This window comes from Schistocerca cancellata, chromosome 11, assembly GCF_023864275.1.
Source record: "Schistocerca cancellata isolate TAMUIC-IGC-003103 chromosome 11, iqSchCanc2.1, whole genome shotgun sequence".
Taxonomy (NCBI): Eukaryota; Metazoa; Arthropoda; class Insecta; order Orthoptera; family Acrididae; genus Schistocerca; species Schistocerca cancellata.
In genome coordinates, this window is record NC_064636.1 from 138,581,446 (window position 1) to 138,725,624 (window position 144,179).

The 144,179-nt window shown below is 44.7% G+C and overlaps 1 protein-coding gene across 1 annotated transcript; it reads left to right on the plus strand.

Annotated features, from left to right (window-relative positions):
* Positions 1–2,234: 2,234 nt before the first annotated feature.
* Positions 2,235–104,124, plus strand: LOC126108351 (spidroin-2-like). Its single transcript, XM_049913565.1, has 5 exons — positions 2,235–2,362; positions 4,700–4,890; positions 46,362–46,483; positions 102,664–103,693; positions 103,751–104,124. Exons 1-5 carry the CDS (start codon positions 2,235–2,237, stop codon positions 104,122–104,124), a joined length of 1,845 nt encoding a protein of 614 aa, XP_049769522.1.
* Positions 104,125–144,179: the final 40,055 nt, after the last annotated feature.

Here is a 144,179-nt window from a genome sequence, read left to right on the forward strand (position 1 = left end):
CTTAATCTCTAAACACTGTGTTTTAAAGTACGGTTTACAACATTCGTTCACGAAAGCCACACTATTATGTCTCTCTCATTAAGTCCAGATAAGAGGAAAATGATTAAAGATGAGATGGACTTTTTTATTATGAAAATAACGAAGGTGTCAGTTTCAACTGATTCCACAAGAGTCCCACTTTTCCACTTCACATCGTAGAGGACGAATACACGAATATCATATGAAGGTAAAATATAACAATCTGTTTACTATAAACAATAATGATTAGTAAAATTGTTGCAGGAGCAAAATAAATTATCTAAACTCTATTGACAAGATCCTTGTTACACCACACTCGGGCTTTACTGATCCAAACACTGGAGGGCAAGACGGTCGCCGCGGCTTCAGAGTCTGGAGGAAACCGAGAGCTGAAGTGAAAGTAGTGATGGCTACAGAGTCCCGCCAAAAGAAGGCCATTTTTCAGTCCCTTTTGTGAAGGGATGAGAGTACAGCCGCGAACGGTGAGCACAGGAAGGTTAGAGAGAGGGCAGAGGAAGGGAGCGGTTTCAAGCAGGTCAGCACACTGCACGTGACTGACATAGCAGAAAAAGGGAGAGGGAATTGACAGTTACGCCATGAAATCAATCTGTGTACGATTCTGTGGCTCGGAAAAATATATCGCAGAAAACTGCTGATATGTGTGAGTCGTATGGTGTATAAGACGTAATACCCGGAATGCGACGCTCGCCATGTTGGAGAGAGTGACAAGCACTATCATTTACTTTAGGTTACAGTCCCCACAAAATGGCAACTGCCAGATTAGCTCAAGAAAGTTTTGCAGCAAAGGTGCATTGTATTGCTGGAAGATCTTGCCCCATTAATAATGCAAGAAACGATCAAGAAATGGCCAGGTATATTCTCTACACCTACATCACCTCCCAAAAATTACCAACAGCTACTTTCAGTTGCATTTCTTCACAGCATGACACGAAAGCTGGTAATGTACAGTCGTGGACAAAACTAGCGAGACCCGTCCCCTTTTCCTTATGCTGATCTGCACAGCTCCAAAGTCTGCTACGCAGCATAACACGCAAGGCGACAAAGTGCTACCAACATACTATGCACAGGCGTGAAATTGACAAACTATTCGAACTTTGTCAGACTGTTTTCATCATGTGTAAGATGATTATTGTGTTAAACACAACACGTAAATATAAAATATAAATGAAAGAAGAAATTTTAATTAGTATGAACTGTACTAAGAAAAACTAATTTCAGCTTATCGAGACAAAATAACTGTTTCAGTAAGACAAAGTACCCCAGATCGTTACGATTTAGCAAAATATTACGCGCATTCGACCACGAAACGGCCTGTGCCAACGTTCAGACCAGCCGTACTGCATTACCGTTGCTGACATAAACAGAAAGTGTGCAAATTTGGGAATGCGTGAAGATTCATAACGTAATTCAGTTAAAAATCATTCGGTGAGACAAGTAAGTCAATTCAATTATTGACAAAAGCGGAAAAAGTAAGCAGTAACAAGTATGAAATTCTACAAGATCCTCATATTTACATCCACAGGCCGCCGGTACAGAATAAAGGTGACAATAAAACGAATTGGGGCGCGAGAATTTTTTAATATTGCTTTGCTGATAGTCTATCTGCCTCCATCGAGATTAGAACCGAAAACAAACCAGATCTCCCTTGCAGTAGCAAACACCTTTCACTACAGTACCAGACAACCCAGGCAAACAGCCTTCTATTATTAGCCCAGATATGATTAAGCCGGCAATTTCGCAATGAAAATTTCAAAATGATCTGCACTTTCTCTTGCATAGAGCTTTCTGGACTCAAAAACAAGAATTTTCTACCTTTATGTCACCGCTTATGTGACACTCATTCGAGATGTTTATCGAAATAACAAGATACTGTAATTAGCGAATAAATTTAGTAGGATAATTCTGCACCATCCCAGGAAATAAACGGCTACATATCTGCCAAACGTATTCTACAATGTTCGAATTCTCCATTAGACTCGCCACAGCCAGAAAACTTTTACTAGCCGAAGGGGGAATGCTCGCACTTCTAAAACGCGGTGGCATTAATACTGGGATCTGAATTACCACGTGTGTAGGCAAATGGATTTTATTTGCATTCCTCTAAAAGTGATTTGGATGGAAAGCGTCGCTACGAGTAATATGCTGATGTATCGACTACAACGAGAGCTCAACTAAAAAGTGAAACCATCGACAAAATGGGCTGGGAAGTACTGCTTCATCCCTATTACAGTCCTCATTTAGCGCCTAGTGGTTTCTATTTGTTTCGTGCACAGAAGGAGGCATTACGTGGGAAGAGGTTCCAGGACAACGAGGACGTGAAAAGGTTTGTGCGAAATTGGTTCAAACATCAAGATAAAGAGTTGTTTGTAGCCGGAATAAAAAGGCTTCTAGCTCATTGGAACAAGTGCATAAATGTTCAACGGGATTATGTTGAAAAGTAGGAAAAGTATTGTTTTGTAGAAATGAAAGCTTTTTTCTCCAGACCCATTTAGTTACTGAATGACCCTCTTACTATCAGACAGTCGAAAGAAAAAGTCGTCTGCAGAATCTCGAATATAGGAAGGACGGATAACTACGAGAACTAAAGTACAAACTGCTGCTAAGAAAAAGGGGTATTAACAGACGAAAAGATAGAGATACTGACAATGCACGGCAAAGAAATATTTTTTATGCGATATAATCATAAATTAACCGTTTTCGTACTTTTTCCCTTACTGGTACTGTGAAAGCTTACTTGTCATCAAATTACATAATTCTATTCCGCCGGGCAGTATGCAACAGGTCTGGACTGAGTCTCCGCACACTCTCCGTCCAGCACGCCTTGCAGGTTCCAATGGTACCGACCGGCCGCCATGTCATCCTCAGACCACAGGCGTCACTGGATGCGGATATGGACTGGCACGTGGTCAGATCACCGTTCTCCCGGCCGTAGGTCAGTTTATGCGACCGGAGCCGCTACTTCTCAGTCTAGTAGCGCCTCAGTTTGCATCACAAGGGCTGAGCGCACCCCGCTTGCCAACAGCGCTCGGCAGACTGGATGGTCACCCATCCGAGTGCTAGCCCAGCCCGACAGCGCTTAACTTCGGTGATCTGACGGGGACCGGTGTTACCACAGCGGCGAGGCCGTTGGTCTGGATTCAGCTTGCGACTGTCGAAACGTGTGACTGCAATGGCTGTGTATTTAGACTTAGAAGCTTGAATTTTCCAGAAGGCCAAGGGACCGCAGAGCTGTGATTGTCAAATAAATTTCAACGTGTCACCTTCAAATGTTTCTGAAGCAGAGGGGCCATAAGAATTGACTTGCGAAACCCTGAAAATGAAGAAATGTAACAAGGTGGAATGACTCATACGGTGAGGGGTGCGTCCTAACGGTGTTGAGGGGAAGCATTTCGGTATACAAGGTGTGCATCTCTGCTTCCGCCGCTTGCCGGTAGCTGGCGACAACGGTAAGCAGCGGTCGAAAGAAAGAGATCGCAGACGTCAGGCAGTTAGCTGGGACCTCGGTCAACATAACCTCATTCAAATGGTTCAAATGGCTCTGAGCATAGAACTTAGAACTTAGAACTACTTAAACCTAACTAACCTAAGGAAACATACACATCCATGCCCGAGCCAGGATTTGAACCTTCGACCATAGCGGTCGCGCGGTTCCAGACTGAAACAAATGGTTCAAATGGCTCTGAGCACTATGGGACTTAACATCTAAGGTCATCAGTCCCCTAGAACTTAGAACTACTTAAACCTAACTAACCTAAGGACATCACACAACACCCAGCCATCAGGAGGCAGAGAAAATCTCCAGACTGAATCGCGTAGAACCGCTGGGGCACTCCGGCCGGCTAACCTGATTCAAACATTAGTCGATTTGTGTCTGAATCATAAAGTTGTACTTAATTGAAAATGTCAGTTTACGAGCCTAATTCTCGTCATTTGCGGGATGTGTTTCTGTTTTGTTTCAGTACGAAGAAAACAGCGTCTGAGTCTCATCGAATGCTCTCAAGAACGTATGTCGAAGACGCCATTAGTGTAAGAAGGTGTCGTGAGTGGTTTCAACGCTTCAAGAACGGTGATTTTAACGTCGTAGACCGGCATAGAGGTGGAAGAGAGAAAGTTTTCGAAGATACAGAATTGGAGACATTGCCGAGTGAAGACTCTCGTCAGACTGAAGAAGAGTTAGCACGATTAGTGCGAGTGACACGCCAAGGCATTTCAAAACGTCTCGAGGCTATGGGCACGATTCAGAAAGAAGGAACTTGGGTCCCGTGTGAGCAGAAAGCAAGAGACGTTCAACGGCTTTTGTGTGTTTGTGAACAGTTCAGAGGCAAAAGCAGATGGGATATCTGCATCGCATTGTGACCGGGGACGAAATATGGGTTCATTACGACATCACCATGATATTTTTTCTATTAGGGTTATCCCGCCCTCGATTGCACGTCGACGGCCAAACCGAGTATTCACGGCTCCAAGATCATGCTCTGCATTTGGTGGGACCAGCTCGGCGTCGTGTACTAGGATGTTTAATTTTGGATCTCAGGTATCGAACGATAACACGTCAGGGCTGAGACCAGGAAGTTAAGAAGTGTCAGTCATCGCACTGGTCGGTCTTATGTCTTGCCTACTTGTTTGACGGTGACGAGTGGTGCAGAAATGCGGCCCACAGCTCTGCAGGCGGCGCAGTCCGGGGCCACGGCGTGGAGCCAAGGCGCGGCCGCTGCCAGGGCGGGGGAGACTCGGGCCGGCGAGGAAGTGGCGGGCAGCAGGCGTGGCAGGGGGCAGCACGGCGCAGGCGATCCAGGGCAGTGGGGGCCTCTGAGCTGCAGGTGGCGTGGCGCAGGAGGTGGGCAAAGAGAGGTACGAGGCCTCCAAGTAAAGAGTAAATAATCGAAAACGTATCGTGATGAAGTCTCTGTTGGCAAAGTTTCCATATTACTTCCACATTTCAATCTCTTGCTGGGTCTGCCAAGAGGACGGTAACCATGAGAAAGACATCGATTAACCAAAGAAACGGTAGGAGTAGTGTAAGAGTTCGAGTGTGGAATATCGGCAGTTTCGACATGGAAGAGATGCTAGAAAACCTGGAGAAAGAATAACAAAGCCTCAGCTCAGATGTAGTGGGCTCAGTGAGAGGAAATGGAAGGAATATAAGGATTTCTGTACTGACAGATGTGGCGTAATGTCAGTAGTATGAAATGGGTAGGACACTGTAGAATAAGGTGGTATGGCACAGAGTGATCTACTTTGGGCAAGTCAATGGTAAGGATGTCCTAATCAGAATCGGAAATATACATGCTTTATGTCACAAGTAGAAGGTGAACAGATCGAGATAGCGTATTATAATATTTAAATCCCTCTCCCCCGCCCACCCATGCGCAATGCGAGTTACGGAAAATTGGTTGGTGTTAGTAGAGTTAATTGGTAATTCAGTATGCGAAGGAATATGATAATCTACTGACAAGTACTATCAGTTAGTCTGGGTTACAGTTCCGCACAAAGTTGGTGCTGTGAATCGTTGCCAGATTAGCTGAGGGGCGTTTGGCAGTAAAGTTCTCTGGTATTGCTGGAAGATCACGCTGACTGATAAAGCAACAAACGCTGAAGAAATGGCCAGGTATATTCTCCACACTTACATAACCTCTCAACAATTACCAATGGTTACTTTCAGTTACAGTTCATCACAGCATGATACGAAAGCTCGTAATGTACATCGCTACCAGTTATCCAGGGAATGTCTGGTTTGTGTAGATGGGTGTGAGCCAGTAATGAATAAAGAGGCGTTTTCCTGTTGGAAGATGGCTTGCCATTGATTTTTCAAGAAAAATTGCAGAAAGAGACAGCTGCATTATTCACAGTTTTGTGCTCGTTCGTGGAGTTCCTGTAGCTTATAGTTCAGCACAACATGATACCCAAAGTAGTTACTGCATATCACAACCAGAGGACCTAAAGAAACGTTGCGTCGTGGAGGTTAGTGACACGGTTATGAGCAATGTGTCGCTGTCCACCCCGAAGATACCGTGCCGTCATTTTGTACGAGACGCTGTGGAAAATGCCAGCTGTATTCTCCACAAGTCTTTGTTTGTGCAAGAAGTGCTGCAGGTTACGATAGGTTACCTTTTCAAAAGTTAGCACATTATATGAGAACCATTATATGAGTACACCAGAATGTGTGGGATTGTGGAGCTCTGTTATCGGGTGTTGAGCAAAGGATTGTCGCCTGCTCGAAGATAGTATCCCAGTGTTGCAGAATGGTCCATATGCGTCGTTTACACTTTTGTTTTCCCTCAACAAATACTCGAGGTTATTTTCGTTTAATACTGTGTATAGTACAGTACCCAAAGCGTATAGGCTCATCAGTGGCTCCTTAGCTGATGTATGTCACATAATGTTTGTCTGTGTGACCCAATAATAACAAAAGGTGTGTTGTCATGTTGGAAGGTCGTGTCCCACGGTTTCTCGTAAGAAACACAGCAGAAAGTGCATACTGTATCTGCACACTTCTTTGTTGCTTCAACAAACAGCAGCGCTCCCCAACAACACGATGCACAAAAATGGTACTGTTTATCAATGCCAGAGTCGCTGAAAAACTCCTGTGATTGCAGAGATGTCAGACCCTGAATTGCTAAAGGGATCATGTCGTGTTAAATTTGTAATAAGCGCTGCAGTAAGGGATGCGTGCATTCTCCACGCCTTTGTATTGCCTCCGCAAACACGAGCAGTTGCTCGTACTTTGGGTTACAGTTCTGCACAACGCGATAACCATAGTTGATACAGTGTTTCATTGCCACAATAGCTGAAGAAGTTTCGAGACTGCAGTACTACCCGACCCAGAAACGAGCAAACAGTAAAGGTGTTTTGTGCTGCTGCAAAGTAGTGTTCTAATGAATTTCCTAGAAATGTTGCAGAAACAGTCAACCGTATCCTCAACACTTGTGAGCCCCTTCAACGAAGACTAATGGACAGCTTAGGCTAAAGTTCAGCGCTATACGACACAGAAAGTTGAAACAGCGCCTCATTTCCAGTTATCTGATGAATGTGAGTGTTTTTGGAACTGTGTGGCACATTAAAGAGTAAAAAGGAGATGACCCCTTGGAAGATCATGTTTCACTGACTTTACAGCCTGCTCTTTCTGCAGGTTTTTTTTCGCAATCTCCACATTTCTGTGTTCCCTCAACAAACACTATGGGTCAAATTACAGTAGAGTTCAACACAATATCATACCTGAAGTTGGTGCTGTACATTAATACCAGATGAGCTGAAGAATGATTCGCATTGTGGAACTGTGTAATCCAGTCGTGAATAAACGAGCATGGCCCTGCTGAAAGGTTCAGATACTATTAATTTTGGAAGAAACACTGCAGAATGAGCCATAACAATTCTCCTCACTTCTGTATTTTCTCATCTGACCCTAGAGTTTTTTTTTTCCCCCAACATGTCCAAACTTGGTACTGTACATCACTGACAGGTGAAGTGAAGAGTGTCTGGGATTGTGGTGCTGTATGATTGCCTCTTTACTCATTAATCATTTTCATGTTGCAAGATCAAGTCCCACAGATAACATAAAAAGCATATCACATATGGCCTGCTTTGCACAGTCATTCATGGTCACTATAAAGTTTACTTTAGTTTATGGTGTCTCACAACACGACAGCCAGACAATGTACTGTACATTACTGCCACACCAGCTTCACAGCATATGGGATTGTGCAACAGTCTCCACTAGCAGATCAGTGGGCCTCCTACCGCTGCAAAATCATATCTCAATCACATCGGAAGCAATACTGCACACAGAGGGCGGCTTTTTTTCTCTCCATTTTTCAGTGTTTTGTCGAAAAACAGTGGGGTGTACTTCAGGTCACAGTTCCCTACAACGTAAAGGCAAAAGGTGGCTCGTACGTCACTGCCAGATGGCTGACATGACGTCCAGTGCTGTGATGCCGTCTGGTCCAGTTCTCACTTAAGTCGTGTTGTCGCACTGGTTGATCACGTTCCGTCGTTTTTCAAGAAACAGTGTAGAAAGAGCTAGCTGTACTCTTCACATTTCGATGTTCCCACAACAGACATTAAAAGTTACCTAGTGTACATTATTCCGTGACATTATACATAAGTGTTGCTTCTAGGAATCCTGCATACTCGCTTCGCTAGACGAACAATCAAACAACTCGTTAATGAGTTTTATTACAACAAGACAAGTAATAATAGTTGACACTGATTTGAGAATTCTTGTAGTGGTTTACACATGACCATCCAGAAGTGCAATTACACAGATAAGTCGCAAGCAAAGGGTGACATACAAGGTAATCAGTGTTACCCAGAGTAGACAAACAAGTCTATGCTGCATAGTGTGGCTGACGTTGAAGCTGCCGTCGAAGGTGTCCGCCACCAGTGGGGCTCGGCGCTCACGTCGTGTCCACGTGGGGGCCGCCGCTGCCGCCTTGTCGTCCTGGAGGGAGGCCGGTCACCTGACCTCCTCTCACAGCCTTCTCTCCTCTGTCGTGTGCGGGCGCTGACTTTACGCCACAACAGTTGGTCGTCACTGTGCATCACTGCCAGATGAGCTGAGCAATTTCTGCAATTGTGGAGCTGTCTGATCGACTAGGTGTGATCCTGCTGGAAGATCATATCCCGCTGCTTTTGTAATAAATGGTGCAGATAGGGATGGCAATAATCTACATATTTATTATAAAAACACTTGAGGTCACCTTAGGTTACAGATCCACGCGAAGTGGTACCACTGCAAGGTCAGATGTGGGACTACGAGGCTGTGAGACTCAGTAATGCGTTAAGGTGCATTGTTGTGTTGGAAGATCATGTTCCATTGTTCTTGCAAGAAGCGCTACAGAAAATACAGTTTTTCTCCACACTTCCTTGTTGCCTCGTAAAACACTAGATGTTTCCATTGGTTCCAGTTCACCACAACATGGTATCCAACGATGGTAACGCATGTCACTGGTGGAAGGACTGGGACGTATGTAGGAGTGTAGCACTGTATAACCCAGTCACTGAATTAAGGGGGGTTCATCACTAAACACGCAGTGTTGATGGCCTCAAAAGGAGTGGATTCTGAGCTGTGATAAAAATTGCTGTTTTGAAGAGCGTGCCGCAGCGCGTAGTGTGAAGCAGTCGCCCTCCGTTTCTGGCGGTGGCGCCGCTGTGGCAGTCGCAGCTTTGGTGTCTCCCTCTGGTGGTAAAGGGGAGAGGTTGCCTGTTCACGTGCATGTAAGGGGCGCTATGAGCTCACCAGTCGGTCAGTTGGTCAGCTGGGTCAGTATGGGGCAGCCAGTGTCTGTCTGTCGTCCGGAGTGCTAGCATGTGTAAGGCCTCCAGTCTGCTCGACTTTGCTCAGGCAATGGTCGTTGGCAGTCGGATCGATGAGTTGGTCGGTCGCGCACTGAGACACGAGATGACTTGTCTGTCTTGAGCGTCGGCGCGTGAGAGCTCGCCACGTGAGTCCAGTGGGCCGCGCCGTATAGCGAGGGGTAGTGGCTTCGCGGCCGACACGAGAGCAGCAGGAGTCAAACCACGGCATCGGTCTGGCCGGTGCGAGCTGCGACGCCGTGAGACGGGAGATCGGCGCGCCTTCCTGCGTCCGTTGAAGCGGCTGGCAGCGGACGGTTCGGGAAAGCGTTTTGGGGGTGCTGCGCCAAGTCTTCGCCAGACATCGCAATTTATTACAAGTTAAGTGATTCGTGATGTGTTGTTTCATTTACTTGTTAAATTCTACTTGTTTTCTTGGTTAGTCTGTCGTCCCCAGCTTGCTCGTCTGTCTCCCGTCCGCATTTGTTAGGCAGTTAGTGTCTGTCTCTCTGTCTGTCTGCCGTACGTTAATAGTTGTCTCTGTCATGTTTGTCGGATTCTGTGTATTAATGAATATATTGCTTGAAGTGTAACGGCCGAATTCCTGAAATATGCTTTTAGTGTAAGACTGCATTTCATGTGTTTTTATTGAAATGGTCATTTTAGTATATAAAGTTGCCACCCTTCCACCGTACGATTCTTTTTTTTAATCAAGTTCTACCTTCGGTGGCAAGATAATCTTTTAATGTGAGTGTTTTGTACCATTTCCATCCGTCCTACGGGGTGCATAGTTTAAGTGCTTCTGTGAGTTGTTAAAATTTTTAGTTTAAAGTAATCTGGTGTGTTGCAGATTTGCACCAGTGTAGTCTTTCAGAGGTTGTTGTGAGCGGTCGTTACTACGGCCCTGTCGAAATGGAGCAGCAAGGTTCTCAGCCCGAAAGTTCATACAGTCAAAAATTTGTTATTTCTGCCTCTGAATAAATTGTAACTTGATATTTAGAGGGTGCTTTCTCATTATAATTTTAAATCTGTTTCTAAAAAAGCCTACAGGAATAAAAATTCCATTTGTTGAAAGAAATTTCATTTGTTTTCATCAGTTACCCACTGGCAACTACGTCCACGCTCACATAGTGTGATTAAATGTGTTAATGTTCTTGATGAATCACTAGTAAATAAAGCAAATACTTAAAAAAAGTTTTGAAAGCAAATTCACGGTTCAGATGCATTCTATTTACTTTACTGTTCCTTGAATCTGTCAGATGTGATTATATTTTCTATTGTGCTGTGTTACAAGCTTAATGCTGGTGTCGTCAGTCACTGTCCATCGAGTTGAGAAGTATATGAGTGCTTCGTCGCGTTTAACGGTGAATGTCATAAAGATGCATTCTTCTGCTGGAAAATAACGTCCTACTTATGTAGGAATTGTAGCATAACACACTTGATACGTCTTGCGGAGTTCAACGACTCCTCATAAAAGACGAGAGATATTTCTTGTTAAGACTTGGAACTCACATTGTATCCCATATGTTACTCCCATGTTGAAGTGTGTCCCTGCGTAGAAAGTGAATGAGGGACTTGTGCTGCTGGAAGATGACGGCTGAAGGATGTTTAAGGCATAGTTGGAGTCTGGCCTGAATGAAACTAGCAAACCTTGTGTGAGCTGAATGAAAGAGATGAATTATCATAGCTTGTAATTGTCCACAATGGAAACTTAAAAATAGGTCCAGTGTTCACTAAGAGTGGAAAGAAGTAATAGCTGGGTGGGTGGAGCTCTGTAATTCAGAAAGTGAGTGAGTAAGGAATGTGTTGCTGGGAGATGACATCCCAGTGAAGTCTAAAGAGCGGCAGCACACCAGGTTGCGCCTATCCTGCCGATTCCGTCTTCCTCGAGCAAACGACCCTGTTTATTTTAGATAACGCTTCCCGACAACGTGATAGTCAAACTTGGTTCTTTATCTCACTGTCTGAAGTGACCTGAGTTTGTAACGCTACCGCCCGCAGCTACGCAGCGTGCCCCAATAGACACTTATAACGTCCCCGCTCGGTTGTACGTTAGCTTTTTAAAGCCTGTACTGTAGTAAGTTCACGGGCTTCACCTTATAAACAAGTATTTTAGTACATAAGTTGACCGCGTGTACCTGAATGGAAGCAAGATCGGACTTATACCCAGTCAGTAACTACAGTGATGCGTCAAGCAAATGTAAAGCACAATTACGCGTTCGCATGGACAAGAAGTACACACAGTAGATACTACCAATGATTAATAATACGGTCGCCAGCCTAATTAGGCATTGAGTGAGTTTTTCCTTGTACATGCGGGTGCATGTACAAGCATAACAACACGTAGTAATATTGCGTTATATGGCAAAGTTTGGAACCGGAAAAATCCACTGAACTAAAGTTTTCTCCTTTTGTACTAATTTGGACGAGCTATAAATACACAACACCACACTGCAATGATTACTACGAACTGCATTTTGTATATTGATCAGACTGAAATCGGGCATAGATTACCCTAGAATTAGCAATTTTGAAAGCACACATACAATGTCACTATTAAGAATGGAAAAACGCTAATACACTTAGGTTTAATATAGAACTTAACTTTGTTGGTCAAATCTGATCAGTATACTTCAGGATTTGAAAGAACAGACAAGAGAAAAGGGGGGGGGGGCTGAAACTGTTATGGTCGTTGTACTGAAACTATTAAGTACTGAAGGTAAATTAACACTCAGAATTGTCAATCTATGGATTACTACTCTTTTGTCTTACTTCTGAATTATTTAACTATCATTCTTTCTGTTTCAAATTAATTAAGTTTCATCACTAACTCAATTCTAAAATTATCTTCCAATTTAGTCATACTTTTGTTCTTTACTAACATTTGCATTAACACACAGAACTTTAAACTTCATTATAACATACACTCCTGGAAATTGAAATAAGAACACCATGAATTCATTGTCCCAGGTAGGGGAAACTTTATTGACACATTCCTGGGGTCAGATACATCACATGATCACACTGACAGAACCACAGGCACATAGACACAGGCAACAGAGCATGCACAATGTCGGCACTAGTACAGTGTATATCCACCTTTCGCAGCAATGCAGGCTGCTATTCTCCCATGGAGACGATCGTAGAGATGCTGGATGTAGTCCTGTGGAACGGCTTGCCATGCCATTTCCGCCGGGCGCCTCAGTTGGACCAGCGTTCGTGCTGGACGTGCAGACCGCGTGAGACGACGCTTCATCCAGTCCCAAACATGCTCAATGGGGGACAGATCCGGAGATCTTGCTGGCCAGGGTAGTTGACTTACACCTTCTAGAGCACGTTGGGTGGCACGGGATACATGCGGACGTGCATTGTCCTGTTGGAACAGCAAGTTCCCTTGCCGGTGTAGGAATGGTAGAACAATGGGATCGATGACAGTTTGGATGTACCGTGCACTATTCAGTGTCCCCTCGACGATCACCAGTGGTGTACGGCCAGTGTAGGAGATCGCTCCCCACACCATGATGCCGGGTGTTGGCCCTGTGCGCCTCGGTCGTATGCAGTCCTGATTGTGGCGCTCACCTGCACGGCGCCAAACACGCATACGACCATCATTGGCACCAAGGCAGAAGCGACTCTCATCGCTGAAGACGACACGTCTCCGTTCGTCCCTCCATTCACGCCTGTCGCGACACCACTGGAGGCGGGCTGCACGATGTTGGGGCGTGAGCGGAAGACGGCCTAACGGTGTGCGGGACCGTAGCCCAGCTTCATGGAGACGGTTGCGAATGGTCCTCGCCGATATCCCAGGAGCAACAGTGTCCCTAATTTGCTGGCAAGTGGCGGTGCGGTCCCCTACGGCACTGCGTAGGATCCTACGGTCTTGGCGTGCATCCGTGCGTCGCTGCAGTCCGGTCCCAGGTCGACGGGCGCGTGCACCTTCCGCCGACCACTGGCGACAACATCAATGTACTGTGGAGACCTCACGCCCCGCGTGTTGAGCAATTCGGCGGTACGTCCACCCGGCCTCCCGCATGCCCACTATACGCCCTCGCTCAAAGTCCGTCAACTGCACATACGGTTCACGTCCACGCTGTCGCGGCATGCTACCAGTGTTAAAGACTGCGATGGAGCTCCGTATGCCACGGCAAACTGGCTGAAACTGACGGCGGCGGTGCACAAATGCTGCGCAGCTAGCGCCATTCGACGGCCAACACCGCGGTTCCTGGTGTGTCCGCTGTGCCGTGCGTGTGATCATTGCTTGTACAGCCCTCTCGCAGTGTCCGGAGCAAGTATGGTGGGTCTGACACACCGGTGTCAATGTGTTCTTTTTTCCATTTCCAGGAGTGTAGATTTGTCTGCTGATGATTCTCATTAACACTAACTTTAAACTTTCAGTTCGGGATACTCGGGTTGCACAACATGCGGTAACGACCCTGTCTAGGTCAGTGATCAGGATAAGTAATTGCTAAGGCAATTCTGGTAAAAGTCACGTTATTATTGAACAGTTAGAAACAGTTTCGACACTGGTCCACACAGATACAATTCTAAAGATGAATTAAATGTTTGACCTGTGAAAGTCGGTGCGGCGGTTGGCGGGGAGCGAGAGAGCGAGAAGCACAGCACACATACAAGCACGGCTAAGGATCTCACTGCATCGGCACTTTCCTTCTTCTTAGCGTCGCAACCTTTCCAATTCAGTGCCTAAGAGTATAGCCATGCCATGTAGTCGTCGGAATCGGCACATCCGAGGCTCAATGGAATCCACTTTTCCTGGATGGCCTCCTCGATCCGGTACGTGTTCCTCAGACCGATGCCCAACTCCGACTGTAATACTGAGCCCGTTGTGCCGAACCGCGCTCGCCTGCCTCCACCTTTTCCCACTCCCCTACAGGTAGGGTATTCACCACAGGTTTTCTACTCAACATATATTAATACCTTTCCTACGTATGGACCAAGCGTATAAATTACAATTTTCACATTTTACAATAGTTTCAACATTAAGTACACTTCCCTTTGATTACAATATTGCTTGAAATCTAACATAAATAATAATATTCATTTCAAAAGTTGCTTACAGTTTCTTTAACATGACACGAAAAGAAAAAGAAATTCAAAACATTGCTTACATTAATTTATCGACATTCAGAAAGAAAAAAAATTATAATATGTACAGTTGTTGTTGTTACAAGTTACATCTGACATGGAGGAGCCATGTAGCACAGTGACACAGATTCGTTGTCTTCCTGGAGAATGACATCACACTTGTGCTGCAGTAACGGAAAAATAATGGTACCTTCTTTGCCAGTTCCCTGCTCCCTAAACAGTTCAGAGGTAATATAAGGTTATCGTTCCGCCGGACATTAAACCCAAAGTTTGTAATGGAGTGTACATGTGAAGTCTCCCACTCGAAGGTCACGTCCTGGTGATGTGAAGAGTGTGAGAAGAGGTATGACGTGTCGCCGAACCTTTGGTCAGCCCTCAACGCACACGTGGGGTAACGTAACGTTACAGGTCTGTCAGTCATGTTATGTACTATCGGCCCTGCATGATAGTGCCGCTTAGTAACTTCTACGAAAGTAGAGGTTTGTTGTGGAGTACGCGAGTAAATTTGCGATTTCCATCTTGAAGTACACGATCCAGTGAGGAGAGGTAAGGCCAAAGAGGAGGTGGATTATCCAGCATGCTTCAGTTGCCTGTTACGAATCATCTTTGGTGGCAGTTTGGCACAACACGATATGCGAATGTGCCCCTGTGTGTCATGGCAGGGTGAGGTGAGGTGAGGTATTTTAGCGGTAGTGGAGCTATTTATCGCAGTGTGCGAAGTGCGTAGTCTTGCTGGGACATAACGTAATTCCAGAGTCGCAGGGACAGCAGAAGGTAGAGATGGTTATAGCCATCGCCCTTCAGTTTACCGGCAACGAACCGAAATGATTATTTTAAGTCATAAATCCCCCAGACATGAAACACAGGGTGGGTAATGTACGCTTCTGCCATCGATGCTGAGCTACACGTGGTGGGATGGAGCTGTGCAACTGTTGTGGTGAGTAACGAAACTTTGCCCCACTGTGGAATCGGACACCTCTAATGCGTCAGTGTGGCGACACGACACGGAGATTGGACCCTGGACTCTGCTGCGTTAACAGACCCTGGGGCTTCTGCCACGTTACGGTGAGCTACGCGGCTGGACCTGCGAGGCGACGTGACGAGCGCCGCTGCAGGCAGTGCTGTGCGACGCGCAGAATAGCAAGTGCGGCGTTGTCGTCCTGGAAAGTCACGCCCGGCTGGTGCGTCTGCCGCAGCCGCCGGCCTCCCCCCTCCCCCCCTCCCTCTGCCGCCGCCACCTGCTGGCTATCGAGAATGAGCGTATAGTGGCCATATCGTCAGCAGGTCACGCTTCTCGAGAACAAGAATAAAGAATACCTTTGCCGAGGTGCCCCTCCTACTCCACACAGGCCACAATGAATTCCATTGACCATTACAGGAGAGTTAACAAATCAAATAAACATATAAAGATACCAGTCAGATTGGCAAGGCGATCTGCATATTGCAGTTCCCCAGAACTTAATATTCAGTATGGTCCAGTCGTGCCACAAGATATGGCCGCACTCATCTTGTGGGAACACCACTGTAATTAGCCGAATGCACCCTACATATTATCGTGTTCGTTCGAGAATCCCTAGAGGTTTCTTTACATTGTAGTACACCACAACAGCACTGGTACCGTGTTTCAACGAAATGAGGTAAGCAACACCTTAAAGACCAATGGTGTATAACTGAGTAATCGGGTGAGGGGTGGTGCCCCATTGCTTCAGAGTGTTCAAATGGCTCTGAGCACTATGGGACTTAATATCTGAGGACATCAGTCGCCTAGAACTTAGAACTAATTAAACCTAACTAACCTAAGGACATCACATTCATCCATGCCCGAGGCAGGATTCGAACCTGTGACCATAGCAGCAGCACGGTTCCGGACAGAAGTGCTTCGAACCGCTCGGCCACAATGGAGGGCTGGTGTCCCATTGAAAGTTCACATTTCACAAATGTAGGGAGGGTAGCTAGCTACACAGGTGGGATGTATGTCCCATAACTGAATATTCTTCCAAGTATACCAAAGTCTCTTTTTGGTAAACATTCCTTTGAATATAGCACATGTTATGGGCCCTCTACGTCAAAGCTAGAAACACTTAAGAAGATTTGAAGCTTTTTAGATGAGCAATGAATCATCGTACTGCTGGTACTGAACGCCTAGTTCCTGTTGTGGGAGCAGCAGCGGAAAAAGCTGTATATATGCTGCACCCTGGTGCTTTGTGTAAAGACATTCGAGAAGAATTTTAGTTGATGCTACACTACAACTTGTTGACCTAATTTTTTCCTGTATTGTACAGCCTGGTGAGCTAAGGGACAACTTGCAGTGCTGCACAGTACAGTCACAGAGTGAGGGCGTGGTCCTGTTGAAAGTGCGTGTCTCGTTGAAAGTATATGATTCGCAGTTATGCAGGCACGTGGTGTACAGTATCATAAAATTCTTTGGGACGTATTAACTAGTGTAGGGCCTGTATGCCATTGGTAATGAACTTTAGGATAATTTATAAGAGTGGAGCCTGTTAGGACGTTTGGGAGTAGTGTTGCATTGTCTTGCTAAAACACTAATGTTGCGGTAAAAGCAGCGGAAGGGGCTGGATGTACAGCACTCACTTTTGCATTACTGTAGGACTGTTGGTGGTTCATAGTGGTTCACCTCACTGGTATTGGCAACCGACTGCCCAGTCGACTGTTTTATCGTTCCGGATGTTTTTCTCAGGAGAGTGACACAAACAGAAGGAACTGGTCTGGTATCTGTCTCGTTATCAGGTACACGAATGTTTCACAGTGACTCTCGGGATCCGAGTGGCCAAAGTTGATGTGGGGCAACCGATTGGGAAGTCTCTGAGTGTCACGTCGCTTGTATGAATGCCTGCACTGGGTCTCTGCGTTTGAGCGCTTACACTGACTCTTTTCTTCAAGGGTAGGCTGCCAGACAAAATTATTGTTCAGTTGGAACAATACTACGAGATGCCAACAGAAGTGATAGCCACGATCTTCTTGTCTGAATCAGAAGGCCAGTGTGGGCTATCTTCTGTCGTCAGACGACACACCTGGGCATCAGCTTCACCCTCCAGGGCGAGATTCACTGGGCAGGTATCGCGACCCCCGCTTCTCAGACACTTCACACAGCTTTCAACGCTCCATATTTAGAGCAGTCAGGGAAATTATAAAGCCCACTTAGGGCACCATGCACACGTTGACTTGTTGTGGAAGTGACTGCGCAGACGAGTTCAGGGCCCAAATGAGTCATCCATCCTGCGTGGACATCAGTATCGACACTGAATTTTGTGGGGAAGTAAGACACGGGAACTGGGTTGTCTGTAGTGCTATAAGGGGGCGATCAAAAAGTTTCCATTGGAAGGCCGCACAGTCCAGGAACGGTGTGCCACTCAGTGTGTGTAGTCCCCTCTCCAGGTTGGAGATCCCCGTCTGGTGGAACACTTTGTCCTCAGCTGTCTGCTGCACGCTCTCGTCCCACGGGAATCGTCGGCCTTTTTAAGGGACCGAAGCCGTGACAGTCGCGTGGGGAGGCGTCGGGGCTGCAGGGCGGCTGCTCGGCCGCCTCCCACTCGCGTGGGCGTGACTCCCGCGACGCGGCCCCGTGCGTCGCTTGAAGCGGCACCCCCTCCCCCCCACCCCCTGAAAGACAGTGGTCTCGGGCACACGGACTGCCCCGCACTCGTCCTTCAGTCTCCCGTCGCTGTCTGCCGGTGTTTGTCCTCCGGCAGCAGAGGGGTGGAAAAACGAGCCCGTTTGTCACGTTTGGACGTACTTGCTAATGATGGCGTCACAGTTGGCGTTTTGCACTTGCCGCACGCACGTAGAAAAGACACGAATGTTTCACTCATTTCACACTTTACAAGCCATTTCTGAAAATTTACATTTTCAGTTGCATCTTTCTCTAAATCTCAGGAACCACTTGGACCAGACTATTCAGATTTTCAGATAGTTGCAACATACATATACCGAGTCTGCAGAACTAACATAGAAACAGTTAAAATTCTTTTGGACAGAGTCGCAAATATTACGCGACATTCAACCGTATAGTCAGAATATTTTACTTGCCAAACTAGCGACTGAAATGCAGTCACTTGTGTCCAGTACACTAAGGACATGTAAAAGTTGCATGTTCGTTGCTGCAGTGGCTTCAGATATACAAGGAAACCTCAAGAACAAAGTCTCACACTGACAACAGAGGGCACTGCAAGCCCACTGAAGGCCTCTCCGGGAGGGAGGATCCGTCTGATGACGCGACGGAGGCAACATGTGGGACACTACGGAAAAGATAAAGGATGCAGTTGCGGCGTGACAGGCAACACAGGTTTCGAAGTGTTGGACTCAAATAAGACAGAAGCGGTACACATTTCTGCGAAATATCTAAAATCATTGGCCAAGTTGCCTAGGAAAGGATATTCAAGTAGGTTTGCAGAAGAAGTTTCGAGTTAGCAGACAAAACTAAACATCAGCAACAAAAGTCTTTTTCACTGTGTTTTGAAATGATTTGTGATTATCTCGAAGAGCACCGTACAATGAACAGCCAATACTACTCGGATTTCCTTTTAAACAAGGTGAAGCCAGCCATGGGAGTCAGATGTCGTGGATCTAAGAGGAGAGATGTGATTCTCCAACATGACAACGCGCGTCCTCATATTGCTCAACTAACCCGTGAAACCATCGACGAAATGGCCTGGGAAGTACTGCTTCATCCTCCTAACAGCACTGATTTAGCTCCTAGTGATTCCTATTTGTTTGGTGCACTGAAGGAGGCATGACGTGGCAAGAGGTTCCAGGACAACGAGGACGTGAAAACGTTTTGTGCGAAATTGGTTCAAACATCAAGATAAAGAGTTTTCTGCAGCTGGAATAAAAACGTTTGTAGCCTATTGGAACAAGTGCATAAATGTTCAAGTGGATTGTGTTGGAAAGTAGAAAAAGTATTGTTTTGTAGAAATGAACGCTTTTTCTCCATGCCAATTTAGCTATTGAATGACCCTCTTACTATTAGACATTCGAAAGAAAAATTCGTCTGTAGAATCTCGAATATAGGAAGGACGGACAACTACGAGAAGTAAACTACACACCGCTTAGCACCTCATGACTGAAAAGAATAACGTACCGAAGAACAGAAAAGAAATTTGAGGGTCTGTTCGATAACAATCAGTTGGCTTTAGGAAAGGTAAAGGCGCCAGAGAGGTAGTTATGACGTTGCGCTCGATAACGGAAGTGAGACTTACAAACAACCGAGACACGCTTATAGTATCTGTCGACATAGGAAAAGGAATCTGCAGTCTAAAATGGTACAAATTTTTGGAAATTCTCAGGAAAACAGGTCTAATCTTTACGGGGGGGAAACGAGTGATATGGTATAAAGTCAAGAATCAAAGGTGAAAAAATAAAAAAGAAAAGCCAAGAACGAAGCGCTCGGAATGCAAAGAGTACAAGACGGGGATGCGGACTTTCGCTCCTAATATTGAATCAATACAGCGGAGAAACAATGACTGAAATCAAAGAAAAGTCTAGGAGTGGGATTTAAATTCAAGGTGGAACGATATCGATGATAAGGTTCGCTGATGTCATTGCTCTCGCGAGTGAAGATGAGATACAATCGCAGGATCTGTTGAACAAAATAAGCAGCCTATTCAATCCAGAATCTAGACTGAGAGTAAAGCAAAGACAGAGGGAACAGGTGAAGGGTATAGAAATGACATTAGGAGGAAAGTTGGGATCAAAATTGGGGACCTCGAAGTTGACGGTATGAAGTAATTCTGATATCTTCGAAGCAAAAATAATAACGAAGGAAGGAAACAAAGGCGAATATGAATACAATCTAGTGCGGATGAGAAAGGGGAATTCTTGATCGAAAGCAGTCTTTTAGTGCCAATCACCAGTCTTAATTTGAGAAAAGATTTTTCGAGTATGTACGTCAGCATTGCGTGCGAGCGTGATACGCACTGTGGGGCAGCCGGAACAGGGGGGAGGCGAGACCTGCCGTGGGCGGCAGTCAGCAGTCAGGCTCGGGGAAGACCCGGCACCGCCCACGCTCTTGCCTCTCAAACATCACGAGGGGGAAAGTTAGAGCGCTCAGTATTCGAACACAGAGAAGAGCATATTTTCACAAAAATATTACTCCTCTGCGCTACAGTAATGGATTTATAAATTTTCAACACATCGAACTTAAATTAAAAAAAACCGCCTATCGTGCAGTGAAACGTCTTAAATCCGCCCGCTTGAATTTTTTGTGAGAAAGTTCTCTCTGGAGGGGTGGTCTTGTTAACGGATGGTAAAGATAAAATGCGAAGCTGAACTCAATTGTTTAAACAATATTATGACAACAGCTGCTCTAGTGAAATCCAAGCCCTTACACTGTATTAATAGCCGTAATAACGATGATGCAGTGCAGTGCAGAAACCGCGAGGCTCTCCCCTAACCGTTATGCTCAACTGCAAAGCTCTGCTGTCCGGTTCACAGCATAACGTGCTAGGAGACACAACGCCACCAACATTGTCCATTACGTGTGTACCTCGTTGGCAAAACAGCAGACTCCGAGCGTTTTACTGCGACATGAGGTAGGTCCCGCCGACAGATCTTAAAAACTGTACTGTGTTTTTTTTTCCCCAAAACAATTTCGGCTATTCACAACCGACACGTAGTCTCCTCCATCCCTTTTATCGTAGCTTCGGTGAACGAAGCCTGCAGTAAGAATTGCGACGTTGCAGTTTTCAGCACATTACTCAGGAGTATGGAAAGGTGTCTACACGAAACGTTGCTCACGCGACACAGACGACAGGAGGCAAATCCGCTGAATAGGTTAGGCGTCCACTACACGCAGCAGGCGGCTACACGGGTAGCAGGGGCTGTGAGGCGTGGACTGGGCGGTTTTCTTAGGATAGAGGGTATCGGGAAAACGCAAGAAGGGCTTCAGTTATAAAAGGGTACAGGCCGAACACAGGAAGAACTTAGATACAGGAACCATCGTAATAACAGATGTAAACTGTCGTAGCTGTGTTGGGAAAGTATCAGAGCTACAAGAGCTAATAGAAAGCACTGATGCTCAGGAAAGCTGGCTAAAGCCGGAGATAAGTTCAGACGCAATCATTGCGAAAAACCTAACAGCGTTTGTGATATTATTGGATTTAAGACATTTTGCATATGAGAAAAGGACAGCCATCGAGCTGTAGTTTGTAATGATACTAAGCATGACAACGCGAGGGTAAAGAAACGAAATGTGTTTATAACGTGCGCCTATACCAAAACGCGCGGCCAGCGTTTAAAAGGTACTTTTAAACACTATGACTCGCTGGGCGCAGATACTTAAAATCATTTGCCGCAGCGCTTGATAGCAAGAAGCTGCGAAACAGAAGAAAGAACAATTTATTATTTGTTAGGAAAATTCTAGAGTCTTTATAGTTAGTTGTACTTCTGGTCACCGATATGTTAACATGTTGTGTAGCACCGCTACAAGTTATATTTCATTTAGTGCGAAAAACCACGTTATCACCAACAAAAAAGAGACGCTTTTGTAAACCTTGTGACGATAAAAAATACTTACGCGCTAGCCAGGACATTTAATTTTTACAAAATATCACACATACAAAAGCAGCGATTGTTGGACTGCTCCATGTAGGAGAAGAACATAAAAATGTAAGTTTAGTATTCATTGTAAATTTGTTAATGTTTATAGTTTAACGCCTTTGTTCTTTGAGAATATATTGTTGCTTCACTGTACAGAAAATCTATGCTTATTCTTTTCCTTAAATTAACCACAAATAATGTTTATGTTTAAATGAACTTTGTTACATGTTCGCTCGTTATCGCGGTGTCTCGATTGTTTTTGGGAGTCCATTAATGTGTTCAATTTCCGATCTGAAAACTTTTTTTTACAAAATTTCACTGTTTTGCATTCATTTCCAATTATTTTTTATATTATCCAAATAGGTCCCTTAGGTAATTTCATTGAAGAGTCTGATTGCGTGAAAGCAATCCGCGTTAAGAGGTCATTTGAGAAACTATTTTCGCGCAATCAATCCGTACGTCTCCTGGACACAATCGAGAACCGACGCATCGTCGATCATTCATTAATTTTTCTCTCTTTCCAAGTCGTACCAAAAAACGGCCAAGGAGAACTGCCGAGAGTACGCAGTCTAGTGTTAAAGGTTGCATTCTTTATCTTGTCGGCAAACATTGCCATAAATTATCACCATCAATGTTATATTTGGTTAAATGTGAAAAGCAAAACCTTTTAACGCTAGATGTGGCACCCGAACAGGGACATGGCTAAAAACACTAATTTGTTCTTTTTATTTTCATGCTACCATCTGGAGAAAATTGGAAGCCAAAACCAGTGATAAAAAAAAAGGACGCATATGCAGAAAATCGCAGTAAGAATCCACAACAACAATAAATAGTAGCGCGCAAGACAACTAATGTGAGTACGATTTTTCATTACGTTTGAAGCTTTGCGTACCGAGCATTCAGTTGACTCGTGACATTCACTCTCTACGCTTTTTTCCTTTTCCTCAAGCAATTTAATTTCCAAATTTCTGTTTCCTTTTGCTATCAGATCCGCCTCTATCACGTCATTTCGCTTACAATAGTTAGAAATAGTTAGCAAGAATTTCCATTATTGTGCATTTTAGTGAATCACAATGGCCGCTATCTGTGCCAGTTTCAGTGCTCTATAAGTGTTTTTCATTTATTTTATCACTCCCGTTGCCATATTGGCATTTTCGTGTGTCAGAGTTTCAATTGTTTATAACGCGCAAGCAATATCTGAGAAATCAGGACGCGAAATCCTTGGCGCACCTGACAAGTGAAAATCATAATTTTAAAAAAATTATCTTTTCTAGCTCGTGCAGTGTAACTACTTTAAATTTACGATGGCTGACGAGCAAACAAGGCAACTTAGACCGCGCGCGGGTGTAAACAAACCTGAATCTCGTAGTGAGGGAACAACAGACGACGAAGCGACACGTGAGCTGTCGGCGCCACAGACCGCGTCGCAGTCACGTGAATGCTCGCTGTCAGATATACTAAAATTGTTTGGTGATATGAAAACCAGTTTTGCAGCAAACATGGCACAGCTTACAAACAAGAGTGATAACATTGAAGCTCACATGGGTAATCTTGACACTCGAATGGGATAGTTAACAAACCAAAGTGACAATATTGAAACGCAAATCAGTCAGTTAGCAAATCAAAGTGACAGCAGGTTCAACAGTTTAGAATCAAGGATAGAGGACACTCAGGTGCGAATGAACAATATAAATTCTGTTATTACCGACATCCAAGCACAAATCAAAAATTCGAATGACACCATGGAGGAAAAAATTAAATCCATAACCACTGCTTACGCAAGCGAGCTAAACGCAAGCGTACACGCAAAAATTGATAGTGTTCTTTCGATGGTGGAATCCGCCGAGACCAGTATTGGTAGCAAGTTCACAGATATGCAGGCCCAAATAGATGTGTGTAAATCAACTGCGAGTGACTCTTTGAAACATTACAGTGATGTTTCAAACAGAGTAAGCCAATTGACAGAAGGTGTCAACCACGTTGGCGAGCGAGTTGAAGAACTTGCTCAGCAAATATCCGATGTCAATATTGACAAAAAGATCGCAGATGTCAACACCACTATAGGCAATACACTTAATAGGGAATTTGAAGAATGGATGCAATCCAAAGAACAGTACATTGTCAGCAAGGTACACGCTGAACTAAAGGGTACGGTTAAATCTGCTACAGCAGAAATCTTAACCGCTCCCTGTACTGCTGGTGACACTTTAACCAGTGAATTAGGTAAAATCAGACGAGCATTTAGCCACGATCTTCCGGAATGGAAACGTCAGCTAAGCAATGTTATAGATCAACTGAAACGACAAGTTACGGAATTGCAAGGTGAGAATCAAAGTGAGCATTCGCTACCGCCAGAACACGATAATCGTCAATATCCCTAGTGTCAGGTACAATTCTCACCAACAGTAAATAATACGCGTGGCGAAACTTCCACGTCACGTAGTCATGCCGATCAACTAACACTCGTTGAACTAATGCGAGACGAGAGTGTGCTAAAACACAGAGTTTTTCAGCCTTTTATACCTGAAAAACGAAATATACATCACATGGTATTTCTAAAATCATTCACAGGTGCTTTTCCAGAATCATGGAACGACAGGCAGCGGATACAGTTCATCTTAGGCTATGTACACGGTGAAGGATCAATTTGGGGTACAGAAATAATAGACTAATGTCACACCTATGCAGATTTTGAAAAGAATTTTTTGAATAAATTCTGGAGTTCAGGTATACAACAAAGACTCCGAAAGGAGGTTTACAATGCCGAACCTTTCAACACCAAAGGAGGAGGTTTGAGACGTTATTTTGAAAAATATCTACGTAAAATTCAGTATTGGGACACGCCCATTTCAACCAAAGATGTAATCATGATCTTAAAGTCATAACTTCCTGTGTCAATAAGTGAAAAACTTCTTCACTCACATTAATTAGACCTAGAAGCCTTTCTTTCTGTTCTTGACAATTTGGGTATGATCTATGAGGATGTGCGTGCGAGCGCGCGGAATAATTATAATAATGGACCGCCCGATCCGCAGCAGCACATAACAAGTTGCGTCAATGGAATGTCGTATCAACATAACATGGAACACCAAACGCTCAGACTTACGGCAATCATAACAGTTTCAACCGCCGTAATGGAAAACAATATAACAAATATCCACACCAGAATAGATACAATCCGCTTTATCGAAACACGCAGCAACAATACGGTAATTCAGCGATAAATCACAACGGTAATTACCAGTACCAGAACAACAAGACGAATAATGGAAATCCTCACAAGCGAAAGACATGGAACAATTATAATAGACCACAACAGTACAGTCAGCCGAGTCACTTCACTCCCTCTCAGCAAATGAATTTTTCACAGCCGAAAAATGCGACATTTTCTCACCAGCCCAACAAACAGTTCAGCCATAGTCAGGACAATTCGTCGCATGCTTTTCCTGACACCGCTGGTCATAATAGCCAAGGAAATCCGACCATTTTTTGCACACAGGCGAACCAAGCACCAAACGCGGGGTCAAATAACACGCAATCAAGAGATGCACAAGTCGTATGGGATACGAACGCAAATTTTCGACCTGGTATGTCACAAAATACTAATCAAGTAAAGTAATCGGTGTCTCGATTGTATTTGGGAGACCATTAATGTGTTCAATTTCCGATCTGACAACTTTTTTGACAAAATTTAACTGTTTTTGATTCATTTCCAATTCTTTTTATTATTCAAATAGTTCCCTTAGGTAATTTCATTGAAGAGTCTGATTGCGTGAAAGCAATCCGGGTTAAGAGGTCATTTGAGAAACTATTTTCGCGCAATCAATCTGTACGTCTCCTGAACACAATCGAGAACCGACGCATCGGCGATCATTCATTAATTTTTCTCTCTTTCCCTGTCGTACCAAAAAACGGCCAAGGAGAACTGCCGTGAGTACGCAGTCTAGTGTTAAAGGTTGCATTCTTTATCTTGTCGGCAAATATTGCCATAAATTATCATCATCAATGTTATATTTGGTTAAAAATGAAAAGCAAAACCTTTTAACGCTAGACGTTCCGAATGGATAGGCTAAACACGGTTGGCGGTGGCGTGTTTGTTGCTGTCAGAAGTAGTTTATCTTGTCGCGAAATTGAAGTAGATACTTCCTGTGAGTAAGTATGGGCAGAGGTCACTGTTGGCAACCGGAATTAAATAATAATTGAAATCAAACTCAAACTGCATAATCTGAATTGGGAGGTCGGCAAAAATATCCAAAGACGTACCCGACTCATACCATTGCAGTCGGTGGTGACTTCAATTTAACCTCGATATGATAGCGATAATACGTGATAAATTCCGGATGTAGGCTTAAAATAAATCGTCAAAAAGTGTGCTAAACGCATTCTCTGAAAATTATTTCGAGCAGTTAGTTCATGAGCCCATTCCAATAATAAACAGTGTCAAAACACACTTGACCTCTTAGCAATAAATAATCCTGACCTAATAACGAGTATCTATACAGATACAGGGATTAGTGAACTCAGAGTTGTCGTAGCGAGAATGCATATTGTAACGCCCAAATCAACCAGAATTAAACAAATATATACCTATTCAAAAAACCAGGTAAAAATTCACTTGATGCTTCCTGAGAGACAATCTCCACTCCTTCCAAATTAACAATATAAGACTAAACCAGATGTGGCTTCAGTTCAAAGAAATGGGATTGACAGCAAAGCAGAGATGTGTACCAAATAAATTAACAAGAGACGGCGCTGACACCCCTTGGGATATAAAACTCGTCAGAACAGTGTTGCAGAAACATCGAAGGAAGCATGCCAAATTTAAAGAAGTCAAAATCTCCAAGACTGCCGATCTTTTACAGAGGCTCCAATTTTAGCGCGAACATTAATGCGTGATTTTTATAGTAGTTTCCACAAGCCTTTCCAAATTCCTTCATCAAAGACGGCCAAGTAAATATTCACGAATTAGTATCGAGAACAGCTGCCAACGTGAAGACCGTAGTAGATATCATCGGAGTAGCGAAGGGACTTAAATCACTTAATAAAAGCAAGTCTTCTGGTCCAGACTGTGTACCAAGTAGGTTGCTCTCCGAGTATGCTGATGCAATAGCTCCATACCTCAATGATGTACAATCGCTCGTTCAACGAAAGATCTGTACCCAAAGACTGGAAAGTTGCTCAGGTCAGACCAATATTGAAGTAATCCACTGATTTACAGGCCCCTATCATTTTAACGTGGATATGCAGCAGAATTTCGGAACATATTGTTCCAACATTATGCATTACCTCGAAGAGAACGGTCAGGTGACACAGTCATCACGGATTTAGAAAGCATCATTATTGTCAAGCACAACTAGTTCTTTACTCGTACAAAGTGTTGAGTGGCGTAGACAAGTGATTGCAAATGGATTGCGTATTTCTGGATTTCCGGAAAGGTTTTGACACTGTACCACACAAGCGACCTGTAGTGAAATTGTGTGCTTATGGAATGTCATCTGTTATGTTACTGGATTCGTGATTTCCTGTCGGAAGAGTCAAGGTTCGTAGTAATCAACGGAAAGTCATCGAGTAAAAAAGAACTGATTTCTGGCATTCCCCAAGGGAGTGTTATAGGTCTTTTGCTATTCCTTGTCTATATAAACGATTTGGGAGACAAACTGAGCAGCCGTCTTAGGTTTTTTGCACATGACGCTGTCTTTTATCGAGTAGTAAAGTCATCAGAAGATCAAAAGAAATTGCAAAACGATTTAGAAAAGATATCTGTATGGTGCGGAAATTGGCAGTTGACCGTAAATAACGAAAAGTGTGAGGTCACCCAGATGAGTGCTAAAAGGAATTCGTTAAACTTCGATTACACTAAAAATCAGTATAATCAAAAGGCCGTAAATTCAACTAAATATCTAGGTATTACAATTACGAACAACTTAAATTGGACAGAACACATAGAAAATGATGTGGGGAAGACTAACCAAAGACTGCGTTTTACTGGCAGGACACTTGGAAAATGTGGCAGACCTACTAAGGAGACTGCCTACACTACGCTTGTCCGTCCTCTTTTAGAATACTGCTGCGCGGTGTGGGATCCTTACCAGAGACGATTGACGGCGCACATCGTTCAAAGAAGGGAGGCACGATTTTTATTTTTACGAAATAGGGGAGAGAGTGTCACTGAAATGATACTGGATTTGGGATGGACATCATTAAAACAAAAGCGTTTTCCGTTGCGGAGAAATTTTCTCACGAAATTGATACTCCAAGTAACGTCAAATATCACAAATCTTCAGTTACAATCAGTAAAGAATCTACCTTTCTCTCTCTTTAAATAAATTCAGGACTTCTAAACTAGATCCTCGAATGATAGAAATTATGCCGACACGGCGCAGGTAATACCTTTGTAAAATTATCGGTATGCTTTTTAAATTTATTTGGTGTATTTTCAGTACCTGACACTACGCGGCACGCAATATCAGCAATCGCAACAACAGTAATGACAGCAGTCACAACACAGAAACCGGAACAGGAATATTAATCAGAATAGTGAGCTAACAATGATAATTACGTTCATATGTAGGCAAAAATAAACAACAGTTTTACGGTTTTGTTCTCTAATAACTTCATCTTCCGAGTTATTTTACTTCGTTTTCATTAAAAATGTTACTCAAATGTTCGAAATGACGCTAATTAAAAAGTATTACTAAACAAAGAACTCCTGAAATACATTCCTGACACTGAGGCGAGTGTGAGAGTGAATAAATTACACAGTGGGGCATCTTTTAACTGACGCGGCTTCGCTTAATTGGTACGAGTCCACATTCAGGAAGCAAATATACTCCTCCAGTATTTTTATGTAACCGTCTGCACTGAACCTTCCTCCTGGACTGGAAAGAAAATTTACATTTTGTTATAAACCGAGTGCCAACAGTGGTTAAACATTGGATGGATTTGTTCTACGCGGCTGCACCAATATTTATTGCGACCGTCCGGCTAGTGCACACCATTATGTCATCCGTGCAAACGAATAGAACATTGAAGTTATATAGATCTACGACAATGCCATACATTTATGTAATTTAGGATTTCTTTTTGCTCACGCAGGTATCGTCATTCTCAGCGATGGAAGAATTTACCCACAACAAAGTCAGTACCCGTGCAGTTGGGCACTACGAACTTCGTTAAAATCTCACTTAGGTGAATACCCGTGATTGTGCAAGGGTGCTGAATTGTATGCAGTATAAGAGACGCTCTGCCCGTTGCAAACAGACGGCCCTTCCTGCTGAAGGAGCCACGAAAGGGATTCTCGCGCTCACGGGCACAAGTGGTTGTGCTTCTTGCGTTGAAACCACCAAAGAGAGAGTCGAGAAAACGAAAATCTCTGTGCCAGAGTGCGCAACATTCGAAATGACTCTGCGCTTAAAGAACCGCAAACAAACTGCATAGCTGTCTTTATCAGTTAAGTATTCTGAAGGCGAGTTGGCGCCCATTATCTTTATCGGATCACCCAACACGTATCTCAAGTGCGACCGACGTGCAATCTCCTCTTTCCGGAACATCCCCTTGTGACAAATAAACAGCTGGTATTTGTGATACATGTACTTGGAAAATGCATTTGCTCAAGTATCAGATTTTCTCGATGTACTTTCCGAAATACTTCCACAACCCCCTTCTTTACTATTATGGGGTTCCATATTGAAGGCGTCATGTCTCAATCTTTCCTGCACAGAAAACCACAAAAATTAGAACAAAATTGGTCAAGGAAAGCTTGTTTGAACTGAGTGTACGTTTGACGTATTTCAGATATATCCGCTGTCCATATCGAAGCATCGCCTTGAAAAAAACCTACCACATGGTGTATCTGTTTACTATCAGTCCAGTTAAAATCACGATGCCGTATCGTTTATTATTGGTGATGCGAAATTTCTGTTGGAGCTCGTATGGCTTTCCAGAATTGAAGCAATATCCAGTCCTCTGGCTATTTCGCTTTCCAAATGATTGTGGAAAATTGAGGCGCCATCTTGTCACTGGATTACTACGTCTTCTGCTAAACCAAGACGGCTTCCCGTTGTTGGATGTTCTGCCGTAGTTTCTTGCTCCGCATTCGGATCGAAATTTACGTGTGAGACGTTATCGCCCCGGAGCACCTGTCTTGCACTTTTAGTTATTATGTTGTTCTCTCCCATCCCGGGATTTTCTATGCCTCATTTTTGTCTAAAAAGCTGTTCATTACTCAGTTTCCTTCCGCCATTTAGTTTATGATTTTTATTTTATTGATTGGACAAGAAAGTTAAATAAATTCCCTTCAGTACATTCACTTACTGCTATTGTTACTAATCTGCTTTTACTAAAAGAAATATTCTACCTGCCACGAAGCTGTCTAATCGACAATAATGAAGCTGGTATAATCGAACGTTGCAGCAATGAGCTTTCAGCTGCTACTGGAAAACTAATTGCGTGCAAGAGAGATATTAACGATTTTAAAAACTGCTACATAATGATCTGGCAGATTAGTCGTTTGATTCGAAGAAGCAGATAAGTGATTTATATCGCTTACCTTACTCGGTGTAATAATTTTCAGACTCTCTCCTTTTTCGTTTTTATTCTTATTTTAGATTTTCAAACCTGTGTGTGTTTCTCGTGGTCTTCGTCGGTTCTTTAATTCATTATTGTATTGGACTAATATGATGTCCCGTTAATTTGTGTCTTCGACACATGAATAGGAAAATATCGTATTCTTCATTCACGATGTTTAACCGTAATATTTTTGATTACTAGTCTTCAAAGCAAGTAGTACAGTGCGTGGGATAATTTAGAGTTGGAAGTTATTCTTTGATTTGTTGATAGCTTTTGCGAAAAGAACTGTTGGGATTGTAAATGTTACGAGTATATAAATGGTACGACACCACGACAGATTCCTGCAAATGTATTTACTACGGACGATGTATTTAGAAAAAGCAAACAGAACATTACGTATACTTTTGAATACATACAGTCTGATTTACCGAGCCACCCAATCTGGAGACCTCGTCTTCCATAATCTTAGCATTCAGCACGCACTCAGCCGCCCGTATATTCTCTCGCTGCTTTTCCATTTCTTTGTCGTCGTCTGCGGACTCGTAGCAGAAGCAACAGGTCCCAATCACGAAATAAGTCATCACCAATTCTTTCCTAAACTCTAAACACTGCATTTTAAAGTACGGTTTACAACATACGTTCACGGAAGCCACACTATTATCTCTCTCTCTCTCTCAATAGGCCGAGATAACAGCAGAATGATTAAAGGTGAGACGAAATTTTTTGTTACTAAATTAATGAAGGTGTCGCTTTCAACAGATTCCACAGAAGAACCCCACTTTTCCATTTCAGGGCCGGCACACGTGGCTGGAGACGGTCTCGGCTGATCGTCGGTCGGTCGTCTTGTCGGACGACGCATATTTGGCCGGCGACCGCTTATGGGCTGGCTGTGTGTGCCAACTCGTGATTCGCCCTTGTTTTGCTCAGTCACTGCCGTTAGCATTGCCTAGCTCTTCGTCCATGTATTCGTGAAACTGTGTGTAGTTTATGTGGTTTGATTGACAAGTTAATTAGTAGTTGTCGGCGTACTGGCTCTGAACTGGTCCGTTGGCGGGGAGTAGCGAGGAAGGACAGGACAGCCACCACTCGCCCGACGATTGCCGACACGCAGTTGGAGGGGCAGCGACCTCGCTCGGCCGTTTGGTCGGTCGTCTGGTTAGACGGCGTGTATTTGGGTCGTCCACCGCTTGGGCGTTGTCTGTGATCCCTTCTGGTTGTTGTTCCACAGCCTCTGCTGTTGGCATCGTTTGAGTTTTGATGCAAGTGTGAAGCGGAACTGATCTTCATCATTGGTCTACTGACTGTCTGGCGGTTGGGTTGCCATCGCATTGAGAATGGTCGGCCCGACTGCGTGTCTCACCTAAGCGAGCGTTAGCGTTTGAATTCGAGGCCGAATTTTTTAATACGTTCGTGTTGTTTGTACTTGTATGGCTTCTAGGCGACTTGTTTTAAAATTAGAGTTGTTTTGCTCTTAAGGCCTTCAGCCTAAATTAAAGAATTGTTTCACATAAGGCCTTTGGTATTTTTTTAAAAAAGTTAGTGTTATGGAGTTTTAAGTGTTAGGCCTTCAGCCGATTTGAATTTAACTTGTTTACTTCAGTCTAACTAAAGAACTGTTTTAAGATAAGGCTTGCCTTTTAAACTTCTGATTATGCATGCCTTTTAAGTTATTGGCCTTCACCCAGTAATTAAGTCCCAAAGATTAAAGCTGTGTGATAAAAATTTTTTTTTTGTCTCTTCTAATGTTTGATCAGTCCGCCCTCGTGGTCTCGTGATAGCGTTCTCGCTTCCCGAGCACGGGGTCCCGGGGGTCGATTCCCGGCGGGGTCAGGGATTTTTCCTGCCTCGAGATGACTAGGTGTTGTTGTGTCGTCTTCATCATCATCCTTCATCCCCATTACGGTCGGAGGAAGGCAACGGCAAACCACCTCCACTAGGACCTTGCCTAGTAAGGCGGTGCGGGTCTGCCGCATCGTTCCCCTACGCTCTGTAGAGAAGCATGGGACTTCATTTTCATTTCAATGTTTGATCAAATAATAAAGTTGTATGTGCGAGTGAAACTGACATGCCCTTATTTTCGCTCCCTTCCACAATTTAAACTATCGGTCCTGTCCTGCGGGATTAGCAGGGCGTTCAGTAAGGATGTCCTACTCAGAATCGACAATATACATGATGATGTCACAAGTGTAAGTTGTACAGACTGAGAAAGTGTATTAGAATATTTAACCCACCTCCCCACCCACCTCCCTGAGCAATGCGAGTTATGGAAAATGCGTTGGTGTTATTAAGGTTAGTCGATAATCCAGTATGTGAAGGAATATGATAACCTATTGACAAACACAGTTAGTTAATTTAGGTTACAGTTCCCCAAAATCAGGTAACTGACGTCGGTGCTGTACATCACTGCCAGATTAGCAGAGGAACGCTTTGCAGTAAAGGTGTATTGCATTCTCGGAAGTTTATGCCCCATTAATACTGCCAGAAACGATCAAGAAATGGCCAGGTGTATTCTCAAGTCTCACATAACCTCTCATCAGTCACCAATGGTTACTTTCAGTTACAGTTCATCACAGCATGATACGAAAGCTCGTAATGTACATCGCTACCAGTTATCCAGGGAATGTCTGGATTGTGTAGATGGGTGTGAGCCAGTAATGAACAAAGACGCGTTGTCCTGTTGGAAGATGTGCATGCCATTGATTTTTCAAGAAAAATTGCAGAAAGAGACAGCTGCATTATTCACAGTTTTTTATTGACTCAGACAGTAGGTGCTACTGTGGCTTATAGTTCTGCACAACATGATACCCAAAGTTGTTACTGCATATCACAACCAGAGGGCCTAAAGTGACGTTGCGTCGTGGAGGTTAGTGAGACGGTTATGAGCAATGTGTCGTTGTCCACCCCGAAGATCACGTGCCGCCATTTTGTACGAGACGCCGTAGAAAATGCCAGCTGTATTCTCCACAAGTCTTTGTTTGTGCAAGAGTGCTGGAGGTTACGTTAGGTTACATTTTCAAAAGTTAGCACATTATATGAGAACCAAATCAACCGCAGAATGTCTGGGATTGCGGGGCAGTGTGATCGAGTGTTGGGCAAACGATTGTTGCCTGGGGGAAGGTCATATCCCACTAACTTTCTCAGCAAGTGCTGCAGAATGGCCGTCTGTGTTGTTCACTCTTTTGTTTTCCTCTCAACAAATATTAGAGATTACTGCAGTTCAATATTTTGCAAAACACAATACCCAAAGTGCCTACAGCTCCTCACTGGCTCCTTGGCTAATGTAGGTCAGATAATGTGTTTCAACAAAAGGTGTGTTGTCGTGTTGGAAGGTCATGTCCCGTGGTTTCTCGTAAGACACACAGCAGAAAGTGCATACTGTATCTGCACACTTCATTGTTGCCTCAAGAAACAGCAGCACTCCCCAACAACACGATACATAAAAATGGGAATGCCAGACTCGCTTAAAAACGTTTATGATTGCAGAGACGTGAGACCCAGAACTACTAAAGAGGTGTTGATCTTATGCAAGATCATGCCCTGTTACATTCGTAAAACGCGCTGCAGTAAAGGATGGGTGTGTTCACACTTCTGCACTGCCCCAACAAACACGAGGAGTTGCTCGTACTTTGGGTCACAGTTCTGCACAACCTGATAACTACATTTGATACAGCGCATCACTGCCGCAATAGCTGAAAAACTTTCGGGACTGCAGATCTACCGGACCCAGAAATGAGTAAAGAGTAAAGGTGTTTTGTACTGGTGTGAAGTAGTGTTCTAGAGAATTTCCTAGAAATGTTGCGGAAAGAGTCAAACTGTACACTAGTGTTCGTTGATGGGTCTCTCAAGTGTTGAGGATATAGTTAAGTTAAAGTTTAGCGCAATATGATACAGAAAGTTGGACCAGTACATCATTACCGACTAGCTGATGAACGTGAGTGATTTTGGTGCTGTGTGGCACACTAATGAGTAAAGAGGACTTACCTTTTGGAAGATCATGTTTCACACTAACTTTGAAAAAAAAAAAAAAAAAAACTGCAGAAAGAGCAGGCTCCAATCTCCACATGTCTGTGTACCCTCAACAGGCACTATGGGTCAAATTACAGTAGAGTTAAACACAATATGATACCTGAAGTTGATACTGTACGTCAATACCAGATGAGCTGAAGAATGATTGGGTTTGTGGAACTGTGTAACCCAGTCCCGAATAAACGAGTATGACCCCACTAAAAGGTTGAAATCCTATTAATTTTGGAAGAACTCTGCAGAAAGCGCCATAAGAGTTCTCCCTACGTCTGTATTTTCTGAACAGACCCTAGAGGTTTTTCTTCTTACGATACATGCTAGCGACATGTCCAAACTTGGTACTGTACTTCACTGAAGGTGAAGGGAAGAGCTTCTGGTATTGTGGTGCTGTGTGATTGAGTAATGAGTGTAACGGCATGGTCCTGCTGGAAGATCACGTCCCACAGGTTATGTAAGAAATGGTGCAGATAGATATATGCCAGTAATCTTCACATTTCTGCGTTTATACTAAAAACGCTAGGTGTTACTTCAGGTTACAGATGCATGCAAATTGGTACCACTGTTGGGTCTGTACATCACTGCAAGATGAGATGAAGATGATCGGGGACTGTGAGGCTGTGTGACTCAGTAATGAGGAAAAGTTAGTTTCCCTGCAGGGAGATCGTGTCTTGTTGGCCTTGTAAGAAACCTTGCAGAAATGGCCAGCTGTTTTTCCCATACATCCACATGCATTCAACAACAACTAAAGGGTACTTCCGGTTAGTGTTCTCCACAGTGTGGTGCCTAGATCCGTTACTGTGTATCATCCCAGAATAGCCTAAGAACGTCTGGGATTGTTTGGACTGTTTGTTTGGTCTGTTAATGGGCAGAGGGGTGTTGTCGTGCTGGAAGAATGAATGCCATTGACTTTATAATACAGCCGGGTCTTGCTGCAGCGATTCTTATACTCACTTCTGTGTCCCTTTAACAAACACTAGGAGTTACTTTAGGGTACAGTTCCCAATGACGTGATACTTGAAGTTGTACGTCAGTGCTATTCAGTGATGTCTTGGCTCTGAGCACTATGGGACTTAACAGCGGAGGTCATCAGTCCCCTAGAACTTAGAACTACCTAAACCTAACTAACCTAATTACATCACACACATGCATACCCGAGGCAGAATTCGAACCTGCGACCGTAGCGGTCGCACGGTTCCAGACTGAAGCGCCTATAACCGCTCGGTCACTCCGGCCGGCAGTGACGTCTTGGAGGTGTGTGGCACAGTAATGAGTTAAGGTGCACTGAACTGTTGGAAGATCACGTTCCACTGTTCTTGCAAGAAGCGCGACAGAAAATATAGGCTTTTCTCTCCACACTTCCTTGTTGCCGCATCAAACATTGGGTGTTTCCATAGGTTCCAGTTCACCAGAACTCGAAACTCAGCGTTGGTAATGCATGTCACTGGCGGAAGAACTGGGACGTATGTAGGAGTGTAGCGCTATACAACCCAGTCAGTGAAGTAAGGGGCAAAGTTCACTAAACACGCAGTGTTGATGGCCTCAAAAGGAGTGGATTTATTCTACTTACCTTACTGTTCCCTAAATCTGTTCAGCTGTGATTAAGCTTATAACCCAGCACAATAGAATATTTTACAGTTGGTGCTGTCTGCCACATCGAGTTGAGAAACACCTGAGCAGCTCGTCGTGTTTAACGCTGAATGTGGCTGAAGGAGCATTCTTCTGCTGGCACATCACGTCGTACTTGTGTGGGAATGGTAGCAGCACAAACGTGACATCTCATGCAGAGTTCAACGGTTAAAATTCCGCAAGACTTAGAACTCATAATGTATGCCACATGTCACTCCCATGTTGAGGTGTGACCCTGTGACGAAAGTGAGTGAGGGACTTGTGCTGCTGGAAGATGACGCCTGAAGGATGCTTAAGGCATAGTTGGAGTGTGGCCTGAATGAAACCAGCAAACCTTGTGTGAGTCGAATAATGGAGACGGATTATCATAGCTCTTAATTGCCCACAATGCAAACGTAAAAATATGTCCTGTAATCACTAATAGTTTAGGGAGGTAATAGCTGGGTGTGTCGAGCTGTGTCATTCAGAAAGTGAGTGAGTAAGGAATGTATTGCTGTGAGATGACATTCCAGTGAAGTCGTAAGAACGCCAGCACGTTAGGTTGCGTCTATCTGCATCTACATCTACATTTATACTCCTCAAGCTACCCAACGGTGTGTGGCGGAGGGCACTTTACGAGCCACTGTCATTACCTCCCTTTCCTTTTCCAGTCGCGTATGGTTCGCGGGAAGAACGACTGTCTGAAAGCCTCTGTGCACGCTCTAATCTCTCTAATTTTACATTCGTGATCTCCTCGGGAGGTATAAGTAGGGGGAAGCAATATACTCGATACCTCATCCAGAAACGCACCCTCTCGAAACCTAGCGAGCAAGCTACACCGCGATGCAGAGCGCCTCTCTTGCAGAGTCTGCCACTTGAGTTTGCTAAACATCTCCGTAACGCTATCACGGTTACCAAATAACCCTGTGACGAAACGCGCCGCTCTTCTTTGGATCTTCTCTATCTCCTCCGTCAACCCGATCTGGTACGGATCCCACACTGATGAGCAACACACAAGTATAGGTCGAACGAGTGTTTTGTAAGCCACCTCTTTTGTTGATGGACTACATTTTCTAAGGACTCTCCCAATGAATCTCAACTTGGTACCCGCCTTACCAACAATTAATTTTATATGATCATTCCACTTCAAATCGTTCCGCACGCATAGTCCCAGATATTTTACAGAAGTAACTGCTACCAGAGTTTGTTCCGCTATCATATAATCGTACAATAAAGGATCCTTCTTTCTATGTATTCGCAATACATTACATTTGTCTATTACAAGTGCCTATCCGCTGCAGATCTTCCTGCATTTCGCAAAGGCGCATGGAACTTCCGACACTATCTACTAGGTCATTTATATATATTGTGAAAACACTCCCCTGTGGCACGGCAGAGGTTACTTTAACGTCTGTAACGTCTCTCCGTTGATAACAACATGCTGTGTTCTGTTTGATAAAAACTCTTCAATCCAGCCACACAGCTGGTCTGATATTCCGTAGGCTCTTACTTTTTTTATCAGGCGACAGTGCGGTACTGTATCGAACGCCTTCCGGAAGTCAAGAAAAATAGCATCTACCTGGGAGCCAGTATCTAATATTTTCTGGGTCTCATGAACAAATAAAGCGAGCTGGGTCTCACACGATCGCTGTTTCCGGAATCCATGTTGATTCCTACATAGTAGATTCTGAGTTTCCCAAAACGACATGATAATCGTGCAAAAAACATGTTCTAAAATTCTACAACAGATCGACGTCAGAGATATAGGTCTATAGTTTTGCGCATCTGTTCGACGACCCTTCTTGAAGACTGGGACTACCTGTGTTCTTTTCCAATCATTTGGAACCTTCCGTTCCTCTAGAGACTTGCGGTACACGGCTGTTAGAAGGGGGGCAAGTTCTTTCGCGTACTCTGTGTAGAATCGAATTGGTATCCCGTCTGGTCCAGTGGACTTTCCTCTGTTGAGTGATTCCAGTTGCTTTTCAATTCCTTGGACACTTATTTCGATGTCAGCCATTTTTTCGTTTGTGCGAGGATTTAGAGAAGGAACTGCAGTGCGGTCTTCCTCTGTGAAACAGCTTTGGAAAAAGGTGTTTAGTATTTCAGCTTTACGCTTGTCATCCTCTGTTTCAATGCCTTCATCATCCCGGAGTGTCTGGACATGCTGTTTCGAGCTACTTACTGATTTATCGTAAGACCAGAATTTCCTAGGATTTTCTGTCAAGTCGGTACCTAGTATTTTACTTTCGAATTCACTGAACGCTTCACGCATAGCCCTCCTTACGCTAACTTTGACATCGTTTAGCTTCTGTTTGTCTGAGAGTTTTGGCTGCGTTTGAACTTGGAGTGAAGGTCTCTTTGCTTTCGCAGTAGTTTCCTAACTTTGTTGTTGTACCACGGTGGGTTTTTCCCGTCCCTCACAGTTTTACTCGGCACGTACCTGTCTAAAACGCATTTTACGATTGCCTTGAACTTTTTCCATAAACACTCAACATTGTCAGTGTTGGAACAGAAATTTTCGTTTTGATCTGTTAGGTAGTCTGAAATCTGCCTTCTATTGCTCTTGCTAAACAGATAAACCTTCCTACCTTCTTTTATATTCCTATTAACTTCCATATTCAGGGATACTGCAACGGCTTTATGATCACTGATTCCCTGTTCTGCACTTACAGAGTCGAAATGTTCGAGTCTGTTTGTTATCAGTAGGTCCAAGATGTTATCTCCACGAGTCGGTTCTCTGTTTAATTGCTCGAGGTAATTTTCGGATAGTGCACTCCGTATAATGTCACTCGATGCTCTGTCCCTACCACCCGTCCTAAACATCTGAGTGTCCCAGTCTATATCTGGTAAATTGAAATCTCCACCTAAGACTATAACATGGTGAGAAAATTTATGTGAAATGTATTCCAAATTTTCTCTCAGTTGTTCTGCCACTAATGCTGCTGAGTCGGGGGGTCGGTAAAAGGACCCAATTATTAACCTAGATCGGTTGTTGCGTGTAACCTCCACCCATAATAATTCACAGGAACTATCCACTTCTACTTCACTACAGGATAAACTACTACTAACAGCGACGAACACTCCACCACCGGTTGTATGCAATCTATCCTTTCTAAACACCGTCTGTACCTTCGTAAATATTTCGGCAGAATTTATCTCTGGCTTCAGCCAGCTTTCTGTACCTATAAAGATTTCAGCTTCGGTGCTTTCTATCAGCGCTTGAAGTTCCGGTACTTTACCAACGCAGCTTCGACAGTTTACAATTACAATACCGATTGCTGCTAAGTCCCCGCATGTCCTGACTTTTCCCCACACCCGTTGAGGCTGTTGCCCTTTCTGTACTTGCCTGAGGCCATCTAACCTAAAAAACCGCTTAGCCCACGCCACACAAACCCTGCTACCCGTGTAGCCGCTTGTTGCGTGTAGTGGACTCCTGACCTATCCAGCGGAACCCGAAACCCCACCACCCTCTGGCGCAAGTCGAGGAATCTGCAGCCCACACTGTCGCAGAACCGTCTCAGCCTCTGATTCAGACCCTCCACTCAGCTCTGTACCAAAGGTCCGCAGTCAGTCCTGTCGACGATGCTGCAGATGGTGAGCTCTGCTTTCATCCTGCTAGCGAGACTGGCAGTCTTCACCAAATCAGATAGCCGCCGGAAGCCAGAGAGGATTTCCTCCGATCCATAGCGACACACATCATTGGTGCCGACATGAGCGACCACCTGCAGATGGATGCACCCTGTACCCTTCATGGCATCCAGAAGGACCCTTTCCACATCTGGAATGACTCCCCCCAGTATGCACACGGAGTGCACTTTGGTTTTCTTCCCCTCCCTTGCTGCCATATCCCTAAGGGCACCCATTACGCGCCTGACGTTGGAGCTCCCAACTACCAGTAAGCCCACCCTCTGCTACCGCCTGGATCTTGCAGACTGAGGGGCAACCTCTGGAACAGGACAAGCAGCCATGTCAGGCCGAAGATCAGTATCAGCCTGAGACAGAGCCTGAAACCGGTTCGTCAGACAAACTGGAGAGGCCTTCCGTCCAGCCCTCCGGAATGTCTTTCGCCCCCTGCCACACCTTGAGACGACCTCCCACTCTACCACAGGTGAGGGATCAGCCTCAGTGCAGGCAGTATCCCGGGCAACCACAGTCGTAGTCCGATCGGGGGATGCGTGGGACGAGCTGGCCGTCCCCGACAAACCCCCATCCGGACCCCCACAGTGATGCCCATTGGCAACAGCCTCAAGCTGTGTGACCGAAGCCATCCATGGCGGCTGCAGTGTAACACGTGTTAATTTCAGCTCGCGAAATTTAGTTGATTTCGAGGTGTTCTCGCAGGTGGTGTCGTCTAGTACAAGTGGAAATCGTGTAAACAACAGTGTTCTGTGCATTAGTACTATTTTTTTAGCTTGTGAGCTCTGCAACATCCATGTACTAATTTACATTTATATGACAAACCCTAATTTCAGGGCTATATTTTAATTTGGACAAGTGGATCTATGCAGATATTTGTAAAAACGACGATGATACATCAGTCCATACTAATGTAAAATTGCCACCTTCTGAAGAAGACAAATTTAAATTTGTTGAAACCTAGGTAAAGATTTCTTTATCCATTGCAACTGGTCGGCTGTTTATAATTTTATTTTCAATTATACCCATATTTGTACCTTCAACTAACTGTTTTTGTAACTGTATTAACTTTTCACTATTTTTTGTGTCTGTAGCTCTAACCATTACTTAATTTTAGTTACTGCTAATACTTTTTTCATTTTCTTAGTTTATTCTCTTCCATTCTGTAATAGTTCTATTGCAATTATTACTGTCTCCTTTAGTTCAGTAATCACCCATCTCTTCGGTTTAAATTGTTCATAACGAAAATCACCATCAGTATCACTTTAGCAAATTTCAATCTAATTGTAGCTTCCTACGATAATCACTACCAGTATCACTCTAGTAAATTTCAATTTAGTTCTAGCTTCCTACGATAATCTATTAATTATTAAGCTTACTTCTCTCTGCTGGCAGCATCGGCCTCTTAAATCACTCCCCTTTCCCTTATTTCCACCCTAACCTGTTTCAAATACGCTAATTGCATTTCTCCTCTTACGACATAGGATACACAGTGACACACAGCCGTCACTATTTTGGTCATATTCTCCTTGCACCGAATACCACTAATCCATTTTCTATACTTCCGCAACCCCAGGAAATCTCTTGCAGTCGCCTTTCTTTCGGCACTCGCGGAGCCACAAACACGGCGCGCAAAATCTTGGACATCCCTGTGTTATGTCACTTGGCGGAAGCACCGGCCAGTGCCCCTCGCGGCAGGTAGTGCCCAACAAAGGGACAAACCAGTCTGCCACCCTACTCCAGCGGAACGTGTCAGAGCTTTTAGCAGCTCACTGCAACATCCAGTCTTTACCTGCACATTACGAAGAACTTAGCCTCCTCTTCAACCAACTAAACTACCACATAATCCTCTTATCCGAAACGTGGTTGAAACCACACATATCCTCTGCATCTATTCATCTCCCAGGGTACACATTTCTTAGGGCAGACAGATCAAAAAAGCGAGGTGGCGGGGTCGGCGCGTATATACGAACAGATCTCAAAGCGAAAGTCTTATGTACGTCAAATCTTGCTGAAGAAAAAGAGGCTGAATTCATGTTCATTGAAATAAATATACAAAGTCGGAAATTCTTGACTGGCGTCGTGTACAAGCCGCCAAAAATAAACTCAATGAGTTCCTTCCAGTCGGAATTACATTCACTTCAGTGTCAATACGAACATGTCATCGTAATGGGTGACTTGAACATAGACCTGCTAAGAGACACTCCCTCCGCAATAAACCTGAGAAGACTGTTTAGTTGGAATAGCATAAACATTCTTCCATTACAACCTACACACCATACGGCGCACAGTCATACTCCTATAGACGTAATCGCAACGAAACATACTGACAAAGTAAGAGACGTTGGTCAAACATTGGCCCCTGGCCTCTCAGCACATGATGTAATATTCCTGGCCTACTCTGTGCAGCCCCCAAACATCAAATCGCGTTACATAGAGCGTCAAGGATAATACGTTTCATGTTCCTACAAGCTAACAGCCGACTGCTCAGAAATCTCATGGCATCAAATAATCAGAGAACCTACAATCGACGGCAAAATTAATGAACTTGGTGATAAACTCACTGCACTCTATGACAAACATGCACCTGTGCTCACAATCCGTGTAAGAAAATCTCCTGCTCCATGGCTGACAGCTGAATTACGTCAAATGATGACTAATAGGGATGCTGCCCACAGGCGTTCCCAGGCAGATCCGAAAACCGAGCGTTTCGAAGAATACAGAAAGCTACGGAACAGAGTGAAACAATGCATTCGTAATACTAAAATCAGGCACGCTCGCTCCCTTGTCTGCAGCGGTCTGACGCCTACTACTCTATGGAAGAATCTCCGTAGCTTGGGGGTCGGAAAGGCTAAATCGGAAACTACTTTTCATGTGTCAGCTAACGAATTAAATGAATTCTTCTCTGCACCTCTGAATACCAGCACGGCTGATAATTACCGTCCACAAGAAACCCCAAACAGGATAACTAACAAGGATACCTTCCATCTAAAACATGTAACAACAAATACGGCAAGAAAAGCAATAATGAGAATCTCTTCTGATGCAATAGGCAACGACAATGATTAAGAATGTTGCCGATATCTTAGTACCTGTCTTAACAGACATATTTAATTTTTCCCTCGTGAACGGAATATACCCCACTGCATGGAAAAGAAGCATAATTCGACCCATCCCTAAGATCGAAAACCCGCAACTGCCTAGTGATTACCGACCAATTAGCATACTGCCTGCTCTTTCCAAAGCACTTGAATATATTGTTCATGACCAAATCACTGAACACTTGCATGAATTCAGCCTATATGACAAATTTCAATCCGGTTTCTGTAAACATCACAGCACAAACACTGCTCTAATTAAAGTAACTGATGACCTGAAATGTGCCATCGACAATCGAAAGGCAACAGTATTGAAGCTACTGGACTTCAGCAAAGCTTTTGACACTGTTAACTTTGACATATTGCTCAAAAAAATGCAACAGCTTAATTTCTCTGATAGTGCAATGAGATGGTTTGAAAGCTACTTAAAAGACAGACAGCAATGTGTTGTCTGCGTAAATGAAAAATCTTCCTGGAAACATGTTTCCTCGGGAGTGCCACAAGGATCAGTCTTAGGACCACTTTTGTTTTCTTTATATGTCAACGATATTTCGTCGGTTCTGTCCGCCTGTAAATATCATTTCTATGCCGACGACCTCCAACTCTACCTAAGCATCAGACCTGAAGATGTAAACACTGCAATCGCTCAGATGAATGATGATCTGTCTACAGTAGTGACATGGGCGAAAAACCTGGTGCTTAAACTAAAAGCAAAAAAGACGCAAGTAATCTTAATAATCCATCAGAAATTAATAAGTTCAGATTTCCGCGAACGGCTACCTCCTATTCTGCTCGACGGTACTCCAATACCATATCAGAAAACAGTGGAGAACTTGGGTGTAACTTTGGATGAGCATCTCAACTGGGCGGAGAATACAGTCGCAGTGTGCCGAAAGACGTCTGCTTGTCTCTATGCTCTCAAAAATTTTCGGAACATATTTCCACAGGACGTGAAACGCCAGCTCGTGCAAGCACTCGTTCTACCGAACCTCCACTATTGTGATGTAATTCAGCAAGGCACGAGTAGTGAAAACAAAAGACGGCTAGAGCTAACCATGAATGCCTGTGTTCGTTACACCTGCAACATTCGCCGATATGATCATGTTAGTGCTTCATACTCCGAGCTAGAGTGGATGCGGCCGGACAAGTTGCGTGACTAACACACTCTGTGTCTACTTCACCGACTCCTCGTCGCACAAGCACCCCAGTACCTTGCTTCAGAGATTAAAAACCTGTCATGCCATCATAATCGAAACACGAGGTCACTCTTATTTGATATCCTAACTGTGCCCACTCAAAAACAAAAACTTTTGCAAACTCCTTCTCAGTTGCCGCTGTCCGCCTCTGGAACAAACTGCCCCTTACCTTGCGCAAAATTCAATCTCCTGCTGCTTTTAAGAAGAAGTTAAAGCATTTCCTACTATCATCCTCATAAAGTTCTCCACAAAATTAATGTACCAGGCCAATCCTCTCATCTGTCAAATAGCAAAGCTAGCGTTTCCTCTCTTGCTCCTGAGATGCCTTCCTCTTCATCTATCTCTATTAGCCACGCAATCTTTTTTTCCTTTATACTTCCTTAATTATGTTTCATCATGTCTCTCTATTCTTCTCCTCCCTTCACCATGAGTATCCCTCATACTCCCTGCTGCCAGCACTCCTATCTAAAATTTGTCTCTTCAATAATGTCTAATTATAACAGTACTTATGATCTACGAATATAAACTCTATATGTATGTATTTTCCAGGTGTACCTTTCTAATTGTTTATTTCACTTTTTGTACTAGATGTAGTTTAACATGCCTACTAAAACGTATGAATGTAAAATAAGTAGAATGCCTGGTTAGATAGAAGAGAGGGCCTGATGGCCCTAATCTTGCCACGTTAAATAAATAAATAAATAAATAAATAAACACTGCTTGAAGCTGGGAGCGAAGGGATGCCAACTCAGGCTGCATCCGAACACAGCAGTTGCAGTCCCTATCCGTGCTAAAAACTGTTGTGCAAAGAACGTCTGAATTAATCTACAGAGAGCACAAACAAATCGACACAAAATTTAAACGGTTATTAAAATACAAGATTGCCTAGTAAATGCAGTAATGCTGCCACTTGTGCGCTGCTGACACACTGCTCGGCGGCGGAAGGAGACTACGCGAATTTACACTATTCAGGTACTCAAACGTGATGCTACAACTCTCAAATACTATAATACGCCCGAAATTTATGAATTAAACAATGCAAGTACCAAAAACACGCAAAGAAATTAAGAATTAAACTGTGTAACAAATGAATGAGCTAGCAGTATACGACTTGCTGCTGCAGCTGCTTATCCAACGGCGGCAGGGAGCACACTGACTGTGACCAACCGACACTGGCCGTTCAAAACAAAAACAGAAGACAGACGACTACGCGAATTTACACTATTCAGGTACTAAAACGCGATGCTACAACTCTCAAATACTATAATACACCCGAAATTTGTGAATTAAACAATGCAAGTACCAAAAACACGCAAAGAAATTAAGAATTAAACTGTGTAACAAATGAGTGAGCTAGCAGTATACGACTTGCTGCTGCAGCAAACGACTTGCTTCCTGGAGCAAACGACTCTGTTTATTTTAGATAAACCTTCCCGGCAACGTGATAGCCAAACTTGTAGCTCAGGTCACTTCAAAGAGTGAGATAAAGAAGCATCTGACGTGGGGGACCCATGTAACACAGTGAGAGAGATTCGATCTTCTCCTGGAAAATGACATCATACTTATGCTGCAGTAATGGAAAAATAATGGTATCTTTTCTGCCACAGTTCCCCGTTCCCTGAACAGTTCAGGAGTAATATAAGGTTATGGTTCTGCCTAACCTTAAACCCAAAGTTTGAAATGGAGTGTACATTGGAAGTCTCCTACTCGAAGGTCACGTCCTGGTGATGTGTGGAACAGTGTGAGAAGAGGAATGACGTGTCACGCAACCTTCGGTGAGCCCTCAACGCACACGTTACAGGTCTGTACCTTCGGCCCTGCATGATAGTGCCGCTTAGGAACTTCTACGAAAGTAGAGGTTTGTTGTGGAGTACACGAGTAAATTTGCGATTTCCATCTTGAAGTACACAGTCCACTGTGAGAGGGATGGCCAAAGAAGAGGTCGATTATCCAGCACGCTTCAGTTGGTTATAGCCATTGCCCTTCAGTTTACTGGCAACGAACGGAAATAATTATTTTAAGTCGTAAATCCCCCAGACACGAAACACAGGATGGGTAATGTACGCTTCTGACTTCGACGCTGAGCTACACGTGGGGGGATAGAGCTGTGTAACAGTTGTGGTGAGTAACGAAACTTTGCCCCACTGTGGGATCGGACACCTCTAATGCGTCAGTATGGCGACACGACACGGAGGATGGACCCTGGAGTCTGCTGCGTTAACTCAACATACCCTGGGGCTTCTGTCAGGTTACGGTGAGCTACACGGCTGGACCTGCGAGGCGACGTGGCGAGCGCCACAGCAGGCAGCGCTGTGCGACGCGCAGAGTGGCGAGTGGGGCGTTGTCGTGCTGGAAAGTCACGCCCGGCTGGTGAGTCTGCCGCAGCCGCCGGCCTACCCCCTCCCCCCCTCCCCCTGCCACCGCCAGCTGCTGGCGATCGAGAATGAGCGTATAGTGGCCATATCGTCAGCAGGTCACGTTTTCGGGAACAAGAATAAAGAATACTTCGCCGAGGTGCCCCTCCTACTCCACACAGGCCACAATGAATTCCAATGACCATTACAGTAGAGTTAACAACTCAAATAAACATATTAAGATACCAGTCAGATTGGCAAGGCGAACTGCATACTACAATTCCCCAGAACATTAAGTTCAGTATGGTCCAGTCGTGCCACAAGATATAGCCGCACTCATCTTGTGGGAACACCACTGTAATTAGCCGAATGCATCCTACATATTATCGCGTTCGTTCGAGAATCTCTAGAGGTTTCTTTACATTGTAGTACACAACAGCAGCACTGGTACCGTGTACCAACAAGATGAGGTAAGGAATATCATACAGACCAATGAGTAATCGGGTGAGAGGTGGTGTCCCATTGAAAGTTCACATTTCACTAATGTAGCGAGGGTACCTACACAAGCACGATGTATGTCTCACAACTGAAAGTTCTTCCAGTTATACCAAAGTGTGTGTTTCGTAAACATTCCTTCGAATATACCACATGTTATGGGCCCTGTATGTCAAAGCTAGAAACACTTAAGAAGATTTGAAACTTTTTAGATGAGCAATGAATCATCGTACTGCTGGTACTTAACGCCTCGTTCCTGTTGTGGGAGCAGCAGCGGAAAAAGCTGTATATATGCTGCACTCTGGTGCTTTGTGTAAAGACATTCGAGCAGAATTTTTGTTGATGCTACATTACAACTTGTTAACCTAATTTGGTCCCGTATTGTATAGCCAGGAGAGCTAAGGGACAACTTGCAGTGCCGGCCGGTGTGGCCGTGCGGTTCTAGGCGCTTCAGCCTGGAACCGCGTGACCGCTACGGTCGCAGGTTCGAATCCTGCCTCGGGCATGGATGTGTGTGATGTCCTTAGGTTAGTTAGGTTTAATTAGTTCTAAGTTCTAGGCGACTGATGACCTCAGAAGGTAAGTCGCATAGTGCTCAGAGCCATTTGAAAAATTTGAACAACTTGCAGTGGTGCACAGCACAGTCACAGAGTGAAGGCGTGGTCGTGTTGAAAGTGTGTGTCTCGTTGAAAGTATGTGATTGGCAGTTATGCAGGCATGTTCTCTACACTATTATAAAATTCTTTGGGACGTATTAACTAGCATAGGGCCTGTATGCCATTGGTAATGAACGTTAGGATGATTTATAAGAGTGGAGCGTGTTAGGAAGTTTGGGAGTAATGTTGCGTTGTCTTGCTGGAACACTAATGTTTTAAGCAGCGGAAGGGGCTGGTTGTACCCCACGCACTTTTGCATTACTATAGGACTGGTGGTCGTTCACCTCACTGGTATTGGCAACTGACTGTCCAGTCGACTGTTTTATCGTTCCGGCTGTTTTCTCAGGAGAGTGACACAACCAGATGCAACTGGTCTGGTCTCTGTCTCGTTATCAGGTACATGGATGTTCCTCATTGACTCTCAGGATCAGAGTGGCCTACCCTGATGTGGTGCAGCCGACTGGCAAGTCTCTGAGGGTTGCGCCTCTTGTATGAATGCCAGCATTGGGTCTCTGCGTTTGAGTGGTTACACTGACTTTTTGTTCAGACAGAATTATTTATGAATTGCAACGATATTAAGAGATGCCTTCACAAGTGACAGCGACGATGTGTTCCCCATATCAGAAGGCCAGTGTGGGCTGCCTTCTGTCGTCAGACGACACACCCGTGCATCAGCTTCGCCTTCCCGGGCCAGATTCACGCCGCAAGTATCGCCACCTCCACTTGTCAGACACTTCACACAGCTTTCAACGCTCCGTCTTTGGAGCAGTCAAGGAAATTATAAATCCCACTTAATGCACCTGGCACACGTTGACTTGCTGAGGAAGTGACTGCACGGACGCGCTGAGGGTCCAAATGAGTCATCCAGCAATCCTGTGTGGACATCAGTATCGACACTTAATTTTGTTGGGAAGTAAGACACGAGAACTGGGTGGTCTGTAGTTCTGTAAGGGGGCGATCAAAAAGTTTCCGTTTGAAGTCCGCACAGTCCAGGAACGGTGTGCCACTCAGTGTGTGTAGTCCCCCCACCGTCACCGGGTTGTAGATCCCGTCTGGTGGAACACTTTGTCCTCAGCTGTCTGCTACACGCTCTCGTCCCACGGGAATCGTCGGTCTTTTTAAGGGACCGAAGCCGCGACAGTCGCTTGGGGAGGAATCGGTGATGCAGGGCGGCTGCTCGGCCGCCTCCCACTCGCGTGGGCGTGACTCCCGCGACGCGGCCCCATGCGTCGCCTGAGGCGGCAGCCCCCCCCCCCCCCCCTGCACGACAGTGGTCTCTGGCACTCAGGCTGCCCCGCACTCGTCCTTCAGTCTCCCGTCGCTGTCTGGCCGTGTTTGTCCCTCGGCTGCCGAGAATAAAATAACAGCCCGTTTGGCACGTTTGGACGTATTTGCTAATGACGGCGTCACAGTTAGCGTTTGTGCACTTGCCGAAGGCACGTAGAAAAGACACGAATGTAAGTTTCACACATTTCACGCTTTACAAGCTATTTCTGAAAATTTACATTTTCACTTGCATCTTTCCCTAAATCTCAGGAACCACTTGGACTCGGCTATTCAGATTTTCAGATAGTTGCAATATACATATACCGAGTCTGCAGAACTAACATAGAAACAGTTAAAATTATTTTGGACAGAGTCGGAAGTATTATGCGACATTCAACCGTATAGTCAGAATATTTTACTTGCCAAACTAGTGACTGAAATGCAGTCACTTGTGTCCAGTACACCAAGGACGTAACTTGGAATGCCGTGTAAAAGTTAAAAGTTCGTTGCCGCAGTGGCTTCAGAAATACAGGGAAACCTCAAGAACAAAGTCTCACACTGACAACAGAGGGCACTGCAAGCCCACTGAAGGCCTCTCCGAGAGGAAGGATCCGTCTGATAACGCGACAGAGGCAACATGTGGGACACTACGGAAAAGATAAAGGATCCAGTTCCGGCGTGACAGGCAACACAGGTTTCGAAGTGTTGAACTCAAATAAGACAGAAGCGGTACACATTTCTGCGAAATTTCTAAAATCATTGGCCAAGTTGCCTACAAAAGACACAAGAAGCTTCGAGTTAGCAGACAAAACCAAACATCAGCAAGAAAAGTCATGTTCACGGTGTTTTGGAATGATTTGTGATTATCTCGAAGAGCACCGTGCAATGAACAGCCAATACTACTCGGATTTGCTTTTAAACAAGGTGAAGCCAGCCATGGGAGTCAGATGTCGTGGATCTAAGAGAAGAGCTGTTATTCTCCATCATGACAACGCGCGTCCTCATATTGCTCAACTAACCCGAGAAACCATCGACAAAATGGCGTGGAAAGTACTGCTTCATCCCCCTAACAGCCCTGATTCAGCTCCTAGTGATTTCTATTTGTTTGGTGCACTGAAGGAGGCATGACGTGGCAAGAGGTTCCAGGACAATGAGGACGTGAAAAAGTTTTGTGCGAAATTGGTTCAAACATCAAGATAAAGAGTTTTCTGCAGCTGGAATAAAAACGCTTGTAGCCTATTGGAACGAGAGCATAAATGTTCAAGCGGATTGTGTTGGAAAGTAGAAAAAGTATTGTTTTGTAGAAATGAACGCTTTTTCTCCAGACCAATTTAGCTATTGAATGACCCTCTTACTATTAGAAATTCGAAAGAAAAAATCGTCTGTAGAATCTCGAATATAGAAAGGACGGACAACTACGAGAAGTAAAGTACACACCGCTTAGCACCTCATGACTGAAAAGAATAACGTACCGAAGAACAGAAAAGAAATTTGAGGAACTGTTCAATGACAATCAGTTGGCTTTAGGAAAGGTAAAGGCACCAGAGAGGTAGTTATGACGTTGCGGTCGATAACGGAAGTCAGACTTACAAACAACTGAGACACGCTTATAGTATCTGTCGACATAGAAAAAGGAATCTGCAGTCTAAAATGGTACAAATTTTTGGAAATTCTCAGGAAAACAGGTCTGATCTTCACGGGGGGGAAACGGGTGATATGGTATAAAGTCAAGAATCAAAGGTGAAAAAATAAAAATGAAAAGCCAAGAACGAAGCGCTCGGAATACAAAGAGTACAAGACGGGGATGCGGATTTTCGCTCCTAATATTGAATCAATACAGCGGAGAAACAATGACTGAAATCAAAGAAAAGTCTAGGAGTGGGATTTAAATTCAAGGTGGAACGATATCGGTGATAAGGTTCGCTGATGTCATAGCTATCGCGAGTGAAGATGAGATACAATCGCAGGGCCTGTTGAACAAAATAAGCAGCCTATTCAATCCAGAATCTAGACTGAGAGTAAAGCAAAGACAGAGGGAACAGGTGAAGGGTATAGAAATGACATTAGGAGGAAAGTTGGGATCAAAATTGGGGACCTCGAAGTTGACGGTATGAAGTAATTCTGCTATCTTGGAACCAAAAGTAACATACGAAGGAAGGAAAAAAAGGCGAATATGAATACAGTCTAGTGCGGACGAGAAAGGGGAATTCTTGATCGAAAGCAGTCTTGCAGTGCCAATCACCAGCCTTAATTTGACAAAGGATTTTTCGAGGATGTACATCAGCATTGCGTGCGAGCGCGTTACGTACTGTGGGGCAGCCGGAACAGGGGGGAGGCGAGACCTGCCGTGGGCGGCAGTCAGCAGTCAGTAGTCAGTAGTCAGCAGTCAGCAGTCAGCAGTCAGCAGTCAGGCTGGGGGAAGACCCGGCACCGCCCACGCTCTTGCCTCTCAAACATCACGAGGGGGAAAGTTAGAGCGCTCAGTATTTCAACACAGAGAAGTGCATATTTTCACAAAATATTTTTCCACTGCGCTACAGTAATGGATTTATAGATTTTCAACACATCGAACTTAAATTTAAAAAAAAAAAGAACCGCCTATCGTGCAGTGAAACGTCTTAAATCCGCCCGCTTGAATTTTTTGTGAGAAAGTTCTCTCTGGAGGGGTGGTCTTGTTAACGGGTGGTAAAGATAAAATGCGAAGCTGAACTGAATTGTTTAAACAATATTATGACAACTGCTGCTCCAGTGAAAACCAAGCTCTTACACTGTATTAATAGCCGTAATAACGATAATGCAGTGCAGTGCAGAATCCGCGAGACCCTCGCCTCATCGTTATGCTCAACTGCAAAGCTTTGCTGTCCGGTTCACAGCATAACGCGCTAGGAGACACAACGCCACCAACATTGTCCATTACGCGTGTACCTCGTTGGCAAAACAGCTGCCTCCGAGCGTTTTACTGCGACATGAGGTAGGTCCCGCCGACAGATCTTAAAAACTGTACTGTGTTTTTTTCCCAAAACAATTTCGACTATTCACAACCGACACGTTGCTCCTCCATCCCTTTTATCGTACCTTTGGTGAACGAAGCCAGCAGTAAGAATTGCGACGTTGCAGTTTGCAGTACATTACTCAGGAGTATGGAAAGGTGTTTACAAGAAACGTTGCTCACGCGACACAGACGACAGGAGGCAAACCCGCTGAATAGGTTAGGCGTCCACTACACGCAGGAGGCGGCTACACGGGTAGCAGGGGCTGTGTCTCGTGAACTGGGCGATTTTCTTAGGTTAGAGGGTATCGGGAAAACGCAAGAAGGGCTTCAGTTATCAGACGGTGCAGGCCGAACACAGGAAGAACTTAGATACAGGAACCATCGGAATAACAGATGTAAACTGTCGTAGCTGTGTTGGGAAAGTACCAGAGCTACAAGAGCTAATAGAAAGCACTGACGCTCGAGAAAGCTGGCTAAAGCCGGAGATAAGTTCAGACGAAATCATTGCGAAGAACCTAACATCGTTTGTGATATTATTGGATTTAAGACATTTTGCATATGAGAAAAGGACAGCCATCGAGCTGTAGGTTGTAATGATACTAAGCATGACAACGCGAGTGTAAAGAAACGAAATCTGTTTATAACGTGCGCCTATACCAAGACGCGCGGCCAGCGTTTAAAAGGTACTTTTAAACACCATGACTCGCTGGGCGCAGCTATTTAAAATCATTGCCTCAGCGCTTGATAGCAAGAAGCTGCGAAACAGAAGAAAGAACAGTTTATCATTTGTTAGGAAAATTCTAGAGTCTATATAGTTAGTTGTACTTCTGGTCGCCGAGACGTTAACATGTACTTCATTACCTTTGATGTTTAGTCGCCGACTTGTTAAGACGTGTTGTGTAGCACCGCTACAAGTTATATTTCATTTAGTGTGAAAAACCACGTTATCACCAAGAAAAAAGAGACGCTTTTGTAAACCTTGTGACGATAAAAAATACTTACGCGCACGCCAGGACATTTAATTTTTACAAAATATCACACATATAAAAGCAGCGATTGTTGGACTGCTCCATGTAGGAGAAAAACATAAAAATGTAAGTTTTGTATTCATTGTAAATTTGTTAATGTTTATAGTTTAACGCCTTTGTTCTTTGAGAATATATTGATGCTTCACTGTACAGAAAATCTATGCTTTGTCTTTTCTTTAAATTAACGACAAATAATGTTTATGTTTAAATGAACTTTGTTACAGGTTCGCTCTTTATCGCGGTGTCTCGATTGTATTTGGGAGACCATTAATGTGTTCAATTTCCGATCTGACAACTTTTTTTACAAAATTTCACTGTTTTGCATTCATTTCCAATTTTTTTTATTATCCAAATAGGTCCCTTAGGTAATTTCATTGAAGAGTCTGATTGCGTGAAAGCAATCCGGATTAAGAGGTCATTTGAGAAACTGTTTTCGCGCAATCAATCTGTACGTCTCCTGGACACAATCGAGAACCGACGCATCGTCGATCATTCATTAATTTTTCTCTCTTTCCAAGTCGTACCAAAAAACGGCCAAGGAGAACTGCCGTGAGTACGCAGTCTAGTGTTAAAGTTTGCATTCTTTATCTTGTCGGCTAACATTGCCATAAATTATCACCATCAATGTTATATTTGGTTAAATGTGAAAAGCAAAACCTTTTAACGCTAGATGTGGCGCCCGAACAGGGACATGACTAAAAACACTTATTTGTTCTTTTTATTTTCATGCTACCATCTGGAGAAAATTGGAAGCCAAAACCAGTGATAAAAAAAAAGGACGCATATGCAAAAAATCGCAGTAAGAATCCACAACAACAATAAATAGTAGAGCGTAAGACAACTAATGTGAGTACGAATTTTCAATACGTTTGAAGCTTTGCGTACCGAGCATTCAGTCGACTCGTGACATTCACTCTCTACGCTTTTTTCCTTTTCCTCGAGCAATTTAATTACCAAATTTCTGTTTCCTTTTGCTATCAGATCCGCCTCTATCACATCATTTCGCTTACAATAGTTAGAAATAGTTAGCAAAAATTTCCATTATTGTGCATTTTAGTGAATCACAATGGCCGCTATCTGTGCCAGTTTCAGTGCTCTATAAGTGTTTTTCATTTATTTTATCACTCCCGTTGCCATATTGGCATTTTCGTGTGTCAGAGTTTCAATTGTTTATAACGCGCAAGCAATATCTGAGAAATCAGGACGCGAAATCTTTGGCGCACCTGACAAGTGAAAATCATAATTAAAAAAAATTATCTTTTCTAGCTCGTGCAGTGTAACTACTTTAAATTTACGATGGCTGACGAGCAAACAAGGCAACTTAGACCGCGCGCGGGTGTAAACAAACCTGAATCTCGTAGTGAGGGAACAGCAGACGACGAAGCGACACGTGAGCTGTCGGCGCCACAGACCGCGTCGCAGCCACGTGAATGCTCGCTGTCAGATATACTAAAATTGTTTGGTGATATGTAAACCAGTTTTGCAGCAAACATGGCACAGCTTACAAACAAGATTGATAACATTGAAGCAAACATGGGTAATCTTGGAACGCAAATCAGTCAGTTAACAAACCAAAGTGACAATCTTGGAACGCAGATCAGTCAGTTAGCAAATCAAAGTGACAGCAGGTTCAGCAGTTTAGAATCAAGGATAGAGGACATCCAAGCACAAATCAAAAATTCGAATGACACCATGGAGGAAAAAATTAAAGCCATTACCACTGCTTACGCAAGCGAGCTAAACGCAAGCGTACAGGCAAAAATTGATAGTGTTCTTTCGATGGTGGAATCCGCCGAGACCAATATTGGTAGCAAGTTCATAGATATGCAGGCCCAAATAGATGTGTGTAAATCAACTGCGAGTGACTCTTTGTAACATTACAGTGATGTTGTAAACAGAGTAAGCCAATTGACAGAAGGTGTCAACCACGTTGGCGAGCGAGTTGAAGACCTTGCTCAGCAAATATCCGATGTCAATATTGACAAAAAGATCGCAGATGTCAACACCGGTATAAGCAATATACCTAATAGGTAATTTGAAGAGTGGATGCAATCCAAAGAACAGTACATTGTCAGCAAGGTACACGCTGAACTAAAGGGTACGGTTAAATCTGCTACAGCAGAAATCTTAACCGCTCCCGGTACTTCTGGTGACACTTAAACCAGTGAATTAGGTGAAATCAGACGAGCATTTAGCCATGATCTTCCGGAATGGAAACGTCAGCTTGGCAATGATATAGATCAACTGAAACGACAAGTTACGGAATTGCAAGGTGACAATCAAAGTGAGTATTCGCTACCGCCAGAACACGATAATCGTCAATATCCCGAGTGTCAGGTACAATTCTCACCAACCGTAAATAATACGCGTGGCGAAACTTCTACGTCACGTAGTCATGCCGATCAACTAACACTCGTTGAGCTAATGCGAGACGAGAGTGTGCTAAAACACAGAGATTTTCAGCCTTTTATACCTGAAAAACGAAATATACATCCAATGGTATTTCTAAAATCATTCATAGGCGCTTTTCCAGAATCATGGAACGACAGGCAGCGGATACAGTTCATCTTAGGCTATGTACAGGGTGAAGGGCCAATTTTGGGTACAGAAATAATAAACAAATGTCACACCTATGCAGATTTTGAAAAGCATTTTTTAGAATAAATTCTGGAGTTCAGGTATACAACAAAGACTCCGAAAAGAGGTTTACAACGCCGAACCTTTCAACACCAAAGTAGGAGGTTTGAGACGTTATTTTGAAAAATATCTACGTAAAATTCAGTATTGGGACACGCCCATTTCAACCAAAGATGTAATCATGATCTTAAAGTCAAAACTTCCTGTGTCAATAAGAGAAAAACTAGTTAATGTGAGTGAAGAAGACCTAGAAGCCTTTTTTTTTTGTTCTTGACAATTTGGATATGATCTATGAGGATGTGCGTGTTAGCGTGCGGAATAATTATAATAATGGACCGCCCGCTCCGCAGCAGCAGATAACAAATTGCGTCAATGGAATGTCGTACCAACATAACACGGGACAACCAAACGCTCAGCCTTACGGCAATCATAACAGTTTCAACCGCCGTAACCGAAAACAATATAACAAATATCCACACCAGAATAGATACAATCCAATTTATCGAAACACACAGCAACAATACGGTAATTCACCGATAAATCTCGACGGTAATTACCAGTACCAGAACAACAAGACGAATAATGGAAATCGTCACAAGGGAAATAAATGGAACAATTATAACAGACCACAACAGTACAGTCAGCCGAATCACTTCACTCCCTCTCACCAAATGAATTTTTCACAGACGAAAAATGCGACATTTTCTCACCAACCCAACCAACAGTTCAGGAGCCATAGTCAGGACAATTCGTCGCATGTTTTTCCTTACACCGCCTGTCATAATAGCCAAGGAAATCCGACAATTTTTTGCACACAGGCGAACCAAGCACCAAACGCGATGTCAAATAACACGCAATCAAGAGATGCACAAGTCGTATGGGATGCGAACGCAAATTTTCGACCTGGTTTGTCGCAAAATACTAGTCAAGTAAAAATTACTGACATTTCAGCTCCATCCCAGTCAGAAAACCATTAGTAGCTTCTTTTTGCCTCCACGGGGAAGCTGCGGAACCAATAAGCTCCCTTATCTTTAACCACTCATGCCAACCTAAGAAAAAAGGCGCATGACAAACACATTAGCAAAGTCTTATCGTTTCGTATAAATGAACGAGTGCTATTAAAGACCCACTTCAAACCATCTTTGATTCATCATAAGAATCGCAAGTGGCAGCACTTGTATGAAGGACCATATATTATATTAAGAAAGCCGCACATTGGTTGCTATCTATTACTGACCCTGTATCTGGACGAATAAAAGGATTGTTTCATCACGCAGACGTGAAGAAATACCGAGTCTACCATTGAAAATATCTGTTAAGTTAAGCTGCTAAAATAAAATATACACACACTATTAAGTTGTCATATTATGTGTGAAGTACCAACGTATGTAAGAGTAATGCACAGGACTAACACCCTGTCGACTTGCTACAACAAGGTAAGTAATTTATATGAGCACCTTAAGTAAAACACATTTATTGTAGGAGAGCAAGATTTGCCTTAGATGTAAGTTAGTTTTAAGTTAATTGAGCCATGAACGGCCACAGTCGAAAGAGCTGACAAATAAATATTATAGTAGGGACGTGCTAACTGCTACCTGCTACCACTAGTTTTAAGTATAGCAAAGCTCTCTCCCCTCTTGAATGAAATAAATTAAAATGATCATTCAGACCAGAACGATTGCTCGTAGGTGAAAAAAAAAATTATCAAGGTCGCTTACTCTAATGAGGTAAATGTTATGTTATGCATAAGGAGTGTGTGACAACAAATTTTATGAGACCACCTATGAAACGCAGCAGGCAAAAAGCAGCAGCCTAGCATATAAGAATCAAGTAAGTCAATAACGATCCAGGTAGCAGGAAAGAAGTGCGCAACTCAATTATTTTATTATAATACGGAGAAAACCGTATAGGCTCATAACAATTTTACAGCACAGTGCAGCTGAAATACTTACAAAGATCATTTATAAATAAACTAATTTAGTACTAGAAATATCTATTTCAGGTCCTCGAGATACGACGACTTTTTTTTTTTTTTAGAAAACCAATTTTACGAAACATGGAACAGAAGATAGTTAACAGACACAGTTCACTGCTAATGCATGGTTTAAGTAATTTTAGATAGGCATAGAAAATTGTTTAGAGAGCTGGATCAGACGACACTGAAACTACTGTATCGATTTAATTATACTATTTGTCATGAAAAACTAAGGTGATAATAATTTATGTTAAGCTCATCATATCATACGTCATTAACACTGTGTCTTCAAATCTCTTCACTCCATAAAAGTCTTTTGTGTTTTTCTCTAACCAGTATCCTTACCATCCTACCTTATCCAGTAGAGAAGTGAATTTTACGAACTGGTTGCATGATTGATACATACAGGCTATACGAATGGATAGTCGTGACACATTGGTTGTCGACGGGCTATGCTTATTCTCCGCAAATTGCGAATTCAATTAAGATTTGTTATGTGCAATTGCACAACAGGGAACACCAAGCTTCCCAATTTCCCTAATGGTAGTTTCAACACGAACTGTTCATCACATAAACGAAGGCACATTGGCTATGTCTTCAAACTAACGACGTAATAGAGAGAATATAAAAGAGCTGAACTTGCGAAAAGAGTAACTATTGTAAAAAGAAAAGAATAACAAGATTTCGAACAAAGTGTAAACCTAAAGTGCCTTGGAAGCACAAACTACGAACAAGAGACACGCTTTTCGTCAGGCCTTGTAGTCACAGAGACTAAATATTTCTTTGTAAATAATTTTTAGACATGATATGTATACTAAATGTTAACTGTACTTTGTAGTAATAATGTAGTCAGTAATAAATGGACACGTATATGCTGCTGCGTGTGAACCGGCTATAGACAAGTAATTAATGGTCACGTATAAAAGTGGTGCGTGTGAACCTTAACATGACGACCAAATAAACGTGAACACGAATTAATAATAACGTGTGAACTGAAAAGGTGATAACTCCAAGGGCACGTGTGAAATACTGCGTGTGAAGTAATGTTATAAGTACTTGTACCACGAAACCGCGATGTAGAAAGCCGAAGAGTGAAAGTGAATAAGTGTTGTACTTACCACAAACGATACTGTACGCCTTTCCACGGACACATTCTTCGAAACAGCTGCGGGAGTCGCCGCATCTGGCTGCTTCCGTAATCCAGAGTCGATGAAAAACTGTGTAAAAACTCACACCACGGCTAGTAGACACCTAACGCTCTGCTTCTCGCAGAATACAGCTGCTAGCGTTGTGGAACTGTCAAGTTATTATCACGTGATTGTGACCAACGGACGTAACACTGTGTACGCTGAGCGCTCAACAATCAATTTCTCTTTGCACAACGAGCGCGGATGCCAAATGTGTTTGCAATGCATTCAAAATAAAATATGATAAAGCAGTGAATTAAGCACTCATGTACCTTGTGAAATTATAAAGGCACTAATCGGAAGAGTCTTAAGCTCGATTTTGACAATAGCTACCGAATTTACTGACCAGGCCGAGTTATGACGAAAACGTGTCGAACCAAATAAAACCAGAAAAATAGATAAATATGAGAACTAAGCATTCCTAAGAGAATGAGACCTTATGTACATAAACAATTGTTATCCTTACCTAACCCAATTTTCTTTTAGACTAAGTTATTAGTAAGTAAGCACATTCTAATACAAATTGTTTTCTGTATTTTTCATGTTCGAAAACATAAATGGAAGCACGGACAAGTGTCAAGTGAAATAGAGACTGCCACCATACGGCTCAACATGCAGAACCAGTCTTCCAGTTCCTGACCCACGACGTATTTCCAACGCAACATCACACCCCGACAACTACTCCAACTTCCACAGTGAAAGTGATGCCCTACTTTTCCTCCACTGTGAAAGTGTGATCAATTTCCCCACTCAAGTGCAGTGCTATCATTTATACCCGAAGTTCTACCACTCCTAGTGCAACTCATACCTACCCAAGTGTAGTGAAACATTTTTTTTTTTGCAGGTCATAAAAGCCACAAATAAGTAAAGTGCTACGTATTTACTGCAAGAAATCTTCGACGAAACAACGACAAAAATATTCCTGTAGTATGTCACTGTAAAACAAGAATGTCAATTTTTTGTAACATATTTTTTCCACTAGTGCACACAGCACCCAGACGTCCTGCGAAGTCAAGTAATTTATTTCTTTGTTTTTTTTTATATTTATTATGCCATGTATAATGTATCTATGTATGTGTCTTTTTATCTTAATTTCATTATCTTTTACCGAGAAATGAACATTTGTTATCCTTGTAGAATACATTAGAAAGGGCACAGTTCAATTGTCATGTAGTTACCCTATGGACAAATTACTATCAATTTCTGTCGTACGAATATACTTACCTGATACTCTGTATGTTAACCACTTTGATTGATGTACTGTGTAAAATCTATTGTAAAGAATTTTTGCAAGTAATACTAACTTGTTTCACGAAAGCAATAATATCACGACTACGCGTGAGTCTCGATGATCCTGACGGAGTCATCGCTCCTCAAGCGGGAAGCAATGAGATATTATTGGATTTCAGACATTTTGCATATGAGAAAAGGACAGCCACCAAGCTGTAGTTTGCAGTGATACTAAGCATGACAACACGAGAGTAAAAAAAAAAAAAAGAAATCTGTTTATAACGTTCGCCTACACCAAGACGCGCGGCCAGCGTTGAAAAGGTACTTTTAAACACTATGACTCGCTGGGCGCAGATATTTAAAATCATTGCCGCAGCGCTTGATAGCAAGAAGCTGCGAAACAGAAGAAAGAACAATTTATCATTTGTTAGGAAAATTCTACAGTCTTTATAGTTGGTTGTACTTCTGGTCGCCGATATGTTAACATGTACTTCATTACCTTTGATGTTTGGTTGCCGACTTGTTAAGACGTGTTGTGTAGCACCGCTACAAGTTTAGTGTGAAAAACCACGTTATCATCAAGAAAGAAAACGCTTTTGTAAACCTAGTGACGATAAAAAATACTTACGCGCACGCCAGGACATTTAATTTTTACAAAATATCACACACACAAAAGCAGCGATTGTTGGACTGCTCCATGTATGAGAAAAACATAAAAATGTAAGTTTTGTATTCATTGTAAATTTGGTAATGTTTATAGTTTAACACCTTTCTTCTTTGAGAATATACTTTTCCTCCACTGTACAGAAAATCTATGCTTATTCTTTTCTTTAAATTAACCACAAATAATGTTTATGTTTAAATGAACTTTGTTACAGGTTCGCTCTTTATCGCGGTGTGTCGATTGTATTTGGGAGACCATTAACGTGTTCAATTTACGATCTGACAACTTTGTTTACAAAATTTCACTGTTTTGCATTCATTTCCAATTTTTTTTATTATTCAAATAGGTCCCTTAGGTAATTTCATTGAAGAGTCTGATTGCGTGAAAGCAATCCGGGTTAAGAGGTCATTTGAGAAACTATTTTCACGCAATCAATCCGTACGTCTCCTAAACACAATCGAGAACCGACGCATCGTCGATCATTCATTAATTTTTCTCTTTTTCAGTTTCTGTGAGATGCAAACCCAAACCAGAATGTTGGTATTGAGCCATCTGATGTGGCCACTCTGCGGCGACTGAGCTTCTGACTGAGACTTCTCGAGACCTCGTTATCGTCCCAGGCTAAGTATACAGTCACGGAGAGGCAGCGGTTCCAGTTTTTGCAGTATGGCAGGAAGTTCTCTGACAGTCGCTGCAGTAAATGCCCAGATGGGCAGCGGGAGTTCTGAATTAAGTGCTGTTGGCTACTGACGTGATGGTACCGATGTTTTACCTACACAGTTACGACATTGAGCGCCTATCTCCTGTAACTACATAACGAAACACGCTAAACACGATGAAATATCACGGAGGCCACGCCCCCTTGCTTATGATACACACCTGACGTGCTCCCTCCCCTTCGATGACGGATTTAAACGTTACGTAAGCTGCACGGCACATCTATATTGGAAGGGCTTAGGTTAAGACAAGTTGCACCCCAAATGAGCGTCTTGCGCGAGTATCAAAGTTAACCCGCGTAAGGCATCTGTTACTACTCTTCCTTAAGAATTAAGTCCACCATCGATCATCCAATATATGGCATAGCGCTTCGAAACAAATTACAAAATTCCTCGCCAAGGAAATGAATGTCTTCTTCAGTCACGTGCCCGATCACTAGCCTTCTTTCACTTCACTGACACTTGCGCACCTTCATTATTGACATTTTGTGACAATATATACGTTAAAGTGAAATACTAATGTTTACTAATATATTCATTTTCCTTGTCTTTCTCTCTTTTTGTTTTATAATTTGTAGGACAAACCGACATAGATTTGCACATACGAGGCTGTAACGGCATCCGATCCACCTTATGACCGTAACGAGACTGTGTGATCAAAGAGCCAGCCTCCATTATCTTCTCATGATTTACTGGGTCTGATGACTATCTGTTGAACCATTTTTATGCTTGCTGGCATCGACGCTTATAACCCATATTACTATCCCTAACCCTATTGATGAGTAACCATGGAAACCCGTTGCAGCGAATATTTTATTTTCTCTTTTGTCTCGTCGTAACGATAAACCGTCTTCACCAAAACAGAGAAACAGAGCATTTTCAGAAATCGGAGATTAAGCAGCTGAGAATCTGCAGACCTAGGACACAAACTCCACATGACTAGTTCTGCGGCAATGAAGTTCATGACACCCTGTCTTGCGGCTTCTGTGAGGTCGGCAGCCAACCAATGTTGTCTCCTCACCATCTTCTCATGGGTGAGTTTCAACCTTCTCCATGCTCGCTTCCAGTTGCTTCGCATTTGTGTAGTGTCTCCCACTTCCATAAGGAAGTTGTTAATCGGCAAGTCACTGTTTGGCGTAATGTAGTACATGCGGCTATATTTTGCAAACAGAGATTTGCCGATGTACTACATTACGCCAAACTGTTGCTGCAGGTTGCTATTCGTATTTTCATCTGTAAGCCTTTTTCTTCTTTGAAGACTGTATTCCATACACCCTGAAATAGCTAGAATACTGAAGCTTCAGCAATTACGTCCTCAGCCCTACAACACGAATTTCTAAGAACGATTCTGTTGTATGGAGAACGCGATATGCGGAGCTGAGATACTGAAGACCGACGTAAAGCAGTGGACTTCAGTTACACCTTGACTATCTAAAACTGCACTGCTCCAAGACAGAACAGAGGAGTTTCTCTCACTATGGTTCCTTAAGTTCAGCGAGTAACTCATCATATTCTACAAACAATGCATCTGAGAACACGCTTTGTAAAGATTGCTCCCTACTACTGCGAACTCTTTCTCTGCTTTCATCCACAAGGCTGAAAAACAAAATCTTCCAGACGGAGCATCATCAAGAAACCATGGAGCTACCAAGCTACCTCTATCTCTGATGAAAGTTTCTGGTTGTTCAACACTGAAACGAGGCACAGCAACATCTCTCTGATCTGAACGCTTAATCCTCTTCTAAGAGCTCCATACTGACTGCCATAGGATTGCACTGCAACCTCGACGTACGTGGCTCTTCAGAGAATGAGGGTTAAGGAAACGTCTCCTTTGTGGCCGGTGCATCTTCTGACGACTGCTCCTTCATATTACCTTCCAACGCCAACTGTGGTTCCTGATTTGAAGGCGTTGGCTCGGCTCTCCACTACTAAGGCTTAACATCCTCGCACTGACTGCGAATTGTGTGTTGCGCACTGAAAGGAAAATTGGATATTTAAACCAAAATATTATATTTGATACGATACTGTCCCTAACGGTTTTGTAACTCGTCATACTAATCCGTCAAAAACTTTTGTCTTGCAGATTTACTGTTTTATGCTGCGTATTGTTAAGTTCACTTTGTACATAAGCATCCGTTGGCACAACTACAGCAGTCAAGACAGCAGTAAAAACGCATTTATAATAGTCACGGTTGCTAGCACATTGTTCTTCAACATTCTAACGTCAGATTGGTGGGTAATGAGTGACGGGTCAACAGCTCTTTCTTCTCCACCTTAGAATTCTGGAGGTGGGTAATGAGTGACGGGTGAACAGTTCTTTCTTCTCCACCTTAGAATTCTGGAGTTTCTCAAGGGGGCCAGGGGTAGGGGAGAGATGACCTTTGACTTCGCTAAGGTAGCGCGCAGAAGAGGACCTACTATAGTGGCCGTCAGCAATAATAAAAGAAGCGAAGAGGGAAGTGGGTTATCCAAGTTTTCACCAATGCTCTGTTTTGTCATTCGATCAGCACAGATTGGTCATAAATCCGTAACAACTGTACAGTGGAGCCTCGTATCGCAACCATCTGTTGGCATGTTATTGTACATAACACCGTCACACTACACATTACTGCCTCCATTTGTACGCCACCAGTGTTTCGAAAACTCATTTATTTACAATAGAATAAAATACCATCCGTAAGATTGGTGCATGGGGATCTTACCTGGACGTACTTTAAACTGGCTTTGGTTTACACAGCTTTTTTCTTGTTTTTGAAGGAGTTTGTTCGGTGAACATAATTCATTATGGCCAGGAGCTGATACAGTGGTTGATCACAGGTCGTTGCCATATTAAGATGCCCCAGCAGTGAGTTCAAGTGGAATATGTGGTTGACTCAATGAACCCTATTTGGGATGTGCTGTGCCAGCTCTGGCCTACGATAATTCATCATTAGCTGCTGAACCGTAATGACGCTTTCGATCTAACCGTGTGGTACTATAGTCCTGGCCTGCTCTTGAAGTAGGCCCTTTCCTATACGCTGACGTATAAGGAACGCTGTTGTCCTAAGTTTGGCAATAGGATATACCCATGGATCCACAAATCGGCGACAGCAACAAGCTGTGATGTTAATCATCATTAGCAGTATTCATGGGGAGCCATCTCTCCAAATGAGGACTGTCTTTCTGAATAGCTGCAGGAAATCTGCATCATACTGGTGACAGACATCACTTAATCCGTAATCAGGGAATCGGTAAGACAGATCTAAGACATATAACCCAACTGCCTTCCAAACAAACGAAGTATATTTGGAGCTAGGTAGTGACTACTGTTTCACTGGTGTCATTTGTCATGACAGCTTAGCTCCTGCTAATACAATGCTATCAACGGTTTTGTCCGCCGTAATTGATTACCGTGTTTATTATAATATCCAACAGGCCAATAAAAATCTTTGTATGCTTTGCTGCATTAGCAATAGCGTTTCTTTCTTGAAGTAATGAATGTGACAAGATCATATCTAGCTGTAGAGGTCCACTATGTCCCTGCCGATGTCCGCTGAGATCTTGAAGGTTAAGATAAAAACCACCTCCTAGTTACAAAATACGTTACCAACCACACCTAATGTTAAAATTGCTATATTTTTTTTTCTGGAACAGCCCATTCCAGAGGTATCTCGTGTGTACTTCGTAACTTTCTGTTCTTTTGTCTTCTGAATATATGAGCTGCACAAATGAGTGCTAGTGCTACAAAGATAATGGTGGCAGTTTCACAAACGGTAGTATCTTCAAGAATATCACGATGAACGAAACCAGAAGATTGTCTCGCCTGTTGTCGCAGGAGTTTCATACGAGAGGCAGGAATGCCTCGGACCTATTTAAACGTGAGAGATTCCTTTTAGTCACGTAAGTTCAGGTCCCATTCTATGGTTTGATCTGCCAGTTTCCTAATTCTACAGAAGTGCTGGCTATATGTGGAAGGACGCCTTACATGGTGCACGAGTTACACATAGTGCCCTTAGATTCGATATTCTGAATCTTCTGTCATGGTTTTGCATATCCATTTGCAATTCAACTATTTGGGCGAGGACACCTTCCACCGTATGTATGTTCTACTTCCGTTGTCTCCTGTCCTCTTTCGCCTCCAAGACACTGTTCCAATCATCTGCGCCCAATATCCAGCACCGTAGCCAGTCTGTTGTCGTGGGCTGTCATGCCCATTTGGTGGTAGCCCCCTGACAACATAGGGCTCGCACTGCTGGTGCCTCACCTGTAAACTCCTAATGTATGCCAAGGAGTAGATGGCCATCTGCCTGGGGAATCAGGACTCCCAGCAACAGCCGTCATGTCCAGTGGCGTTGGCTGTGGCTGGGTGGCGCCAATAGGGAGAGCCCCTGATAGGGTTGGGTGGCACCGGGGCGGATGACCCGCAGTGAAGCGTGGTACGTCATCTCTTGCAGGTGGCCAGCCGCCAGCAGTCTCTACGCGTTCGAGGGCTCACTTAAATGCGCAGAGGTATGACCCCAAATCTTTCCCCTCCCTGGCCACATCTTGGGTGGAGTGAAAAACTAAGGATGGCAGCGATACTCATTCGTTCTGGCACCTCGTCTGTAAGCGAGATGATGGGGAACCACTTACGTCAACGAATCCTCAGTTTCTTGTAGAGTATTTAGAGGACAAGTTTGGGGAGGTGAAGGGCTTGTCCAAAATGCGCTCTCGGTCTGCCTTGATAAAGACAGCATCCTCTGCCTAGTCACGGGTGCTCCTCGCCTCTGACAAGCTTGGGGATGTTTCTGTTTCCATTACTCCCTCTAAGAACTTGAATGTAGTTCAGGGTCTTACATTCCATAGGGATCGGCTTTTGTAGTTTGACGATGAGCGTCGGCGTTTTGACTTCGTCCAGCGTATCCATCGGGATCTGGGGGATAATCAGGTTGCCACCAGTGCCTTCATCTTTGCCTTGGAGAGTGACGCCTTACCCGAAAAAGTCAAGCTAATGGTTTAACGCTGTGATGTGAAGCAATACATCGCTCCCCCAGTGTGATGTATGATCTAACTTCCAGCATTTAAAACGTCTTCCTGGTGTACTTCCAGTGTCACGTCTCGAGATTGTGGACGTCTTTCGCATCCCAGTAGTCCATGTGCCCCGCCTCCTATCTGTGTTAACGGCAGAGAGCACCGTTCCTCTTGTTCGCCGGACTGTAGGATTCTCCAGAAAGAACGGTGCTACCACCTCCCACTTCACCAAGTTCAGTTCCCTCTGTCATCAGACTAAACCTGCCCCATTGATAGTGGGGTAACTTCCGTCCCTGTTGCTCCTGCACCGCCCCCTTCGGGAGCAACACTCCCCCCTCCAACCATCGGGGACATCTCTCCCCGCTTCTCAGCCAGACAATCGCAAGTCTTCAGCTGCTCTCACCAGGAATGGGTCCCTTGGGTCACTGTGTAACACTCTGGTCAGCTACTGCTATACCATAACCTTTAAGTTGGAGGCAGGTCGTGAAATAAACCTATCTTGTTAAAGCAATTACGGTATAACGCAACAGAGCAGTGTTACCCTCTGAGAGGAATTTTATGTTGAGCGTGTTGTACCTAATGGGGGTGGCTTATCGGAAGTGAAAGTCAGAGTTGCGTAAATATTTAAACAGTAACAAACAATATTTTACGCATCTACACGGTTCAAAGAATAATGAAAACGATCGCCAGCCTAATTAGGCAGCAGCTGCAGGACGCTATCCGCAAGGTGCAGTCTTGGGCCGCATCGTGCGGCTTCCAGTTTTCGGCCGCCAAGACTTGTCATGCACTTCTGCCGGCATCACACTGTTCACTCTGAGCCACGGCTTTGTATTAAAGGTGAACGTCTTTCTGTGGTGGAGATGCACCGGGTTTTGAGATGGCTTTTTGATACCCAGTTGACTTGCCTTCCTCATATTTGGCAGCTTAAAGAAATGTGCTGGCGCCATCTTAAGGCTCTAAATTTTCTTGAGTCACACCAGCTGGGGTGCCAGTCGGTCTACCCTTTTACGACTGTATCAGGCATGTATTCAGTCCTATCTCGATTATTGGAGCCTGGCTTACGGTTCAGAACCGCCTTCTGCGTTGCGGTTGTTTGACCCCATGCTTCAGTGCGGGATCTAAGTCGCCACTGGAGCTTTCCGCACAAGCCCTGGAAACAGCATACTTTTGGAGGCTGGTGTCCCTCCATTGCGGATCCGGTACCGACTACTACTGGCCACTTATCCTGAACGTGTTCGTAGCATGCCCAGACATCCAAATTAACGCCTCATTTTCCCCAACCTGGTCGCCCATCTTCCAGAACGGCGGCTCTGTGTACAGTGTGCACGATCGCTGTTCCCCCCAGGGGGTCCACAACTCTCTCGTGGATACGTGCGTAGCGAGCAAGGGACCCCGAGCTAATGTGGCCTTCCTTCCTTCTGGGCAGCATATCTTCCCTCTCCGCATCCTTCCCCATCCCCCATCTTCGCCCCTCCTCCCCTCACCTCTGGCTCTTTCCTTCCCTTTCTCCCCCTCTGGGAGTATGGTTTGTGCCTACGTCCGGAGACAGACGCTCTAAACTATTACAAATTCCTTGCTTTCTATACTTGTAAGTCTTCGTCCTTCCTCTGTCCTTCTCTTTTCCTTCCCGCTTCTCTCTGCACTTATCTCCGCTGCGGCGTTTGAGACCCCTCTCCTCTCCTTTCCTTTCCCTTTCTCTTTTTTCCTCCCTGTGCGTGTCTGAAGGCTGACCCACGCATTTTTGTGCGTAGCCGGTGACGGGGTAACGCGTAATTCCGCGCCCCGAGTAGACAGGTAGGACACGTACGTACGTAGCCCCTGGTAACGGCCGAAAGTGGCGGTTGGTCCCTCCGTCCGTTTGTTCACACCTCAGGTCACACCTCCCGACGATCACCTAAGGCGGGAGTGCCCTCAGAGAGGGCCCCCACAAGGCAGGAGCGCGCCATCAGAGACGCCGGTAATCATGGGGGATTCTTCCGCAATGGTTTCCTCACCTTCCACTATGTCTGCTCACAAGCGTAAGTTCACTGAGTCTCAGCCACAGACGGTTCTTCCATCGTTGCCACAGTTCCTTGCTGTTTCTCGGTCTGACGAAGGTCACGACTTCTCCATGGTCAACACTTTCATTATTCAGAAAGGTGTGGACGCAATTGCAGGTCCTGTAAAGTCTTGTTCCAGATTACAGAATGGCACCCTGTTGTTAGAAACACAGTGCCCTCCAGGCACAAAAATTCCTGCGTACTTCACTGCTCCACACCTTCCCTGTCCGGGTTGAAGTGCACCGCACTTTAAATTCCTCGAGTGGAGTCGTTTATACTCACTCCCTCGATGGATTGTCTGACGAAGAAATTCAGCACTACCTGTCTGACCAGGGCGTAACGGCTGTTCATAGAGTTATGAAAAGGGTTGACACGAACATCATTCCAACCTGCGCTGTCTTCTTGACATTTGACAAAGTTAAATTCCCGTCGAAATTCAAAGCAGGCTATGAGAATTTCCGTTCGCCCTTAGGTCCCAAACCCTACGCGTTGCTATCGGTGTCAGCGGTTCAATCACACCAGCCAGTCCTGTTCCAATGCGGCCAAATGAGTTACGTGTGGCAAGGATGCCCATGAGGGTGCTTGTCCACCTCCATCCCCTCGCTGCATCAACTGTATGGGTGACCACGCTGTTTCCTCGCGAGATTGCCCTGTTTTTAAGGACGAAAAGCTCATCCAGGAAATCAGAGTGAAGGAAAAGGTGTCGACCTTTGCTGCTCGAAAATTATTCGCCAGTCGACAGCCCACCGTGCCTCAGACAGGAAAATACAGCACTGTCCTTGCTTCTCCTCGGCCAACAAAGGAGGCGGCCACGCAGACTTGGGACGTCACCCTTAGTGCCACGATCGTCAGATTGGCCAGCGTAAAGATCGCCCGTTCAACCTCACCACTTTCGCCGGCCCACTCACTCTATGGCTCACCCTTCATCGGGTTCTGCGAAATCTCGAGCCCAAAAGTCAGACACCAAGACTTCGAAAAAAGAGCATACTCGTGAAGAGTTTTTACGTACTGCAACTTCACAACCATCGGTTCCTCCTTCATCTAAACATACTTCCAAGAAGGCTACAAAGAAACCCAGTTCCTCTCCTTCTCCGCCAAGGCGTGTCCCATATACAGCACCACCTGGCGGAAATCGCCCTAGGCCGTCTTCTGTGTCGCCGAGGCGCACTGCAGGCGGCCGATCAACCGGCCGATCGCTGGTGGCAGGAGCTGCTCCTGAACAACCTATAGATCAGGATCTTCTGCCTTCGGCTGAATGCCATTCCATGCTGTCGGTCGCAAGCTCTGAGCAGTCGTTGACAGCACCCTTGATCACATTTCTCCATTTTCTGTTCACCCTATGTCTATTGTCCACTGGAATACGAGCGGCATTCGAGCCAATCGGGAGGAATTGTCTATCCTCCTACGATCCTATTCGCCAGTCATCTTCTGTCTTCAGGAAACAAAGCTGCGTCCCCATGACCGCTTTGTTCTCCCTCATTTTCAGTCCGTCCGATATGATCTCCCCTCTGTTGAAGGCACTCCAGCCCATGGAGGACTCATGATTCTTCTCTATGATACTGTCCATTATCACCCAATCCCCTTAAACAGTTCCTTCCAAGCTGTCGCCGTCCGTCTTTCCCTTTCTGGATACACGTTCTCTCTTTGTACTGTATACGTTCCATCATCCACACCAATGGCACGAGCTGATCTCCTTCATCTCCTTCATCTTCTTGGTCAGCTTCCACCCCCCTATTTGCTGGTTGAGGACTTCAATGCCCACCACCCGCTTTGGGGATCTCCACATCCTTGTCCACGTGGCTCACTATTGCTAGATGTCGTCCACCAAGCGGATCTAGTTTGCCTCAACACCGGGGTCCCTACATTTTTGTCTGCCTCCATGACAAATTTATCTCATTAGGACCTTGCGGTTGGTACTGTTCCGCTAGCTCGGCGGTTCGAATGGTTCGCCCTTGATGATACACACTCGAGTGACCACTTTCCATGTGTCCTTAGACTACAGCCTCAACACCCATAAATGCGCCCGCGACGCAGGAAGTTAAGCGACATTCGATGACCGTCAGAGACGAAAAAAGTGTCCAGTCGGCTTGGGCACTTTCCTAGCGTTGACGATGAGGTCACTCGTATTACAGACGTTATTCTTACGGCTGCGGAACGTTCAATACCACTCACCTCCGAATTGCCCCGGCGCCCCCCCCCCCCCCCCCAGTTCCTTGGTGGAACGAGGCATGCCATGACGCAATACGTGAGCGGCGACGTGCTCTTCGCGTTTTCCGCCACCATCCTACTTTGGCCAACTGTATCCGCTATAAGCAGTTCCGTGCGCGATGCCGTCATGTCATCCACGATGGCAAGAAGGCCAGCTGGAAATTCTTTATTAGCTCATTTAACACCTTCACTCCCTCCTCGGAAGTTTGGAGTCGGCTTCGACGGTTCTCAGGCGCGCCTAGTTTCTCCCTGGTCTCTGGGCTCACTGTCGCGCATGATACGTTCGTGGACCCCGTCGCAATTTCTAACTCGTTGGGTCAGCACTTTGCTGAGATTTCGAGCTCTTCAAATTACCCGCCAGCTTTTCTCCCGAAGCAACGTGCAGCGGAAGTGCGACCACTTCCTTTCTCCTCTCAAAATCGCGAAAGCCATAATACTGTTTTCTCCATGCGGGAACTCCAACATGCACTCTCTTCTTCTCGCTCCTCCGCCCCAGGACCGGATGGTATCCACGTCAAAATGTTGCTGCATTTATCAACCCATAGTCTGCATTACCTCTTTCGCCTTTATAATCGAATTTGGACCGACTGTCCTTTCCAGGTTTCGGAACGGGAACGAAGATAGCTTCCCGCCATCGTCTGGGAAAAGTACTAACATCTCCCCTCTAGCTATCGCCCCATTTCTCTCACGAGTAGTGTATGTAAGGTTTTGGAGCGTATGGTGAATTGCCGTTTAGCTTGGTGGCTGGAATCCCGCAGTCTTTTAACACCTGCCCAATGCAGATTCCGAAAGCATCGTTCTTCAGTTGACCATCTTGTTGCTCTCTCCACTTATATCATGAACAATTGTCTCCGGAAACGCCAAACGGTAGCAATATTTTTTGATCTGGAGAGAGCATACGATACCTGTTGGAGGACAGGCATCCTCCGCACACTGTTCTCTTGGGGCTTTCGAGGCCGGCTGCCCCTTTTTCTTCGCGAATTTATGGCAGAGCGCACTTTTAGGGTGCGGGTGAACACTACTCTCTCCCGTACTTTCACCCAAGGAAACGGGGTACCCCAGGGCTCCGTGCTGAGTGTTGTACTGTTTGCCATCGCCATAAATCCAATTCAATCCTTCCTGATGTCTCGGGCTCCCTCTTTGTGGACGATTTTGCGATCTACTACAGCTCTCAACGGACCAGCCTTCTTGAACGACGTCTTCATGGCTGTCTCGATCGCCTCCACTCTTGGAGCATCGAAACCGGCTTCCGTTTTTCTCCCAGTAAGACCGTTTGTGTTAATTTTTGGCGACGTAAGGAGTTTATTCCACCCTCCATACATCTAGGACCTGTCAACCTTCCTTTTTCAGACGTCGCTAAATTCTTGGGTCTTATGTTTGACAGAAAACTATGCTGGTCCTCCCACATTTCGTATCTTTCGGCTCGCTGTCTGCGATCCCTCAACACCCTCCGTGTCCTGAATGGTACCTCCTGGGGAGCAGACCGAGTGGTCCTTCTCCGCCTCTATCGCGCCTTAGTGCGCTCGAAATTGGATTATGGAAGCATAGTCTACTCCTCTGCTCGGCCGTCTTTTCTTCGGCGTCTCGATTCTATCCACCACCGTGGATTACGTTTAGTGTCTGGAGCTTTTTACACTAGCCCTGTGGAAAGCCTTTATGCTGAGACTGCTGAACCTCCGCTGTCCAATCGGCGAGCAGTCCTTCTGAGCCGTTATGCCAGCCATCTGTCTTCCATGCCTGCTAATCCAGCCCATGACCTTTTTTCGACGCCTCCTTTGATGTAGGGTATGCAGGCCGCCCCTCCTCCCTACTACCACCGGGAGTCCGTTTCCGTCAACTGCTCCATTCTCTTTCCTTCCGCTTTCCAAAAACCACCTTGACAACTTGGGGTACAGCACCGCCTTGACTCCGTCCCCGGATCTGCCTGCTCCGTGACCTTTGTCGATTTCCCAAGGATGGTACCCCTTCACTTGTTTATCGTCGGGCATTTGCTGCTCTATGTGCACAAATGACGGACGCCACATTTATTTACACCGATGGCTCGAAAACATCGTTAGGTGTAGGGAGTGCCTATGTTGTTGGCGACACCCCAAATCGATTTCGGCTTCCCGACCAGTGTTCGGTCTATACTGCGGAGCTTTACGCTGTTCTCCAGGCTGTCCACTACATCCGCCGCCATCAGCGGATACAGTACGTTATCTCCTCCGATTCTCTCAGCTCTCTCCTCAGTCTCCAAGCTCTTCACCCTGTGCACCCTCTGGTCCACCGGATTCAGGACTGTCTGCGCTTGTTCCACCTGGGGGGCGTCTCGGTGACGTTCCTCTGGCTCCCGGGACACGCTGGTATCTGCGGAAATGAGGCGGCCGATATAGCAGCCAAGGCTGCAGTCTCTCTTCTTCGGCCAGCTATTCAATCGCTTCCCTTCGCCGATCTACGGAGCGTTTTATGTCGTCGTGTTGTTCTTTTATGGCACGCACATTGGTCGACACTTCCTCATAATAATTTGCGGGACGCGAAAGCTCTTCCTTGTGCTTGGACTTTTCCTCCCGAACGTGTCGTCGGGAGGAGGTAATTTTAACTAGACTCCGGATAGGGCATTGTCTTTCTAGCCATTGACATCTTTTAAGCGGCGATCCTTCCCCACTCTGTCCCCAATGCTCTCAGCTGTGGACGGTAAGACACCTTTTAATTGAGTGCCCTTATTTTAATCCGTTACGCTCCCGTCTACAGCTGTCGCCTGATATATCGTCAATTTTAGAAGATGACACGCGATCGGCCGATCGCGTTCTAGAGTTCATTCGTGCCATTGAAATGACATCAGTCATTTGAAGTTTTTTTGGGACAACCAACCCCCTTCTGTAGAGGATTTTTAAGCCTTTCTTCTATTTTTAGTTTCTCCAATTTTATGACTTTCGTTCCCATTGCTGCTGGTTTCCATTTTCGGTTTTTTACTGTTTCTTAAGTCCCGGAACGGTTTCTAATGACCATAGCAGTTTTGTGCCCTAAAACCAAAACAAAACAAAAACGATCGCTGTTCACGTCTCGGATCTTGTTTCTGGGCTTGAGTTTATCCCTCTCCCATCTCTCTTCCGGGCCCAAATCCGTTTACCCCCGTGGTACGGTCCTCGCCAATACCTTTGGTTTATTTTGGCACAGGGCCTGAAGGACTCAGTCCCTCCCGAGGCCCTCCGCCATCGCTTTATTCTCATTATTGCCGCGTCTCACGGCTCTGACGTGGTCTATACCGTCGGTTCGATGATTGCTGATTAAGTTGGTTATGCATCTCCTCTAGGGGATCATTCTGAACACCACTCATTGCCGGCTGGCTACAGTGTTTTCACTGCAGAACTAGTAGCCATCTCTCCCGCCATAGAGTATATCTGCTTCTGCTCAGGTGAGTCCTTCATTATCTGTAGTGACTCCCTGAGTGGTTTATGAGCTATCGACCAGTGGTTTCCTCGCTCTCGCCTGGTGATGGGCGCGAGTATGGATAGGCTCCCGGATACCCGTGTCTGCCTCTCCGTGGTCATGTCGGCATCGTGGATAATGAACATGTTGACACGCCGGCCAAACCGGCTATCAGCGCACTGGTCCTGGAGACTGATGTTTCCGTCCCAACACCGACTGGAGATTAGGAGTGTAAAGTCCTTCGTACCTGGGGTGATGAATGGTGTACCCTGCCCTCACCCAACAAACTTCGGGTTATCAAGGAGACTACAGAGGGATGGCGCTCCTTGCGAACCTCCCGTAAGGTCTCTGAAGGCTTTGCATTGGCCACACTGAGAACAACTGACTGGCGCATCGTCAGCGAGGACCCATCTGTCCGTTGCTGTAGTTCAGCATGGATGGTGGTCCACATTTTGTTGGACTGTTCGCTTTTAACTGCGCTCGGGCAGAAGTTTGCATAGTCATCTATATAAGGAGCAGGGAGCATATCATTCAGCGCAATGGCAGGTTTAGTTTTTTTTTTTTTTTCGCACTGGGGCTTTATCGCTAGGTCTAAGGGTTTGTGTCTTATTTGTGTGGAGTCTGGCCTTTGGCCTACGGTTTTAGATTGGGGTTTTTAGTGTGTCTCTTGGTGGTTGGCTTTTGCATTTTTGTTTGCATGATCGGCCCACCACTGTAACACTGTTATCTGCTTTTTTCCAGGTCTTTGTTTGTGTCTTTGTTTTTTGTCGTCCCTTGTCATTGGAGTTGCTTGTTTTTGTTCCTCGTGGGTGTTCCATGATCGTAGAATAAGGGAGCGATGACCTTTGTAGTCTGGTCCCTTCAACCCCACAAACCAACCAACCAAATTAGTTTCACGTTTCAGACGTGAATGCGTGTTTTCTCATTCGTTCTAAGTTTTAGTGCATGGCCTTCGCCCGTGTGTGTTCTGCACCCTAGTGCTTCTAGGCTGGATGTTGTAATGTGTCGCAGAGTTGTTGGCTTATCCTTCTTATCCTTCTTATCCTCGTGGTCGGCCGGTCACGGTCATCTGCTTTCTTGTTTATCGCTCCTACCTGTTCCTTGGGTCTGTTTGAAACAGACAAAACTGGACAATAAAACCAGTGTTTGTTACAATTATGTCGTTCGTCTGGATTTTCCTTTCTTTCAGCTTTGTTGTGTGTTCTATTCCCACCCCTGTGGAATTAATTTAACCGTAACGATGGACCGATGACGTCGCAGTTTGGTCCCTCCCTTCACTACCCCTCCCCTTTATCTTTTAAACCAACCAACCAACCAACCAACCAACCTACCTATTAACTGTTCTACGTGACCAGAGCCTTTCGAAGACCGTAATGAGCTTTGTTTCTTCTGTGTGTGTGTGTGTGTGTGTGTGTGTCTCCTGTAGCGTTATGATGTGGGGACATTAAGTGGATATTCGTCTTCACTGCTTTGAACTGATATTGATCACCAGTCGCGATTGTGTGTGTTTACACCTACGGTTCTGTGAGATGAGAAATGTTGTCTATTTACGATTTTTTGTCGTCACCACTGGACGCTGAAATCTGTTGGACAGTTTTGTTGGTTTGCCGATTGTGCATGCTACATTTATTAGATCACCTCAATAGTGAGGAGGTATTGAATAGAAATTGGGAGAAAAGGAATTTGTGGCACGACTTTTATAGAAGGGATCGTGTAGTAAGACACGTGATGAGGCATCAAGAGATCACTAATTTAGTACTGGAGGGAAGCATGGAAGGTAAAAATTGTTGAGGGAGACCAAGAGATGAATGCAGTAAGCAGATTCAGGATGATAGAGGTTGCAGTAGGTGGATTGAAGCATCCCCAGGCTGTGGCATAGCCATGTCTCTGCATTATCCTTTCTTCTAGGAGTGATAGTTACGCAAGTTTCGGAGGAGAGCTTATGTGAAGTTTGAAGGTAGGAGACGAGGTATTGGCGGAATTAAAGGTGTGAGGACGGGGCGTGAGTCGTGCTTCGGTGGCTCAGATGGTAGAGAACTTGCCCTCGAATGGCAAAGATCCCGAGTTCGAATCTTGGTCCAGCATACAGTTTTCATCTGCACGGAAGTTTCGCATGCAATAGGAACTTAGAGGTAGTATCGTGGAGAGTGGCATCAAACCAGTATCTAAACTGAAAACAACAACAGCAGCAGCGACATTTATTGCGTATGGGCATCAGTATGTTCCGACGTCTTCATCTGTGGGAATGTCGTAGTGGCTTACTTTAAATCTTGGTCGCGTGTTGTCTAACGTGCCTGCGTCATACGTCAGTGTTTGAATCCATCAGCGCTTGATGCACCCACAACTAAGGCAAACAAAACAGAGTCCCACGGTGAATAAATTTCACGGGCTTGATGTAGCCTTCGCACGTTATCATTTAGCTACAAAATAGCAGGTCAGCAACTGGAAGCAGTTAATACCATAAATTATCTGGGAGTACGCATTAGGAGTGATTTAAAATGGAATGATCTTATAATGTTGATTGTCGGTAAAGCAGATGCCAGACTGAGATTCATTGGAAGAATCCTAAGGAAATGCAATCCGAAAACAAAGGAAGTAGGTTACAGTACGCTTGTTCGCCCACTGCTTGAATACTGCTCAGCAGTGTGGGATCCGTACCAGATAGGGTTGATACAAGACATAGAGAAGATCCAACGAAGAGCAGCGCGCTTCGTTACAGGATCATTTAGTAATCGCGAAAGCGTTACGGAGATGATGGATAAACTCCAGTGGAGGACTCTGCAGGAGAGACGCTTAGTAGCTCGGTACGGGCTTTTGTCAAAGTTTCGAGAACATACCTTCACCGAAGAGTCAAGCAGTATATTGCTCCCTCCTACGTATATCTCGCGAAGAGACCATGAGGATAAAATCAGAGAGAGATTAGAGCCCACACAGAGGCATACCTACAATCCTTCTTTCCACGAACAATACGAGACTGGAATAGAAGGGAGAACCGACAGAGGTAATGAAGGTACCCTCCGCCACACACCGTCAGGTGGCTTACGGAGTATGGATGTAGATGTAGATGTAGATGTCGTATGAACGGCGTTACGTAGAAGGGTTTGGACAGTTTGAAGGGCTTATGAACGCGATTTTGTGTTGTATTTGTCGTTGTTAATGTAAGTTCCATTTCCCTTGTCGATCAGTCTCTTGGTTTGGACTTCCCATGTCTATTCTTAGCAGTTCGTCTTCAAGTTATTGGAAATGTTGTCCAGTACCGTGTCTTTCTTAGTTTTGATGCTTCCAGTGGCATCTGTCCTAGTACTAGTTCGTCTGCGTATTCGGTCCTTGCGTAGTGACACTTCCAGGTTTGTGTTACGCATTACACCTGGAATATAACCGTCGTTAGGATAATTGTTGAGTAGCAGTACGGGTAGATAGTGACCTATAGCTTTAGATCGTGCCGTGGCTGGCGTACTTAGCGTGCCAGTTTCCATTTGCGTAAGTTCAGTTGCCATGATCAGTACTGTCAGTTAATCGGTTTAGTAACTGTTTACTTCTATCTACATCTTCATGGATACTATGAAAATCACATTTAAGTGCCTGGAAGAAGGTTCATTGAACCACCTTAACAAGTCTCTATTGTTCCAACCTCATAAAGGTGTTCGTTCTTTCCGCGCGCTGTACCTTTCCGTACGACCTCTGATTTCCCTTTTTTTTATCGTGGTGATCGTTTCACCCTATACAGGTCGTTGTCAACAAAATATTTTCGCATTCGGAGGAGAAAGCTCGTGAGAGGAATTTCGTGAGAAGATTCCGTCGCAACGAGAAACGCCTTTCTTTAAATGATTTCCAGCTCAAATCCTGTATCATTTCTGTGAGACTCAGTCCCATATTTCGCGATAATACAAAACGTGCTGCATTTCTTTGAACTTTTTCGATGGACTCCGTTAGTCCTATCTGGTAAGGATCCCACACCGCGCAGCAGTATTCTAAAAGAGAACATTCAACAGACCTACTACTGACACTACCTACCCTACGCTTGTCCGTCCTAAGTGTCTTGCCAGTAAAACGCAGCCTTTGGTTAGCCTTCCCCACAACATTTTCTATATGTTCTTTCAAATGTAAGTTGTTCGTAATTGTAAAACGTAGATATTTGGTTGAATTTCCAGCTTGTAGATTAGACTGATTTCGTGTAACAGAAGTTTGAGTTCCTTTCAGCACTCTTGCGGATGACCTCACACCTTTCTTTATTTAGGGTCAACTGCCACTTTCTGCACCATTCAGATCTTTTTTCTAATTGGGTTTTGCAGTTTGCAGATGACGCCGTCGTTTATTAGTCGACAAACAAAGTCATCAGAAGATCAAAACAATCTGAGCAGCCGTCTTCGGTTGTCTCCCAAATCGATTATATAGATAAGGAACAGCAAAGGGCCTATAACACTACTTTGGGAAACGCCAAAAATCACTTCCGTTTTACTCGATGGCTTTCCGTCAGTTACTACGAACTGTGACCTCTGAATTTGTGATTTCCTGTCAGTCACATAACTGAGACGATATTCCATACCACGCAATTTCAATAACAGCCTCTTTTGTGGTACAGTGTCAAAAGCCTTCCGGAAATCCAGAAATACGGACTCAATCTGAAATCTATTGTCAATAGCACTTAACACTTCATGTGAAAAAAGAGCTAGTTGGGTTTCGAAAACATCGTTCCTGTAAAACACATGTTGACTGCGTGTCAATAGAGCGTTCCGTTAGAGGTAATTCATATTGTTCGAACACACGTTTTAAAATCCTGCTGCATATCGACTTTAACAATATGGGCCTGTAATTTAGTGGATTACTCCTACCTTTCTTGAATACTGGTGTGACCTGTGCAACTTTCCTGTCTTTGGGTACGGATCTTTCGTCTAGCGAACGGTTGTATATTATTGTTAAGTATGGAGCTAATGCATCAGCATACTCCGAAAGTAACCTAATAGGTATACAGTCTGGCCCAGAAGACTTGCTTTCATTAAGTGATTTGAGTTGCTTACTACTCCCAGGATATTTACTTCTACGTTACTCATGTTGGCAGCTGTTCTCGATTCGAATTCTGAAATATTTACTTAGTCTTCTGAAATATATTCACAAAAGAAGACGGTGTTTAGTAACTCTACTATGGCAGCACTGTCTTAGATGGTTTCTTTATTGTTATCGCGCAGAGAAGGCATTGATTGTTTCTTTCCGCTAACATACTTCACATACGACCAGAATCTTTGTCACGAAACCTGGCAGAAATTCCGCGCTAGTTTCCAAAACGAAACTTCGGAGTTTAGTGCGGGATGCTTGTAACACATTTCGAGCTTCTGTAAAGGATCGCCAATCTTGGGGATTTTGCGTGTGTTTGGCATGTTTGTTTCGTTGTTTCTGCAACAAATTTAGTATTCTAACCCGTTTTGTGTACCAAGGAGGATCAGCTCCGTCGTTGGTTAGTTTATTTGGTATAAACCTCTCAATTGCTGCCGATACTGTTTCTTTGAATCTAAGCCGCATCTGGTCTACACTTATATTATTATTTTGGAATGAGTGGAGATTGTCTCTCAGGAAGGCGTCAAGTGAATTTTTGTCTGCTTTTTTGAGTAGATATATTTTTGCTTATTGTTGGAGGATTTGGGAATTGCAATGTTCAATCTCGCTACGACAACTGTGTTCACTAATCCCTGAACAGGTTTTGATGCTCTATATTAACTCAGGATTATTTGTTGCTAAGAAATCAAGTGCGTTCTCACAACCGTTTAGTTCGAGCAGTTAGGTAATGAGCCCACGCGAATAGTAATTTTCAGAGAATGCGTTTAGCACAGTTTGGGATGTTGTTTTATGCGTACCTCCTGAATTAACCATGTATTTTCGCCAACATTTCGAGGGTAAATTAGTCACCACCAACTATGATTTCAAACACGTAGCCGACTCATACGATAAAAGTTATCTTTGAACCTTTGCTGAAACTGTGTCATCTGAATTGGGAGGTCGGTAAAAGGATCCAATTATTATTTTATTCCGGTTGCCAACAATGACCTCTGCCCCTACTAACTCATATGAAGTATGTACTTCAATTTCGCGACACGTTTAGCTACTTGCGACAGGCTAAACACGGTTAGCCATTGCGTGTTTGTTGCTGTCTTTTCGGAACATTGTTAGGTTCTTCGCAAAAATTTCGGCTGAGCTTATATCCAGGTTTAGCCAGATTTCAGTGGCTATAACGATTTGAGCATCAGTGCTTCCTATTAGCTCTTGGAGCTCTGGTACTTTCCCAACACAACTACGACAATTTACAACTGTTATACCAATGGTTCCTGCATCTACGTTCTTCCTGTGCTCAGCCTGTACCCTTTGTCACTGAAGCACTACTTGTGTTTTCCCGAGACCCTCTGACCTAAAAGAAAAACAGCCCAGTCCATGCTACACAGCCCTTGCTACCCGTGTAGCCGCCTCCTGCGTATAGTAGACACCTGACCTATTCACCTCCTGTGGGTCCGGGGTAAGAATAGTCCCGAGGTATTCCTGCCTGTCGTAAGAGGCGACTAAAAGGAGTTTCAACCATTTCGGCCTTCCATGTGATGGTCCCCCTTGGGGTTTGACCTCCTTTTTTCAAAATTCTACAGAAGTACGAGCCTTTTGGGGAAGGACGCCTTACGTGGTGTATCACTGGTCCTCAGTGCACTAAGACCTTGGCACTCAGCATTGTAACGGCGTTGTAACCACACCCACTATTCCTCAAATTGTGCCTAAACGCCTGATGCGTTGCACAAGTTACGCCCATAGTGCGACCCGATCTGCACTTACGATCATGATGGACTTTCCATGGCACCCGAAATCCAGCACGGTACCCAGCCCATTGTGGTGGGGTCGTCATGTACCATCCAGGTTGTAGCCCTCTGACAACACAGGGATCGTACTGCCGATACCTGAGCTGCACCCTCCCCACGTCGGCCAAGGAGTAGATGCCCGTCTCCTTGGGGCATCGGGACTCGCGGCAACGGTCATCCTGCCAGGTGGCCATTGCTGAGGCTGGGTGGCGCCCGTGGGGAGAGCCCCTGGTCGGGATGGGTGGTATCGAGGCGGACGTTTCGCAGATGAAACGTCAACATGTATCAGGTCGCTCTGCGCCCGAGTCTTTTAAAAAGAAAGGTACTGTCTCTGGTTCTGGTTCTCCTGCCCTTTCCCCCTTGGCCACTCCCTGGGAGGAAGGACAGGCCCGCCGGCTTGGGGCGAAGTACTTCCCCCGCTATTTAGTCTGTTCTCGCACCGATGGGGGGACGTTCGCCACCTCCAAGCCCATGTTCTTTGTCAAGCACATCGAGGACATCTTCGGGGAAATCGAGGCTCTCAGTAAAATGCGTTCGGGGTCTGTTCTTATAAAGACCACCTCCGCCACACAGTCGGCGGTGCTCCAGGCGTGCGACCGACTAGTGGACATCCCAGTGTCCATTGTCCCGCATCTGGCACTGAATACGACGCAGGGGGTTATTTTTCATCGGGACCTCCTGCTGGGATCTGATGAGGAGCTCAGGGCCAACCTGGAGCGCCGAGGCGTGCATTTCGTCCGGCGAGTTCAGCGCGGCCCCAAAGACCGTCGCATCGACACCGGAGTCTTCATCCTCGCCTTCGAGGGGGACGTTCTCCCGGAGAAGGTAAAGGTGATGTGCTACCGGTGTGACGTGCGACCTTACGTCCCGCCTCCTATGCGCTGCTTTCGGTGTTTGCGCTTTGGGCACATGTCGTCACGGTGTGAGGCTGAGCCACTTCGTGACGATTGCGGACATCCTCTTCGTGAGGAACATACATGCAACCCCCGGGCGCTAATGACCATAGCAGTTTTGCGCCCTAAAACCAAAGCAAATCAAATACATGCACCCCACCACCTCGGTGTGTCAATTGTCCTGGCATCCACTCGCCTACCCCCCAGGGGGTCCACAACTCTTTTGTGGATACGTGCATGGCGAGCATGGGGCCCTGAGCCATTGCAGCCTTCTTTCTCTCCAGGGCGGCATTTCCTTTCCCTTCCCCTCCTTTCCCCTCCATGCTCCTTTCCCCTCGCCCTCTCATCTTCATCTCTTGGTGTCCTTGCTTATGTTTGCCCCCACTATCCTCCTGGTTCTGTTGATTATGCAACAAAGCCGAATAGGAAAACCATCTCCTCCTTTTGGCATTCCTTGGTCTCCCTCTGGGGTTTGACCTCCATTACAAAATTTCTCCTCTGTAGTGTGAGCCATTTGGGGAAGAGCACCTTACCTAGTGTCTCCGACATGTGCCCTCTAGTACATTCCACCTTTTTCTTTCACGTCGTCTGATACTAGGGTGCATAGCCAGCACGGTAGCCAGCTCGTGTGTTGGGGTCGCTATGTACCCTTTTGGTTGAGCCCCCGGAACACACACGGATGACACTTCTGATACCAGAGTTGTGACCTCCTCATGCGTGCCTTGGAGTGGTTGCTCGTCCTCCTGGAGCATCGGAACTCCCGGCAATGGCCGCCATACCAGACGGCCCTTGCTGTGGCTGGGTGGCGCCTGTGAGGAGAGCCCCTGATCGGGGTGGATGGTATCAGGGCGGATGCTATGCAAATGAAACGCATACGGGTCCAGAACTCTGGCCGTTCTTCTGCGGCCATCTCTCTGCGTGGAACTGATTCCTCAAGTGCTGCTTCTCTTGCCCCTTCGGACTTCCCTTCCATGGCTACCCCCTGAGAAGAGGGTCAGGCCCATCGGCTAGGGGCAAAACCTTTCCCCTGTTACTTAGTTTGCACCAGGACTGATGGAGATACTTTCACCAATACCAAACCTTTATTCTTTGTGAAACACATTGAAGACAATTTTGGCGAAGTGGACTCCCTGAGCAAGATGCGGTCGGGTTTGTTGCTGATAAACACTGCTTCAGCTGCCCAATCTGTGGCCCTTCGTGCCTGTACCCATCTTGGCACAATACCTGTGTCCATTACCCCCCACCAGTCTCTAAATATGGTACAAGATGTGATTTTTCACAGGGACCTCATCCTTCAGACCGATGAGGAACTTCGGGACAATCTCGGACGGCGGGGTGTTCACTTTGTTCGGCGTGTTCAGAAGGGTCCTAAAGACAATCGTATTGATACTGGTGCCTTTATCCTGGCCTTTGAAGGGGATACCCTCCCTGAGAAAGTTAAGATTATGGTCTATCGCTGTCATGTGAAGCCGTGCATCCCACCTCCTATGAGGTGTTTTAAGTGCTTGCGTTTTGGACACGTCTTCCCGCTGTTCACAGGCCCCTCTCTGTGGTGACTGTGGAGGTCCACTCCATGAGGGGAATCCCTGTGTTCCCCCTCCTGTCTGTGTAAATTGTCATGGTAGTCATTCTCCACGTTCACCAGATTGCCCGGTATATAAGAAGGAAAAAAAGATACGGGCCTCTGTAGGTTAAACGATCGAGGGACTTATACTCCTGTAAGAAATATGCACGACTCCACCCTGTGTCCATGACATCTAGTTACGCCTTGGTTACATCTTCACCCCTTGCGGCTCCCACACATTCTCCTATGGGCGCTGCTCCCCCTCCCCAGCCAGAAAAGTGTCCCACCCAAAGGTCTGCTGCCGCGCGACGACCGCGAGAGCCGCGGTCTGTCGGCTCCCAGGTCGCCCGGTCTCTTTCTGTTCCTGATCTTGCTGCAGCTGGCTCCTTCATGCCACACAGCCCTCCTCGATCTCAGCCTGAACGGAAGAAGGAACATAAGTCCCGGGACAAAGAGCCTGTGGTGTCACCGGAGGTCCCTTCTCCGACTTCGCAACCGGATTCTGACCAGTCGTTCATGGATGTCGCCCCCTCCTTGTCGGTGACGGGTGGGGACCCGGCGGTATGACTGGATTTAAAGTGTTCATCCCCCATTTAAACCATCGTTCTGTGGTTCTCCAATGGAATTGTAATGGATACTATCGCCACCTTCCGGAATTGAAATCCCTTCTTTCGTCCTACTCTGCAGCCTGTGTGGTTCTCCAGGAATCTCATTTTACTGATGCTCACTCACCGACCCTCCGTGGTTTCCGTGTTTTCTGTCGAAATCGGGTCGGACCCTGCGGGCTTCTGGTGGCGTTTGTACATTGGTCCGTACAGACATTGCTAGCACGTGGATTCCTTTTCAAACTACATCGGAAGCGGTTGCTGTTAGGGTCGACTTCGACTCTGCAATCACAGTTTGCGATCTTTATCTCCCTCCTGACAGGACCCTAACACCTGCTACCTTAACTGCCCTCTTCAGCAACTCCGTCCTCCCTTCCTCCCTTCCTCCTCCTCAGGGATTTTAATGCTCATCATCCTTTGTGGGGCAGTGCCTTTCCATCTAGACGAGGTCTTCTTATAGACCAATTTATTGCAGACCACGACGTGTGCCTTCTTAATGATGGCTCCCCTACTCATTTCAGTGCCGGTCATGGTACCTTTTTTGTCATTGATCTTTCTCTTTCTTCTACCTCTCTCCTCCCTTCACTACACTGGTCGCCACACAACGACCTTTGTGATAGTGACCATTTCCCGTTGATTATCTCGCTCCCTTCCCGCTCCCCAATGGACAGGTTGCCTCGTTGGTCTTTCCAACGCGCCGATTGGGCTCAATACACTGCACAGGTCGCGTTTTCTCCCTCTTTGTCGGGTTGTATTGATGACTTCCTACGTGACGTGTCTGACGCGATTGTTCGCGCTGCTAGCCTTGCTGTCCCGCGCTCATCTGGACTATTTCGTCGCCGGCAAGTGTACGGCTATTGCCATTGCCATCCGTGATCGCCGTCGAGCTTTGCAACACTTTAAGAGGCACCCATCTTTGGCCAGCCTTACTACCTTTAAACGCCTTCGCGCTAAAGCCCGTTATTTAATCAAACGGAGCAAGTGGATATGTTGGAAACGATTCGTTTCTTCCCTTGGTTCTACTGTCCCTCTGTCACGGGTATGGGCTACACTTCGCTCTCTCCAAGGTTGCCATAGGCAGTCCACCCTCGCAGTCCTTCGCATTTGTACGGACCCATTAGTTCTTGCAGAACATCTAGCGACCCATTTTGCAGTGGCATCAGCGTCAGCCTCGTATCCAGCTGCTTTTCTTCATCAAAAACAGCGGGCTGAAGCTTCCACCTTACGTTTCACCCCTTGTGAGTCAGAATCTTACAACAAACCTTTTACTGAATGGGAATTTCTTTCTGCTCTATCTTCTTCTCATGATACGGCCCCTGGCCCAGATTCCATTCATAACCAACTGCTTCAACATCTCAGTGCTCCACAACGGCAACATCTTCTTCGGGTGTTTAACCGTATCTGGCTCCAGGGTGACTTCCCTTCTCAGTGGAGAGATAGCATTGTGGTTCCTGTCCTTAAGCCTGGTAAGAACCCCCTATCTGTTGACAGCTATCGGCCAATTAGTTCGACCAATGTTGTTTGTAAGTTACTTGAACGGATGGTAGCCCGTCGGCTCACTTGGGTCCTCGAATCTCGGGATCTATTGTCCCCTTACCAGTGTGGCTTTCGAGAGGGACGATCTCCAGTCGATCATTTACTGCCCTTGGAATCCGCAGTTTGGCAGGCTTTTTCCCAGCGCCGCCATTTGGTTGCAGTGTTTTTTGACCTTCGCAAGGCCTATGACACGGCCTGGCGCCATCACATCTTACTTACCCTTCATCGGTGGGGTCTTCGAGGCCCACTCCCGATTTTTATCCGCCAATTCCTGATCAATCGGTCATTCAGAGTCCGAGTTGGCACTGCTTTTAGTTCCCCACGGACCCAGGAGATGGGCATCCCACAGGGTTCTGTCTTGAGTGTCCTTCTTTTCCTCATTGCTATCGATGAACTTGTGGCCTCTGTCGGTCCCTTGGTCGCTCCTGCCCTGTATGTGGATGATTTCTGCATTTGGGTTACTTCCTCCTCGATGGCATCTGCAGAACGGCAGCTCCGGGTAGCTATACGGCGTGCCTCTGCATGGACCCCCTCACATGGGTTTCAATTCTCTCCTTTAAAATCGCGAGTGGTCCACTTCTGTCGCCGTACTACGATCCACCCTGATCCAGAGCTCAATCTCGCTGCACAAAGATTGCCTGTGGTCCCTCAGTTCCGTTTGTTGGGTCACTTGGCTGCCCCATATCAGACTCCTGAAGGTAGGATGTTTCCGTAAACTCAATGTCCTTCGCTTCCTTGCCCACTCCTCTTGGGGTGCGGACCGTTCCCTCCTCCTCCGTCTTTATCATGCTCTAGTCCTGTCTCGCTTGGACTATGGTTGTCAAGTTTATGGTTCAGCTGCTCCTTCCTCACTACACGTGCTGGATCTGGTGCACTATCGTGGTATCTGTTTGGCCACCGGTGCCTTCCCAACTAGCCCTGTTGATAGTCTCCTGGTTGAAGCGGGGATCCCCCCCCCCTTTCTGTTCGGCGGTCCCAGCTTCTGGAATCTTATGCACTCAGTATCCGTTCCTCTCCCATTCATCCTTCCTATTCTATCCTGTTCCCAGACCATGGAAGTCACCCACCCGACTCCCGCGCTCGGGCAGGTTTACTGGTTGGGCTGCGCCTTGCGTCTCTTTGCCGTGATTTTCAGCTTCCTTCTTTGTCCTGTCTTCCTCGCTCCCTCCCCTCTACCCCTCCTTGGTTAGTTCCTCGGCCTCGAATGGATCTCCGCCGAGGCCCGAAAGATTCTATCCCCCCGGTGGTGTCCCGTTCCTTTTTCCGCCAAATTTTATGGGAGTGTCGGGATGCTGTTATTGTTTATCAGCAGATTTAGAGCCATCAGTGTAATGTTGGGTATGCCTTCACGTCCTCTGTTGGAACGTAAAATCGTCTGCTGGCACCTACATGTGGGGTGTTTACTGCGGAATTGATGGCAATTTCCCAGGCCCTTACCTTTATTAAACAGTCCCAACACAACCGCGTTTTGATATATACGGACTCGATGAGTGGTCTTCTTGCTATTGACCGGTGGTTTTCGCACCATCCCTTGGTCTCTGCCATCCATGACCATCTCGCTGATTTTCACCGTGCTGCTTGTTCCATTGACTTCCTTTGGGTCCCTGGCCATGTGGGTATCCCTGGTAATGAGCTCGCTGATCGTTTGGCTGGGGGAGCAGTTACATACCCCCCGTTTTCTGTAACCCCTCCTGCAGCGGATTTACGGCTTCACATCAAATCCTGCTTCGCACAGTCATGGGCCAATTCTTGGGAGGCTGCTCCCCTGTCTGATAAACTTCGTGCAATTCAGGTGACACCAGGCCCATGGAGTTCTTCCTTTCGCCTCTCCCGAAAGGACTCGACCACACTGTGTCGTCTCCGCACTGGCCATACCAGGCTGACCCATGGTTTTCTTCTGCATGATGAGCCACCCCCACTATGTGGTTGTGGAGCCTTCCAGTCAGTAGCCCACATTTTGATTGAATGCCCCCTTCTTTTGGCTCTGCGTGCTAAGTATAGGCTCCCCAACACTTTACCTTTGATGTTGGCTGACGATTCCCGGATGGTCTCTCTGGTTCTCGGTTTCCTCTGGGAAAGTGGTTTTTATTCTCAGTTTTGAGGTTTTTAATCTCTGTGGTGTTCGGGCATGGCGGTGAGTGTTTGGGTGTCTCCCACTGTAAGCAGTGTTCGGAGATTCCCGATTCCCCTCCCTGACCGAAATCCTCTTTATTTTTACCCTTTCTTTTAAGGCTTGGTTAAAGGGGAAGAAAAGTCTTTCTATTCCCATACATACTTTCTACATTCTAGCAGTTGTACCTTTCACGTCACAGGTGGTCTTGCCTATGCTGCTTCAGCGTAGTGTTGGGTTCGTTCTCTTGCCGACTTCCCTCATTTTGTTTTTTACCAGTGACAACATGACAGCCCTTTTACATTTTTACCTTTTTCCGTTTTATTTTTCTGACTTTACTGAGATGTCCCATTAGCGGAATGGAGCCTATTTGAAACAAAGGACTGATGACCTTGCTGTTTGGTCCCTTAAATCTCAAACAACCAACCAACCAACCCTCTCATTGGGGTGTCATGCTGCTCATACTGCCTGACGGGTAGTCGGGGAGATGCGTTGACTATGAACATCTTCAAGCTGTTGCAGTTCACTTTTTCCTTCTCCACCTGACTCTTTCCCTCTGAACCATTTATGTGCCTACGTCATTCGATGTCACCAGAGGAGACTTCGTTCAGCTTATTGGGCAGTTACCTCCCACATTTTTACTACTCAGTGACTCCCAGGACCAGTCAGAGAGGTGCCATTTTGGCTGACCTTCGTAAACAAGTTACTCTTCTGCCTTAACACCGGAGTACCCGCCTTACTTCCCAACGCCTCGCACACCCATTCACATTTGGACCTATCCCTGTGCCCAGCTTATCCATCGTCTTGAGAGGTCCATTCTTTCTGACACCCACTCGAGCTACCATTTCCCGTGTACTAACCGTTTGCTGACCCTTTCCCCATCCGCGTGCATGCCTAAATTGAAGCATCCTAGGGCTGACTGGCAGCTTTACTCCTCCCTGGGGAACTTCGAAGAACAATATTTCCCAAGTTGTGACGCCCAGGTCTAATATCTCACAAACGTTATCCTCACTGCTACAGAACGTTCCATCCCTCCATTTTCTCTCTACCACGTCGTGTCCCAGTCCCTTGGTGGACTGTGGCATGACTCGACGCAGTTCGCACACGTAGACATGCTCTCTGTGTTCATTAGCCGCCACCCTAAGCTGGCAAACTGCATTCATTATAAACAGATGGGTGTAGTCGCATTCTTAGGGATAGCAGAAGAGCTAGCTGTATTTCATTCAATGTTAAAAGAACTAGTTCCACCTCTTCCTCTGTCGTATGGGCCGATCTCCGACAGCTCTCTGGGACCAAGATTCATTCCCCTATTTCCGCCCTGACAGCAAGGTGTTCCATGATGACATCGGCACCTACTACCGCAAACATCTTGGGACGCCATTTTGCCGAAGTGTCGAGCTCTTCTCACTATCACCCTGCCTTCCTCTATCGGAAACGAGGCCCGTCTCTAAATCGTAAGTACTACAATGTCGGCTTTTCTCTGAGGGAGCTATATCACGCTCTCAGTTCATCCCCATCCTCCACCCCAGGGCCAGACGCCACCTGCATTCAGATGTTAAAGCCACCATCATACTCACACTTGAACCCGGTAAAGACAAAAACCTTCCTTCTAGCTACTGCCAGATCTCTTCCCACCTGCCCTTGCAAGGTGATGGAATGTAGAATTCATGCCCAGCAGGCTTGGTGGCTCGAGTCTCGACATATACTAACGCATGTACAGTGTGGATTTCGAGCGTGGCGTTCTGCACTTGACCATCTCGTTACTTTTTCTACCCATGTCTCGGGTTTCAGCAGAAAACCATTCATGACAGTGGTCGTGTTTTTCGACTTGCAGAAGGCCTGCGACACCTGCTGGAGAACCGGTTTCCTCCGAACTCATCACTCGTGGGGCTTCCGTGGGCGCCTGCCTTCTTTTATTTGAAAACACGGTCTTGTAAAAATGCCCAAAGTGTTTTTGGGTTCTGCCTTGTCGGACAACTTTATCCAGGAAAATGGAGTGCCTCAGGGTTCTGTCCTGACCGTCGTCCTCTTTCCTACCGCCATTAATGACCTCTCTCCTACTGGGCATCTCTGGCTCTCTTTTTGCAGTCTATTTTATCATCTATTTTCTCCACAAGCCTGTCCCCAGTGAGCGGTGTCTTCAGCGCTGTCTCCAGCGCTGTCTCGATCGTCTTCACTCCTGGAGCATCGACAAGGGCTTTTCTCCCACAGACGGTTGTCAGTGGAAAAGCAAAACATTTGCGCCACCAGACGTTCGTACAGTCTCTAGATCTTGGGCCTGTTGCAGTCCGTTCATTTAAACTACGAAAACTCTGAGGACGAAGAAATTTTCCTATCGAACGCGAGCCCGTCTTACTGGCAGCCCGCTGTATGCAGTCCCTCAATATCCTGTGTGTCCTCAATGGTACTTCCTTGGGTGCCGATCGTACTACTGTTTCTAACGGACAACAGGTCAGTACAAACGAAACTCGACTATGGGTGCTTTGTTTGTGTGTCCTCTTACGCCGTCTCAACACTGCACCATTGTAGCATCCGTTTGGCCACAGGCGCCTTTTACAACATCCCAGTTGAGAGTCTGTATGCTGGAGCTGCTACCACTGTCCTACCGCCATGACTTTCTCCTATGCAGGTATGCATGCCATTTGTCTGCCATGCATTGCCACGCCTCCTATGCCTTCTTCTTAGATGATTCCTTAGGTACAAGCCCCATACTGACGGTCTCTTTTGTGTTACCACCTCGAGTCCGCATTCACCACCTGTTACAGTGGCTTACCTTCACGCTATCTGCAACTTTCCCAGTTGGCGTGAACCTTCACCACCACCTTGTCTTTGTGAGGTGCCCCATGTTAGACCGAGGCTGGAGTAGTGTCCTTAACCTTGGCCTTCATTCTCTTCCTATGTCCTCCAGTTTCACGCCCTTCACCTTGAACTTCGACTTAAACAGCCATCAGTGTACGCAAAGGTGCTGACTGACCATGGGATCAGGTGTGCCTTCGTCATTGGTACATATGTTTTTCGGTATTGGCTCCTTGCACATTCCTTAGTATTTACAGCCAACCTCTTCTCCTTGCATCAGAGCACGGAGTACAATTTGCGACATAGCCTTTCCAATTGTGTCCTCTGCTCAGACTCACTCAGTGCCCTCCAAAGTCTCTGCACTGTAAACTGGACCTGCTGCACTGTCACTTGCCCACTCGTTGTGGAGCCAGTGTGACGTTTCTGTGGGTCCTTGGTGATGTCGGTCTTCCAGGAGACGAGGCTGCCAAGGCTGCAGTCCTATTACCTCAGCCCACTAGTTGCTATATTCCCTCCTATGATCCCTGCATTGCTGTCTGTGAGGAGGTGTGTCACTTTGGCATCGCCTGTGGTCCTCACTTCATGGGAATATGCGGAATACGCTTTGTCTCATTAAGCCTCGCCCAACGCCTTGGACGATCTCCTATTGACCCTCCCACTGGCAGGAGATTATTCACATTGAGCCCAAAATTAAACTGAGTTAAAATAAAGTGGTGCGGTAGCGCCACTTGATGACTAAAAAGTCAGTAGCCAATACGTAGCCATCATTTACTGTTTACTTCCTGCTGGATTGCCCATTTTTTACCAATTTACGTTCTAGCTTGGGTTTGCCATCTGATTTATCAGCCATTTTAGCGAATGATGTGCGGGCTGTCGACCACGTTCTACTTTCTATCCGCCGAAGAAATTAGGCGAAGGCCATTTAATTTTAAGTTTTGGACCTGCATTCCTGCATGGTGTTTTTTATCCCTTCTTCCACGTGCTTGTTTTTAGCTGTCTCCTATAGTCGTTTAATTCCTCTCTGTAGTCGTGTTCTATAGTTTTCACGTGGGCGCTTATGACCCCAATTGTCTTTAGTGCCACAAAACAAATTCACAGACATTGGCCTTTCACACACATTTCACCTTGATCTATACACACCTGTATAAAATGTGCAAAACAGTGTGCATTTCAGCACACTTTCGCGGCTACCTTTCCATACTAACTAATTACTGCATGCCTGTGAATAATCATCTCATTTCAGGATTCAAAAAAGAAGAAAATGAGAAGTATGTTCGTTAAGTTGGTTCTTCTTGTTTCCGTACCCAACAACATGAATAGTCGAGTGCAAGGTGCAATGTCTTAGGACAAGGTTGATTTTCAAGTCCCGAAACGATAAGACATCAGTTACTTTTATTCCACTGAAATATATATACAGACAGTTTACACCGAAAGCTTGATTACAATTTTCCCAAAACAAGAAGAAAACAAGACAATTTATTTTTTTGTGTTTACTGGCCCCCACTACGTTGGCTAGCGTTGTTTGTATGCAGGTGGCGGCAGCAGCAGCAGCGGTTATCGATATCTAGTACGGTGGTAATGTCTTTGGCCCAGGAAACACTTTACGTTCCTTCAGAGTGTGTCGGGACGTTGGGTTGGGACGGACTGGTAGTGAGATCCGGCAGTGCGAAGACATGCCAGGACTGCTGGTGGCAGGCAGGCATTGCCGGATCGAGGGGCTGTAGTTGTGGGGGCCACAACCTCCTAGTCCACTAGACCCAGGATGCTTCAGTTCCAGTTCATCACATTAACCCAGTAGGGAAACCTCCACTGTTTTGAGATCACGCCGTTTGTCTCAGCAATCCTGAGAGCGGCAACGAGTAGAGTATTTAGAGTTGGCGAAATTTATAATAAGGAATTCAATGATTAATTAGCCTTCCTCCACTAACAATAACACAAGTGAAGTTCAACCAGCGGTATTTTTCTGCGTAGTGGGCGGTAACGCCCCAGTTACCTGTACTGGACGTTAGTGTATTTCGGCGGCAGTGTACCTTACCGTTCCTGGTCTTGCTGCTGCTGTCTAGGAAGGCATGTAGTTCCACAGCCTCATTCATTGTGTTTCTTTTGTTTCTTTTAGATTACTTTTGTCCTTGTGGTTCCTTATGCTTCTCTATGTTCTAAACACTTAATTCTGAAGACGCAGTGCTGTCCCCCGGTTCCGCCTTGTCTGGCTTACTCCATAGTGGTATTGGTTATCAAACGCTAGATACATTTTTTAAGAGAGTTAAAACACAGGCCAACAGTCACACGTTAGGATTCCCATGTGGTTAAGTGAATACCACTCTTGGATGCCTGTCTCATCGTTTACGAACTTCAGTGACTTTCCCAGGTTGACGAAATCAAGAGAGAAGTGGGCCTCAGACAGTGCTGCAAGGAACAGGTTGTGATGATGATTTAAAAATGAATTATTAATTTTTTTAAACATTGACAAGAAATCCTGATTTGTCGGCTGAAGCCCCCAAGACAAAAGAATTCTTAGTTATATATTGTCTAATTTCTAAGACCAATTGCATTCGTGGCTGAAGGTCTGTTAAGAGTGAAAATATGATGATTGTTTTTTTAAGAACGAGCTAAACTCCCGAAGAGATACTAAAATATTATGAAAAAGGGACAATTTGACGGCTGAAGGCCTGGACAAAAAATTCTTGAGTTACTGCTGTTGGGGCCTTCAGCCAACAAAATCATTTGAATTTCCGGTGAATAAAGACTTAAGGAATGAGTCTGACTTAAGACACAATGTCACATAAAAAAAGTTTTTAAGCAAGTTACATTTGATAATTATTTGGAACCAGTTACCATTGTTTTTTAAGAAAAAAAATTTAAGCAACCAAAGTGTACGTTACTTGTCAACCTTATTTGCAAATGAGTACGGCCCCCATCCACACCAAATCCTGCCTTTGAGACGTGGCACTTAAGAAATGTTATTTTCGTGTAATGTGAGACACCGAGAAGTAAACTTTCACTTTCGGACTCCAGGTACTATGCACTTCACGTAGGTCACAGCTGTTCTTCTATGTTTATCAGTGACTTACGTGGCTGAGCGACCGACTGTGCAGTATGAGAGCACTGCCGTCAGCAGCGCCTCGTTCACTCACAGCCTGCTGCACCGCCGCATCGTAACACGTGGCAGTTGAAATCGCGTTTGGTACAAGGGCATTCAAAGTTCTCTTTTGTTCCGTTTTTCTTCATGGAGCTGAAACTTTAAAGAATTTCTTCCAAAAAGGTTTTGTTCTGATTTCGTTAGTCATTCAGCCTTTGCTCAATCTCGACGCCGCAAGCCGTTTTAAAGGCCATAGACGTCTGTATATTCATGGAGCTTGATATTACCAAAACAGACAGCCATGAATAGATTAGTTTCGTTGACAATTGATTCGCATCTGAGTTTTTTCCGTCACTTAGAACCCACATGTCAAGGCGAATGTTACAAAGTGAATCATCTAATAAATACAGTTTCTTTGTGATAAATTTCTGCCGTGGCAGTGAGGCATCCCCTGCAGACGTTTGCTAACGTCAGTGTCAGCAATTTCCTTCCATTCTAGGTGGCTTTGAGTGTGGGCACATTTGTTGGTTTAAATGTAATTCAGCACCTGCAAATGAGACGGGATATTCTGTTTGGCCACCGCGTGCACCGATCGAACTGCGCAGTAAGCTTGTAAACGATGTTGAACGGAATAGAATATTCCGTATCTCCCCGTCCGGAAGCAGGACGCTGTTGAGGAAAGTGTCGCCAGCTTGGGGCGGGAGGCTGGACGCCCTGACGTCCCTATACTCCACCTCGACCTCGACATCGATATCCACCTCCTCGTCCGCCAGAATAACCGCGCTGTCACAGGCGCCACGGCGAGTCAAAGGCACTCGTCCCTCTGTTGATGTTACCAGATTCCTGATATCCGCGGTGTAATGGTACTTTGACTTCCGCGCCTCCGCCAATACAAAAGATTTAATTTACGATCGCGCACGCAGAAGAGCGCTGCGCCAGCGACCGATTTTTATAAATAATTTTGTTCGTCTTTTTACTTTTGCGTAGGTTTTTGTTTTTAAGAACTAATTGGTCACTCTCTCTCTCTCTTGTCTTCACACGAAAGACTTGTATTTTTCGGCGATGTGTTGAATGTGCTTTTGGGTGGAAATTAAAATTATATTACAAAGCGAGGTTGTTACAATAGTGATTCGAGGTGGTTATCATCAAATTTGTAAATTGATCATGACAGTGACAACTTGAAGAAGTTTTCAACAGACGGAGAAATGTGAAAGACGGGTCGTCCTACAAGAGAAATTAGGAGGACAGCCATGAAGACTGCATTGTAATTAATACTGCATATCTAACAAGATTATAAGGTAAATTTCAATTAGTTTCTGATGCTATTTCCGTACAGTCGCTTATTGTAGTGTTGCCGACCCGGTCTGCCAGGCACGGTCAAATTACAGCACGATCTCAATCAATAATACGAAGTCCACCTTATCCGTAACTGAAACCACCAAAATTCCAATCCCAATCAGATTTTCTATTTTATATTTTTCACGGCAGAACCCCGACGGTAACGAAACACTACAACGGTACACTCGTGTAATGGTCGTACGGGAGAATCCCCACATGATCGCTACCTCGGAGATGCTGTGTCCCATCGCTAGTGCGCCGACTGTCACACCACGTTCAGACTTAACTAAATCTTGATAATCTGCCATTGAAGCGGCAGTAACCGATCTAACGAATGCGCCAGACGATCGTGTTGCATAGGCGTTGCCGAACACAGCGCCTTATTCTGCCTTTTTCTTTGGTGCTTGGGTGTATACGAAGATGTTTCTGCGAACTTTACAGATTCTTTTCGTGAATAAATAGGTCTTCAACGTCATTCCAGTCGGGGGAAATGTAGCACCCGATCGAAACTCGACTCGCCTGTGTGGCTATACACTTTTTGTGCAAAGGTTTCCACAACGTTATTCTGCTGCTAATCCTATTCAATACTTCCTCATTAGTTACGTGATCTACCCATCTAATATTCAGCATTCTTCTGTAACACCACACTCCATACAAATACTTTCAGAAACGACTTCCTGATATTTAAATCTATACTCGATGCTAACAAATTTTTCTTCTTCAGAAACGCTTTCCTTGCCATTGCCAATCTGCATTTTTTATCCTCTCTACTTCGACCATCGTCAGTTATTTTGCTCCCCAAATATCAAAACTCCTTTACCACTTTAAGTGTCTCATTTCCTAATCTAATTCCCTTAGCATCACCCGACTCAATTCGACTACATTCCATTATCCTCGTTTTGCTTTTGTCGATGTTCATCTTATACCCTCCAAAAATGGTTCAAATGGCTCTCAGCACTATGGGACGTAACATCTATGGTCATCAGTCCCCTAGAACTTAGAACTACTTAAACCTAACTAACCTAAGGACAGCACACAACACCCAGCCATCACGAGGCAGAGAAAATCCCTGACCCCGCCGGGAACCGAACCCGGGAACCCGCGCGTGGGAAGCGAGAACGCTACCGCACGACCACGAGATGCGGGCTTATACCCTCCTTTCAAGACACTATCCATTCCGTTCAGCTGCTCTTCCAAGTCCTTTGCTGTCTCTGACAGAATTACAATGTCATCGGCGAACCTCAAAGTTTTTATTTCTTCTCCATGGGTTTTAATACCTACTCCGAACTTTTCTTTTGTTTCCTTTATTGCTTGCTCAATATACAGATTGAATAACATCGGGGAGAGGCTAAAACCCTGTCACACTCCCTTCCCAACCACTGCTTCCCTTTCATCTCCCTCGACTCTTATAATTGCCATCTGCTTTCCATACAAATTGTAAATAGCCTTTCGCTCCCTGTATTTTACCCCTGCCACCTTCAGAATAAGAAAGGGAGTTTCCCAATCAACATTGTCAAAAGCTTTCTCCAAGTCTACAAATGCTAGAAGCGTAGGTTTGCCTTCCCTTAATCTTTCTTCTAAGATAAGTCGTAAGGTCAGTATTGCCTCACATGCTCCAACATTTCTACGGAATCCAAACTGATCTTCCCCGAGGTCCGCTTCTATCAGTTTTTCCATTCGTCTGTAAAGAATGCGCATTAGTATTTTGCAGCTGTGACTTATTAAACTGATAGTTCGGGAATTTTCACATCTGCTATCACCTGCTTTCTTTGGGATTGGAATTATTATATTCTTCTTGAAGTCTCAAGGTATTTCGCCTGTCTCATACATCTTGCTCACCAGGTGGTAGAGTTTTGTCAGGACTGGCTCTCCCAAGGCTGTCAGTAGTTCTAATGAAATGTTGTCTACTCTGGGGGGCCTTGTTTCGACTCAGGTCTTTCAGTGCTCTGTGAAACTCTTTACGCAGTATCATATCTCTCATTTCATCTTCATCTACATCCTCTTCCATTTCCATAATATTGTCCTCAAGTACGTCGCCCTTGTATAGACCCTCTATATACTCCTTTCACCTTTCTCCTTTCCCTTCTTTGCTTGGAACTGGGTTTCCATCAAAGCTCTTGATATTCATGGAAGTGTTTCTCCCTTCTCCAAAGGTCTCTTTAATTTTCCTGTAAGCGGTATCTATTTTACCCCTAGTGAGATACGCCTCTACATCCTTACATTTGTCCACTAGCCATCTCTGTTTAGCCATTTTGCACTTCCTGTCAATCTCATTTTTGAGACGTTTGTATTCCTTTTTGCCTGCTTCATTTACTGCATTTTTATATTTTCTCCTTCCATCAATTAAATTCAATATTTTTCTGTTACCCAAGGGTTTCCACTAGCCGTCGTCTTTTTACCTATTTGATCCTCTGCTGCGTTCACTATTTCATCCCTCAAAGCTACCCATTCTTCTTCTAGTGTATTTCTTTCCCCCATTCCTCTCAATTGTTCCCTTATGCTCTCCCTGAAACTCTATACAACCTCTCGTTCTTTCATTTTATCCAGGTCCCATCTCCTTAAATTCCCACCTTTTTGCAGTTTCTTCAGTTTTAATCTACAGTTCATAACCAACAGATTGTGGTCAGAGTCCACATCTGCCCCTGGAAATGTCTTACAATTTAAAACCTGGTTCCTAAATCTCTGTCTTACCATTATATAATCTATCTGATACCTTTTAGTATCTCCAGGGTTCTTCCATGTATACAACCTTCTTTCATGATTCTTGAACCAAGTGTTAGCTATGATTAAGTTATGCTCTGCGCAATATTCTACCAGACGGCTTCCTCTTTCATTTCTTAGCCCCAATCAATATCCATCTACTATGCTTCCTTCTCTCCCTTTTCCTACTGACGAATTCCAGTCACCCATGACTGTTAAATTTTCGTATCCTTTCACTACCTGAATAATTTCTTTTATCTCATCATACATTTCATCAATTTCTTCATCATCTGCAGACCTAGTTGGCATATAAACTTGTACTACTGTAGTAGGCGTGGGCTTTGTGTCTATCTTGGCCACAATAATGCGTTCACTATGCTGTTTGTAGTAGCTTACCTGCACTCCTATTTTTTTATCCATTATTAAACCTACACCTGCATTACCCCTATTTGCTTTTGTATTTATAACCCTGTATTCACCTGACCAAAAGTCTTGTTCCTCCTGGCACCGAACTTCACTAATTCCCACTATATCTAAATCTAACCTATCCATTTCCCTTTTTAAATTTTCTAACCTACCTGCCCGATTAAGTGATCTGACATTCCACGTTCCAATCCGTAGAACGCCAGTTTTCTTTCTCCTGATAACGACGTCCTCATGAGTAGTCCCCGCCCGGAGATCCGAGTGGGGGACTATTCTACCTCCGGAATATTTTACCCATGAGGACGCCATCATCATTTATCCATACAGTAGAGCTGCATGCCCTCGGGTAAAATTACGGCTGTAGTTTCCCCTTGCTTTCAGCCATTCGCAGTACCAGAACAGCAAGGCCATTTTGGTTAGTGTTACAAGGCCAGGTAAGTCAATCATCCAGACTGTTGCCCCTGCAACTACTGAAAAGGCTGCTGCCCCTCTTCAGAAACCACACGTTTGTCTGGCCTCTCAACAGATACCCCTCCATTGTGGTTGCACCTACGGTACGGCTATCTGTAACGTTGAGGCACGCAAGCCTCCCCACCAAGGTCCATGGTTCATGGGGGGAGGGAGGCAAACTGAGCAGCTACTTATATTCTTCACGGGCTTGCTGCCGAATATAATCGTCTTCAATACACGATATTTCGGTCACCCGTCTGGCCGCCATGTTCAGGTGCCGTCGCTGAGACACAGTCACGCTAGTTGATTGAGAAGTGGCGGCTGTGGTCTCGTAAACTGACCTACTGCCGGGAGAGCGGTGTGCTGGCCACGTGCCCCTCCGTATCCGCATCCAGTGACGCCTGTGAGCTGAGGACGACACGGCGGCCGGTGGGTGCCATTGGACCTTCCGAGGCCTGTTCGGACGGAGAGTGTGTGGAGACTCAGTACAGACCTGTTGGATACTGCCCGGCGGAATAGAATTATGTAATTTGATGACAGGTAAGCTTTCACAGCACCAGTAAGGGAAAGAGTACGAAAACGGTTAGTCTATAATTATATCGCGTAAAAAATATTTCTTTGCCGTGCATTGTCAGGATCTCTATCTTTTCGTCTGTTAATACCCTTTTTCTTACAAGGGAACCTCCCCATCCCAACCCCATCAGATTTAGTTATAAGTTGGCACAGTGGATAGGCCTTGAAAAACTGAACACATATCAATCGAGAAAACAGGAAGAAGTTGTATGGAACTATGGAAAAAAATAAGCAAAATATACGAACTGAGTAGTCCATGTGCAGCATAGGGAACATAAAGGAGAGTCAAAGCCCATGAGCGCTGTGCTCCCATGGTTAGCGTGACCAGCTGTGGAGCGTGAGGACCTTCGTTCAAGTCTTCCCTCGAGAGAAAAATTTAACTTTTTATTTTCAGTTTATGTGACAAACTCTTATGTTTTCATCACTTTTTTGGGAGTGATTATCACATCCACAAGAAAACCTAAATCGGGCAAGGTAGAACAATCTTTGTACCCATTCGCCAAGTGTACAAGTTAGGTGGGTCGAGAACATATTCCTGTCATGTGACGCACATGCCGTCACCAGTGTCATATAGAATATATCAGACGTGTTATCCTGTGGAGGAATGTGATCAAATGTCTTTGCTTCCCATTGGAGAGGCACGTCCTTTCGTCTACTAATCGCACGGTTTTGCGGTGCGGTCGCAAAACACAGACACTGAACTTATTACAGTGAACAGAGACGTCAATGAACGAACGGACAGATCATAACTTTGCGAAAATAAAGAAGTAAACTTTTCGCTCGAAGAAGACTTGACCCAAGGACTTCTCGCTCCGCAGTCGCTCACGCTAAACACGGGACCACAGCGCTCCTGAACTCACGTTCTCCTGTAAGTTGCATATGTTACGCATGAACTACTCAGTTTGTATATTTTTCTAAATTTTTTCATAGTTCCACACAATTTCTTCCTGTTTCTGTTCAGTTTTTCAAGACCTATCCACTGTGCCAGCTTATAACTAAATCTGAGGGGGGTGCGATGGGGAGGTTCCCTTGTTAGCAGCCGACAGAATTATTAAAAGTTATGTGAAGTACTACGGTCTACGGTCAGTTAGCGAGGTAAGCAATTCAAGATTCTAAGGCAATGCAGATGAGAGATACGATCAAATATGTCACATATAGTCATGTCTCAAACTCACCTCCCAAAACTTACAGACTGTCTTTCTGATAACACGTCGGTCCTGGTGGTCTAGCGGTACAGGGCGTGTGTGGAATTCGAGAGGTCGCTGGAACGAATCTTTGTCGACCCCACGGAGTTTTTTCGTCTCCTTTTTAACCTAGCCTTCAGTTGTCAACGATGTGAAGACTATTTGCCAGAAACAACAAGTGGTTCGTGTACTGTGGGTCCCCTTTCCCCAGTCGGGTAACTACGTCCTCGGAGAAACAGCAGGTGGCCGCCACTGAGCCACACCGAATTATTATTCTGAAGAGCCAAAGAAACAGACACACCTGCGTGATATCGTGTAGGGCCCACGCCAGCACGCAGAAGTGCCGCAACACGACGTGGCAAGGGCTCGACTAATATGGAGGGAAGAGACACCATGAATCCTGCAGTGATGTGCAAAAAAGCGAAAGAGTACGAGGGGTTGAGCTCTTTTCCCAACAGCACGTTACAAGGTGTCCCGATAATGATCATGTTCGGGCAGTTTGGTGCCCAACGGAAATGTTTAAGAGTATCCCTGGAGACACTCTGTAGCAATAATGGACGTGTGCGGTGTCGGGCATTTCCAGCAGGACAATACAAGTCCATCGGAATGCACAATGGACACGATGCAGGTGATCAGACAGGATGCTTACGGACGTGTCACCTGTCAGAGTCGTATCTAGACGTACGAAGTATCCCATCTCACTCCAACTCCACATGGCCAACACCATTACAGAGTCTCCACCACCTTGAACGGTCCCCTAATGACATGCAAAGTCCGTGGATTCATGCGGTTGTCTCCATACCTGTACACGTGTATTGCCTCAATTAAATTTTAAACACGACTCGTCCTGCCAGGCAACATCTTTCCAGTCATCAACAGTCCAATGTCGGTGCTGAAGGGCCCAGTCGAGGCGTAAAACTTTGTGTCGTCGACCCATCAAGGGTACACGAGTGGGCCTCCAGCTCCGAAAGGCCGTATCGATGACGTTTCGTTCAATGGTTCGCACGCTGACACATGTTGATGGCCCAGCATTGTAATCAGCAGCAGCTTGGTAAGGGATGCACTCCTGTCACGTTGAACGATTCTCTTCAGTCGTCGGCCGTCCCGTTCATGCAGAATCTTTTTCCGGACGCAGCGATGTCGGAGATTTGATGCTTTACCGGGTTCCTGATATTCACGGCACACTCGTGAAATGGTCGTACGGGAAAATCCCCGTTTCATCGCTACCTCGGAGATGCTGTGTCTCATCGTGGGTGTACGAAAGGTGTCTTTCTCGATACTCACCAGTGACAATAATTCTTCATCACACCAGACGACGCCCTTCACGTGTGTCGGTGCCAAGGGAAGACCACCGGGCCAGCCGTCACTCGGAGTTCCACTCAACCCGACCTCCTGCCGCTGTCGGCTGGAGAGAAATCCGATTAGACTGGACCGTGACAGAGGTGGATGTCGCGGCCATTCAGTATTCTTAATGTTGGTCTCACTGAGAGTGTAGCTATTGTGTCATCAATGAAAAACACGGAGTGAAAGCATCTTCATGTGTTTGATGCACCACACGAATTTCTATAAGTCATTGTATCCACAGTTGACCGTTTCCCATTTTGATTACTATCTCGATTTTTTCAGGATTTTGGAACAAGACTGTCAACTTCAATAATAATTTCGTCATAATCGTTTCGAAAATCATTTTTAATATGAGTTTGTATGCCACAAGTGAAAGGAAAAGAGCCCTCGGTCACTATTTTTAACAAATTAACCTCGTTTAAACACTGCTAGGAGTGTCTTCCTCAGAATTTAAATCGAAGCAGTGCTGAAACCACGTTAATTTGTTAAAAATCGTAACCGAGGGCAGTTTTCCTTTCAATTGTAACTATTCACGGTCTAGAACGTGCAGCCACGTACAAAATTTTATATGCTTTTGTTTCTGTGACGAGAGAAAACTATGAGTAATTTGCTAATGTGCAAGAGAATGGGAAGAAGGGAATACTCCAACCATGACTTGCTCGCCAATGGTTTCAGGTTCAGAAAATTAGCTTAACTTTTAGCAAAGATCGGTTCTTTCATTTGAAATTATAGTACGTGTTATTATTAGGACGGAATATGTTTTCGTATGCCCGCCATTCATGATTTTAATAAGTTGCCGACTTTGGATTGATTACCAGCAGCAGGTTTCCAAGTGATTTGTAAGATTTGTAGCTTTGGGTACGTCTGCCATTATTTTCGTTGAAATTACAAAATTCATTTGTCTATTACGTCTGTACTAAGAGCACACTATTAATAAAATTAATAACCGCTGAACCTCCACCTCCATATTTTACTTTTCTTTGGCTACGGGTAGACCTCTCGTTTGGAGATTGATGTACGGCGCTCGAGAGTTTAGTATGTTATTAACGTATCTGTAGGTGAAAGTGTCATTAGTAGTAACACAGCTAGTTAATATTTGTTAAATTTACATTAATATTTTCATTCCGACATCAACCGACAGTGTTTAAATCAGTGGAGATGACAAATGCAACGAAATGTCCACTGCCAAGATGACATCCCCTATTCGCCACGGCAAACAGTTGCCGCCACTGTGGCGGCCGGCAGAACGGGTGGAGCCCCGTGGAGCGCCACGGCCCCCAGCGGCTCGTGGCGCAGCAGCAGCCAGCTGGCGGGTCCCGTGTGGCTATGGCGGCTCCAGCAGGTGTGGCACAGCAGCAGCCAGCTGGCGGGTCACGTGTGGCTGTGGCGGCTCCAGCATGTGTTGCACAGCAGCAGCCAGCTGGCGGGTCCCGTGTGGCTGTGGCGGCTCCAGCAGGTGTGGCACAGCAGCAGCCAGCTGGCGGGTCCCGTGTGGCTGTGGCGGCTCCAGCAGGTGTTGCACAGCAGCAGCCAGCTGGTGGGTCCCGTGTGGCTGTGGCGGCTCCAGCAGGTGTGGCACAGCAGCAGCCAGCTGGCGGGTCCCGTGTGGCTGTGGCGGCTCCAGCAGGTGTGGCACAGCAGCAGCCAGCTGGCGGGTCCCGTGTGGCTGTGGCGGCTCCAGCAGGTGTGGCACAGCAGCAGCCAGCTGGCGGGTCCCGCGTGGCTGTGGCGGCTCCAGCAGGTGTGGCACAGCAGCAGCCAGCTGGCGGGTCCCGCGTGGCTGTGGCGGCTCCAGCAGGTGTGGCACAGCAGCAGCCAGCTGGCGGGTCCCGTGTGGCGGTGGCGGCTCCAGCAGGTGTGGCACAGCAGCAGCCAGCTGGCGGGTCCTGTGTGGCTGTGGCGGCTCCAGCAGGTGTGGCACAGCAGCAGCCATCTGGCGGGTCCCGTGTGGCTGTGGCGGCTCCAGCAGGTGTGGCACAGCAGCAGCCAGCTGGCGGGTCCCGTGTGGCTGTGGCGGCTCCAGCAGGTGTGGCACAGCAGCAGCCAGCTGGCGGGTCCCGTGTGGCTGTGGCGGCTCCAGCAGGTGCGGCACAGCAGCAGCTAGCTGGCGGGTCCCGTGTGGCTGTGGCGGCTCCAGAAGGTGTGGCACAGCAGCAGCCAGCTGGCAGGTCCCGTGTGGCGGTGGCGGCTCCAGCAGGTGTGGCACAGCAGCAGCCAGGTGGTGGGTCCCGTGTGGCTGTGGCGGCTCCAGCAGGTGTGGCACAGCAGCAGCCAGCTGGCGGGTCATGTGTGGCTGTGGCGGCTCCATCAGGTGTGGCACAGTAGCAGCCAGCTGGCGGGTCCCGTGTGGCTGTGGCGGCTCCAGCAGGTGTGGCACAGCAGCAGCCAGCTGGTGGGTCCCGTGTGGCTGTGGCGGCTCCAGCAGGTGTGGCACAGCAGCAGCCAGCTGGCGGGTCCCGTGTGGCTGTGGCGGCTCCAGCAGGTGTGGCACAGCAGCAGCCAGCTGACGGGTCCCGTGTGGCTGTGGTGGCTCCAGCAGATGTGGCACAGCAGCAGCCAGCTGGTGGGTCCCGTGTGGCTGTGGTGGCTCCAGCAGGTGTGGCACAGCAGCAGCTAGCTGGCGGGTCCCGTGTGGCTGTGGCGGCTCCAGCAGGTGTGGCACAGCAGCAGCCAGCTGGCGGGTTCAGCAGGTGTGGCGGAGCAGCGGACACTGAACGGCCCTCGCGGTCCAGGCTGCCTTAAGGGCCGGCATCTGCCTCTTGCTGTCTATGTCGCGCGAGCAGCGTTTCTTGTAAACACCTCTCCGTACTCCCGAGTAATGTGCTGCAAACTGCAACGTCGCAATTCTTACACCGAAGCTACGATAAAAGGGATGGGGGAGATAACGTGTCGCTTGTGAATAGCCGAAATCCTTTTGGGAAAAAAACACAGTACACTTTTTAAGATCTGTCGGCGGGACCTACCTCATGTCGCAGTAAAACAGCGCACGTAGCGTTACTAGTGACTGCGACACTCGGAGAAAACTGTTTTGCCAACGAGGTACACACATAATGGGCAATGTTGGTGGCGTTGTGTCTCCTAGCGCGTTATGCTGTGAACCGGACAGCAAAGCTTTGCAGTTGAGCATAACGAGTAGGGGGAGTCTCGCGGATTCTGCACTGCACTGCATTATCGTCATTACGGCTATTAATACAGTGTAAGGGCTTGGTTTTCACTGGAGCAGCAGTTGTCATAATATTGTTTAAACAATTGAGTTCAGCTTCGCATTTTATCTTTACCACCCATTAAGAAGACCACCCCTCCAGAGAGAACTTTCTCACAAAAATTCAAGCGGGTGGATTTAAAACGTTTCACTGCACGATTGGCTTTTTTTTTCTTATCAAGTTCGATGTGTTGAAAATTTATAAATCCACTACTGGAGTGCTGTGGGGTAATATTTTTGTGAAAATACGCACTTGTCCGTGTTCGAATACTGAGCACTCTCACTTTCCCCACTCGTGATGTTCGCGAGGCAAGAGCGTGGGCTGTGCCGGGTCTTCCCCCAGCCTGACAGCTGACTGCTGACTGCCACCCTTGGCAGGTCTCGCTTCCCCCTGTTCCGGCTGTCCCACAGTGCGTCTCACGATCGCACGCAATGCTGACGTGCATCCTCGCAAAATCCTTTCTCAAATTAAGGCTGGTGATTGGCATTGCAATAGTACTTTAGATCAAGAATTCTCCTTTTTTGTCCGCACTAGACTGTATTCATATACGCCTTTTTTCCTTCCTTCGTGTGTTACTTTTGTTTCCAAGATAGCAGAATTACTTCATACTGTCAACTTCGAGGTCCCCAATTTTGATGCCAACTTACCTCCTAATGTCATTTCTATACCCTTCACCTGTCCCCTCTGTCTTTGCCTTACTTTTAGTCCAGATTCTGGATTGAATAGGCTGATTATTTTGTTCAACAGGCCCTGCGATTGTATCTCATCTTCACTCGCGATAGCAATGACATCAGCGAACCTTATCACTGATATCGTTCCACCTTGAATTTAAATCCCACTCCTAGACTTTTCTTTGATTTCAGTCATTGTTTCTCCGCTGTATTGATTCAATATTAGGAGCGAAAGTCCGCATCCCCGTCTTGTACTCTTTGTATTCCGAGTGCTTCGTTCTTCCTCAGCAAGTCAACGTGTGCCAGGTGCCTTAAGTGGGCTTTATAATTTCCTTGACTGCTCCAAACACGGAGCGTTCAAAGCTATGTGAACTGTCTGACAAGTGGAGGTGGCGATACTCGCGGCGTGAATCTGGCCCGGGAGAGCGAAGCTGGTGCACGGGTGTGTCGTCTGACGACAGAAGGCAGCCCACACTGGCCTTCTGATACAGGGATCACATCGTGGCTGTCACTTGCGTTGGCATCTCGCAGTATTGTTCCAATTGGTTAATAATTCTGAACAAAGTCAGTGCAACCACTCAAACGCAGAGACCCAGTGCAGGCATTCATACAAGAGAGGTGACACTCAGAGAGTTGCCAGTCGGTTGTCCCACCTAAAGGTAGGCCACTCGGATCCCGAGAGTCAATGAGGAATATCTGTGTAACTGACAACGCCACAGAGACCACACCAGTTCTATCTGGCTGTTTCGCTCTCCAGAGAAAACAGCTGGTACGATAAAACAGTCGACTGGCCAGTCGGTTGCCAATACCAGTGAGGTGAACGACCACCAGTGCTATAGTAATGCAAAAGTGCGTGGGGTACAACCAGCCCCTTCCGCTGCTTAAAACATTAGTGTTCCAGCAAGACAACGCAACATTACTCCCAAACTTCCTAACACACTCCACTCTTACAAATCATCCTGACGTTCATTAGCAATGGCATACAGGCCCTATACTAGTTAGTACGTCCCAAAGAATTTTATAATAGTGTAGAGAACGTGCCTGCACAACTGCCAATCACATACTTTCAACGAGACACGCACATTCAACACGACCACGCTCTTGCTCTTTGACTGCACTGTGCAGCACTGCAATTTGTCCCTTAGCTCACCTGGCTGTACAATACAGGACCAAATTAGGGTAACAAGTTGTGGTGTACCATGAACTAAAATTCTGCTCTGGCGCAGGTTCGAATTCTGCCTCGGGCATGGATGTGTGTGATGTCCTTAGGTTAGTCAGTTTTAAGTTGTTCTAAGTTCTAGGGGCTTATGACCTCAGATATTAAGTCCCATAGTGCTCAGAGCCAAGACATCACTGAATAGCACTGACATAAAACTTCAGGTATCACGTCATTGGGAACTGTACCCAAAGTGACCCCTAGTGTTTGTTAACGGGACACAGAAGTGAATACAATATAGCTGGGTCTTACTGCAGCGCTTCTTATAAAGTAAATGGCGTTCATTCTTCCAGCACGACAACACCCCTCTGACCATTAAAAGACCAAACAAGTCCACAATCCCAGACGTTCTTAAACTATTCTGGGGTGATACACAGTAACAGATTGAGGCATCACACTGTGGAGAACACTAACCGGAAGTAACCTTTAGTTTTTGTTGAATGAATGTGGATGTATGGGAAAGACAGCTGGCCATTTCTGCAAGGGTGCTGACAGGACCAACAAGGCACGATCTCCCTGCAGGGAAACTACCTTTTCCTCATTACTGAGCCACATAGCCTCACAGTCCCCGATCATCTTCATCTCATCTTGCAGTGATGTACAGACCCAACAGTAGTACCAATTTGCATGCATCTGTAACCTGAAGTAACGTCTAGCGTATTTAGTATAAACGCAGAAATGTGAAGATTACTGGCATATACCTATCTGCACCATTTCTTACAGAACCCGTGGGACGTGATCTTCCAGCAGGACCATGCCGTTACACTCATTACTCAATCACACAGCACCACAATCCCAGAAGCTCTTCCTTTTACCTTCAGTGAAGTACAGTACCAAGTTTGGACATGTCGCTAGCATGTATTATAAGAAGAAAAACCTCTAGGGTCTGTTAAGAAAATACGGACGTAGGGAGAACTCTTATGGCGCTTTCTGCAGAATTCTTCCAAAATTAATAGGATTTCAACCTTTTAGTGGGGTCATACTCGTTTGTTCGGGACTGGGTTACACAGTTCCACAATCCCAATCATTCTTCAGCTCATCTGTTATTGACGTACAGTATCAACTTCAGGTATCATACTGTGTTGAACTCCACTGTAATTTGACCCATAGTGACTGTTGAGGGTACACAGAAATGTGGAGATTGCAGCCTGCTCCTCCTACAGTTTTTTTTTGTGTGCCAAAGTCAGTGTGAAACATGATATTCCGAAAGGTCAAGTCCTCTTTACTCATTAGTGTGCCACACAGCTCCAAAATCACTCACGTTCATCAGCTAGTCTGTTATGATGTACTGTTCCAACTTTCTGTATCATATCGCGCTAAACTTCAGCTTAACTGTATCCTCAACAATTGCGAGACCCATCAACGAACACTAGTGTACAGTTTGACTCTTTCCGCAACATTTCTAGGGAATTCACTAGAACACTACTTCGCAGCAGCACAAAACACTTTTACTCTTTACTCATTTCTGGGTCCGGTAGATCTGCAGTCCCGAAAGTTCTTCAGCTATTGCGGCAGTGATGTACTGTATCAAATGTAGTTATCAAGCTGTGCAGAACTGTAACCCAAAGTACGAGCAACTGCTCGTGTTTGCGGAGGCAATACAAAGGCGTGGAGAACACACCCATCCCTTACCGTAGCGCTTACTACGAACTCAACAGGACATGATCCTGCAGCACGGCAACACCCCTTTAGTAGTTCTGGGTCTCACGTCTCTGCAATCACAAACGTTATGAAAAGAGTCTGGCATTCATAAACAGTACCACTTTTGTGTATCGTGTTGTTGGGGAGTGCTGCTGTTTGTTGAGGCAACAAAGAAGTGTGCAGATACAGTATGCACTTTCTGCTGTGTTTCTTACGAGAAACCATGGGACACGACCTTCCAACACGACAACACACCTTTTATTATTATTGGATCACACATATAAACATTATCTGACATACATTATGTGGTATCACCGCGAGACACCACACTTGCTAGGAGGTAGCCTTTAAATCGGCCGCGGTCCGTTAGTATACGTCGGACCCGCGTGTCGCCACTATCAATGATTCCAGACCGAGCGCCACCACACACAAGGTCTAGAGAGACTTCCTAGCACTCGCCCCAGTTGTACAGCCGAGTTTGCTAGCGATGGTTCACTGCCTACTTACGTTCTCATTAGCCCAGAAGATAGTTTAGCATAGCCTTCAGCTACGTCATTTGCTACGAACTAGCAAGGCGCCATTGTCAGTTACTATTGATATTGTGAACTATGTACCGTCAAGAGCGACGTTCATCATTAATGGATTAAAGTATTCCACCAGCTACGTCCGTTGCCTCTAAATTCTAATTTCCTTGTCCTGTTCCAAACCCCACGCCAGCCTGTGTGAGCTAAATCGCGTGCGTTTCCGCCTCCTCTAGTAACACGGTGTTGGCTCTCCTGCCAACCACAAAACATTAGCCAAGGGGCCAGTGAGGAGCTGTAGACACTTTGCGTACTGTGTTTCGCAGAATATTCAACTGCAGTTACCTCTGATATTTGTTGAGAGGAAAACAAAAGTGTGAACAACACAGACGGCCATTCTGCAGCACTTCCTGCGAAGTTAATGGGATATGACCTTCCACCAGGCAACAATCGTTTGCTCAACACTCGATCACACAGCCCCGCAATCCCAGACATTCTGCGGTTGATTTGGTATTCATTTCATGTGCTAACGTTTGAAAATGTAACCTAACGTAACCTCCAGCACTCCTTGCAGAAACAAAGACTTGTGGAGAATACAGCTGGCATTTTCTACTGCGTCTCGTACAAAATGACGGCACGTGAGCTTAGGGGTGGACAACGACACATTGCTCATAACCGTGTCACTAACCTCCACAACCCAACGTTTCTTTAGGTCCTCTGGTTGTGATATGCAGTAACTACTTTGGGTATCATGTTGTGCTGAATTATAAGCTACAGTAACTCCAACTACCTGAGTGAGCACAAAACTGTGAATAATGCAGCTGGCTCTTTCTGCAATTTTTCTTGAAAAATCAATGGCATGCCATCTTCCAACAGGACAACGCCTCTTTATTCATTACTGGCTCACACCCGTCTACACAATCCAGACATTCCCTGGCTAACTGGTAGCGATGTACATTACGAGGTTTCGTATCATGCTGTGATGAACTGTAACTGAAAGTAACCATTGGTGATAGTTGAGAGTGAACTATAAGCTACAGTAACTCCAACTATCTGAGTGAGCACAAAACTGTGAATAATGCAGATGGCTCTTTCTGCAATTTTTCTTGCAAAATCAATGGCATGCCACCTTCCAACAGGACAACGCCTCTTTATTCATTACTGGCTCACACCCGTCTACACAATCCAGACATTCCCTGGCTAACTGGTAGCGATGTACATTACGAGCTTTCGTATCATGCTGTGATGAACTGTAACTGAAAGTAACTAATCGTGATTGTTGAGAGGTTATGTAAGTCTGGAGAATATACCTGGCCATTTCTTGATCGTTTCTAGCACTATTAATGGGTCATGAACTTCCGAGAATGCAATACAACTTTACTGCAAAACGTTCCTCAGCTAATCTGGCAGTGATGTACAGCACCGACGTCAGTTAGCAGTTTTTGGGGAACTGTAACCTAAATTATCTAACTGTGTTTGTCAATAGGTTATCATATGCCTTACATACTGGATTATCGACTAACCTTAATAACACCAACGCTTTTTCCATAACTCGCATTGCTCAGGGAGGTGGGTTAAATATTCTAATACACTTTCTCAGTCTGTTCATCTTATACTTGCGAGATCATCATGTATATTGTCGATTCTGAGTAGGACATCCTTACTGAACGCCCTGCTAATCCCGCAGGACAGGACAGATAGTTTAAATTGTGGAAAAGGGACAAAATAAGGGCATGTCAGTTTTACTCGCAGATACAACTTTATTATTTGATCAAACATTACAAGAGACCAAAAAAATTTTTTTCACACAGCTTTAATCTTTGGGACTGAAAGCCAAATTAATTTAAAAACGGCTGAAGGCCAATAACTTAAAACGCAATCGTCCGGCGAGTGGTAGCTATCCTGTCCTTCCTCGCTACTCCCCGCCAACCGATCCGTTCAGAGCCAGTACGCCGACAACTTACAAATAACTTATCAGTCAAACCACACAAACTACACACAGTTTCACGAATACATGGACGAAAAGCTAGGCAATGGTAACCGGAGTAACTGAGCAAAACAAGTTCGAATCACGAGTTGGCACACACAGCCAGCCCATAAGCGATCGCCGGCCAAATATGCGTCGTCCGAGAAGACGACCGACCGACGATCAACCGAGACCGTCTCCAGCCATGTGTACCGGCAACAGTCAGTCGAGGCATGGCTGTCTGAACCTCACTGAAGCTCCAATCCGACCGAACTTCTGCAGCGTCCCAGCTGTCCGACTACTCAGGAGGACGTCGTTATCAGGAGAAAGAAAACTGGCGTTCTACGGATCGGAGCGTGTAATGTCAGATCCCTTAATCGGGCAGGTAGATTAGAAAATTTAAAAAGGGGAATGGATAGGTTAAAGTTAGTTATAGTGGGAATTAACGAAGTTCGGTGGCAGGAGGAACGAGACTTTTGGTCAGGTGAATACAGGGTTATAAATACAAAATCAATTAGGGGCAATGCAGGAGTAGGTGTAATAATGAATAAAAAAATAAGAGTGTGGGTAAGCTACTACAAACAGCATAGTGAACGCATTATAGTGGCCAAGATAGACACGAAGCCCACGCCTACTACAGTAGTACAAGTTTATATGCCAACTAGCTCTGCAGATGATGAAGAAATTGATGAAATGTATGATGAGATAAAAGAAATTATTCAGGTAGTGAAGGGAGACGAAAATTTAATAGCCATGTGCGACTGGAATTCGACAGTAATAAAAGGAAGAGAAGGAAACGTAGTAGGGAATATGGATTGGGGCTAAGAAATGAAAGAGGAAGCCGCCTGGTAGAATTTTGCACAGAGCATAACTTAATCATAGCTAACACTTCGTTCAAGAATCATGAAAGAAGGTTGTATGCATGGAATAACCCAGGAGATATTAAAATTTTTCAGATAGATTATATAATGGTAAGACAGAGATTTAGAAACCAGGTTTTAAATTGTAAGACATTTCTAGGGGCAGATGTAGACTCTGACCACAATCTATTCGTTATGAACTATAGATTAAAACTGAAGAAACTGCAAAAAGGTGGGAATTTAAGGAGATGGGACCTGGATAAACTGAAAGAACCAGAGGTTGTACAGAGTTTCAGGGAGAGCATAAGATAACAATTGACAGGTATTGGGGAAAGAAATACAGTAGAAGAAGAATGGGTAGCTTTGAGGAATGAAATAGTGAAGGCAGCAGAGGATCAAGTAGGTAAACAGACGAGGGCTTGTAGAAATCCTTGGGTAACATAAGAGATACTGAATTTAATTGATGAAAGGAGCAAAATACAAAAATGCAGTAAGTGACGCAGGCAAAAAGGAATACAAACGTCTCAAAAATGAGATCGACAGGAAGTGCAAAATGGCTAAGCAGGGATGACTAGAGGACAAATGTAAGGATGTTGAGGCTTATCTCACTAGGGGTAAGATAGATACTGCCTACAGCAAAATTAAAGAGACCTTTGGAGAAAAGAGAACCACTTGTTTGAATATCAAGAGCTCAGGTGGAAACCCAGTTCTAAGCAAAGAAGGGAAAGCAGAAAGGTGGAAGGAGTATATAGAGGGTCTATACAGGGGCAATGATCTGGAGGACAATATTATGGAAATGGAAGAGGAGGTAGATGAAGATGAAATGGGAGATATGATACTGCGTGAAGAGTTTGATAGAGCACTGAAAGACCTAAGTCGAAACAAGGCCCCGGGAGTAGAAAACATTCCATTAGAACTACTGCCAGCCTTGCGAGAGCCAAGCGTAACAAAACTCTACCATCTGGTTCAAATGGCTCTGAGCACTATGGGACTTAACTTCTGAGGTCATCAGTCCCCTAGAACTTAGAACAACGTAAACCTAACTAACCTAAGGACATCACACACATCCATGCCCGAGGCAGGATTCGAACCTGCGACCGTAGCGGTCGCGCGGTTCCAGACTGCAGCGCCTAGAACCGCTCGGCCACCATGGCTTACCATCTGGTGAGCAAGATTTATGAGACAGGCGAAATTCCCTCAGACTTCAAGAAGAATATAGTAATTCCAATCCCAAAGAGATCAGGCGTTGACAGATGTGAAAATTACCGAACTATCAGTTTAATAATTCACAGCTGCAATATACTAACGCGAATTCTTTACAGACGAATGGAAAATCAGGTAGAAGCCGACCTCGGGGAAGATCAGTTTAGATTCCGTAGAAATGTTGGAACACGTGAGGCAGTACTGACTCTACAACTTACCTTAGAAGAAAGATTAAGGAAAGGCAAACCTACGTTTCTAGCATTTGTAGACTTAGAGAAAGCTTTTGACAATGTTGACTGGAATACTCTCTTTCAAATTCTGAAGGTTGCAGGAGTAAAATACAGGGAGCGAAAGGCTATTTATAATTTGTACAGAAACCAGATGGCAGTTATAAGAGTCGAGGGACATGAAAGGGAAGCAGTGAATAGCATCGGGGAGAGTCTACAACCCTGGCTCACTCCCTTCGCAACCAATCTTTATATTGAGCAAGCAGTAAAGGAAACAAAAGAAAAGTTCGGAGTAGGTATTAAAATCCATGGAGAAGAAATAAAAACTTTGAGGTTTTGCCGATGGCATTGTAATTCTGTCAGAGACAGCAAAGGACTTGGAAGAGCAGTTGAACGAAATGGACAGTGTCTTGAAAGGAGGGTGTAAGAGGAACATCAACAAAAGCAAAACGAGGATATTGGAATGTAGTCGAATTAAATCAGGTGATGCTGAGGGAATTAGATTAGGACATGAGACACTTAAAGTAGTAAAGGAGTTTTGCTATTTGGGGAGCAAAATAACTGATGATGGTCGAAGTAGAGAGGATATAAAATGTAGACTGGCAATGGCAAGCAAAGCGTTTCTGAAGAAGAGAAATTTGTTAACATCGAGTTTTGATTTAAGTGTCAGGAAGTCGTTTCTGAAAGTATTTGTATGGAGTGTAGCGATGTATGGAAGTGAAACATGGACGATAAATAGTTTAGACAAGAAGAGAACAGAAGCTTTCGAAATGTGGTGCTACGGAAGAATGCTGAAGATTAGATGTGTAGATCACATAACTAATGAGTAGGTATTGAATAGAATTGGGGAGAAGAGGAGTTAGTGGTACAACTTGACAAGAAGAAAGGACCGGTTGGTAGCACATGTTCTGAGGCGTCAAAGGATCACCAATTCGGTACTGGAGGGCAGCGTGGAGGGTAAAAATCGGAGAGGGAGACCAAGACATGAATACACTAAGCAGGTTCAGAAGGATGTAGATTGCAGTAAGTACTGGGAGATGAAGAAGCTTGCACAGGATAGAGTAGCATGGAGAGCTTCATCAAACCAGTCTCAGGACTGAAGACCACAGTAACAACATATCTGTTGTTTAATTTTGGAGGATTTGGGGGTTACAATATGCGTTCTCGCTACAACAACCTTGTGTTCACTAATCCCTGTATCTGTTTCCATGCTCGTTATTAGCTCAGGATTTATTTATTGCTGAGAGGTGAAGTCTGTTTTCACATTGTTTACTATTGGAATGGGCTCATGAAGTAACTGCTCAAAATAATTTTCAGAGAATGCGTTTAGCACAATTTCTGACGATGTTTAAGTGTACCTCCGGAAATTAACACGTATTATCGCTAACATATCGAGGACAAATTGAAGTCACCACTGACTACAATGGTATGAGTCGGGTACGTCTTTGGATATATTTGCCGACCTCCCAATTTAGATCATGCAGTTTGAGTTTGATTTCAATTATTATCTGCCCATACTTACTCACAGGAAGTATCTACTTCAAAATTCGCGGCAAGATAAACTACTTATGACAACAACAGTCACGCCACCGTCAAACGTGTGTAGCCTATCCATTCGGAACGCCGTTAGGTTCTTCGGAAATATTTCGTCTGAACTTATTTCCGTCTTTAGCCAGCTTTCTGTGACTATAACTATTTGAGCATCAGTGCTTTCTATTAGCTCTTGTAGCTCTCGTACTTTCCCAACACAGCTACGACAGTTTACATCTGTTATTCCGATGGTACCTGTATTAAGTTCTTCCTGTGTTCAGCCTGCACCCTATGATAACTGAAGCCCTTCTTGCGTTTTCCAGATACCCTCTATCCTACGAAAACCGGCCAGTCCACGAGACACAGCCCCTGCTACCCGTGTAGCCGCCTCCTGCGTGAAGTGGACGCCTAACCTATTCAGCGGATTTGCCTCCTGTCGTCTGTGTCGCGTGAGCAACGTTTCGTGTAAACACCTTTCCATACTCCTGAGTAATGTGCTGCAAACTGCAACGTCGCAATTCTCACTGCTGGCTTCGTTCATCGAAGCTACGATAGAAGGGATGGGGGAGACAACGTGTCGCTTGTGAATAGCCGAAATCCTTTTGGGAAGAAAACACAGTACAGTTTTTAAGACCTGTCTGCGGGACCTACGTCATGTCGCAGTAAAACAGCGCGCGTAGCGTTACTACTGACTGCGACGCTCGGAGACAACTGTTTTGCCAACGAGGTAGACACGTAACGGGCAATGTGGGTGGCGTCGTGTCTCCTAGCACGTTATGCTGTGAACCAGACAGCACAGCTTTGCAGTTGAGCATAACGATTAGGCGAGGGTCTCGCGGGTTCTGCACTGCACTGCATTATCGTTATTACGACTATTAATACAGTTTAAGGGCTTAGCAGCTGTTGTCACAATATTGTTTAAATAATTGAGTTCAGCTTCGCAATTTATCTTTATCACCCGTTAAGAAGACCACCCCTTCAGAGAGAACTTTCCCACAAAAATTCAAGTGAGTTTCACTCTATAGTGTCCGTAATTTTTTTTAAATTACGTTCGATGTCTTGAAAATATATAAATTACATTCGATGTATTGAAAATATATAAATCCACTACTGGAGCGCTGTGGAGTAGAATTTTTGTGAAAATATGCACTTGTGCGTGTTGGAATACTGACTGCTCTAACTTTTCCCCTCGTGATGTTTGAGAGGCAAGAGCGTGGGCGGTGCCGGGTCTTCCCCCAGCCTGACTGCTGACTGCTGACCGCTGACTGCCGACTGCTGACTGCCGCCCACGGCAGGTCTCGCTTCCCCCCTGTTCCGGCTGTCCCACAGTGCGTAACGCGCTCGCACGTAATGCTGACGTGCATCCTCGAAAAATCCTTTCTCAAATTAAGGCTGGTGATTGGCACTGCAAGACTGCTTTCGATCAAGAATTCCCCTTTCTCGTCCGCACTAGACTGTATTCGTATTCGCCTTTTTTTCCTTCCTTCGTGTCTTACTTTTGGTTCCAAGATAGCAGAATTACTCCATACCGTCAACTTCGAGGTCCCCAATTTTGATCCCAACTTTCCTCCCAATGTCATTTATATACCCTTCACCTGTTCCCTCTGCCTTTGCTTTACTCTCAGTCCACATTCTGGATTTATTAGGCTGCTTATTTCGGTCACCAGCCCCTGCGATTCTATCTCATATTCACTCACGATAGCAATGACATCAGCGAACCTTGTTACCGATGTTGTTTCACCTTGAATTTAAATCCCACTCCTGGACTTTTCTTTCATTTCAGTCATTGTTTCTCCGCTGTATTGATTCAATATTAGGAGCGAAAGTCCGCATCCCCGTCTTGTACTCTTTGTATTCCGAGCGCTTAGTTCTTGGCTTTTCATTTTTATTGTTTCACCTTTGAGTCTTGACTTTATACCATATCACCCGTTTTCCCCTCCTAAAGATTAGACCTGTTTTCCTGAGAATTTGAAAAAATTGTACCATTTTAGACTGCAAATTCCTGTTTCTATATCGACAGATACTATAAGCGTGTCTCGGTTGTTTGTAAGTCTGACTTCCGTTATCGAGCGCAACGTCAGAACTGCCTCTATGACGCCTTACCTTTCCTAAAGCCAACTGATTGTCATCGAACAGATGCTCAATTTTCTATTCCGTTCTTCGCTACATCATTCTTGTGAGTCGTGAGGTTCTAAGCGTTTTGTACTTTAGTTCTCGTAGTTACCCGCCCTTCCAATATTCGAGATTCTGCACACGAATTTCTGTAGAATTTCTAATAGTAAGAGGGTCATTCAATAGCTAAATTGATCTGGACGAAAAAGCGTTCATTCTTACAAAACAATAATTTTCCTACTTTTCAACATAATTCCGTTTAACATTTATGCAATTGTTACAAGTGGCTAGAGGGGTAGACGCTTTTTTATTCCGGCTGCAAAGAACCCCTTATATTGATGTTTGGATCAGTTTGCCACAAACTTTTTCACGTCCTCGTTGTCCTAGAACCTCTTCCCACGTAATGCCTTCTTCAGTACACCAAACGAATGTAAATCACTAGGAGCTAAATCAGTACTGTGAGGGGGATGAAGCAGTACTTCCCAGCCCCTTTTGTCGATGGTTTGACGGGTTAGTTGAGCAATATGAGGCCGTGCGTTGTCATATTGGAGTATCACACCTTTCCTCTTAGATCCACGGCGTCTCTTTCTGATTGCTGGCTTCACCTTGTTCAAAAACAGAGTAGTATTGGCTGTTCATTGTACGCTGCTCTTCCCCGACAATCACAAAAAACTGTACCTTCACCATCCGAAAACACCGTCAACATAACTTTTCCCGCTGATGCTTGGGTATGTCTGCACACTCGAAGCTTCTTCTGCAAACCTACTTGAATATTATTCGGTAGCAAACTTGGAAAATAATTTTAGATATTTCGCAGAGATGCGTATCCGTTCTGCGTTATTTGAGCGGCGCTCCTCCAGAGCTCTGTGTGACGTCGTCAGCCATACGGCCACACCGCCGGCCGGCTGCAGACGCAGCAGAGGAGCGGCCGTACTCAGCCAGCGGCAGAGCGCGCGCTGGCCGCGAGGCCACTCCGTGTGTCTGCAGGTCGCAGCCGCGCCCACTCACTGCTGCCGTCGAGTCTTTGTGGCCCAGTTCCGAGTTACTCTTCAAATACACCGGATTCGAAATTCAATATTAGAAGGGATTAATTTGTCACTGCAAGATTTTTCACTTGTCAATTATGTCATTCTACAGAGGCGCAGTCTAGTCGCGTCTTCTGTAATTGTCAACCAGCTGATCATGGACTACAGCAAAGCAATAAACACTTTCTCATTTTGTACTCCTGCTAATTAATTGTGTTTTCCTGTTGTAGCCAGCAAGCAGTCTGGGCACAGTAGAACCCACGTTTCCACCTCCTAGGCTGCCTCATATTTGCCACCTGATGTTGATGGACTCGACTATGGTGGAAGATCGGGAGCCATCACTCTATTGCCTGTCACACCTACACTGCATCGCATACGTTTTCCGTAGCGTCCGGCGTGTCTCCTCCGTCACGCCATCAGTCCGTTCCTCCTTCAGCGGAGGTGCAGTGCGCTCTGTTGTCAACGTTGCTCTTTTTTCTCGGGGTTTCCCTGTATTTCTGAAGCCACAGCACCAGCAAATATGGAACTTTTACGCGTCATCCAAGTTACGTCCTTTGTGTACTGGACACAAGTGACTGCATTTCAGTCACTAGTTTGGCAAGTAAACTATTTTGACTGTACGGTTAAATGTTTTGTAATGTTTCCGACTCCGTCCAAAATAATTTTAGCAGTTTCTATGTTAGTTCTTCAGACTCGGTATATGTATATTTCAACTTTCTGGAAGTATGAATACTCTCATCCAAGTGGTTCCTGAGATTCAGGGAAAGATGCAACAGAAAATGTAAATTTTCAGAAATAGCTTGTAAAGCGTGAAATGAAACTTACGTTCGTGTCTGTAGCGTCTCCTGGCCAGTCGTCATAAAAAGCGTGTGATGGAATTTTTTCCGTGTGTGTAAGACCAGTTAACATGTACCGATATAGTGCCACGCACACGGTGAAAAAGAAATAGTTTAAACGCGAATAAATATGACCAAGTGAAGCAATAAAGCAAGACTGTGTAAACATTTCACGAATATATTATGTGTGTATGTAGAACATTCATAATTATTTGACGTTTTATGCATTTTTTAACTTTGAATCCGTGAGATATTATTATCTTTGAAAATCGTATTCTTGTTAAATGAACTAGTGATTATGATCTGTGCCTCAGATAAAAAGGGCAATTCAGTACATGTATAAATAGTAAAAAGCATTGTAATAGTCTCTCTGTTCTCTTTCGGTTTCGTTACGAGTAACACTTGCGTCTTAAGCAAATGTATATGCTGGCGCTGAGTGTTTTGTTGATGAAGTTTGAGATCCGCCATTAGGCGAGTTGTTACAAAAAGGTGTGTAAAATTAATGCATTTTTGTTTGAATATATAGAGTTTGAGCAAATAGGTTTTTAAAATAATTTGTAAAGTTGCCACCCATTCGTCCCGTAAATAATTTAGACATTTTCAGCATTAAATTCAGCGGAAGCCGCTGTAGCAATGTGCGAGGGCAACGGCTGCAGACGCGGCACATTTAAAAAAAAAAATTTATTTCAGCCATCGCAGTCTCCTCGCCGGTAAAGCGATGTAACATAATAATATTTAACATTTTCTTACAACTTCCAGCAGTGCCGGCAGACTATATTATATTATTCAGTGCATTTATCAGTTTGATTTGGAAGGTACTGTGCGACATGTTCTATGCGGGCACAAAAATATAGCGAATAACTGTTATGACTTTATCATTTTCACATTTTGTGGCAAGGTCTGATCTGTGACACTAAAGCAATATTTTACGTTTTTTCCCTGAGATTAAGAGAACGCGAGCTAGCCGCGAGCCTGTTCTAATTAACAGTATTCCAAAATCCACTGCTTAACGTAACCAACATTCAGTGCTGTAAAGATCATTTGAATTTCATTACTGACTTTTCTGAATACGATGCAAGGTAGTGAGTTCAGATACAGTTTTCTTTCTTTCTTGATTACGTTACAGTAGCAAGTGAATGTTCCCTACATGATTATTCAGAGCAGACGTGGAAAAGCAATGATTTGATCCACCGTGTGCCACATTTATGATAAAAGTGTTTATTCCCTCTCCCACTCAATGTCTGAACTTAACATATGTGTGTTAGTGTGACTTATACAGCCAAAGTGAAATATTTACTCAACATTACTCAAAGATACTTCCTTTTATGAAAAAAGAAGTAGCAAGTAAAAACAGTGTAATAACATTGAATCAGAACCATAGCAACTTGTTTCAAATAATTTTGTGTACTGCCATCAGCTCTGTTTCAGTTTTATATCAGTATGAACATTGCAAATCCAAACTTTAATATCGTAAAGCAAAGTTACTAGTTACCATGTACCAACTTACTTGCTGCTACACATATATAATCATATCTAAATAAATAAAACCACAAGCCGTATAAAATTAACTCCAGTAGTAAAAAAGTGAGAGGTGGAGTAAGGGAGACGGAATATGTCTTTCTTACGTGCTTTCGCTTGCTCTCTATTATTTGCTTTGTTTTACTATTAATCACGTAACAACTAATATATGAGATAAAATATGTTGCTACGAAAAGAGCCCCGAAATACCTTATAGTGATGCTGTGCTGTGACTTTCTTTGGATCATTAATTTTCAACAAAACAAAATAGATTATGTTCTTAATGTTCTGGATCTGGCTTTCTATTAAAGGAACATTTTTTCGTTACTGTAACTCGCCATAAAGTTGAACATATGTTCCTGACTTTACAGTTATAGACAAGGTTACTGAAATTTCGTTATCAAAACTGATGTTACAGTACGCAATGTTTGTTCAACATCAAAATTTTGCAGTGGAGTTTTGTTAACAGTAAAACACCAATAAGTTCCACGACTAACACGAGAACATGAGAGTATTGTCACAGAAAAATTTGTTTTTACTATAAAGTTTGCCAGACCAGAACTACGCACAGCGAGATGTCTTTTATGTTATGAAGGTAAATTATCTTCTTGCACTGTTAATAATATATTATCAGCAGTCCGCGTCAACCTGTAAAACACATCATAAAATCTGCTGCTCTGCCCTGCAATTCCGAAAGCTGAAAGAAATAATTTTAGTTCACTGTTACCTGTCCGCTTCTCTGCCGTATGGATGGTTTCATTTGATGCAGTTTGAATGCGGCGCGGCAGCGGCTCGTTCGTTCGTAGCGCAGCTCTGCACCACGAATAATACTTAAATAGCTGAAAATGTCTTAAAGGGAGGGGGTAAAATACCAGGCAAGCATATTACAAATAATAATGCAAGTTTTCACTAAGTAACTCTGTTCAAGAGATATAAACAGATAAGTTATTACACATCTTTACAAATCAATGTCTAATGGCGTCCCTCTCTCAATCTTGACAAAAGAATGCTAGGTAAGCATACGTCACAGGCTCTTCCTAACGTAACTAGAAGAAGACGACAGAGAAATTAATGTTCGGTCTTTACTGTTTGTAGTAGTCACATATTTTCATCTTTGTTTGATGTTTAATAAGTATCGTCTGTGGCGGTTTCAGTACTCGCCGACACAGATATTATTTAAAAAATCAGTACATAATTATATACAAGAACAAAACATGACACATAGTTCTTACAAAAAAGTTGACACAATCGTTGTCCATGCAGTTACAATCATCCAGTTCAATTATTCTTTTCTCCTTTTTTTTTTACCACATATAATATGTGTTTTGCTAAGAGTCGTTACAGTGCGTGCGGCAAGTGCATAAACTCCAACTGTGACGCCGTCATTAGGAAGTACGTCCAAACGTGACAAACGTGCTGTTATTTTTTTCTCGGCAGCCGAGGGACAGACACGGCCAGACGTTGACGGGAGACTGAAGGACGAGTGCGGGGCAGCCCGTGTGCCAGAGACCACTGTCGTGCAGGGTGGGGGGAGGGGGGGGGCTGACGCCTCAGACGACGCACGGGGCCGCGTCGCGGGAGTCACGCCCACGCGAGTGGGAGGCGGCCGAGCAGCCGCCCTGCAGCCCCGACGCCTCCCCACGCGACTGTCGCGGCTTCGGTCCCTTAAAAAGGCTGACGATTCCCGTGGGACGAGAGCGTGCAGCAGACAGCTGAGGACAAAGTGTTCCACCAGACGGGGATCTCCAACCCGGTGACGGTGGGGGGACTACACAGACTGAGTGGCACAACGTTCCTGGACTGTGCGGCCCACCAACGGAGACTTCTTGATCGCCCCCTTACAGCACTACGGACCACCCAATTCTCGTGTCTTACTTCCCAACAATCTTAAGTGTCGATACTGACATCCACGCAGGATTGCTGGATGACTCATTCGGCCCTGAACCCGTCTGCGCACTCACTTCCTCAATACGTCAACGTGTGCCAGGTGCCTTAAGTGGGCTTTATAATTTCCTTGACTGCTCCAAACACGGACCGTTGAAAGCTGTGTCTGAGAAACGGGGTCGCTATACCTGCAGCGTGAATCTGGCCCGGGAGGGCGAAGCTGACGCACGAATGTGTCGTCTGACGACAGAAGGCAGCCCACACTGGCCTTCTGATACAGGCAAAATGTCGTGGCTGTAACTTCTGTTGGATCTCGTAGTATTGTCGCAATTCATAAATTATTCTGTCTCAACAGTGTAACCACTCAAACGCAGAGATCCAGTGCAGGCATTCATACAAGAGAGGTGACGCTCAGAGAGTTGCCAGTCGCTTGTCCCACCTAAAGGTAGACCACTCGGATCCCGAGAGTCAATGAGGAACATTCGTGTATCTGACAACCAGACAGAGACCAGACCAGTTCCATCCGGTTGTGTCACTCTCCTCAGACAACAGCCGGAACTATAAAACAGTCGACTGGGCAGTCGGTTGCCAATACCAGTGAGGTGAACCACCACAAGTCCTACAGTAATGCAAAAGTGCGTGGGGTACAACGAGCCCCTTCCGCTGCTTAAAACATTAGTCTTCCAGCAAGACAACGCAACATTACTCCCAAACTTCCTAACACGCTCTACTCTTGCAAATCATCCTAACGTTCATTACCAATGGCATACAGGCCCTATACCAGTTAATACGTCCCAAAGTATTTTATAATAGTGTACCCAAAGTCCCTTCTTAACTGCCAATCATATACGTTAAACGAGACACGCCCTTTCAGCACGACCACGCCTCCACTTTCTGACTGTACTGTGCAGCACTGCAAGTTGTCCCTTAGCTCTCCTGGCTGTACAATACAGGACCAAATTAGGTTAACAAGTTTTAGTGTACCATGAACTAATTTCTGCTGGAATATCGTTACACAAAGCACCAACGTGCTACATATGTACAGCTTGTTCAGCTGCTGCTCCTACAACACAAACGAGGCGTTAAGTACCAGAAGCACATTGATTCATTGCTCATCTAAGAAGCTTCAAATCTGCTTAAGTTTTTCTAGCTTTGACATACAGGGCCCATAGCAGGGCCCATAGCATTTGGTATATTCGAAGGAATGTTTACCAAAAAGAGACTTTGGTATACTTAGAAGAATATTCAGTTATGGGACATACATCCCGCCTGTGTAGCTACCCTCCCTACATTAGTGAAATGAGAACTTTCAATGGGACTCCGCCAGCCATAGTGGCCGATCGGTTCTAGGCACTTCAGTCCAGAACTGCGGGGCTGCTACGGTCGCAGGTTCGAATCCTGCCTCAGGCATGGACTTCTGTGATGTCCTTAGGTTAGTTCGGTTTGAGTTGTTCAAAGTCTAAGGGACTGATGACCTCAGATACTGCTCAGAGCCATTTGAACCAATGGGACACCACCCCTCAGCCGATTACTCAGTTATACACCATTGGTCTGTAAGGTGTTGCTTACCTCATTTCGTTGAAACACGGAACCAGTGCTGTTGTGGTGTACTACAATGTAAAGAAACCTCTAAGGAATCTCGATCGAACACAATAGTGTGTAGGGTGCATTCGGGTCATTACAGTGGTGTTACCACATGATGAGTGCGACTATATTTTGTGGCACGACTGTACCGTACAGAATATTAAGTTCTGGGGAATTGTAATGTGCAGATTGCCTTGCCAATCTGACTGGTATTTCAACGTTTTATTTTAGTTTTTAGCTTTTAACATTCTCCTGTAATGCTCAGTGTGATTCATCATTGCCTGTGTGTGGAGTACGAGGGGCACTTGAGCGCAGATATTCTTGTTCTCGGCAACCTTTACCTGCTGAGGATATGGCCACTATGCGCTCATTTTCGATGGTCAGCAGGAGGCGAGGAGGCGAGGGGGCGGGGGTTCTTTCCTTTCAGAATTTTTTCTGACACCGAAATTAACATAGTCTCATGAACACCATGACTAGATGACTTCAGATGCTGATGCTGATGATGATGTTGATGATAACACAGATGCTGCTGAAGATGCTGATGCTGATGCTGATGATGCTGATGATGGCGGTGATGCTGGTGATGATGCTGCTGATGATGTTGATGCTAATGTTGATGATGATGTTGATGATGCTGATGATGATGTTGTTGATGATGATGATGATAATGATGACGATGATGGTTTATGGGGTGATCAACATCGTGGTCATCAGTACCTGTACGACTTCCAATCTTTCCATTTACAGTCTCTCCACTTTCTGAATGAACTGATCATGTGATGTTAACACAGACAAACAGTCCCCTGGCAGAGAAAATCACTGACCTGGTCGGGAATCGAACCTCAGACCCCGTGATCCAGAGGCAGCAACACTAGCGACACAGCACTTGCTGCGGGCTAACAACTTTAGAAGATTACCTGGGCTATCCCACTTGCATTGTAAACAAGTATTAAACTTTCCTTTTGAACATGAAAATCTACACTTTATAATCCAAGGGCCGCTAAAGAATACCCACTCGCTTCCCATCTTCCTAATTTAACTTACTGTTCATTCTGAAGTTGCACTGATTTACTCCATGCATGCTGCTCATTTCTCCATCATTCATACATCTTTGTGATATGATCTTCTGAATTGGCAACGACTCTCCAAGAAGTCTCTTACATCCCACTTTAGAGCAAATTTATTGTGTTATTGCCAACAACACATAATATAACATATATTGTTTCCCGAGGGGACACAGGAGGGTGCAAGAGGCACCCAGGCCTTTCTGCTGTTCTTCTCGCATCATTATCAGTATGTATCTTCCAGCATGACAACGCCCCTCAACTCTGTTACTGCACGATAAAGCTCCACTCTCCCAATAGTTCTCCAGCCCTTTCTACAGTGAACAGTGCAACAGCTTTGATTCTGCCCTGCTGTGGAACTGTAAGGCAAAGTAAATCTGGAAGAGCGCGTTGTGGGGAGGCCGGCAGCTGCGGCAGACCCACCAGCCGGGCGCGACTTTCCAGGATGACAACGCCCCACTCGCTACTCTGCCGTCACACAGCATTGCCTCCTGTGGCGCTCGTCACGTCGCCTCGCAGGTCCAGCCGTGTAGCTCACCGTAACCTGATGACAGAAGCCCCAGGGTATGTTGAGTTAACGCAGCAGAGTCCAGGGTCCATCCTCCGTGTCATGTCACCACACTGAGACATTACAGGTGTCCAATCCCACAGTGGGGCAAAGTTTCTTTACTCACCACAACTGTTGCACAGCTCCATAATCCTACGTGAAGCTCAACGTCGATCCTGTGTTTCATGTCTCGGGGATTTATGACTTAAAGTCATCATTTTGGTCCGTCGACGGTAAACTGAAGGGCGATGGCCATAACCATCTCTACCTTCTGCTGTCCCTGCGACTCTGGAATTACGCTACGTTCCAGCAAGACCACGCATTTCGCACACTGCGATAAATAGCTCCACTACCGCTAAATTACACCTCACCTCACCTTGCCATGACACACAGGGGCACATTCGCATATCGTGTTGTGCCAAACTACCACCAAAGATAATTCGTAACAGGGAACTGAAGCGTGCTGGATAATCCATCTCCTCTTTGGCCTTCCCTCTCCTCAGTGAATCGTGTACTTCAAGATGGAAATCGCAAATTTACTCGCGTACTCCACAACAAACCTCTACTTTCGTAGAAGTTCCTAAGCGGCACTATCATGCAGGGCTGAAGGTACTTATCATGATTGACAGACCTGTAACGTTACGTTACCCCACGTGTGCGTTGAGGGCTCACCGAAGTTTCCGTGACACGTCATGCCTCTTCTCACACTGTTCCACACATCAGCAGGAAGTGACCTTCGAGTAGGAGACTTCCAATGTATACTCCATTGCAAACTTTGGGTTTAATGTTAGGAAGAACCATAACGTTATATTACTCCTGAACTGTTCAGGGAACGGGGAACTCTGGCAGAGTAGATACCATTATATTTCCATTACTGCAGCATTAGTGTGACGTCATGTTCCAGGAGGCGAACGAATCTCTCTCACTGTGTTACATGGCTCCCCCATGTCAGATGCTTCTTTATCTCACTCTTTGAAGTGACCTGAGCTAAAAGTTTGACTATCATGTTGGCGGGAAGAGTTATCTAAAATAAACAGGGTCGTTTGCTCCAGGAAGTCGGAATTGGCAGGATAGGCGCAACCTGGTATGCTGCCGCTCTATCGACTTCACTGGGATGTCATCTCCCAGCAACACATTCCTTACTCACTCACTTTCTGAATTACACAGCTCCACACACCCACCTATTACCTACCTCCACTCTTAGTGATTACAGGACATATTTTTACGTTTCCATTGTGGGCAATTAAGAGCTATGATAATCCCTCTCCATTATTCGAATCACACAAGGTTTTCTGGTTTCATTCAGGCCAGACACCAACTATGCCTTAAGCATCCTTCAGGCGTCATCTTCCAGCAGCACAAGTCCCTCATTCACTTTCGTCACAAAGTCACACCTCAACATGGGAGTGACATGTGGCATACATTATGAGCTCCAAGTCTTGCGGAATTTTATCATCAAATACTTCTCCTCTTGTATGAGGAATCGTTGAACTCTACATGAGATATCACGTTTGTGCTGCTACCATTCCTACACAAGTACGACGTGATGTGCCAGCAGAAGAATGCTCCTTCAGCCACATTCAGCGTTAAACACGACGAGCCGCTCAGGTGTTGCTCAGCTCGATGGACAGTGGCAGACAGCACCAACTTTAAAATATTCTGTTGTGCTGGGTTATAGGCTCAATCACAGCTGAACAGATTAGGGAACAGTAAGGTAAGTAGAACGAATCCACTCCTTTTGAGGGCATCAACACTGTGTGTTTAGTGAACTTTGCCCCTTACTTCACTGACTGGGTTGTACGGCGCGACACTCCTACATACGCCCCGGTTCTTCCGCCAGTGACATGCATTACCAACGCTGAGTGCTGTGTTGTGGTGAACTGGAAATTGCCAATGTTTGAAGCAGCAACAAGGAAGTGTGGAGAGAAAAGCCTATATTTTCTGTCGCGCTTCTTGTAAGAACAGTGGAACGTGATCTTCCAACAGTTCAGTGCACCTTAACTCATTACTGTGCCACACACCTCCAAGACGTCACTGCCGGCCGGAGTGGCCGAGCGGTTCTAGGCGCTTCAGTCTGGAACCGCGCGACCGCTACGGTCAAAGGTTCGAATCTTACCTCGGGCATGCATGTGTGCGATGTCTTTAGGTTAGTTAGGTTTAGGTAGTTCTAAGTTCTAGGGGACTGATGACCTCCGCTGTTAAGTCCCATAGTGCTCAGAGCCAAGAAGTTAGTGAATAACACTGACGTACCACTTCAGGTATCATGTCATTGGGAACTGTACCCTAAAGTGACCCCTAGTGTTTGTTAACGGGACACAGAAGTGAGTACAATACAGCCGGATCTTACTGCAGCGCTTCTTATGAAGTCAAAGGCGTTCATTCTTCCAGCTCGACAACACCCCTCTGACAATTAACAGACCAAACAAGTCCACAATCCCAGACGTTCTTAGGCTATTCTGGGGTGATACATAGTAACAGATTTAGGCACCACACTGTGGAGAACACTAACCGGAAGTAACCTTTAGTTTTTGTTGAATGAATGTGCATGTATGGGAAAGACAGCTGGTCATTTCTGCAATGGTGCTTACAGGACCAACAAGACACGATCTCCCTGCAGGGAAAATACCTTTTACTCATTACTGAGTCAAACAGCCTCACAGTCCCAGATCATCTTCATCTCATCTTGCAGTGATGTACAGACCCAACAGGCGGTACCAATTTGCATGCATCTGAAACCTAAAGTAATGTCTAGCGTTTTTAGTATAAACGCGAAATGTGAAGATTACTGGCACACCTATCTGCACCATTTCTTACGTAACCCATGGGACATGATCTTCCAGCAGGACCATGCCGTTATACTCATTACTCAATCACACAGCACTACAATCACAGAAGCTCTTCCCTTCACCTTTGGTGAAGCAGAGTACCAAGTTTGGACATGTCGCTAGCGTGTATCATAAGAAGAAAAAAACCCCTAGGCTCCGTTCAGAAAATACAGATGTGGGGAGAACTCTTATGGCGCTTTCTGCAGAGTTCTTCCAGAATTAATAGGATTTCAACCTTTTAGTGGGGTCATACTCGTTTATTCGGGACTGGGTTACACAGATCCACAATCCCAATGATTCTTCAGCTCATCTGGTATTGACGTACAGTATCAACTTCAGGTATTATACTGTGTTGAACTCTACTGTAATTTGACCCATACTGACTGTTGAGGGTACACAGAAATGTGGAGATTGCAGCCTGCTCTTTCTGCAGTTTTTTTTTTTTTTTTTTTGCCAAAGTCAGTGTGAAAGATGATATTCCAAAAGTTCAAGTCCTCTTCACTCATTAGTGTGCCACACAGGTCCAAAATCACTCACGTTCATCAGCTAGTCGGTAATGATGTACTGGTCCAACGTTCTGTATCATATTGCGCTAAGCTTTAGCTTAACTGTATCCTCAACACTTGCGAGACCCATCAACTAACACTAGTGTACAGTTTGACTTTTTCCGCAACATTTCTAGGAAATTCACTAGAACAATACTTCGCAGCAGCACAAAGCACCTTTACTCTTTGCTCATTTCTGGGTCCGGTAGATCTGCAGTCCCGAAAGTTCTTCAGCTATTGCGGCAGTGATGCGCTGTATCAAATGTAGTTATCAAGTGGTGCTACAGAAGAATGCTGAAGATTAGATGTGTAGATCACATAACTAATGAGTAGGTATTGAATAGAATTGGGGAGTATAGGAGTTAGTGGCACAACTTGACAAGAAGAAAGGACCGGTTGGTAGGACATGTCCTGAGGCATCAAAGGATCACCAATTTGGTACTGGAGGGCAGCGTGGAGGGCAAAAATCGGAGAGGGAGACCAAGACATGAATACACTAAGCAGATTCAGAAGGATGTAGGTTGCAGTAAGTGCTGGGAGATGAAGAAGCTTGCACAGGATAGAGTAGCATGGAGAGCTGCATCAAACCAGTCTCAGGATTGAAGACCACAGTAACGACATATCTGTTGTTTAATTTTGGAGCATTTGGGGGTTAAAATATGCGTTCTCGCTACGACAACCGTGTGTTCACTAGTCCCTGTATCTGTTTCCATGCTCGTTATTAGCTAAGGATTTATTTATTGCTGAGAGGTGAAGTCTGTTTTCACATTGTTTACTATTGGAATGGGCTCATGAAGTAACTGCTCAAAATAATTTTCAGAGAATGCGTTTAGCACAATTTCTGACGATGTTTAAGTGTACCTCCGGAAATTAACACGTATTATCGCTAATATATCGAGGATAAATTGAAGTCACCACCGACTACAATGGTATGAGTCGGGTACGTCTTTGGATATATTTGCCGAGCTCCCAATTCAGATCATGCAGTTTGAGTTTGATTTCAATTATTATCTGCCCATACTTACTCACAGGAAGTATCTACTTCAAATTCGCGACAAGATAAACTACTTATGACAACAACAGTCACGCCACCGCCAAACGTGTTTAGCCTATCCATTCGGAACGCCGTTAGGTTCTTCGGAATAATTTCGTCTGAACTTATCTCCGGCTTTAGCCAGCTTTCTGTGACTATAACTATTTGAGCATCAGTGCTTTCTATTAGCTCTTGTAGCTCTCGTACTTTCCCAACACAGCTACGACAGTTTACATCTATTATTCCGCTGGTTCCTGTATCTAAGTTCTTCCTGTGTTCGGCCTGCACCCTTTGATAACTGAAGCCCTTCTTGTGTTTCCCCGATACCCTCTATCCTAAGAAAACCGCCCAGTCCACGAGACACAGCCCCTGCTACCCGTGTAGCCGCCTCCTGCGTGTAGTGGACTCCTAACGTATTCAGCGGATTTGCCTCCTGTCGTCTGTGTCGCGTGAGCAACGTTTCGTGTAAACACCTTTCCATACTCCTGAGTAATGTGCTGCAAACTGCAACGTCGCAATTCTTACTGCTAGCTTCGTTCACCAAAACTACTATAAAAGGGATGGAGGAAACAACGTGTCGCTTCTGAATAGCCGAAATCCTTTTGGAAAAAAAACCACAGTACAGTTTTTAAAATCTGTCTGCGGGACCTACCTCATGTCGCAGTAAAACAACGCGCGTAGCGTTACTACTGACTGCGACGCTCGGAGACAACTGTTTGCCAACGAGGTAGACACGTAATGGACAATGTTGGTGGCGTTGTCTCCCCTAGCTCGTTATGCTGTGAACCGGACTGCAAAGCTTTGCAGTTGAGCATAACGATTAGGCGAGGGTCTCGCGGATTCTGCACTACACTGCATTATCGTTATTACGGCTATTAATACGGTGTAAGGGCTTGGTTTTCACTGGAGCAGCTGTTGTCATAATATTGTTTAAATAATTGAGTTCAGCTTCGCAATTTATCTTTATCACCTGTTAAGAAAACTACCCCTCCAGAGACAAATTTCTCACAAAAATTCAAGCGGGTTACACTCCTTAGGGTGCGTATTTTTATTATTTTTTAAAATTACGTTCGATGTGTTGAAAATATATAAATCCTCTACTGGAGTGCTGTGGAGTAATATTTTTGTGAAAATACTCACTTCGCCGTGTTTGCTGACTGCTGACTGCCGCCCACGGCAGGTCTCGCTTCCCCCCTGTTCCGGCTGTCCCACAGTGCGTATCACGCTCCCACGCAATGCTCACGTGCATCCTCGGAAAATCCTTTCTCAAATTAAGGCTGGTGATTGGTACTGCAATAGTACTTTAGATCAAGAATTCCCCTTTTTTGTCAGCACTAGACTGTATTCATATTCGCCTTTTTTTCCTTCCTTCGTTTGTTACTTTTGGTTCCAAGATAGCAGAATTACTTCATACCGACAACTTAGAGATCCCATCTTCACTCGCGATAGCAATGTCAGCAGTGAACCCTATCACCGATATCGTTTCACCTTGAATTTATACCCCACTCCTGCACTTTTCTTTCATTTCAGTCATTGTTTCTCCGCTGTATTGATTCAATATTAGGAGCGAAAGTTCGTATCCCTGTCTTGTACTCTTTGTATTCCGAGTGCTTCGTTCTTGGTCTTTCATTTTTATTTTTTTACCTTTTATTCTTGACTTTATACCATATCACCCGTTTCCCCCCCTAAATATTAGACCTGTTTTCCTGAGAATTTCCAAAAATTTGTGTACCATTTTAGACTGCAGATACCTTTTTCTATGTCGACAGGTACTATAAGCGTGTCTCGGTTGTTTGTAAGTCTGACTTCCGTTATCGAGCGCAACGTCAGAACTGCCTCTATGGCGCATTTACCTTTCCTAAAGCCAGCTGATTGTCATCGAACAGATCCTCAATTTTCTTTTCTGTTCTTCGGTACGTTATTCTTTTCAGTCATGAGGTGCTAAGCGGTGTGTACTTTACTTCTCGTAGTTGTCATTAAGGAAAGGATAATTTATTTTGCATAGGGAAGAATTTTACTAATTTTTTTTTATAGTAAACAGACTGTAATATTTTATCGTCGTATGATTTCATAGATAAGTTTATTCATGACCTACGACCTGAAATGGAAAAGTGGGACTCGTTTGTGCAATCAGTTGAAAGTGACACCTTCATTATTTTAATAATAAAAAAGTTCGTCTCACCTTTAATCATTCTGGTGTTATCTGGGGCTAATGAGATAGAGATAATAGTGTGGAAGTCGTGAACGTATGTTGTAAGCCGTACTTTAAAATACAGTGTTTAGAGATTAAGACAGAATTGTGGATGACTTATTTCGTGAGTGGGACCAGTTGCTTCGGATACGAGTCCGCAGACGACGACAAAGAAATGGAAAAGCAACGGGAGAATATAGGGGCGGCTGAGTGCGTGCTGAATGCTAAGATTATGGAAGACGAGGTCTCCAGATTGGGTGGCTCGGTAAATCAGACTGTATGTACTCAAAAGTATACGTAACGTTCTGTTTGCTTTCTCTAATTACATCGTCCGTAGTAAATACATTTGCAGGAATCTGTCGTGGTGTGGTACCATTTATATACTCGTAACATTTACAATCCCAACGGCTCTTTTCACAAAAGGTATCAATAAATCAAAGAATAACTTCCAACTCTAAATTATCCCACGCACTGTACTACTTGCTTTCAAGAACAGTAATCAAAAATATTACCGTTAAATATCGTGACTGAAGAATACGATATTTTCCGTTCCATGTGTTGAAGACACAAATTAACGGGACACTATATTAGCCCAATACAATAATGAATTAAAGAACCGACGAAGACCACGAGAAACACACACAGGTTTGAAAATCTAAAATTAGAATAAAAACGAAAAAGGGGTGTGTCTAAAAGTTATTACACCGAGTAAGATAAGCGAGATAGATCACTTATCTGCTTCTTCGAATCAAACGACTAATCTGTCAGGTCACTTTGAAGCAGTTTTAAAAATCGTTAATATCTCTCTTGCACGCAATTATACAAAGTTCGATTATACCAGCTTTATTATTTCTCGATTAGATAGCTTCGTGGCAGGTAGAATATTTCCTTTAGAAAAAGCAGATTAGTAAGAATAACAGTAAATGAATGTACTAAGGGGAATTTATTTAACTTTCTTGTCCAATCAATAAAATAAAAATCATAAACTAAATGGTGGAAGCAAACTGAGTAATGAACAGCGTTTTAAACAAAAATGAGGCATAGAAAATCCCGTGATGGGAGAGAACAATATAATAACTACAAGTGTAAGACAGGTGCTCCTGGGCGATAACGTCTCACACGTAAATTTCGATTCGAATACGAAGCAAGAAACTACGGTAGAACATCGAACAATTTACAGAAGATGACGTAGTGATCGAGCGATAAGACGGCGTCTCAATTTTCCACAATCATCTGGAAAGCGAAATAGCCAGAGGACTGGATTTTGCTTCAATACTGGGAAGCCATACGAGCTCCAACAGAAATTTCGCGTCACCAATAATAAACGATACGGCATCGTGAGTGTAACTGGACTGATAGTAAAAAGATACACCATGTGGTAGGTTTCTTTCAAGGCAATGCCTCGATATGGACAGCAGATATATCTGAAATACGTCAAACGTACACTCAATTCAAACAAGCTTTCCTTGAGAAATTTTGGTCTAATTTTGGTGGATTTCTGTGCAGGAAAGATTGAGACATGACGCCTTCAATATGGAACCCCATAATAGTAAAGAAGGGGATTATGGAAGTATTTCGGAAGGTACATCGAGAAAATCTGATACTTGAGCAAATGAATTTTCCAAGTACATGTATCACAAATACCAGCTGTTTATTTGTCACAAGGGAATGTTCCAGAAAGAGGAGATTGCACGTCGGTCGTACTGGAGATACTTGTTGGGTGATCCGATAAAGATAATGGGCGCCAACTCTACTTGAGGACCATTAACTGATAAGGACAGCCATGTGCTTTGTTTGCGGTTCTTTAAGCGCAGCGTCATTTCGAATGTTGCGCACTCTGGCACAGAGATTTTCGTTTTCTCGCCTCTCTCTTCGGTGGTTTCAACGCAAGAAGCACAACCATTTGTGCCCGTGGGCACGAGAATCCATTTCGTGGCTCCTTCAGCAGGAAGGGCCGTCTGTTTCCAACGGGCAGAGCGTCTCTTATACTGCATAAAATTCAGCACCCTTGCACAATCACGGGTCTTCACCTAAGTGAGGTTTTAACATAGTTCGTACTACCCAGCTGCACGGGTACTGACTTTGTTGTGAGTAATTCTTTCGTCGCTGAGAATGACGATACCTGCGTGAGCAAAAAGAAATCCAAAATTACATAGATGGATGGCAAAGATTTTTCTTATATGCATTGCCGTAGATCTACATTACTTCAATGTTCTATTCGTTTGCACAGATTACATAATCGTATGCAATAGCCGGACGGTCCTAATAAATATTCGTGCAGCCGCGTAGAACAAATATCTCCAATGTTTAACCACTGTTGGCACTCGCTTTAGAACAAAATGTAAATTTTCTTTTCAGTCCAGGAGGAAGGTTCAGTGCAGAAGGTTACATAAAAATTCTGGGGTGGTATGTTTGGTTCGCGAATGTGGACTCGTACAAATTAAGCGAAGCCGCGTTACAGTCAGTTAAAAGATGCCCCACTGCGTAATTTATTCACTCTCACACTCCCGTCATTGTCAGGAATATAATTCAGGAGTCCTTTGTTTCGTAATACTTTTAATTAGCGTTATTTCAAATATTTGACTAAAAATTTTAATGAAAACGAAGTAAAATATCTCGGAAGATGAAGTTATTAGAGAACAAAACCGTAATACTGTCGTTTATTTTAGCCTTCATATGAACGTAATTATCGTTTTTAGCTCACTATTCTGATTCCTATTCCTGTTCCGGTTTCTGTCTTGTGACTGCTGTCATTACTGTTGTTGCGATTGCTGATATTGCGTGCCGCGTAGAGTCAGGTACTGAAAATACACCAAATAATTTTAAAGAGCATACCGTTAATTTTATAAAGGTGTTACATGCGCCATGTCGGCGTAATTTCTATCATTCGAGGATCTAGTTTCGAAGTCCTGAATTTATTTAAAGAGAGAGAAAGGTAGATTCTTTACTGATTGTAACTGAAGATTTGTGATATTTGACGTTACATGGAGTATCAATTTCGTAAGAAAATTTCTCCGCAACGGAAAACGCTTTTATTTTAATGATGTCCATTCCAAATCCAGTATCATTTCAGTGACACTCTCTCCCCTATTTCGTAAAAATAAAAATCGTGCCGCCCTTCTTTGAACTATGTACGCCGTCAATCGTCTCTGGTAAGGATCCCACACCGCGCAGCAGTATTCTAAAAGAGGACGGACAAGCGTAGTGTAGGCAGTCTCCTTAGTAGGTCTGCCACATTTTCCAAGTGTCCTGCCAGTAAAACGCAGCCTTTGGTTAGCCTTCCCCACATCATTTTCTATGTGTTCTGTCCAGTTTAAGTTGTTCCTAATTGAAATACCTAGATATTTAGTTGATTTTACGGCCTTTTGATTAGACTGATTTACAGTGTAATCCAAGTTTAACGAATTCCTTTTAGCACTCATGTGGATGACCTCACACTTTTCGTTATTTACGGTCAGCTGCCAATTTCCACACCATGCAGATATCTTTTCGAAATCGTTTTGCAATTTCTTTTGATCTTCTGATGACTTAACTATTCGATAAAAGACAGCGTCTTCTGCAAAAAACCTAAGACGGCTGCTCAGTTTGTCTCCCAAACCGTTTATATAGTCAAAGAATAGCAAAAGAACTATAACACTACCTTGGGGAATGCCAGAAATCACTTCTTTTTTACTCGATGACTTTCCGTCGATTACAACGAACTGTGACCCTTTTGACGGGAAATCACGAATCTAGTCACATAACAGATGACATTCCATAAGCACGCAATTTCACTACAGTCCGCTTGTGTGGTACAGTGTCAAAACCTTTCCGGAAATCCAGAAATACCGAATCCATTTGCAATCAGTTTTCTACACCACTCAACACTTTGTACGAGTAAAGAAGTAGTTCTGTTTGACAATAATGATGTTTTCTAAATCCGTGTTGACTGTGTCACCTCACCGTTGTCTTCGAGATAATGCATAATGTTGAAACAATATGTTCCGAAATTCTGCTGCATATCCACGTTAAAATGATAGGGGTCTGTAAATCAGTGGATTACTTCAGTATTGGTCTGACCTGAGCAACTTTCCAGTCTTCGGGTACAGATCTTTCGTTGAACGAGCGATTGTACGTCATTGAGGTATGGAGCTATTGCATCAGCATACTCGGAGGGCAACCTACTTGGTGCACAGTCTGGATCAGAAGACTTGCTTTTATTAAGTGATGTAAGTCCCTTCGCTACTCCGATGATATCTACTACGGTCGTCACGTTGGCAGCTGTTCTCGATCCTAATTCGCGAATATTTACTTGGCCGTCTTTGGTGAAGGAAATTCGAAAGGCTTTGTTTATTAACTCTGCTTTGGCAGCACTTGGTCCACGGTATCTGCATTGCTATCGAGCAGAGAAGACATCGGCTGTGTCTCGCCTCTGTCATACTTTACTTACGACCAGAAAGTCTTGGATTTTCTGCGAGATTTCGAGAAAGGTTCGTTGTGGAAACTACTATAAAAATCACGCATTAATGTCCGCGCTAAAGTTGGAGCCTCTGAAATAGGTCGCCAATCTTGGAGATTTTGACTTCTTTAAATTTGGCATGCTTTCTTGGATGTTTCTGCAACACCTGACGAGTTTTATGTCCCAAGGGGTATCAGCGCCGTCTCTTGTTAATTTATTTGGTACACATCTCTGAACTGCTGTCGATCCCATTTCTTTGAACTGATGCCACATCTGGTGTAGTCTTATATTGTTAATTTGGAAGGAGTGGAGACTGTCTCTCAGGAAGCATCAAGTGAATTTTTACCTGGTTTTTTGAATAGGTATATCTTTTGTTTAATTTTGGAGGATTTCGGGGTTACAATATGCATTCTTGCTACGACAACCTTGTGTTCACTAGTCCCTGTATCTGTTTCCATGCTCGTTATTAGCTCAGGATTATTTATTGCTGAGAGGTGAAGCGTGTTTTCACACTGTTTACTATTGAAATGGACTCATGAACTAACTGCTCGAAATAATTTTCAGAGAATGCATTTAGCACAGTTTCTGACGATGTTTATGCATACCTCCGGAATTTAACACGTATTATCGCTAACATATCGAGGATAAATTGAAGTCACCACCGACTACAATGGTATGAGTCGGGTACGTCTTTGGATATTTTTGCCGACCTCCCAATTCAGATCATGCAATTCGAGTTTGATTTCAATTATTATTTTATTCCGGTTGCTAACAATGACCCCTGCACTCACAGGAAGTATCTACTTCAATTTCGCGGCAACATGAACTACTTTTGACAGCAACAAACACGCCACCACCAGCCGTGTTTAGCCTATCCATTCGGAACGCCGTTAGGTTCTTCGCAATAATTTCGTCTGAACTTATCTCCCGCTCTAGCCAGCTTTCTGTGACTATAGCGATTTGAGCATCAGTGCTTTCTATTAGCGCCTGGAGCTCTGGTACTTTCCCAACACATGTACAGGAACCATTGGAATAGCAGTTGTGAATTGTCGTAGCTGAGTTCTTTCTGTGTTCGTCCTGCAGCCTTTGATGAGGTGAAGCCCTTGCTGTGTTTTCCCGATACGCTCTAACCTAAGAAAATCGCCCAGTCCACGCCTCACAGCCCCTGCTACCCGTGTAGCCGCCTCCTGCGTGTAGTGGACGCCTAACCTGTTCACCGGAACCCGAAACCCAACCACCCTGTTGTGCAAGTCGAGGAATCGGCAGCCTACACGGTCGCAGGCCCTCGACTCGGCTCTGTACACAACATGACGATGACACTGAATAATCAACTGGGAAGAGAAATGCAGGGATTTTTTCCAGCTGTACAGTGCAACCATCAGTATTTACAAAGTTCGTCTTCTGCTTCCTCGCGTGAGCTCCTCAGAGGCGTCCGTATGGTTTGCAGGACCACAGCTGGCTGCCACGCTGTGTCTGGTGCGGCAGAACTCAAGTGTGCAGGACACATTTAAATCAGACAAGGGATGTAGGACGAGAGAGCATCTCGAGAACGTAATTACAGGACGGACAACAGAATGTGAATTGCCGAGTTCCCTGCGGTAGACGCTTTTGTCTAAATTTCTATGAAAACTCTACTAACGTGCTTCGAGGAACACCACTCTCGTTTGACCCATGTTACTGCGCTGGGAAACATACGGAGAGGTGTCGTAGCGAGGAATAGCTAAGCTTTTCCGAAGTTACAATATTCTATGATGGTTGGACTGTTATCGGTACTGAAGTTACTTACGAGAACTACATAATGCCTTGACGTAAAAAAATGTATCTGTTGATTTCTTTTTAATGTTTCGTTCCACCCCTTGCATTTACGTCATTCAAATTTTTCCTGGGTTTACCGAGCCTAAAAGTGGAGTGTCGAGAAGGTCACTTCGGAACAAAAATTTTGCAGCCGCATCGTAATTGTTTATAATGTTGCCTCGTGGGTCACACAATACGTCAACTGCTCGCTGCATACTGCTGGATTAAGCTGACCACAGCCTTAAGTTTTCACGTGGTTTCATGAAATCGCAGTGCGAATCGTTAGGGGCGTTCGTTTTTCTCTCATTTAACTGATGCCTCACCTTCAGTTGAACCGCTTACTTGTGCGCTACAAATATCTGAACTTCGTTCGCGTTGCTGATAACATTATTCTTTTTTCCTCCAGTGTGGATGAACTTCTACAACGAAGTGATTAATTCAGTTATGTACGTTTCAAAATAAAGCTGAAAATCAATTATGGTAAGAATAAAATAGGATATACAGCGCGAGTCACGTGTAATTACCGCGGGAAACACCTCCCAAACCACAACAAACACTGGATAACCAATTCTACAGACCGAAAGTGAGGAAAAAATGGCTCTGAGCACTATGGGACTTAACTTTTGAGGTCATCAGCCCCTAGAACTTAGAACTACTTGAACTTAACTAACCTAAGGACACACACACATCCATGCCCGAGGCAGGATTCGAACCTGCGACCGTAGCGGTCGCGCGGTTACAGACTGTAGCGCCTAGAACCGCTCGGCCACTCCGGCCGGCCGAAAGTGAGGAAAGAGAGTGGTGGAAGTGGTTAATACAAACCACTGAGAAATGCACGAAAGTATTATTTTCAACACACATGTTTTATAAATGGAAACCTGTTATTATTTAAAGGATAACTGAAAATGGAAAGAAATATTTAAAATTTTACGATGTAACAAATGGTATTGATTAAGTACCTGCAGTGTAATTTGTAGCTTAAAGTTGACGCTTGAAGCCTCAGATGATCCGTCGCGTGTTGTAACAAACGAGATCTGTAGAGGAATGTTTACGAGGACTTCGATGTTTACGACTTTGGCTGTCTCAGTGTCTCCACGTGGCCCTTGCTGAATTACTCCTCGTTCTCACAATAACTGTAGTAGGCTGTGTGATCGGACTCGTGTCATAGAGTACCGTTCACAAGTGTGAACAGAGGTACGCACAGTAGGAACGTGGGAAGGTCGCAGGGACGACGGTGGGTACAGTGTTGTGAGAACTGTGAAGACGGTTTGTTCCAACTCTGAAAAGGCGGAGACGAGTCTCACCTATGGCGAGTGTAGAGAGCCTGCAGGTTGTATGCAGAAAGGTACCCGGACGGAGATCATCCGACGCGCCGCACGTTTGGAAACATGCACAAACAATTGTACGCAACAGGTGTGATCGTAACACGCAAACGGACCCACCACAGGAGGAGCAGGTGCGGTTCGTCTGTTAGCTGCTGTCGCCGTGAACTCACACGTGGGTTCGCGTGGCATCGCTAGAGGCAGTGCAGTGAGTCAAAGCAGTGTAATCGTCACAAATTTCACCCGTATCGTGTGTCGCTGCATCAGCAATTACACGCAGATGACTTTAATAATGGAGTGAACTTTTGCCAATGGGCATTAACAGAGAATGCGTTGCAGTTGCACCTGTTAACCGATGAAGTAGGTTTAACAAAACACGGTGCAGTGAACTTGCGAAACACGTATTACTGGTCCGTGGACAATCCTCGCTCGCTTCGACGGATAGAGCGACAGCGACCGTGGAATGTAAACGTATGGTGCGGAGTAATTGCCGACCATCTGATTGGTCCTCACTTTATTGAAGGCACGCACGCAGCAGCAAAAGCCATCGAGTTACTGCAAAATGATCTTCCAACATGGCTAGAAAATGTCCCGCTGGAAACGCGTAGACGTATGTGATATCAACGTGGTGGCGCTCGTGCACAACCTGAAATGGACACTGGGCTGGCCGTCGACAGAACGTTGCAGGCGCGTTTCGCAGGGCGTGGCGGACGCGTAACTGGCCAGCCCGCTGCCCTGAACTCACGCCTTTTGGATTCCTCCTTGTGAGGCACGTTAAAGGAGAACGTGTGCCGTGGTGCGCCTGCAGCCCCGGAGGGTATGAAGCGTCGTCCTGAGCAGCCTGTGGCCGCACCACACCAGCTGCACTGCCTCGTGTTAAGACGTTCGTTAAGCGGCGGATTGCGAATGTGTGCGGCAAATGTCGGCACCACTTCGGACGTTTATTGGCCTGAAACGTCACGACACACGCTTTTACATTCTTTAACTGAACACAAAAACATATTTATAAGTTTCCTAGATTCTCACCTTAATGTACATTTTCTTCTAACAAATCAGTGCCGTACAGTATTGTTCAGAGAAAAAGAATAATAAAAATATTGGCATGCCGACGTGACGTGCTGTTCATGTCTCTCGCGTAGCTGCGTTACGTTGTAACCTCCCCGCAAAATTTTAAATGTCAATAACCTCCCAGCAAGAATATGAAAGTCAATGTTACGTGAAATGTTATCTTCCCACAAAACTGCATAATAATAAATGAGCCAAGCGTAATCCCGTTGCAAAATTAAAGAATAATAATGGCCCAAATGTAAACTCCCGACAGTAATACAACTCAATGATAATACAAATGTGCAAAAATGTTAAGTCCCCACAAAATTAACGCTACAACGAACCTGATAAATTTTATAAGGGCAGCTGCGCTGACCTTCGGCCCTGTGCAATAATTAAACCTGAACAAAAAAACCAAAATTCTTACATCAGTAAACTCCATCAATATCTGCTCTTGTTTTTCGGCACAGCTCCGTGCAATGCTGGCCCATGTTTAATTTTAATTCTTGGGGGGAATGCATAGGAAGTATTACTTGACTTGAAATGAATCTTTTTTTTAAAACAGTTACTTTATAAGAAAATTACTATTGGGGCAATTCTTGAACAAATTAATTACACTTAACATATGTTATTAGCTGAGCGCAATGCTGCTTCATCACCTTCGGTAACAATATACCTCGTCTCCAGAACCGTGACCAGAGACCCATGTCGACGCCCGCCGACTCCTCACACACAACTGTTCCTGCCGACTCGCTACACGCAACTACAGACTAACTACTGCTGCAGACAGAGTGCAACTCGCAACTCAACCACTCTCTCTGCCGACTCCACACACACTACTAAACACACGCGCGGTCAAGCGCAGACTAGCAACGATAAATAACTCTCTGGTCAGAGATTCTGTCAGGCCTCGCCATCGCTGGTAATGAATACATATGAAACGTACGCGTTTCATAACCCTCCACTGGGGGGACAAAAATTTGGCAGCGATGGTGAGTCATTTGGACTTGCCATGAGCAACAAATTTTTTCATAATTAATTAACCTTACAATTAGAGAATATACAGATGTAGAACATGAAGTAAATATGGTGCACATGCACTGAGTACAGAACATATCAAGCAAAGACAAATGTATATATACAATGAGTACAAAACATATTCACAAATGCCAAAAGTGCATACGCACAGTAGTACGGAATATATCAGCAAATCACAAAATGTATATACAATGAATACAAATCATGTTAACAAAATGACGAAAGTGCACACGCACTATAATACAGAACACATCAGCAAATCAAAAAATGTATAGACAATGGATAAAAATCATACTAACAAAATGACACTAGTGCACATGCACTGTAGTTTAGAACATATCAGGAAATCACAAAATGTAAAGGCAATGAATACAAATCATACTAACAAATGACACAAATGTACATGAACTGTATATACTTTTCTTTACAAGAATTAGGATAGGAAAGGGAAGGATTGCATCATGGTTGTAGCACTTTAGGTTGCACGCAGCTGCACTGAAAGTCCATATCTTTCTACTGTAGCACAACACCAAGTGAGACAATCTGAAGTTCTTTTCCCAGAAGTATTTATCAGCGTAGCCAAGACACTGAAATGTCGGAGTAATATTCCATGTTATCATTTTAGCAGTACATTAGGTACACCAAACAATGAGACCATAATAACATCTCCATCGCTCAAGGTGGTGGACAGCATGTCGTGTCAGCACCACGTTCTTGTAGGGTACACCAACGTAGAATTAGTGCAAAAACCAAATATAGTGCTCCATGATCAAGAGGATATACAGGATAAACGGATATTGCAGTAATTCAGGGTAGTTAGGCCAGAAGGTGAAGGACATTAAGTTACATACTAGTCTTCACTGAGAATTACATTAGTAGTTTGCGGCATTCATTGCTCAGTTATTGAACATTTCTGTACCATGTATGTAGTATTACAGAATAATGTTCATAAATTGACGTTTTACACATAACATTGGCACTCACTGCCTAATTATAAGTCATCAGAAGTCATAATGTTCATGTGGTGCTTTACAGAGAACATTGGTAGTCATTTCCTAATTACAAATCATCAGAAGTCATAACATAATAATAGTCATATAATGATTTACAGAGAACATTGGCATTCATTGCATAATTACAAATCATCAGAAGTCATTTACAGAGAACATTGGCATTAATAGCCTAATTACAAATTATTACTATATTTTTTTTGTTTGCTAGCAATGCATTGCGTTGAGATCGATAACTAATTGCTGGGGGTAATAATATTTGCATTTGACTTATTGCTGCTAATGAAGATGTGTAACGTCATTCGTCATGAGTCAGCTGTAGCAAGGTTATGAAACAAGTAGAGTATATGTGATCACTTTCATAAATGACATAGACTTAATGAATAACTGCTTACAGCACATTAATTTCATAAATAATTTCTCCTGCAAAAAAAATTCAAAAAATGGATTATTAATCTGAAGGAAGAAACTCATTTTATGCTGAAAAGTAGTGATCTCGAATTAACAGGCAGTGAAATGTGTATAAAAATGTGTTCCATAGCTGTCCCTTCCAAAACCTTCATTCATCCTACTATGCAATAAAACACATACTGTCAAAACGAACTACAACAAATACTTAAATAACTACATAGCATAAATACATAACTTCAACATTATCCTCATCTGTAAAGAAAAAACTTCATTATCCATCACTTCATTATCATAACTCCATCATTATCATCACCTGTAAAGAAAAACTGCATTATCCATATTATCGTGTTCTTCATCCTCATCTGTAAATAAAATACTTCATTACTCATTATACAACTATTCCTTATTTATAGCATATTTCATCACTAAAACTAAAATGTGAAGTTCTGTCTGACAGCCTGCATCAATCACCTCGTATTCTGAAAGAAAAAATTAGTTAAGACTGCTATTCTACGATGTGTATAGTATATTCTTGTTAATGCTTGTTAATCCTGATCCATTTACTCATCCTCACAAGGTTTGCATCTTCTTTCGACCAATCCGAAGGTGAAATTCCAATTTTTGTTTAATTTATTTCTTTCACGCATCATTTCTTTCTGAAATTGATGAACAAAGATTGTCTTGCATTTACACCATATACTCACTAAATAATGACTGGTTTATGGTAACATAATTAAGCATACAGCATAACATGACAGAAAACGTAATATGTGAAAAAAATATAGACAGTGTTCAAATGCAAAAATGTACACAGAATATCACAATGCAGCAGCAAAAAATGTAAAACAGTCACGATGTTGAGATATCAAAGGGCAAAAATGTCAAAGTCAATTGGTGTGTGTTATATCTTAACTATTTCACAGTGCATACAAACAAAATATGAAAACAATCGTACATACATAAAAAAGTGATGACAAGATCTGGAAAAATAAGCACGGTCTGATGTGTAACGACAAGAAAACCGACCTGCGAACCTTACCTTGCTGGGCACTTGCCAAGAAAAAATACGTTAATCATCAGTAAGTAGTCATGTGAATATAATTGCATAAGTGATCATAAAATTAGGAAATGGCATTATAGCATGTTAAATCATAAAGTATCTTCATTCAATAAAAGGTTTGACGTTTGACCAGTGGTGGTTTCCTTTCGATTTTCTGGTTCTCAAAGTTTCGACGTGTACAACATTGGGGTGAGGAATGCTGCGAATCCGATATGGACCTGCGTATAAAAGTTCAAATTTACTGCACCTACCATTTATCTTGTTGGATAAATAGTGTGTACGTACTACTATCTTCTGTCCAATGTGAAAGTCACGGCGTATACAAACCTGTTTTTGTTGTCTTCTCCGGCCCTCTGCGGCACGTTTGATGTTGTTCAGCGCAATGTCAATTATTTCATGGTGTCGTAGTCGACGAGATGTAGGAAATGTTACTAATTCTTTTATTTTGTTAGGTGGTTCAACATTTTTCAGTATA

What these genes read in the sequence shown, in the direction of transcription:
- LOC126108351 (XM_049913565.1), top strand. Translation starts at nt 2,235, where the DNA reads ATGGGCTGGGAAGTACTGCTTCATCCCTATTACAGTCCTCATTTAGCG. An exon ending in CAGGAGGTGGGCAAAGAGAG is followed by an intron (nt 4,891 to 46,361) that starts GTACGAGGCCTC and finishes GGCTTCTGTCAG; the next exon opens with GTTACGGTGAGCTACACGGC. An exon ending in TGGAAAGTCACGCCCGGCTG is followed by an intron (nt 46,484 to 102,663) that starts GTGAGTCTGCCG and finishes CACGGCCCCCAG; the next exon opens with CGGCTCGTGGCGCAGCAGCA.